Raw genomic sequence first — 122842 nt, forward strand, 5'->3', positions numbered from 1 at the left:
CGGTGAGGAGGGACCGGAAATAGATGGTGATATGTGTTTGACAGAGTGGGAGAGAGAGATGAAAAAAACGAAGCTAACAAACGAACTGCAAACAAATCGCAATCGGCAGCCGCTGGTTATGGATGCTTTGGGTCAACTTGGGAGTGTTATGACTTCGGTTCTACTCCCGAATGCACATTCAACGGCTAACACGCGGCCAGCTCGCAGCTAATGCAATCAACGGCGGCCAGATCGGATCGGCGCACAGAATCGACCGGAGCGACCGACCATGCGCTACCGGGTGCGGCTTCAAACTAGCTCTTAATTAGCCTTTTCCGGTGTAGCACTTCCGTCGTTGACATGCTGCGCCGACGTTTTTCCGAACACCACGTTGCGTGACCGGGCGATGGTCGCGAGGATTTGCTACTCGAGAGGATTTTCCAGCCCCACTTCGCCGTCGTCGGATCGTCACGTTCGTCATCCGCTGTATGAGGGACCACTCTGCCTGGTGTTGGTGGTGAAGATCCTCGCGAACCCGCGGTGGCCATGTTGATTATTCAACCATTCGCGTATGGTTCCGCAACCAGCTGCACCAGCTTGGATCTCTCGGCATGTTATTGTTTATTCTGTGGTCCGGTCCGCGGACTCGGGTGCCGGCCGGTTTGACACCGCGAGCACAGGATCCTCCTCTCCTCCGGCCGCGTCTACCCCGTTAATGACATTCGGAATTCAATCCGTCCCGGTTGCGCGCATTCCGGAAGCTCCAAGCGGGGGTCAAGCGCGCGACCCGGGGTTGATTGTGTCAATATTGGAATCTAACTCGCGGAATTTGTGCCCCCTGGTCGTCATCGTCGTCGTCGTCCTCGGCGGTGGAGTCCTTGCCAGGGCGTCACGATCGGGCGATAGGTTAGGAAGTAAATTTGATTGCGCCTATTTGGGTGGCCGTGTTTGATTTGCAGATTGAGGCGCAATTTACTGCGTCGTCCACGTCCGTCCGCTCAGACGTGGGAAGGCGTGATTTAATTTGCACTCCTTTCGGCGAGAGCGCTACTACTACTCACTAGCACTGAGCACTATCGGCTGGCCAATAGCTAAATGTTAGCATTTAACTGTCAGAATATCGTAAATAAACGATGGGATATTAGTTTTTAATCGACCCAGTTTGAGTTGGTCAAGTTAGTCTGTTCCCCGATGTTTGCCGAGGGATATGTTACTAGCTTCGCTTGTAGGTGAACGCCAATTCAATTTACAATTATTTTCGGTGTGCATTTGACCTTTGTGTGTTAAACTATTTACACAATTTTCGAGCCCATGTAGCCAATGTCCAGCTGCTTTTGCATTACTGTACAACTGTAAGTAAACATTTGACGTCCAACTAAAATGGTGTGTGCATGGTCGAAACGTAAATGAATATAGTTCAACCGCAACTAAACATTTAATACCCCCAATGTCAATGCACGTTTGTATTGCCCGGACTCGTTTGTTATCGTTTTATCGCTTTTTACAATCAATGATAAACAATCATTGAGTGGGAAATATTATAGTAAATAATTAGCTGCGGAGCACAAAGAACTTTTTAAATCTTCCAAGTGAGATATTTACGAACATGGCAGACGAAAATAATGAAGAAAAAACGACTGTAAAATGACTTCTAACGAAGATCGAGAATTTTTTTTACGCAGAATGCAGTTCATCATACAATTTTAATCTGGCTGAATTATAAATTATGTCTGGTTTTATTTTAATGATCTTTGCAAATGAAAGCAACGAAGCTAACCTATATCATGTAAACGAGGAGGTATTAAATGTTTCGTTGCGTTAGAATTATATTCATTTATGTTTGGATGATGCACAGATAGGTACCTTCATTTTAGTTGGACGTCAAATGTTTACTTATGGTTGAACAGTGATGCAGAAGCAGCTGGACAATGATTACCTTGGCTCGAAAACGGTGTGTAATGTTTATTTTCAACCTCCAAAAATAAGCTTAAACGTTTCCAGTCTTAGTCGAGCGGATTAATGTATACAAATTGCGTAATTTCCTCTTTAAAGCCATTGCTGCGTGGTGGTTTTCTTCTTGTACATTATTCATTCTACAAAAACAAACAAACTTGTTTTATGATATTCACAAGTCAACATCTTTTAATGATCGCAAATTATTGGCCGAAGATGGAGAACAAAACTAATAAATTTACCACTTTTCTTTTACTTCCAGGCCCTTAACTTTCAACTGAAGCAGATGAAGATCTAAAACCTGTAAGTTTCGTTGGGTTGCTTTTAGTAAATTCAAAATTTCCAACCGTGTAAAAACGTTACCAGTTTGAATTCATTGCTATTTCCATCAATCAATTTACATCATGCACGATTACGTTAGTTTGTTTGATGTGACAGCACGGTGTCACTGCAGTTCGGCGTTGCGTTACGCGTCATTTCACACCCCGACGTAAGCCCTGGGCCCTGTTTGTCCCCCCGCAGACCGCAAAACCTTCGAAATCCACCGAGCCGAGAGTGATTTGTGCATCCATACGACGTAGTGTCACTGCCAACAACGAGTCCCAGCCATCCCGGGAAGAGGCGAGGCATGGAGGGAAAGAAAACAATCGCTTGAAAATCGCAAAGTTTTTCCTCAAGTCAAGGGCCAACGCGAGCTGCGCCGTGTCAGTGTTCACCGAAATGTGACATCGTGCGTGACGCGCACGAACCTTGAACCGATCGATTTGGGCTCCGTTCTGGACGCGCGTTGGCCGAATGCAATGTTTGCATGTTGTACCGCGTCACGTGTCACGGCGGCATCAAACGAGCGCTGGCCAGTATTTCATTTCATGGTGGCCTTTCGGGCACGGACGTCGGTTGGAAGCATCCCATTATTATTCGTTTAGTATTTGATCGGGGGACAGGGAGGAGGTTGGTGAACACGATGTTAAACACGACCCGAGCACGGGCTGGACAACCTCTGCGCCGGTATGACGTGATACCTAAATGTTTGTTACACTTCTCGATGCAAATGACACTAATTGTTAGTGACAGATAACAGCACTTGAATATTTTTTCGTTTCCTTTTGACTTTGCAACAACTTTATCAGGTATCAATTATGTAAGCTCAGGATCGTTGGAAATTTCACCATAACGTTGGTTGAAATTGAAGTCTCTCTTCCGGCTTCTACATCGAACAAAACTTGGGACTTTTCTTGGGAGTTCAAGGTCGTAATAACGATTGTAAGCATTATGCACGCTTGTCGTTTCGTTTTCGAATTTTTCCAACCGAATAGACTCCATTCCCGGGCGGAAATCCGGAGTGGAAATTAAACCATTTTTACCACCTGTTTGTTTTCTTCCGACGCGACGGCCGGGTTTCAATTCGGTACGACAAACGTTCAATCAAACCCAAAGTACAATGTGTTTTCCCCACCCGACCGAAGGGATTCGATTTGGGAGGAGAAATCGTAAATGGATCGCGATTTGGATCCGCCGCACGCTGCGTTGCTGCCGCAAAATTTGCCACTTCCGGCCCTTTGGTGTCCGTGCGCGGCTCGCATAACCCTTAATGTGGCGCTCGGGCAAACGGGCTAATTTTACACCACCATCGGCGCCGCAGCCACCAGGTGTCCACAATGGGCCAAAGCCCGCTGTACACCGCAGCCAATCGGCGATTTTCGCGCATCACGGCACGTACACGCGCGCGCACGGCGGGAAAAGTGTCCAATTAATTGATCAATTTTTCCAATCCGCCACCGACCGCGAACCATGTTTTCTGTGGTGTAGGCCCTTTTAGGCCCGGCGGGCTGGGTTTTGCCACCGGGTTGGCCAAAGTGGGCCACGCAATCGAGGCCGAATGTCGCGGTTTTCTCCCCCGTCAATAAAATGCAGCCCGCGCTTGGGGCGGATTAGAACGACGAACCCGGAAAAGTGGTTGGGTTTTGATGTCTATCGTAACATGTTTTGGGGTTTGGCGATTGAGTCGTTTTATTATATTCAACCATGGTGAACACTTGCCGGTGGTTTTCCGGTGGAAATGGTGCTTAATACATCCTGAAGAAAAAGATTCCTATCATAAACCGAAAGGAACTGTTTGAAGTAAAGCCAAAGAGTATTGCTTATTGCTTCATGGTACGAACTCCGTTATTACGTTCCTTTTTCTTACCTCTTTGTGGGAACCGCTCGTCTGTTGGTGATAATAAATTCATACTTGTTTCGCTTTTCTTTATTTTTACATTACACTTACAGCCATTACTGTTACCCTAACTGGACGCAGACCTGGAGTTCCATGTCGATGAATGTTTAATTACACACTTCTCGACTGGAACCGGTCGCTCGCTTGCTTGCTCGCTTGCTTGCTGCACTAGGATGGTGCGGAACGAATCCCCAGCCACGGATTCGGACGCCTTTCATCTCGGCCTGGGTTCTCAATTGCACCCAGAAAAAGCACCAGGAGGGAGCGGGTTTCGGTGCGCTTTTGAAAAAAGACAACCCGAAACGGGGAAACATATCTGCCTTCGGATGTGTTCCTAGCATTATCAAACGAAACTGAAACGTGCATGTACGTCCATTTGTTCGAGTGTGAAATTGGTTTAGATGGTGCATTCCGGGGAACCCATTTTTAACGTCGCCGGTGGATAGAGGAGGCAAAAAAAGGGCAACAACTTCATGCGCAAAACTTCGTGCATCTTCATTAAGCTCCATTTGATGATGAAATTCGTTTCTAAAGAGCGTCAGCAAAAGGGGGGAACATCATGCAAATTGAAAAGTTTCTTCGCCTTCGCCAAGAACAAAGAACGTTTTTGCAAACCATTGAGCATCGTTTAATATCATCATTATGATTTTCGAGTTGTCTAGAAGTTGCTCAAGATGGATCGTTTGCTACCTTTCTATCTTTACAGAGAGTGAACACCCGGGGGGAGTTATCATGAGCCCGTCATGACTGACGCTCGCTGCTAAGCCACTCGAACGGACCCAACTCTCTTTCGCTACGGTTTATAAAATTACGACCCGGTTATGTAAAGGAGCCCGGCGTCCACATTTAACTCCCGCCGGACACCCGCCATGGCAAACAATTCGTAAATGAAACATTAAACCACCGTGTTTCGTCCGACCGTAAGAAAGGTTTTCACGAGCATCGCGCGTTGTGCAAGCAAACGTACGAAACGTCTTTGATGGGGCTGGCGCATTCGCGAACGGTTTGGACGATGGGAAGAGCTATCTTGTCGGCGGCGAGCGATTTATTTGCGGCCACCTTATTTAAAGTAGAGATCGACCGGGGGGGCTTCACAAAACTTAAGCCGACAAGCACGCGCTGCATCGTGGCCTTAAATCAAACAAACACTCCATAATGCACATCAACATTGGCGTTGTTTTTTTGCGTATCGGGGATTTTTGTTGTGATTTGTAGGCTTCATTTCAATACCTTTCGAGCATTTTCAACTCTCTTCTTCATCTGTTATGTTTAATCTTCTCTCTGTGATCAGCTGTAACGGACTCCGAACCGAAACCGGAATCGTGCGGGCTTCCTTTGTTCATCTCGTGACACACACATGCCGCGGCCAAAGTGCGTGATGATGAGATGCATACGGTTTGTTTGTCTTTGGAATCCGTTCGGGCTTCACTTTCTCCGAACCGCGGAAGTTGCGTCTGTTCCAGGTGCGAGATACGGGCGAAGCCATGTGTGTTCCGCTTTTTCGGATTCGATGCTTCCCAAAAATTATGATTCCATCGTCCACAGCCCACGTGGTGGTATACTGGTTTCACCTTTTTTTATTTCTGTCGGAGGACCCAAAACTTCCGGCCGGGAGCGCGCCCTCTTTCGTAACAATCGACCGATAGTTATCTTTCTGGTTCGTTTGGGCGCTCGATTGGCAGACAATGTTGTGTGCCAATCTTGCCCAAACTACTCCACCCCAAACCAAGTGGAACAGACACCAAACAGACGGTAATAAGTGTTTCATCTACTCCACACTTCGCCAAAACGCGGCAAGTAGCAGCCAGAAAAACCCTCTCCTGGGGAAGATACTTGCTTATAATTACCAAACAGCTTCATCTTCGCAAAGTTTCCAACGGGGTAATCTCGCATCGCCAAACTTTCAAACTCCTCCAAATGCCTCGCACCGACACTCGATGAATAGCGTCTACTATAAGACGTGCGCCGTGGGGTCGTCTATCTGTGTGTTTTCCCTTGCCCGTTTGATCGGTAGAAAAGATGTCGATTGTTTTTACCCCGGTTCGATTCGTTCGCTCCACTTGTGCGGCTTGAAGTGGCCTCTCGGGAAAACTCCCGATAGATCGCCGACGAAGAAGCCTGTTGAATCGCGTACGACTTCGCGCAAGTGTTCCGTAACACCCTTTTCTTCGTGGTAAAAATTTACGCTGTGAACGCTAAATGTGCTGAATCAATCGAACGTGCAAAGTGTGTTACGTCTTCGTCCATAAAAGAACTTAGAAGAGAGGATGAGTTTAAGGTTTATAAAAATTCACCTTTATTGCAATATAGATAATGAGCAAACCAACATTAATAAAACGGGTTTGTAAATGTTCAAACGGTTGTCAAAAAGTGTCTTTACGCGACCTTCAATGAAAAGAATGAGAGGGATTATTTTCGTTCGCGATGATGAGGCAGTTTTGAGGTAAAATTTCCCTTTGTAAAGTGTAATAAATAGAGCCGTTGATGGTGAGTTACAATTGCTCTATTTGTTCGAGCTGCCTTTTTTAGAACTTTTCGAAAAGTTCGTTTTGACCTAGTTGTGCGCGTTGGAATAAAATGATTGCCTTATATTTATTAGAAATTCAAAACTGTAAATTTGAAACGAATTTCAACTTAAAATTAATAAACAATATTTACCTAAAAAGCTTATCTGCAATTTGTAGCATATAAAAATAAAAAAAAGAACAGGATGATATGGAAAAGAACGCATACACGGAATGCGAACGAGAAGTAATAATATTTTACTCTCGCACCGTTTGGCGCGCAAAACCTAAATTCGATTTTGATGGATGAGTTTGTAGATTTTTCCCGATTTTCCCGCGCGCAAACTAATAAAATTGGCAAAATTCTTCCAGAGAACGGCACATGTTTGATGCGAACAAAACAAAATACTGATCCAACCGTCACTCGGCTCTAATCAATTCCTTTGCATTTTCCATTTTTCCCCACAAAAATCCGACCGCTGGCACTGGTGCGCTTAAAAGGCGAAAAATCAATTACATTCAATGTTTGCACGCGCGCATGGGCTAGCATTTTGGGGCGCGCGAAGTGCATTACAATAAAATAAAAAGTGGAAAATCTGGCGCGATAGGAAGAATTTTTCGGAAAATTGCTAACCCCCAGCATAGAGGTTTCTGTGTGTATGTATATCCCATCCCCCGTTGCTCGCCGAAGTGACCGCGCGATGTTTGCGTGATGTGTTAGATGAATTTCTAGTTTTTCCTGATTTTATTTTCTTGTTTCACAACAAACAAACCCCTGCACAGTTGAACGATCGCAAATAAATATGAAAATCTGATTTCGGAAAATGTGTGTATTTGGGGTGTCCTCGACAAAAAAATGATATTCCACCATTTCGTGCGGGATCGATAGGAATAGTTCCTATTCGTGCACGCAAAGAAGCCCTCAAAAATCGTCCAAAAATATCAACTACCCACGAGGGAGGGCGTAAAACTGAAAGCGACCGAGAAAGGCCTACACAATATTAAACATTTATCCATTTTGTCGGCCGCTCGGTGCTTCCGAGTGTGTGCTAGGGAAAAACTGCATCGCGCGCCTTCGCGACTACGAATACCTTTTATTTATATGGGTTCTTTCATAAGCATCGCGAAAAAAAAAGTACACTTTACGGAAAGCATATTGTAGATTATGTGACAACCGCTCATCCTTTCCCCCCGGGGGTGGAAAACAAAAACCCCGAAGTCGATCGCACGAATGCCATTTTATTTTTTCGTTTTCGCCTGACGTGTATCGAGTGGCAGAACAATGGAAACGATGAATTGTGGTTCGGAAAATGCGTCCATCAGCGGCGAAGGGCAGCACTACCAGCGACGAGTGGAGTGCATCGGACAAAGCGCAGCACGCAGCGATAGTGAAAGCCAAACCGCTGGCCAGAGACTGCCTTGTTTGTCCACCAGTTGGAGGAAACTGTGTGGAGGAAAATTTACTCTAATGCAAAACGATGCCAAGAAGGCATCCGAAGAAGCAGAGGAGGAAGGTCGCCGTCGGATGGGGAGATGAGCAAAAAAAAACGACGTGTGGCGGCGCCAAGGAAGCACGGGGAGGGCCTTCACCTTGACAGCGACCATAAATCCGTTCGGTGGCGGTTGATTGATTTATGAAGCCCACTCTTGTTTTTTTTTTGTTCCTCTCTTTGGCTTCGCGTGCTAACGTTCTTCGTTTTCATTTTTCCACAATGTGTTCTAGCAAACACATCGGTCGGTCGGTCGGTCATCCATACTTCAAAACCTACGCACCAGGGACAGCTATCAAATTCGCACCACACGCCACGCACACATACTTTGGGCCGGGCAAAGTTTGCAAAAAAAAAAGATAAACGCAAATGGAAAAAGTCATGTCTATTGGCATGTCATTGAAACCGAGAGTGGGAGGGAAATAAGGGGCGGCTGCAACAAACAAACAGGCACAAAAAAAAACCTCCCGTCGTGTGGCTGGCGGAAAAACCAAAACCCGGAGGCTACCCAATACCGCAGAACATACGCCACCCCCCCACACACACACACACTCCATCTCGTCGTCGAACGGTGCATGAAAAATGCATCGCCACGCGAAAACAAACATGAATGACGACAGCTGGGCTTGCCCTTTTTTCCACCCATAAACTATGCACCTCGTCAAGCGCGTCCGCCCTCCCCGGTCGGTGCACCCCGTTTCCCCACCACCCACCCTCGGAGGCGTTCTAACTCGCGTTGGTTCGCACGATCAGTGTCTGGAAAAATAGCACTCCATCGAAATCCACACCCCCTTGTGCTGCTTTGGCTGAGCCGCCAGGACCGGCTCCTTCCTCCTCGGCATCCGACAATCCACCTCCCGATGAAACCCTTCGTGCGCGAAGGTGTCTGGATTGAAAAGTATTTTGTTTTGTTTCACCTTGTTTAACACGGTTCGTTTAGTCGTCCTTATTAGCTCTCTAAGGGATTGATGGTGATATATTAATTTTTCCTGTTCGATTTGAAATTTATGTTACGTATACATTTCAAATAGATGCACAAAATTACTCTTCGGCCTTTTCGTTACCCAAATTCTAGCTACACTTTTCAACCCGCCCAGCGTACAACTGCTTACATATGTATCAATTCCGTTCCTTATTCTTGCTCACCAGCTCACGACGAACACAGGTGAACACATGGATGTAGAGTGGAAAAGTCAAATGGTCCACACGAGCGAAAAACAAAAAAAAGACAAAAACACATCATGAACAAGTGTTTTAGAAGCACTCGATACCCGGTTGAGACGTTCCACTGTCGCGTGGTGCCGGTTAAGTGCCGGAAAAACGGTCCACAATTGATCGCATGTCGGTTGCGAATTTTGCTTTTCTTTTGGTACAATTTTCCCATCCGCCGCCGCGGCATAATCTTCCACTTTTCCTTGGCAGTTTTCCGTTCCCGCTCGCCAACGTCGAGGTAACCGAAGTGAAAAATGGTTCCCTTCCTTCTTCAAAAAAAAGAGTGGTGTGGAAAGTGCTGGCTGATTCGCTTTTCACGTGCCAGATTTTCTTTTCGATTCCAACGGGACACCATTGTGCGTAACCGACTTTTTGAAAACACCCAGCGAGGGTAGTTTTTTCCCTTTTCCAGCCACCCACCCGGCGATCAGACTCATTTTCCAGCCCTTTGTTCCCTTTCGAACCGTTCGGATTCGTTGATGCTGCTACGCCAGCCTTTCGGATGGAACGATTTTGCTTTCTCTTCTCCGTTCTTCTCTTCCGTTTTTCGTTAAAAATTCAGATCTCAGATCCCAATGTTTCCCGCCATTTCCTAGTTTTATTTTGATTTTAAGATGTTGTGTTTTCCCCCAACCGGTAGATGTTTCCCAGGGAAAAACATTCCTCGCATCTTTCGCACATTTGCATCGCATTAGCTCTCGCCATCTGTGGCTCGCCGTTTGCCAGTTTTCAGCCCCACCCCCCACTTCCCAAAAGGGGGGGGGGGGTCACAAATTATCACCAAAAACTGCTCGGTAAAGAAGATTTTCGCGGCCACACCACCCCGATAATGGGGGGCCCCTCTTTTCTCTCAACGAGGCGTCGGCGCGTTGTTGGGGCCTGCGTTGGCCGAATGGAAAAAAATGGTGACGGAATAATTGGGTCGATTTCGCACTTTGCATCGGAAAACGTTGCGTTTCTCTCCACACACTTTTTTCACTCTTGATTTTCACCCACTCTTCACTCACCGGGCGATTCCGGAGCATCTTTTTCCACACGATTTGCTTTTTCATTTGTTTCCGTGTGTTTCCCTTCGAATTATCTCATCACCGCGTTCTCATTCTCTACCGCGAGTGTGGATCTCGTGTGTTTTCTTTTCCACCGATTTGCTTGCTTTCTTTTCGACCCGGTGTAAAGCCGGCCGTCGTTTGGGCACAACTTTTGTTTTTCGTTCTCTTTTTTTACTTTATTTTGCCATTTTTTGGGGTCGCCACCACGGCGTCGAAAGATGTTGATTACATTCCGCCCAACCGGGAGAAAGACCACAACGAACACGACGTTTTGAGGGTCGCCAGCGTCGTCGTCTTGATGACGATAATGATGATGGTGATGATGTAGATGGTGATAATGAGAACTGCCACCGTTCGGTGCCGGTGTCTGCTCGGGCCGTGGGTTTTCTTTTCACACTCCACCGGAACGGCGTGAGGCGCATCAAGAATTGGGGACGGACGGCGGTTGTGAAAAGAAAAACAATCTCAGCTCAACGGCCGCGGGTGGTCTCCGGGAAAGGCCGGCCAGAAACGCATCTTCACCGGTGCCGGTAATAGATGTCGCAGCCAGTGTAAGCGCTCCCGTGTAAATCGGGAAGAAAGCCCGGGGGAAGCCAACGAACCCGAAAATTGAAAACAGCTAGTTAACCTTTTCAAGCGTCGTGGCGGAACAAAAGGTCAACATTCCGAAGGAAGCCTCGTTTCTGTGGGTTATGCAAACGTGTCGCTGTGGAAAGAAAACCCCCCCATTTCCTGACGATTACGTCCGAAAAACATTCACCGCTAACCTTCGTGGCCTGGAAAAGCTAGAATTATATGCGACACCTGAAGCGGCTCCGGTCGGTCCGGTGGGAAAATCAGGTGACCGGAGCCCCGGTTAACCGGCGCGTGATTGTTGCGGTTAAGTGTTGTCCCGTTCGACGAACGCCGGACCACGGACCAAACGAGGTCTCGTCACCGGGGCCGAGGCTTTGAGCGTTTTGGGGCCCGGATAGTGGGAAGGGGGAGAGGAACCTGGCAGCATTCCGGTGAAGAGATGAAGAAACACATAAAACCGCAAGCAAAGTGTTCCTTTTTCATAAACAAAATTAATGCTCTCCACCAGGTGGGACCTCAAATGGGGCACAATTACTCCAAAGTGCAGCAACTTGACACTTCCTCTGGTCCGGTCCAATGGGAACTGGGCGAGAGAAATATTGGGTCACAATACAAGGAAAACCGTTGCGAAACATAGGACGGCAACTAAACGAAATTTACTGGTTTACGAAGCAGCGTTATCCAGAAAAGAATATCAAATATGAAGGCCCGACCACGCTGTCTAAACAGATCCCAATCAGATCTAGATCTTCTGAACTGTTCCGGAAAAAAAAGCTGAACAAAGACATCGAAAATCCACGGTGACACAACGCTGGATATTTGTGGCGCTTCTGGGAGCATAGATCTATTAACAGATAAGGGGTTTCGGGTCAATAAATCTAAAATTGCCATCTAAGCATGACATCTAAGACCGAACATTGTTTAAAAACAATAAATTTTAAATAGTACTCAAGTTGGTATCAACTACCTAACAAAATGAAGGCCAAAAACATAATTTTATTTACAAGATCATTTTCTGGTTGTTTGACATGAATCACTCGTCTGAGGCAAGATCTCAAATTGAGTCAAATTAATTCGGAATAAAGCCCACCAAATTGGAGTTTGTTGCAACTGACTGCCACAAAAACGATACCCACCATTAAACCTCTTCTCTCCCCCTCTCAGAGGCGCAAGGGCGCAGTGCGGCCATCCTCCTCCCCTCGCGCCCGTTCACCTACGACAAATCTTACGCCTTATCGGACAGAAGCGATCCATCCAAGGGGGGTTGAGAAGAGAGCAATGGCGCGACGTGTTCGGCAGCAAACATCGGTGTGGCACATCGACAAGCAATAAATAAATAAAATACATCAGACCCCGAGCAGCAGCAGCAGAGCCGGAGGAGTAAACACTACCAGCCACCACCAATTTCGTAATCAATGTCGCTCGATTACCGATTGCCGAATACTGGGAACCTGTACCTGGTCCTCTTCGGCGCTTGAAACCTTATCGCCTCCGCCCCTGGTGTGTCGCGCGTAATTCAATGATTGATTTGTGATTGAGCCTCACGATCGAGTGTCTGAAGGTAAGAAGCGGTGAGGGAAAGATTCGCCTGCCACCTCAATCGCCATTGCCTTATCCATAATCTTGGAGGCTTATACGCTGGATCTAAGGATTCGCTGCGTCTCGATTAAACTCGAAGGTGACTAATGGCACCTTGGAGTCTTGTGGCCAGGATCGATAAATAACGCCATTGGACGAAGTGACTCACCAGCGCACCCCGAAACGGAAAAGCCAAATCCTTGTCTGGATCAACGGAACCCTTAATGGATGGTTAATGCTGGCGGCCCGAAAACCACAATGTGCACACAAGTCCACTGGGCTTATCGTGGGTTGTTATTGCCTACTGATGAAAATTATCGAACGCTTATCATGGTTCGCATTTTGGATCTGAACAAAGGTACACCGCCGGTGCCCTGGTTTCGGGCTAAATTTAGCCACCTTTCACACACAGCCTTACGCCAAAGCTAATTCTTTGTAAGCCGACGCCTGCTGGGTTATTAAATTTTAATGCTATTGATAGTAGCTATCTTCATCCGAGATGTCAGACATTCGAACCACCACCGGCCATTGATCGTAGGAAAATTATCATTATTACTATCATTACAATATTTCGAAAAGTTTTCCAATTATGGCAAGATGTTAATGCACCGCCACGGGCCAGAGATAGTAGACGTCCGAGCGGACGGGAGGTGTCGGGTGTAAGAAAAGTTTCTTATCAACTACCAGTATCAGCCATTATTATGTAGGAGCGTGAAAACATTCCCTTTACGAGAGTTCAAACACCCCAGAACCAGGCGCGCGCAAACCGGACCCTCTCGAGGTCAATTGCAGCTCGTTTTTCGCAATTTCGCTATTTCACACGACCATTTTTAAGGCTGGTCGCATCGCATCCCGCTGTGTCGTGACCGACCGACCGACAAATACGCACACACACCGACCGGCACGGTGTGGGTCAAAAATAATTCGAACAAATTTTCCACTTCACTATTCAAGTTCTCCGGTTTCAGTCGGAACGAGGTTGTTGCAGTGTGAAAAAGGGGGAAACAAGAAAGTAATGGTCACGTCTCGATGGGATTATGGTTCGGCGAAGTGACCCTCGATGTCTAGTGAAGGTGCAAGAGATAAACCCTTAGCAAGAATTCCCCCCCCCCTCTCCCTTATAGAATGTGTGAAAACACACCCCATCGAGCTTTTTTGTGTCGTTTTCGTTCGGAGAAAATGGGAAGCTGTTATGACCCCGTCTGGAGGTTTGCTTTCAGATGAAAATCAAACACCGAGAGGCACCAGTCGTCAATTCTCCCTGGAACGCAACACCGGAAGGCGACCATGTATTTATGCACCCCCCTTTCCTCTACCGGGAATCAAATTGAATCAAAACACTAACCCCCTGAGCCCGTAAGCATTTAACCCCTTCCAGTGCTCAGTTTCAAACAGTCCGAGTCGCGAGTGGTCGTGCCCGGTTAAACACAATTCCCCTGCCTTCTCCTCCAGGGATTCCATGGGGATGGAGAAAGGTAACCTCAGTCATTTCGGAGTAACCTGTTTCTCCTACCCGCCTTTTTAACGTGGACGTCTTTCGGGGTAACGTTTTAGGTGTAAACGTGCTCCGGCTACCTTCCGCTACTCGGACGGGAAAGGGGATGTTATGGGTCGTAGTTTTTCCGAAAAAACAGCCTATGTTGTTTTGGAAGTTATGATGATGGAAACATGAACCTGGAGGCACCCCTTCCCGTCCGGTGCGATAAGAGCACGAAAAGTTTGCCCACAGAACGGTACCCGGCGGTTTTTCCGACTTCCGCACGATGGTTTTTTGTTCCCTTTTGCATAACTGCTTCCCTCGGTGGTTGATGGATGTGGTTTTGTGGTCCACTTACTGGCCGCGCGAGAAAAAGAATCTCCCCCTGGGTTTTGGCTGTGTTAATTAAAAGGTTACGTTGCTAGTCTCCCGGCCCGGGCGATATGCATGACGAGAACGCTTCACATTCGTGTAAAAACATTCTCTCTTACCTGGGAAAGGCGCTTCATTTGGGCTTCCGCACAATCGTTTCATTCCGAGCCGTGCACTTTTCCTGGGTTTATAGAGTGGCCACGAATCGATCACGAGTGTGATTTTTTTTTATCACCTAACACATTCACCCAAAGACGAACGCTTCTTCGGGCTAACTGGAACACCCCGTCGGACCCGCACCGTTATGAAAATTAAAAAGAAAAAGTAAGTTTTTTACGAGCTCCAGTGAACGATGATACCGTTTGTTGTGGAGCATCAGCAACATGATGAAACAAGAGTGAAAGATAGCGTAAGGCGCGCTCACCGGAGCTCCAATTCCCCGCTGGCAGACAGGCACCGCTAATCACGCCAGGGGGGAGCCGAGAAGATCCAGCGCGACCGGAGGAACTAGAAATGCTGATCAGAGGTTTCCAGAGATCATGATACCAGATAACTGGCCACTGAGATGTTTTTAAACATTCAAATGTTTTTAAATCTCCTGAGACCTTCACGTGCCTTTAATCGGTCTTTGAACTAGCTAATCGAGATCAAGATTATAACACCTAACGCTTATCTTTCCAATTGCCTTAAGCGAACCCTACAGTCCCAGAGTAAAGATTGAAGTTTCAAAAAGACCCTTAGAACCCCGACAATTAAAGATGAAAAATTCTGAAGAGAAAGGCCGGCATACTTCCTTTGAAGAATATGTACAACCGAGTTGAAGCGAAAACCACAAAAATCCGGCTGAAGAAGCAGAGAGGCACAATGAATGGTTACTTAACGTTGCGCGAGGTACAACAACAATGAGCATATGTGGGAAATTAGATTTATTTTCTTCCCCTTCCCGACGGTGTCCCTCCTCCTCCTCCTCCTCTTCCTCTTCTTTTGCCTCCAGTTCGGTCCTTCTAATCCGTTAATGAGTAGTTGCGCCAGTAGTTTCTGGATTATGGCGGCTTATTCTAGGTTTCACCGTTTTTCCCCGCCGTTATTATTATACATACACACACACCGAGGAAGTAGCCGCACGACGTGAGGCTTCTTCTGCGCTCGCTGCAATAAAGATCGCATCGGGTCGATAAGTTTGGGAACTTTAGGTTTCGCTGCAATCATCACTCCACTGCGGGTCTGTACTGCCTCCACACCAGAGTTCGATGGCCATCTCTTGGGATTGTTTCGCTTCCTTCTCGACATGGACTGTTGCGCAAGCGTCGTCAATCTCTGAAGAGCCTTCCTGCCCTTGGGCACACGGCGTCTTCATCCGGGAATCTAGTGAACCCCCCCCTTGGACGTGAAAAGAGGGTCTGATTGGATTGAAAAAGCATTTCTTCAAACCGAAACTTGGCCGGAACCCGTCGGCGACCGCTCCGGTCACAGTTTCATCAACGTTTGCCGTGCTTGCCCCACGAGGTAGAGTGCCGGTGTTGTAGCTCGCACGAAAAGTGATCCATTTCACCGAAGATGGAGAAGATATTGGGCATCCAGGTTATTCCACCGGAGGGCTTCCGTTCAGTTCTAGTTTGGGGGTTTTTCGTTAAAACATTTATTTTTTATTACACTCACCGAGAACAGACAATTTTTTACTACGCTTAATTTTTATATCTCTCTTTACTTTACCCTCCACTACCCTTGCTTTCCTCCCAACCCCCCCGGTGGTGTCCAGCGATGCTCGCACGCTAGCGGTTTCCGATGGCTAACGGCGGTTAACCGCTTGTGGGCAAGGTGCAAGGTTTTCAAACGGTCCGTTACGCGAACGATAGAACTGCCGACTCGACGCTAAGCGATTATGTTTGCTCATCGATGAGATAAGCATGATCCGGGGGGGTCGCGATCAGGAATGATCGTTGAAAGGGAACAGCTTTCCGGCTTTGGTAATAATTTTGCAATCATTCCAAAAGCAGTCACACTTTGCGTTAGCTCCGATTCGATATAGTATGCAAATTTATGCCCCAAAAATTAACATTTCAACAAACAGCCTTGCTTTGTGTCAATGTGCTCACAAAACAAACAAAATATCGATCGAGGTAGAAATGCGCTACCGGCCAAGTTCCGCGCTAGTAAAACTATCAAAAATCGATTTAGAAACCAAAACCATCACTTTAGCGCTTTCCCCCTAACCCTCGGCAACGGGGGTCCACAAACGCCAACCTTTTTTTTTTTGCTCGCACCCGCCTCGTAGCATTTCCGGTCATTTCTCATACTCGAGCGTTTCCGTTACAGTTTAAATGACTTCAAAAAAAAGCCGTGAACCGGTTGCCCAGCTGGGACTGAACCTCGAGGCACAGCAGGCATTGCCTCCAAAAACTGACTGATGTGTGGTAAAGGCGTCGATCACCCCATGGATTACGCCTCCGAGCAAAAGATTATGGATTCGAATGGTGCCTCCATGGGATCGGAGCGTCTCGGGGGGATTCATCAGACTGACCTCGGGGGGAGACGAAAGAGAAAATGTTTGGTTCCCATGGAAATAAAGCATTGGTACGACGACCTATACACGTGTTAGGATGAACCCTAATAAGCTCGCCTAACGTGTGCCACTAAACCGGGCGAATTCAGGTCGGTCTAGTTCGAACGCTCAAATCTGGCAGTAATATGCTGCTTGAGGACGCATGGAAAAACGCCGTACATCTGATGGCCAAAAAACAAAAAAAAACCCACCCCAGTTTGGTGGAAGAAACGGGAACGTTCCCGGCAGAATCCAGGCTCGTTTGAGGCTTTAATAACCGTAATCAAACGAAATGGATTCCGTGTACCCGTGGATGAATATGATAAATCGGCTTGATTTGCCATGAAGCACACGAGCAACGAGCCAACTGCGCGGTCGAAAGATTAGAGCACAAAAAAGAACGGCTTGTAAAATATACCAACGCTGGAATGAAATGGATAACCACGGCGTTATTCCTAATTCACCGTGCGAAAGGTGTATGTGTGTTCGTATGCATATATGGGTCAAACTGTAATTATCTTCCAAACGCGCATATCGCGCACACCGTATTCCATACGCAGCTCCAGCTACTGCCACCATTCTCATCATCATCATCATCATCGTGATCTGTGGAAACAACATCACGATCGATACGATCAGTTGGTGATCATGCAATGGAGCTTCTCTTTCCACACCTCACCTCACAACCCAGCCTGCGTGTGGCCTTGTTCTTACAGCCATAATTTTCAATTCGCATCTCTCATCCAACACTCCATTACGCCAGTCCCCAAAAACAAACGCAGCTTTCTGGCACAACTAGGCAAACCACAACCACAACGCCGATTGTGTGCGATGTTCATCTTGGTTTGAAATTAATAATTCCATACGAACAATCTCTAAACAATGTTTTATCTGTGTTTTCATACCCCCCCACTTCTCCTCCTCTCTCATTATAATTACAGAGTTTTACCATCCAACAAGCACCAAATGCCAACGCAACGCAACCGGCAAGCGCTCCCGTGGAAGCGACGAATTCAGCTGGCGGTTACAAACTCACCCGCTAGAACGACGGTTCGTCCAACGTGATCTCCTGAAACCCTAGCGGACGTAATCGAGCCGCCGAAAACGAAAACACAAAAACCCCAATCCACGTGTTGTTACGCTCGTGTCGGATATTGTACGCATCGGCTCCAATATACACACCTGTCTCTGCGACGACGACGACGACGACGGGAGCCACGCACGACCGGGGGAAGCCACGCCGAAAGTCGTCATCATCGCCATCGTCATCATCAGCATCGGTCCAAACCGCGAACCGAACGGTGAAACGGTGCGCGAACACAGCGTAATCTCCCGCAGCGAAATAAACCTCGACGCACACCGCTCATCTTCTCTGCGGAGCCATTTGGGCCTCTCGCTCGTGCCATCCGGAACCGCTTGTAGCCGGTTTGCTGAGGGGGGGAAGGGGGCTTCCGCCGTCTAGAGCCAACGTACCGAGAGCCATCTTTGCTTGATCTCCCGTGAGCGTGAGCGATCGATCGTGGCACATAGCAGTGGCAGTGAGAGGCAGCAGTATCCAACTCTTCTTCACCTCGTCGCGTGCGGGGTGCCGCGCCTACGTCATCATCATCCGAGCCGGCCCCGGCGGGCAGCCTTCACCGCAACGCGGCAGCGCAGCGACCGAACGTGGCGGCAGTATTGGCTCGGGTTTGGCCCGAAACGCGTCGCGTCGAGAACCGGAGCAACGCCATCCACCGGACGGATCGCGATCATCAGCTAATTTTCGTGTCACTCGACACGAACGGACTTCACCAAGGACCAACTCGCGCCGGTTGTTTATGTTAATTCCCAATCCAACGGGCGACGGGGAAATAAACACTCCGGCACCTTCAGTTGCGCGTTCTTATCAACCGAACCGGGCTCGGATGATCGAGGTAGCTAGTAGCCGGGACCGGTTGTGTGCCTGTGTGTTTGTTTTTTGCGGATGACGTCGCGCGTGTTCGTTCCAACACACATTCCAGTTTATTTTTAATGTCTTCTTATACTGCGTCGCGTGTGGTGTGATCATCGTCGTACGAAAAGCCCACCTTTCGGGAGTTCCAAAAACTCGGTCGCGTGGGGCGCATAAATCCTGCGCACGCTGTTTGTCCACCTCTGCCGGCCAAGGTGTGTAGCAACCTCGCTATCTCTTGTTGGTTTCACGTTACAAAAAAAAAACGAATGCCCTAAGGAGTGTGTGGTGCTGAGTCGAAAATGCTGACTCGAACGAAAAACAACCATCATCGCGAACAGTGTAAACAGTTGACGCGACCATCACCATCGGTGGCAACTGTTTGCCTAGGGTAGCTGATCGTCCGTCCAACGGTGTCGTTGTTAGCGCACCCGGCAACCGGTGCGGCGGCGGCGGCGGTGTGAAGTTATCGAACCTCGAACCCCATCGATCTGAACTCTAATCTTGATGCCAGAGCAAAGCCTCCCCTAGTACACTACTATCAGTCGTGTTGATGAGATCCGTGCTGATCTTTCCTCCCGGACTCCCGGGACTTGACCGAACGGTGTGCATGTGCAGTGAAACTAACTCTAAACAGCACCGCAAAGCATAGTTGCTGACTCAGTCGCGGTGGCGATAACGTTTGGCGCACATTCAACCTGCTGTGTGCCAGTGAAAACGAACTTAAAGGCCTTGCCTTTCCGGAGTGTAAAAAGGGGGCAACTTTGTAAGCAACCCGTCCAGCGCGCGCCCCCCCGGTGGCATTGAACGTGTCCACCCGTTTGGTGGTAGTGGTGTTGAAGAGTTTGCAGGTAGGTTCTACCGAGCGCCCGGTGGTTCCGACCAGGCATTTAGCAAGTGGTAACCGTGGCGAACGGGTCGACGTCTCAGCATTCGCACCGCCAGCGCAATAGCACCGCGGCGGCCATCATGTTCTGGATACGCTCGAAACGGCTCAAGGAGCGGCTGGCCATCGGGTTCGGTGCCTCCTTGGTGCTGTTCACCCTCCTGCTGGTGATCGACCTGCAGATGGATCTGGGCGTGTCGCGTGGTGAGTTCATACCGTCGCACGCCCGGATACGGTACGCGAACCAGGAGGATAAGAGCGGCATCTACAACGAGTTCCACCGGAAGTATCTGGCGAACAGTAATGCGTCCGGTTCGAAGGAGTATCTCACCACGAACGCACAGGCACACCGTGGCCACACGGACACGTCGGGCCCGGGTTATCCGTCAAAGTCGGCCACGACGGCTCCTCCGCCACACGATCGATTCAAGGATCTGACGGCGCTCATTGTGGCACCTCGTAATCGCAAACGGCCCGAGCCATTCGAGAAGATCATCGTGAAGGAGGACCTCTACACGACCGAGCTGGATGAAGTTGAGGCCAATCCGACGCTCGGTGACCTGCTCGATCTGAAGCTCGCCCCGAATGCATCCAATCTGGAACGCTTTCAGTTGCGGATCTCCAAACGCGAGCTGTACGGCGCAAGTGACACCCTTGTGAACGCGGTGATCGACGATATGATCAAGCTGCCGATCTTGCACGTGGTACAGAAGGAAGGTGGAACGCAACTCAAGCTGATTATCGACTATCCGAACGATATTCACGCTCTGTTCAAGCCGATGCGTTTCCCGCGGGAACAACAAACCCTGCCGAATCACTTCTACTTCACCGACTACGAGCGACATACGGCCGAGATCGCGGCGTTTCACCTCGACCGGTTGCTTGGGTTCCGGCGGGCGATGCCCGTGACCGGCCGCATCCTCAACATCACCACCGAAATCTACCAGGTGGGCGACGAGGTGCTGCTGAAGACGTTCTTCGTGTCGCCCTCGAACAACCTGTGCTTCCACGGCAAGTGTTCGTACTACTGTGACACGTCGCACGCGATCTGTGGCAATCCGGACACGCTGGAGGGTTCGTTCGCCGCCTTCCTGCCCACGCAGGACGACACGCAGCGCAAGGTGTGGCGGCATCCGTGGCGCCGATCGTACCACAAGCGCAGGAAGGCCCAGTGGGAGACGGACGCGGACTACTGCACGATGGTGCGCGACATCCCGCCGTACGACGAGGGTCGCCGGCTGCTCGACCTGATGGACATGAGCGTGTTCGACTTCCTCACCGGCAACATGGACCGGCATCACTACGAAACGTTCAAGATCTTCGGTAACGACACGTTCCCGATCCACCTCGATCACGGTCGGGGCTTCGGGAAGCCGTTCCAGGACGAGCTGTCCATCCTGGCGCCGGTGCTCCAGTGTTGCCTGCTGCGTGCGTCAACCCTCGAGACGCTGCTAAAGTTCCACAACGGCCCGAAGCCCTTGTCGGAGGCGATGCGCGAATCGATGGCCGTCGATCCGATCACGCCCGTCCTCTGGGAACCGCATCTGGTGGCGCTCGATCGGCGGGTAGCGATCGTCCTGCAAGCCATCCGCGACTGCGTCCGAAAGGCGTCGGATGAGGACGTGCTCGATGGTGAGGTCCATAACGCGCTCGACGTAGACGACAACCGTCGCAAAGGGTTCTATCGGTCCTAGCGACTGGCGGCCTACCGTCGACGGACCGGGCTGCAGGAACGCCACGCCAGGCTGCACGCGATCAACCGGTACTCGGCGGCAGCGGCAGCAGCCCACATCCTCTCCACAAGGGTTGACCACCGGCATGTCGCCGGCCAGTATCGGCGCGCGGCCCGAACGCCGCAGCATGACCTGTTCAGCCGAACACTGTACATAGTTTAGCTCTCCTCCTAAGCAGTAGCACTAACTCGAGATAACAGTAGGACCTGGGCAGACGCACCTCTTAGGACGCCATTTTCCGTTTCGCGCGTGAGCTCTAGTGACCGGAAGTGAGTGGACTGGTGATTGAAGGGCAGAATCGCAACAACGTGCTAGGCCGACGCGATGTCGGGATGATCGAGATTTGTGATCGTATCGTATGTGTGTGTGTGGATATGCGTGTTGAGTGACTGTGTGTGATGTGTGTAAGTACGTGAGGAAGCGAGCGAAAGCGAGAGAGAGAGAGAGGGATCGAGAATTGTTATTAGTGATCTTTAAAGTTAGTTCTAACGGTCTATAGATTTTCTATCAATCTATACAAACACTTTTTTAATGGTGAATATTTTGCTCCGCTCCTAAACATCAACACAAACAAGAAAAGGATTAAAAATGTTGACGAGAGTAAAACTCGGAGGGAACGAAACTGAAATGGAAACCGCGTGGAAGAGCTTGACCGGAAACGTTGCAACGTTTTCGAGTCGTGAGGACGAATGATAAATATGTCTTAAACGAAAAGAAAACAAACGAAGGCAAACATTTAACGCGCTGGTGTAAAACCTCCACAAGAAACTCCTTTACATATGTTAAGATGGTAGATCAATTTATGTGACACGCGGGATACCACTTTGTTAACCCTTTAATACCTTTACACAGTTAGGCAAAGGCCGTTTCCGTTGTACAGGTTAAGTTCCGTTGGGATGTATTTAAGTTTGCATCGTGTTTTTTTTTTCCTCCATTGTTTTGCCGGTAGGAATCACCAGAACTAGGATAGAGTTAGTACTACTTCATTCGCTCGGTATTGCGCTAGCACCGAAGCGAAGCTGTGAGGCCAAAGTTATCGATTTTACAACCCTCTCAACCCACACCCCACACATACACACATCCCCCCGCGGGAGAGACAGACCACATCTTTCGTAGAAAAGATGTTAGAAACAACACGTTAGTAGGAGCTAAAAAATACTACGAAACCTTAAGCGTAAGGAATAGATTGGAAATCAAAGTGATTTGTTTTTGTTTTCAACGTGATTTGTTCAACTTTACAAAACGAATCTGTTTTCTGTTTTTTTTTCTTTTGCCTACATCAAGTCGATTCCGATAAGCTGTTGTTAAGTTTGATAAGGAAGCTGGTTACAAAACTCGATCATGTTATTTTAAGTGCAAGAACAATAAAATGGTCGGACGGTGAATGTTGTGACGTTCCGATACGATATCGCTTTAAAATGATATGTTTTATGTTTCGTTGATGGACTATAGTTTTCTTCATGCACTAAAAATGACAACAAACAAGAAAAACAAAAGAGCGAAAACTTTTTCTATTCGATTTAAAATGTGCAAACAATTGTTGCTAACTGATGGCAGAGAAATCGCAATCGCCCAGCCGCGGGAGGTTTCTTTTCCACTCGTTTGTTTGTGTGTTTCACTGCGCCTTCGAACTCCCTCAACCACTTAGGGAATTAAACATCGTTTAGGTGCTCTTAACCCGCGGCCAGGAATGCTTCGAGAGAGGAGAAAACAACCAGCCGATGCCGACGCTGCACCTACACTATGCAGCACCGTCTCGGCGAAAAGCCCATTCGCCAAAGGCCAGTAGTGAAGGTGGAGGAAAAATAAATTATTAAGAGCAACAATAAATTAAATCAATAGACCAAACTCGCGCCGGTCAGACTGAAAGGCGAGAAGGGCGGCATTAGTTAGGATGCTATCGGTTGTAGTGGAGAAGCGCGGCTCATCTTTTACCATCCCGCCCGCTCGTACATGCCGACGGAAACACAATGGAAACCGCGATCGCGAGACGAGCACGCTAGTCGCGATCGCGTACGCTAAGTTTTCCCAGCGTGCCCGCGCGCACATCCAACGTATTTTCACGAACCCTCCTGATGATTCTTTCCATTCATACCGAAGCCGCGGTAGCTCTTGGAGGAGAATGTGCACGATGGCGCCTGGTGTGTGGTGTATGTTTCTTGTTTTGTTTTGGTTGTCATGTTACACTACGCTGCGGGCGAGGTGGCACGGAGGGTGATACGGAAAAGTGTCAAGTCAGCGTGGTGGAGAAACGCGAAAAGTAAGGAAAAGTAAAACCTGTACGATGATGGGAAAACATAACTTACACACCCCGCATGCGAAAACAGACGTTTAAAACAATACGGCGAGGCAAAACCAACCAACCATAATAGTAGTAGTAGTACCAAAAACTGATTAAGATGATAATAGCACACTATAAGAAAACATAAGAATATTAATAGCAATGGAACGTAACTGGTGAGAAATTGTTCATCCATCTTTCCCTCAACCGTTTGACACACTCTGTCGTTCGTGATCGTTTCTCTTGCGTCAATGATCGATAGAAATCAATGAAGATGCCAAAAAACAAAATAAACACTTAAAACCCCCTGTATGTGCAAAAACATCATCTCGAGAATAAGCGGTTCTTTTGTGAGAAACAAATGGAAAACAATAGACGAACCGCAACTTAAAAAAGCCACTGATCGAAGACTGTGAGGCCAAGAGCGAGTACCGATCGCTCAAGTGAATTTTATTCCCACCATTTATTCCGTTCTTTTTGGCCAGCAAAAAAACCCCTTTTCCTTTTAATGAAACGCGTGAGAATTCTTTACCTTCGTTTTGCGTCATCGATCGATTCGTTTGATCCGATCCGGCAAAAGCTCCAAAGAAAGCCAGACCGATCGGTTTAATGGACTGCAGTCGAATTGAAAGATGGAAGCTGGAAGCTGCCGAAAAGTTTGTTAAAGGTTTTTTCCCTCCCAGGATGAATTGTATATTTTGTACAAAAGCGAAAAGTAAATCTATTGGAGGTTAAATAATTGAATATGTAAAATACAAAACGAAATGCATACACTTGTTCCTATATCTAAGAAATATAGCTTTCCACAATTCCACTGTACCGTGTGTGTGTGATCCCTTTGATGGTTATCCGTTACTTCCCACTTTTGTTTTGTTATACGTATCCGTGTGACTGTGTGTGTGTGTCTGTGCGTATATTGGCCACCACTTAAGCATGGATCAATTTAAAACTATACTAAACTAAACTGAAACACATCGGGAAGGAGCAATATTTCAATGTAGCAGTATCGTGTCAAATGAAAAAAGGGAGCTATGAATTTAAAAATGGTGTGCGAAGGGGCATCGAAAGGGGATCTTACTTTTTTATGAAGCAAAACTTTACACAATAAAAAACACACATACACACACACACACGCAAACATAAGTCAAGCGAAGAAAGTCGCTCCTTCCATCACGTCACCTTTCTTCCAATTGAAAGCAAGATCGCAAAAATGCATTAGACATAACCAATTCTTTCGGGGACGAGATGAAATTCGATGGAAAAATAAAAGTCTGTTGTTATTGTTAGCTAAAGCGTATTGAAGAAGAGGCCAGCAGGGTGTGGAGGAAAGGGAAACAAAATGTGAAAACTCCTGGAGATAGTAATAAAACAACTGATCAGCTGTGGTATCACTAATGATATAATATATTCTAATATATGAAAATCAATGAATAAAGTATGAAATTTGAAAATCTAAGTCGCACGTTTGTCCGGGTAATTTTTTTTTTAGAATATTCTGCTCCCAAATATGTCCGAAAATCTTTTCCTAGGTTCGGTTCTTCCACGACGTTCGACGCTACGAGTCCTCGCTGGTGTTAATTGGATAAAATCACGAACGTCAATATTGAACTATTTTAGGCTCGAGTTGACTGAACTTTTCAATTTGCCCAGAAATTCCGTTCTACAGTTGTTTGGTTTTATTAACGAAACGCCTTTCTTGAGGCAGCTTCTACCGACGATTCGTTGGTACTACATTTGTTGTCCTAAAGGCACACGCCCACGCCTACTTTGTTATTAACTAGTTTGCACCTTCAACGACCGTGCAAGAACCGTTTAGTCCATAAGAACAGCATTGTTTCGTGTTTTTTGAGTGACACCAAAGACAACTTGGGCACGGTTTCTTGGAATAACGCTTTTTCTCCCACTTTCCAAGGACAGTTGTCTGATGTTTTGTGTGAGTCACAACAGCATCAGAGTCTAACCACAACAAAAAGAGGAAAACAACTGGGACGTGCTTTTCCGCTGGACACAACATTCACGGACGGGGCGAGAAGGTGTCGTCCGTGAGTGGTCGAGGGTCAAGATGGTACCACATTGTGTAAGGTTAGGGTTCGGTCCGTTGTTTCGTTAGTCCTTTTTTTCGTTCGCTTTCGAATTTGGGCAGTTTTATCGACATGAGCACCGACGAGGTTGGAATGTGCGCTCGTTGCTACGCTTATCATGAGTTGTCCATACGAGCAGCGGTTGCATCGCAGATGACCTACAGAGTCGAGGGACAAGTGTGCGGTACTGTTCATTAATGAAACTTCTTTATCAGCACTCTGTCAGTCAGCTGGTCCGTCACACAATCTGAACTAGCTGGTTCGCCGCCGACGCGTAGTTACTGTCCAAAGTACAACTTCCCATTTTCCCGCTACAAAAAAGCGAAAAAGAAGAAAGAGTTTGTCCGCAATTAGTTGCGAACTCGACTGCATTCGTAACTGGGGGATAGTGCTTGGAAGCACCAATGGAAAATGGTGTACAAAACTAAACTTTAACCGTTTGACCCAGTTTCCTCTCGCTCGGTCTGAAGCGATTTACATTTCTGTCACTCGGATATATAACCCGATAGCGGAACTTCGTCCCGGTCTCGTTGGGTTTTTCGGCAAAACGAAATCCCCGCGCGCTTACCGTTGGCCGAACTTTTACGTGCAATTGTCCCCTGGGAACGGGCCGGATAAGAAGGCCGGCATTTCTGGCGGGAAGATGAGTGAGATTTAGAATGCATTTGGCACACAACTTTTTTTTTATATCTCAAACCTGTGAATTCGCGATGAGCCCTCGGAAGGCGAAGGTTGTGGGATTAGTTAAACTCGTTTTATTTTTGCAACCGCAAAAGCAGGACACATATAAATGGGGCACTTTGTTTCACATTTATCCCCGGAAAGGAATTGAAGCATTAGAATTGGACAAATTTGTAGGAAGATTAAAACTATTATCGCAAGATAGAAGTGAGTGACGGCAAAATACATTTTTTTTTATAAAAGGTGATAATTTTGTGAAAATTTCCCTCGTAGAAGTTACTTCACAATGGTGAATGGAATTGAAATGCTCCCCAGTGGAGAAACATAACAATCTTCTCGCTGGACTTACGCAACTTTGGTGCTTTATTTGTGAACAAAATTCGATGGCGCTTCCCAAACTCGTAACCTGGGAAACTCAAGTTTTGGCGTGCCGAGAGTTGTGACGATAGCACTAGCCCGTCTTATCAACCTCGCCCAATCTCATCCACCGTCGAGAAGATTGAGCCGGTCTCGGGCAGCCGGAAGACAATGCAACCAGTGGTATCGCATTACGCCAACTGCTTTCCCAGGGCCTTTCCTTCGGTTCTCACCGACTCAGACGAACTTCGCGGCTGGCTGCAGGACAGAAGATGCACACTTCTTGCGCCACCATGGATGGCCGAGCTCGTTCGGCGTGCACTCAAATTGCACCATTAGGATCGTGTTCTATGACTGTGTAATTAACTAAGTCGACAGAGACAAAAAAAACCCCAGATGAGTTCCTTCCGCTGTCACCGTTTGTGACGAATGTTTTCGCTCAATCCTTTTTTGCTGTCAACCCTTTCTGTCTCCGGGGAAGTTGTTGGAGAAAATTGAACAATCCTGTCGTTCGTTCGTTGGTAAGTTTACTTTTTATTTCGTTTTTGGCGAGTAGAAAACTCCAATTGCTGGTTGAAACTTTTGTACCCAAAACTTGCCCACTCCAGGATAATGAGGGATGGCATTCTTTTGCTGGGCCAAAGGGAAGTTTTAACATTTATCAGCTCGCTTCAGTCAGTGCTGTGTTCGACGAAAGTAGCAGTTGCCCGTCTCGTCCTAATTAGCCGGCGAGGATAAATTAATCAGCTGTGATACTTTTTACGACGTTTCTTCCAAGGTTTGATGATTACCGAACAGCGGATCGTGTCGCAAATAAGGAGAATACGTCGAATTTGTTGAATAAAGGTGCGGGAAATCTTTCTTGAGCAGTGCAAAATGATGATATTGATTTTATTTCGCAATAATACAGTGATCAATATTAGTTTATCAATATAACCAAGCAACGCAACGAACAAGAATAATTCGTTTTTTTAATTTGAACCGTTTCACGAACCGGTTCTGTGTAGGAGCTTGCAACATTGCATAAATTGTGGCGTAAACACAAATGAGATAATTGTTTTCAAGAGAATCGTTTTATTTTAAACTCTTTTATTATTTTGCTTTTCAATTACCATTTCGCACTATTGCCATAACCTAAAACAGATCCCTACATTATCCTGGGAACACGAAAATTAATTCTTTTCTGGTTCCTAGAAAACCTGTCTTAGTTTTTGACAGAACGGCAAGACTCTCTCTCTCTCTGCCTCTGTTCATGTAGCGCATCTCTTGTTAGGCGCAATTCCTTACAATTTTCACCCTCCCAAGCACAAAGACGGGCCATCGGGGCCAACTAAATCTTTTAAATCACCTTTCTTGTCGGCCATAATCGCCCAAAAGTCCACCGGTCGCGAATGTGATGGGCCGACGAGAAAAACTTCCTCCGCCAGAATATCCGAGGGCCAATCGGTTTGCAACGCGCGTTGAGAAAATTATGAAAATTTATTGCATCGGCCAAGTCTTGTGTTATTGTTTTTTTTCGTCTGGACGCGCCTGACGTGAAGGTTATATAGAGTGGGGTTGGCCCGGCTGATCGGAAGCCTAGAATGGCAGCCTGAAACGAATAGCAGGAAGGATAACGGAGATCACAGCCGAGCGTAATTTATTTATTCTCCACTCATCGACAGACGAAACGGGGTGGCTTGGCGGGAGTACCGTCGGCACCAATCTAGCGGAGTTTTCTTCGGCATTAAGATGGGCCAACTTTTTCCACCACTAACGACCAAGACGCTTCACAAACTGCGCGAGCTCTCGGTAGCCACGACGACACGAGGACTATAAAATGGCGTAGTCAGCGAGCAAATTATTCCCCACTGCTGTATGCCAAGGTAGCCCCTACTACGTGGACTTCTCGAGGTTCCACTCGTTCCGTCGCCTTCAGTATTTTATGGACTTTCGAATAAAAATATCATAAATCTTCGCGGAGGCTGATAAAATTACAAAACTTCGTACCTAATCAATTTGCCGAGGTTGGCGGCTTCTTTCAACAAAAACCCAAGGAGATAGACACAAATCGGATCAGTCTAAAGCGCACACTTTCCTTCTCTGGCGATATTCACAAAGCGCGGACAACTAAACGAAACGAGACCCATTTTACACGAGTGTCCCTGGGAGTGCTTTTAAAGATTAATAAAACGTGTATCGGCGGACTTTCCCCGAACCTCACCGGGTCCAAGAGCCTCGCAAAAAGTATATGCATGCACGCAAAACTTGCACTCCGGGAGCCATAAAATGTGGCCAAACGTCCACCGTGTGCCGGAACCGGACGGCAAAGAGCCAACGCCAAAGTTTCGACATAAAACTACGCACGCCGTACGCCAATAACACTCGACCGTTAGGCCGTTAAAATCCATGGCTTGTGTTTGTTATATCACGGAGAAGTTCGAAGGAAAGTTTTCCTCCATCCAAGGGGAAATTGTAAGTGTTTGACTGCGAAGGTCCTTGGTGGGTACAGTCAAAATATATGATCAAACGCACACAAACAACAAACCCCTCTCGCACCACCGGAGGAAAACTTGGCCACCGAACGGCTAATGGCTCTGACCTCATAACCAGGTGGCCAAGAGGTGGCCAGAGTGCGGTGAGGGTTAATAATTATGACAGAAGACTAAAGGAAGATTTATGATATCCCATCAAGTTCGCGGTAAGCGCTGTGTTGTTGTCCACCTTTCCTCCAGCGTTCGACTTTGGGAAATCCTTCCCACCCGCTGCACAAAAAAGGGGTCGAACGGTGTCCGTAATCGGTTATTAAAATATCATTCCACGCCCTTTACTAAACTTTGACACCCCCCCACATCGCCGCATCTTCTCACAGAAGCCCTTCGAGTGGAGTGGCGTGATGAAAATAATTTACATAATTGACTAACCATTTGCCGTCCGGTGATGGCAGGAAACACCGGACCGGCAGAGAGCCGTGGCGACAGTTCAACAATTTACTACTACTGAGCCACCGGATGGAAATGGATGATTTGAATAATTTGTTGCGTCTGTGGCGTCGAATCGTGAGCTGCCGGTGGTTGGCCAACTTTCACAACTTTTGCTATCGCATTTCCTGATTGTGATTACGCCGATGAGTTTTCCGAGCTCGACACCGGCTCGGGAAACCCCTATCGGGATCCGTGCAGCCTGTAAATAAAATGACAAACGAGCGAAAGTGTTGAAGCGACAAATTTTTACACCGAAGCGCGTTAATCGGATTTCGAAAGCGGATTTGGAAAATTAATGCGTGATTGAAAATTATCCATCGTTTTTTGACGTTGTACATCCCTTCATAAGAATGCTGCATTTATCGATGGGTAAGGAACGGAAAACCCACAATTCCAACCGTCTGGTAAGCTTAGAATCCTGGGTGTAACGAGTTGGCAAGCACGTGGAACATGAAGTGTCCCGAACATGTGCGTATCTCGTCTTCGTTAATTTCTGCCAGTGAGTGCTTATTAAGGCTGTGGTTGTGACATCAAACAGCAAGATAAATTGCTCCACCGGCGCCTTTGTTTGTCAGCTGTCACCGGGCGACGCTTTTCCCGACGCGGGCGAATGGGAGGCGGAGAAATGGGTAGTTCCGGGAACACGGGACTCAACGGATGGCCAATTTATGCGTCGCTTAAACGTTTTCACCACCTTCACCGCGCACCCCACGCAAAACCCCAACTGCTGGTAAAGGCCCAATTAGGCTAATTTTATTGTGCGCGAAGATTCGGCGGTTCTGATTTCTCCGTCGGCGCGCTGTTGATTCGCAAACCGCTCATCGCACGCCACGTTGCGTTGCGACTCTCGTTGCGGTGGAATTTATGAAATAGATACCAACTACTCAACGCCCCTTCTCGGTGAGTCGCACCTTTACGCCCCGAAGGCTAATGAAGGAGTTGGCCACCAGCACCGAGAGGAGGGGGGCGGGATACGTGACCACATAGACATCGTGTGGAATGCGTTGACTCGCGGATTGATGACACTATTGGATGCGGAAAGTCTGCTAATTGCACCGCACATCGACGACTGGCCTCTCGCCGTCGCATATCCTTGCCGCCTTGGCAAGGGCAATTATTTGCCTAATCTATTACCACCACCAGAAACGGGAGTGCGATACAGAGTTGGGAAAACTTTGAGGAGTATGCGATGACATTTTGAGGAATTCATACTAATCCGGAAATATTTAATTGAGATCTACGCTTTGTCATCGCTAATTTTCAAACGCTTTTTGAGCTTGAAACCGGCAATTGTAAACTCCATTTCCATGGCAACGTGGTATGTTTTATTATCAACTTTAGTTTCTGACAGCTTCATAAAGCAAACCATGAGATGTAGTCGTCTGTAATTCTCGAGAAAATAAATTATTTTTCGGTTGTTTCGGAATTTGTTAATAGTATTCTGACATATCTGATTCAATTTGATGACATTCTATTGAGTGTGAGTTAAATTGCAAAACAACAAGAAGAAACTTTCGGTCCACTGGAACTAAGATGGTTCAAAGTTCCTAATCGCTAAAACTGGCTATCATTTATTTTCGGTTTAAAACAAGAACTTAATTTTCATAACACAGAAACAATGTTTCGTTTTCAATAAACGTATCCGAGAACGGTGAACCTACCTTCACTTCCAGCACTGTCCAAAGACCATCGACTACTACTCGCTCCGGAAAAAGCGATACAAGGCTAGATCGGATCGTCGGGAGAGTTGTTCAATACCTACGTGACCATCGTACGACCCTCGAAAATCGACACCACACGTCTTGACGAGCTCCAGCTAATGGGAAACGAGTGGGAAATTTAATTCGTCTCAATTAGTGTTAATTACTTCAATCTTCCGTTACTGTTTCCTGAGCTCATTAAATTTAATTCACTTTCGCAGCTCTCCTTCGCTTCGGGAAGGAACTGTTCGGTGATTTAATCATCTCACGAAAAGGAAGAAACACGAGCGTCGGGCGGAACAAAAACATCGGTACATTGAATCTCCACTAAATCTTTCAATTTATTCTTTATTTCGAGCTTGGGAGTGCTGGCTGGAACTGATGCCTTCTGATCACCGGAAAGTGGTCCGGCGTCTCGCGTAACTTCTACCGGCACCGGAAGGACCCGGCCAAGTTTGAAGCCCACGATGTTGACTTTCCCGACATGATGATGGTATTGAAAATCGATCCTGAAAATTTTGCTGATTTTACTTACACCCACCGGATGTAGGTCCCTCCTTTTTTTATGGAAAGAAGGACTCGAAAACGATATCATTTTCAAGTGATGTGTGCAAATTGGGGATAAATGATCGGTTCCACTTGTCATGCAATAAAACTAGATCCAACCAATGGCTACAACGATATTCAACAGGGTTATGATTAATGGCAACATAACGATAATTGTTTCCTCGGGGGATAATTTACAAGAACATATCATTCTTGGAAGCGGAGAGTTCGAACTTCTTGAGTATAGGTTGAGGGAACGTAAATTCTTTGAGGGAGATTATAAATTCAAACTGTCTCTCACCGTATTTCGGAATGAATAAAAATAGTTCATAAATTCGCAAGTGTTTGTTCATGAGCAAACAAACTCAACTAAAGAGAAAATAATCTAATGAAAAATTGATCCTGTTAACTAGAACTAGGTGAAATAAAACATTGTTACACAGAAACGTTTCTGATAAACGGTTTCACAAATTGTGCTCGGTTAATTCTGATGAATATGGGATCCGTTTGTGAGTGTTTTTTTCCCCCTTTTCTCAATTCTCCAAACTATTTAGCTAAGCGATTGTCCATTTTTCCGCACCCAACTGGCCGTCAGCCAAACGGTTTGCGTTAGACAAGTGGTCTCAATTCTCCGAACGCATCCATCCGACGGGAACTAATCACGGGCAGGCAGCGCTTTGGCAAGCGATTCCGATGCAATGCTTCCAATTCCCGGCCGTGAACAAATGTGTTCCGAATGGCGTAAAAAAAAACAAAACGAGGTATGGTAAAAGCGAGAAAATAAAACTAAACGGTACACCGAACCCGGGGGCCTGCAAACGAACGGGTGGATTGCAATTTATTTAAATGTGTTCGCGCACATGTCGATATTTTCTCATCGGCCCTCCGAAACAAGGGCACGTTGCGCGGCCAGGAAGTTGGAATCGGTACCGGTGTTTTTTTTTTCTACTCAATGCAGGTGAATTATTGCAGTTGTGAAGGGAGAGGAAAGAGAAAAAAAACACTACCCACTGGGGTAAAAAGGCTTTCCCACGAATCAACCGATACCGACATAAATTCCGACCGCAAGCCGCCAAGCCGTAAACTGTTTTCGGGATCGCGAACAATAAATATGTATTCACGGGTCAAATGGAAAGGGTATCTTTTGATTATTTTTTTTCAATGACTTTTTTTTATCAAAAACATTCGTTTGCAATTTAATGTGTAAATATGTTTGTGTATCATTTTCCGATTCCTGTGGACTGAGGATACAACCAGTTTATCTTTCATGGTTTGTGACTTCGTTGGGAGTGAGAAAAAACCACATCCGCTACAAAACTGCTTCAATTACAGACTTATCTTTTTCTTATCTTCAACCCGGGATAGGTAGGGATAAAGAAAAAAAACGGAGGAATCGGGAAAAAGAAAATGCGCTATCGCATGCACAGCAGAAGCAGCTATCGTCTGATGCAGCAAAATAATTAACGCTGCAGTTTCTTCCGAAACCGAACACTAACCAACCGCAACCCGAATCATGGTCCGGTGCTGCTGCGCTAAGTAGTTGCTGCACTAACGAACTGGTTCCCCGGGTTTCGGAGTCGCTCTCCCTCTAATGAGCTACGTGGCGGGTCCGTCGTGTATCGGGAGTAATTTATTTCACGGACAGAAAATTCCAGGTGACCATTAAACTAATTAAACGGTACCGGGCGACGCGCAAACCCGGTCAGCTACCCCACACGTTCCAGGATATCCTTAAGAAGAACACTCCACTTCTGTGGTGGTCGTGCACGTGCATTTTCCCTGACCACAACCCCGGGCGACTGGGTGCTTTTCGCGACGTACGACAAGAGTGTTGGTTTGAACAGACACGGCAGGGTGCCGGGGATAAATAGAAAAGAGTCCCGGGCGCTACCAGGGATGGAACCATTTAGGAAACCTCCACGCGCGCCCGTTGGCCCGGGGAAAAACTAACGCTGCCATTTCCTTCCCTACTCCCGTTTCTCCTTCAAACGCCTGCAGGGAAACTGCGGAAAGAATGGCAATTTTCACGTTATGCACTTGTTATGGTGAAAGTGTCATATTTTGTGTCGGAGTGTTCGTGTCCTTGGGGTTGTTGCTTTTGTCTACTATTTTTTCCTGCGGCCTCCACCTATTTTAAACGGCTGCATCATTGCAAACACCAGACACTCCTGGTGACGCTGGCTTTTATAATATTTTTCCCTCACCGAGCATCACCCAAGAAGGAGAACAATAACGAAAGCTTTTCGCCTGGAAGCTGACAGAAGTCAAGTCCGGCAGGTCCTTCCTAGCCGCAACGGTGCATTGTTTCGCTCTCTGCACCGTTTCTTTTTTGTTCCTGTGTCCTTCTTCTTCCTCCCATCCTGCTGCTTGTGCACCGGAACCAGCGCCGCAGATGAGTGCATGAGCTTGACGGAAGAAATATGATCGTGCAAGCAAGGTGAAAGTTGCATCCGTAAACATCGAGAGTGGAGCTGGAAAAGAGTTGGCGATGGGGGAAAAACAGGAAATCCTTTTTCCAACCGGGTGGAAGAGAACGAACGAAACAACAGTGTATTACTTGATTTAGTGCGATTTTTGCAGACCCATTGCAGGGGAAACCCGGTCCAAAGATACGGTACGGAAAGCGCATCGGCCCCCTTTTCGCAGAGAGGTCAACCTAATGCTACCTTCTTGCCATTTCTTTTACTCCACATCTGTGTTTCGTTCACTCTTTCTTCCCAACTCTTCGGGTACCTCTAGATGGTATTAATAATTTGCTACCGGTCCACGAAACAGACACATAAATTACCTCGCGATTTCACCATCCCGAGCCACCAGAGGGAAAGTCACGTGTGTTTTGGCCACCCCTCAAGGGGAAAAGATGGTGGATTTAATCAAGGCATGCATTTTATCAATTACCCCGAAGAGGACAAGCACATCCGAAGTGATCTATGGTGGAGTAATGTGTTGAATTAAAAATGGGATTGAAAATGGTTAAGGGTCCAGTTAATGGAGATATATTATCCATTCCCTGGGGAACATTATCTGCACTAACAAGAGTTGGTCGCGGAAAATTTTCAATTTCGTCTTTGATCAAAAAATATCTCTTGTGTGGAAAAGTTCAGAAAAACCCGATCCTGAAAGATCAACTATTTCAATATCCTTATGAAATAGTTCAGTCATGTTATGACCTGCCAAACACGCTGGAGAAAAAAATGCCGATTACATCGCATTCAATTTGAAGGCAAACTCTATTTATCTCCCTTCACTTACCGCCTCCCTAGAGGGTCAAACGTTCGCCATTGTCACTTTTAATAAACATTTACCGCTCGCTTTCTGACCTGTTGAAAACTGTCCACCGAAAACTGTCCCAGCGAATTCATCACACGGCCACACAACCGGCTTCTCGCTTCCAATGACCGCTTGTATTGGGGCACGTTTTCCACCATTTCTCTCTCATTCTTCACCCCAGTAAATGCCTCAATTTCGTGTTCGTCATCATCACGGAACCCCCCCCCCCCCCCCCCCTGGGGTGTGAGTTTCCATCCTGTCAAGCGCTGTCCGCCACACGGGACAGTCAGTCGTTCGGGTTTCGGCAACGCCATACAGCATCGCAACCACGCTCACGTTCAATCAACGGTGCAAAGAATGAAAGTGACGGAGAGGGGCAAAAAATAAATACCCCAAACCCCGGTGGGTCGGTTTTTGACATGGAGGCGCCTGGTCCGTCTCACAGAAATCCGTTGGCTTTCCGGCACACAGCGTGATACTTTGAAATGATGAAGTAGAAGGTTTGAAGGAAAAGAAGAATAAAAGGGGAAACCGAAAAATGGCTTCATGTCAGCGCGCCCACCGTGCCCTTTCCCCTTGCGCCCTGAGGAAAACCATCACATACTTGGAAACTAATAAAATTTACGCCTCAAAAAACGACGGAACAGAGCGCCTGCTCCCGTATCTGGTGTCCTTCCACGGGCTCCGGTGAAAGAAAACAGCCAATTTTGAAAGTTTTCCTCTTTTTCCTTTTTAACCTCACACATACTATCACCACGCAGCTAGGACGAGAGCCCAAAGCTGAGCCGCATGTTGAGAGGAAAATTTATGACATCAACAAAATAATATCACTTTGGCCCCCCAAATACGCCGTACGTGAGACAAGGAGTGTCATCTGGGGGGTTTATGGATCGCACTTGGTATCTGTGTGTGTGTGTCATTCGGCGATTCCCACACATTTGCAACACTACCCACTTCCCTTTCTGTAGAGGAATGTGAATTTTTTAATCCTTTTTAACACCAAATTGTTGTACAGGAGGGAAAATAAATGCCTACGAACCGGGTTGGGGAACTGAAAAGTTAAACAACGAAACTGGAGAAAAAAACAATTTTCTAACAACCCAGGTCCAGGTTCACAGCGTGGAAAGAAATTGCAAAATCTGCATCGGAAAGGTGCGCTACCAGATATGAAGCAAGCAATACAAATACGCCTGCGATGTAAAAAATGTACACCACGGCAAAACATGACTCCAACACACGAAATAAAGCCATAAGAAGCCCTTCCTCGTACAGGAAATTGCGATAGAGATTTTGACTATTCCAGGACCCCGGGACCCTCAAAGACTTCGAGGCACACATTGCATGCCGAGCTTGCTCGAACGAAAACGAAATGCTGGAAGATTACAGCATACAATGGTAATAAGCACCACTACAGTACGGAACAGCAGAAAAACAACCAACGGCATTCTAACCGTTCCAGCAGCAGGTCACCGAAACGTATTGGATAAATATTGGCACTAAAATGCACGCTGCGTCCAAAACGGCCAGGACCGAGCGTTCTCTTAGCAAGAGAAAGAGAGATAAAGAGCGAAAACAGAAACAGTAAATGCACAAGCACAAGCATCGTTAAGGTTAGGTTTCCCTGCTCCAAAGGGATTGTTTTACCCGAGAGCGCTTGCACACCGACCTCCCGTTGACCTTAGACATTTTCGCGAAACCAACCACCCACGGAAAACCGAACGAACGCCCTTGCTATTAGATTGCAACTGGCAAAACGTGCTCTAACGTGTACGATGTGGAGCGGGAAAATTGCAGAAAGCATTGAGAAAGCTCCATTTCAATGATAATAAAATTGCAGTAAATATTTCAATTTCCTTCGCTTTGTATGCTCGAAGGAGAAATTCCGGGAAAATTTTTGTTACCATCGACAATTACAGTCACAAAAGAAGCTTATGTACTTTTTCACAAGTTAACTTTCAACTTTACGTTTCATTTTATATCATTTTTAGCTTTGAAAATGTTGTTTCCAAAATTAAAAATAGTAAAGTGTTGCACAAAATAAATCACATCAAACTATTTTGCTTTAATTAAATTGTAAAAGCGAAACAAAAAGCATAAAAAACATACTGAACTATAAAACCACTCCATGTGTTAAAGAGTGTCCAAGGATCAAAATGTGTATATTTAACAGCCAAGGTAACGATTTCGTACAAGACAACCTAACTTGTTGGATTATCTTCTCTTATCCTACCGCTAGGTTTAAAAAAAAGTAGATTCATTGCCAATTTCTCCCGTCAGCTAAAAGCTTTTTTTTGCAAACTTTTACAACTGCAACAACGTCTCTTGATCGTCCCGTTCCGCAATTAGTCTCCGTACTTAAAGCTGAAAGTAAAACATATCAAACAGCATTCCAGTTTCACGAGTGGCATTCATTTACCTTCTCTGTCTGTTTATACAGATGGATCAGTACTACCTCCTGGTGATGGCGAAGAAGCTGTGGTGCATAATTTAAATAAAGTCACTTTAAGTAGTGAAAAAATAAAGAACAAAACAAAAAGAAACTAAACAACGAAACATTTACTAGAGTTACCCTTCTGGACGTTTGAAAAAGAAGGAATGATGAAAAAACCCTCCATCAAATGAAAAACACCCGAGAAAATAAACAATATAAACAACGGAGAATGTTACAACAGACTCGTAACAACCAAACCGAGTCCGAACTTGGAACGGAACAAATCTTCAACGACACTTCGGGACGATAGTTTTATTTGCATTCCAAACTTTTCCATTTCGTTTCGTTCCACGTCCTCCTCGCTTCTCGCCCTTCCGACGGGTGGCTCTTTTTTGTGGTTACGGCTACTTGTGTTTTCTGGTCATTTTTATTCCGTTTACGTCCATTTATTTGTCCATTCCAAGTACTCTTTCCCTTTTTACTGCTTTCCCCCGCCTTTTGTAGATTAGTATCCACGTTGGTTTTCTCATTTATCGTTCCATCCACTTTCGGTACCCGTTCCCGTTGGCATAACTTCCTACTTTCGAGCAGTAAGAAATGAGAAATGATTCCCATTCCTTCTTTTCTAGACCGGGGCGAGCGCTTTAGGAAGTATCAAAATATCATTTCGTCCTTGCCCTCCATATTCTCTCGACGGCGCGAAGCGCTTCGTCCTCCGGAGGGATCCATTTTAATTCGTTGAAACAAATAAGCGACTTTTGGGCCGGAAAGGAAAACCTCTCTCCCTTCATCGACACACACACACACACACGCACACAAATGGGGGCGCAAATTGGCGACATGAGACGAAAATGCTCGGCTGGCCGCGAATTTTATTTAACGCGCTCGCCTCATGACAACAAAAAACTTCCACCAAAGTTGATCGTAGCGATGAGGCGGCAGTGAAGAAAAACGTGGGATGCTGGGAATGGGACCGGATATGGAAAAGTACCGATAGAGGGCCGTGGAAAGAAAGTCTCTCCAGGTTGGGTAAAAATAAAACCACCACCCCTGGTTTTCTGGTGGATGCAGAAAACGTTAAGGATGCGCCCCTTCAAGTCGGAAGGGAAATAAACCCCGGGATGGTTGGAAAAGCGGTTTTCCAACCGAATAAAACTATTGGTGTCCCGTCTACGCTTCGCTTTCGGTGGCGCGCTGCTCGTTGGTCCCTGGTGGAAGGGTGGAAAAATGGGTCCGCCAAAAGTTTTCCAATAAATTTTGTTTTTAATTAATTTTAAATTCAGTGGTAATTTTTGTGGCATTAATTTTACTGATTTTCACAGATGTTCGCACGACGGGTGGCAGTGGGAAGGGGGAACGTTATGGTGGGTGGTTAGTTGGTAAGTCGTGGAGATCCCGATTCTACGCCTCGCGACGCAGCACGAGAAGCTGGAGCGAGGGTGTCCTGCTGCGTGTCTGCCAACGTGATTTCGTTACGCTTCGGAAAATCGCCAAAATGGTGAGAAAACCCCAAAACGGGCGGTGGTGGACCGAGACGAAAGAGAACCGGGGATGAGTGAGGTGGTTTTATGATAAAGATTTCATGCGCCCATGCTGAGCCCCCGACCTAGCGGAAGGTGAAACAAAATGGGTGTCAGAAAATAACGTTCGCTGGAAGTCAAAATTACGGTGGATCATGATCAACATGACGTATTTCCTCGCTTTTCCTGCGTATGAACGAAATGAAAATAACACAAAAACTGGCAACCTTTCCGCCACGGGAAACCACCATTGACCACCCAGCGGGGTGGGGAGGGTGTGGAAAATGGAAAAGTGGCATCATGTAATAATAACGCGTCGATCGCGACCATTTCCGCACCCGGGGAGGTGGAATGAAAAACGAAACCCGGCAAACCGGCAACCGACGCCACTCGAAAATGAGAAACATTTTCCACCGACCGGAGCTGCCCCGTTGCGTTAACTTCAATTTGAGCCTGCCATTAAACTCGTGTTCGAGCCGAAATTAACAACAAGTCGAACATGGATGCGTCACCGTGGCCGCGAAGTGGGGCGTCTTGGCAACCGGGCAACGTATTTTCCACTCCTCTGGAGCGCTGGTGCGAACAAGGAGGGTTCGTTCTTTTCATCGGAAAAGTTGAAATGGAGAAAAATATACACCCACAAACAATCCGGAGAAACTTCGCTTGACATTAATTTCGAATTTGTTCTCATTTATTTTTCATTTATTTTTGAGCTGCGAAAAACGTTCGGGGAAAACAAGACAAACCACTTTTTCCTGCTAACTTTCTCCTTACAATTGTCACAATTTGTCTTACTTCAACGTTGACGAAAATAGCATAATGGAAATGAGTGTCATTTCAAAGAACTAAAAATTAGTACAAACACCAAGCATTAAATGATCAAAAAGAGACTTTCTCGTTGCTTTATAAGTAAAACTCCGTATAGCTTGTTTAGAAGTAGAATAATAGAAATTATTTAAGGAAAATTTAGGAAAAAAAAACACCTAGCTTTCATAAAGTACTCTATAACTTTAATGTTTGCCAAATAAAAAACAAATGTAGCCATAAATCCTTGCCATAAACGGACAAACACCCGCACACATTGTGTCAGGTACCAAGCAAACAGCCCTCATGCTTCCTACAATAGTTCCTAGTGAATCTCCTTGAACGGCAAAACTCCGCTCAGTTAACTATTAAATATTATTTCTTTCCAAACATCCACACTCTCCTTCGGCCATTATTGCACTCTTCGTTTGTTTGTGGCGTTTGTTTTTGCACCCACACAATGCGACGCAACGTCCGGAAGTGCAATCCATTGCAGTATCATCTGTCCTGCGGCATTTTCATGTCGGTGACAATCGTCGTCCATCTCGGAGAGGAAGCGTGTTTTCTCTTGCGTTTCCTTTTTTGTGTTTTCGAATGTTTTTGCCGTTGGAAAAAAAAACAAGAAACAGCATAAGATGGCGTTCCCTCCGATGCGTTTCGAATGGCACTGGACTCTACCCCAGTTGGGGATGCAATTTTCATTTATTGTTCCCATTCGCGTTCATTCCACTTTCGAGGCGTTGAAGGATAAGCTTCGCTTGCCATTTTGTTTCTTTCGCTCACTCCTGCCTCCGGGACGTACGGTTTTTATCGCTTCTCTTTTCATGTTGGCTTGAAAAATCTTTACTCACGTTTCTGCTAAAAAATAAAACACAGGAAGAAAAGATTAATCATAAAAACAAAACTTTTTTCTTCGAAAACAACCAAGCCAAATGCGATCGCTTGAGATCTTAAGATGCGCCCTAGAGGAAAAGAAAAAACTACGCTCATGACACCTTCCATTTGCCGACAAGCCATAAAACTGTCATATTAGGGAAGATATTAAATCATTCAACTTGTCACGTGGTTGCGGCGTCACACGGGGACTTTCGCTGCAATTAGACATCGTTCACATCTGCACCAGGATGCGCAGAAAAGCGTTCATTTCCTGTTAAAGTTATTTTTAACCTACCATTTGCTTAACGTTTCTCGTTTTCGAAACAGCTTTTCTTTCGAATAAGCAATCAAATATGTTCAATTTTTCTCTTTACAATACCTATTTATCTTACGCTCTGCACTGTCGATTCTTTACGTACACTTTCTTAAATAGTTACATTGGGATAAAATAAAGAAAAATAACATCTAAAAACATGAAAGGGAAAGTTGCGATGCGCTTGCGGAGGGGGAAGAGAAATGAATGGAAAAGGAGGACGAACGAATAAGCAAAGAATTCTTTCAATCAACGGTGGACATACACATTTGCTTGATAAATTAGAAACAATCGAAACAATTTCGATTAAATTGCAAACCCATGGTGGGTTCGTGGGAAAAGATTTGTCCATTCATCCGCTACGACCGTGTTGCCGAAGACGAAATAGTTTAACTTAGTTTTAAGCTCATTTACTGCCCTGTCCTCGCTGTCGTGGGCAGATCCAGTTTATCACTCTTTAATGTTCGTTTCGTCCTACGTTTTGTGCTTGTCCGGAGCAAATAAAATGTCGGTAAAAGGTGTCGGAAATGTCTCGCTGTTTGCGTTGTGCTATGTGCGTTCCCTCCGACGCTATCTCACCGACGGTGTGTGGGTTTACTATCACTCCATGAGGATGACAGGTTCAACCCCGTCGTCAGGAGCACTGGAATGCCGGGCTGGACTGGACCGAACCGCACGCTGTGACCATTCGGACGCCCCTTCGAACTGCGGGTGGAAGAAGTTCATCGACAACCGGCCATGGGATGGATGGGTGGATAGCTGATGGTGGTGGGTGGAGTGGTGTTGTAGAAAGGTGAGCGAACGATTAGTTCTTGTTTCGTCCTCCGGACTGCAGCTTGCCGCCCTGTAGACCGCCAGTGCCGGACGATTGGTGAATTGCATTCGGATTTCCCTGAAAGAAAATGCCAGGGAAACAAGCAGAGCGGTGAGGGAATCAGATACAGCACAAGAACTTCGATTCGATTTGATAAATATTTAATCTTCAGTAAAATGTCCCACACTTTTAACAAAATCTTTTTAAATGACGATTGATTTTTCTTATTAACTTTACTTTTTCTTACTTATGTTTATGAGTAAAACAATGTTTGTAAGTAAACGAAAAATTACGATTGTTTGAATTACTATTTGAGAACAGTATTTTTAATTTGAATGCGGAATTTTTCTTCGCCATTCATCAGCTTTGAAGAATTCAATGGCTTACATATGGAAAATTATTTTACTCTTCTTTGGTATCGGAATCTGAACTATATTCTGATTTAAAAAAATGTTAAGACGAATTAAAAATTCCTGACAATTGAACAGCAATAATGGGAAAACAATAAAAGCTTGTCTTAGGAACTAGGAGCACATATTAAAAGAATTGTTGATTAATTTTTATCGTATACAACGGAAAGCTCTAGAACAAAGCGAAACTGGCGAGGAATCGACCATACATACCTTGCCCTGCGGTTGCTCCGGCTCGTACTCGGGCAGCGGGGTGGTGGGCACGTCGCAATCCTCGGTCGGTGGCACGACGCAGCGGAGACTGCGGCGGTCGAACACGAGCATGGCGGGGCAGCGCTGGAGCCGCGGGTAACCACCCTGGCACTGCCAGTAGCGATTGCACGACTTGCCCAGCGGTACATTTCCGTTGGCGTCATCGTTGCAGAGGGCTGGCGGGAAGAAGAAGGGGGGAAAACGATAAGAGGTAAGGGCGGGGGAATGAAAATCACCACCATTGCCGACACGGCCACGAGAACACGGGTTATGAAAATGCACCATTTTGCCATGTGCACCGACTGCAGCGGAAGGAATGCCTTTCGCCGGGATTTTCCCCCCCAACGGGGAGCAAAATCCGAAGGATATTCACAAAGGATGATGGTAAAGGAAAACTATACCCCTTTCCGGAGGGCAGAGAAAGAGAAAGAGCGGGGAGGTAAAAACACGAACAACCGAGGGAAAGACAAACAAATTAATGAGAAACGATTTCCTTCCGTTCGTTTTGTGTTTCCCATTTGGAAAAAGGGCTTCGAAACCCTATTGCATCACCGTTTGGTCACCTTGCTGTTGGTTATTATGTTCCTACCGAGAACACTACAATGAAGGGAAAAGAAAAATAGAGAAAAGCGACCAACTATTCGCTTCCTTTGTTAGGGAAAGTCCGATTGTGCCGAAAATTGTCACCATCAACCTGCATCCCTTATTGAGTAATTTGTTTTACTATTCCCTCGTCTTGTTTTTCTGTTCACTCCCCCGTGGAAGGGTCTTTTCCCTCCCCCCTCCTTTCCATCTCTCTGCCAACTTACGGTGCTTTTGGCATCCATCAACGTTCTCCGGCCAGTCGCAGCTGTGGGCGTTCTCGTTGTACAGCAGTCCACCGATGCAGAGCTGCTCCGTGGCGGTACCATTCCAGCAGGTCCAGTATCGCGTGCAGGACGTCTCGTGTCCGAAGATACCGTACAGCCAGTCGCAGTGCTCCGTCGATATGGGACCGTCTGAAACCGGGGGAGGGTCGAGAGGGAGGAAATAAAATAGAAGAATTAGAAATAAATAGGAAAAAAAAATCGAACAAACTCCCACTCTGTGGAGAAACACTTCGTTGGATAACGGAGGAGGAGAGATTGGAACAAACTAGACGAACACGGAGCACTACAACCACCGCAGCGGAAATGGCAAACTTTTCACCGGTCATTACGCTCTGCTTAAAACTAAACGACACTTGAGCGCTGCACTCGACGTTGTAGACGACGTTGCAACACGACCCCGGCCACTTCCCGGGGGTTTTTCCCCCTCGTTTCGAATCCCTTCGATCCCGAACACTTCGCCATCTCGCTCGAGGGCACTCAATTTCCAGCAGTTTTGTTGCACATTCAAGCACCAATTGTTATGACTGGCTTCGCCTGTCGATGCTGGCTTCGCCTTCGCCAAAACTCGCTCCAGCTCAAAACATAATCAACGGTTCGCTGGACGGAGGGTTAGGTTGGTCATCGAGAAACGAGCTCGATTAAGTTTGGCATGGACTATAAGAGACTCCCACGCTCTGCCCTCATTATTTAACGGTGCTCTGTGGTGGTGAAACTCCGGTCGTCGAACACGATTTCGTGCCGCCTTTGATGCAGCTGCTAATTCGGCCAGCATGGACCGACTTGAAGCTAAACTTTCGGAAGGCGAAAGGACGAAGGACGAGGCATCTGAAAAATGAGTTAATTTGCGAACAATGCACCGGGAAACTTTGTTACGCTTGGACGATCGTGAAGAAATCGTAAATAATCCTACACGTCTGGTGCTACATCAAAGGAATGGCAAATTTCGACTGAGAGCAACCTTATCAAAACTTTTATGATATAAAAATTGGATAACACTGTTGACACAGCAAACACGGTGTTCATTGGGAGAGAAAATCTTATTTGGATGCAATCAAGATTAGATTGGTAACGGGATTCTGTGAGTCAATCTCAAGTATGAACGATATCGATTGGATCCCAACTAAGAGATCCTTAGAATCCGGTATCTTGCGTTAGAGTCCAGATTCAGAATTTCAGATCTCTTGGAATCTAAAATCAGAATCCAATTCTGAAGTTCCGGGATCTAGATTCAGATACTTAGAGATCAAGATACAGTCCCTTGGTAGATCCAGAATCCGGAATGTTTGGAATTCAGGATTACTATTCTATACGATTTAGATCCGTCACAAAATGAAATAAAGATCTGAGAGCATCCAGAGGATGGATTCCAAAGTTCCTCCTGGAATAGTCAGTACAATCTAAATCTCTATAAAAAAACTTAAATACTCTCTTACTATAATAGCAAGACTTCTTGAAATAATATGTATGAGCACAAAAACACCGATCCTCTCTTTGTCTCATCCTCATGATCCTCTCCATATTTGTATATCCTAATACCGATACTCACTTGCTAACTGCTTGCCCTCGCAGTAGTTCGATCGCCACGGGTAATCGCATCCCTCGGTCACGCCACGGTGCTTTCCGGCAAACACCAACCCGTTGGGACAATCGTACAGCTCCGGCTGGTTGTTGATGCACTCCCAGTAGCGATCGCAGTACGTCACGTCACCGACAACCTTCGATTTGGTTTTGCACGGGTCCTCCTGATCCTGTCGTTGTGCACTAGCCAAACCTGAAAAAAAAAACAAACGGAAAAATTGTTAACATTCTCCGGGCGTGTTTTCATACTCGTTTCAAATTTCAACGCACAATTTCACAATCAATCCACGATGGAATAACGCCGAGGGGCTTGCATTCGTTGCCACCTTGTTGGAAAACCTGTTGCCGTGACAAGACTTTGTAGTGAAAGTTCAGTGTCTTAAACTTCACTTTTAAGTTATTTAGTTTGAGGTCCGCCGTCGACTTTATAAGTTCCGCGAGCGTTCCCTCACGAAAGTTTCCCAATCCCAGGGTGAAATGTAAATGCAAATGAGAACACTGTTGCAACATAAGGACAACCTTTGGACTAATCTCCTACCACTCAGGCGCCGGTGTCGTCTTTCCGGACGTCAACGATGATTCAAAACATTCCCTCCTCTTCGAGGCTTTCTCCTCACGGTCTCATACTTTCGGCCAAGCATCACCTGCAGGAGAAGATATCCTTACTCCGTTTCCCAGCCACGGTGCGCACCGATAGCGTTACGCGAACAGGGCATAACTTTTAATTACATTCCGATGTAATTGAATACGGTGAGCGCTTCGTGCTGGCGCGTCGCCTCAACCGTGATCCGAACTTGACAAAATTAATACTGCGTACCGTAGACGATCGACGGCGATGGCAGCGAGTTTCCGTGGATGGAATTATGAAAAACTTTAACACCCGATCGGACCCGCGCTCACCGAGGCTTGCTGCGATTGAACTCTATTGGGAAACTTGCTAGCGGAGCATAAATTGCTTCCCGCGTTGCCTGCTACGATCCATTCATGGTTTGAAGAATCAGGGATATCTCGTTAAAATGACGAAGAATTTATTTATCGTCCACTAGACAGTGGAAAAATTCCCCCCAACTTTAACGTTGGCTTGTACAATGTGTAATGAAAGTAATTGGATACTTGCCTGCTTTTCGATGGCAATATGAATGAAAATAAAATAAAGTGTTGAAACAATTAATTGAACTGCTACAAACTGATGTGTGAAAGTACCATTTCGAAAATCAATCAAACTAAAATTTAAAATCAATTGAACGTCACCTCCGACAACTCCCTTATGCAACACCGGTTCGTTTTGTAACGAGCGCGAGGTTGAACTGTATTTTTTTTGTAAACTCACCACACAACACGCAACCATTACAAATTGGCTTCACACCGGAAAAATCTATTCCACGCCCGTGGGATTAAAAAGCGTTGTCGGAAGCACTTGCATCAACCGGTTTCGCGGAACGTATCGGACCAGGGGCGTGATGAATTTCCTTTGAGCACGCGATGGGCTCCCACGCTACTGACGGGCCGCACATGACTGCCATTTGTCAGCCCCCAAAATAGTCGGTGCATCCATGTCGGAACCAGAAATCGATACAGCGACCGTACCGGGTTCCCCGGACAGCGGGTTTCCACAGGTGGCGTTCAGGCGCTGCCTTTCAGGGGCTTAGTTACGCTACTAAATAGCACGCTGTCAATTCAATTTCACAACGCCGAGTAAACAATTTGATTGAAAATTTCCCCCACCACCATGGGTTTCCACACGGATCTCGTTTTCCTTGCGCTTGAGAACGTCAACACGATAAATGAATCGATTTCAGTGCGCTGGAACCTCCCGTTCGGGCAACACTCACGTGTTTTTGATGGTGCAAGCCTACACCTACACTCACACTTACTCCCACATACACAGCAGTACGGACAGGAAAACCTCGATTATCCTGGCGCGCGCCAGAACACGTGCCATTTTGTCGCCAGCTTTCGAGAACCGGTTCGATGACATTCCACCGGTGCGCCGTGTTATTCCCTGCAGCTCGAGCAAGCCTCGATAGCTGCTATAATTGATTCGACGATTTGGAATTACCCAGCACCGACCCTAGCGGACCCCTCCAGCCCCGGAACTACTGAAGCCGGGAAAATCGAAAGGATTCTTTCCCAATCGCGCAATCACACTCGTAAGAGGGAGATAATTAATTCCTTAATACTTTAAGCGCTTTAACGGACGGTTCGCACGCCATTTTCACGGGTTTCGCTACACATACATGCACACGCTAAAACACACATCCACACGTAACGTAAGCGGGATGGATTTTCCAGTTTTCCGACAGGTGGTCGGTTTTCTACCGCTGCTGGTTTTTTTTTTTTTTCAACCGCCCCGACGTTCGACATATGTTTCCACGTTTTGTTCCGTTCGACCATTTTTCCTGGGTTTCACGCGCGAGTTTTCCGTCCATCCTTCGTGTTCCTACGACGAAGCATATGTTCCCTCGGATGAAGCGCGGATTGCGATCAAACAGAGCGCAGATAAATGGATATAAAATGACACTCTACCGTTTACGGCGTCGTGTCTGGTTTTCTCTCGTACAACGGAGGAGCCTAGAGCGTCCATACCATCAAACGGCTACCTGGTGGTTGGGGTTTGTAATCGAATTAAACATACCACTTCTTACCAACCTTTTCGCTCATGCCATCGCTCACCGGTTTCGCACCAAAAGACATCCTTGGTGCTTGCCATTAATTACATTCATTTTCGGTTCGTATTTCTCAACTGCGCTCACCTGCTCGCCCCCAAGGGACAGTGCTGTCTCGTATTTTCCACCACCGGGAGCACAGTAATTAATTTGATTATGATGGAAATATGATTTCGAATGTCCGCCCCAGGAGGAACGGACGAACGAAGATCCTTTTGTGCCTGGATAAGTGTTAAAGTGTGACACGAAAAACTGGCGAAAGAAAGTCATTACCAGACAACATATATCCATGAGCTGGGGTGGAAAGTGTCTATCTTCCTGGATGGTTTTTGCAGCACCTGCCTTCGAACCCCTCTCCTGCCTTTATCGAACGGAAATCATTGTTGAGCACAATCTATTTATAATCCCATTTTTCTTCCCGCCATCGCTTCTCGAGCTCATAATTCCCATTCCCCGAGTGGAGAACCGAATCGCTTTCCTTTCCCCTGGTGTCTTTGTGTCTTGTGCAAACGCTGCTTCAGGTGCGCACCATCTATCTTTCCGAGGATAATTAAATTCAATCAAATCATTTAGAGACGTAACCACTCAACTCCGAACGCCCGATGGAAACATTTATTCCATTTTTCAACTCCCGTTCACCGGTTAGAAAGCGACTTGGGAAGGTGAAAATTAGATTTCAAGCCGTGTGCGCAAAAAAAAAATCATAAATGGGACACAAATTAAATCCGATTTATCCGCTGCTCGAGAAAAGCGTACCTTAAATTTAACTGCCATTACGAACCGATAACAAATTCCCCTCGGGGACTACGCGTAGAAGACTAGAGAAGGAAGTCATTAGGAGCCTTAGGAAAGCCGACTGTAAGCGGTGATGTAGTTTTTCTCGATTAGATTTATCCCGTAAAAGTGTGTGCGGCTGGAGCAGGATCCGCCTTTGTCCATTGCGTCGGATAATTAAATTCATAAATACCACACCTCAACTTCGGGCAGCCCTCGGGACGTGAAACCTAAGGACGGATCTTTTATTCGGCTAATGCATCTCGAACCGCTTCGATAATACGTAATGCGTACCAGAAGTGGGAGGAAAAGTTTCGTCCTTCTTCTCTCCCCCTGCCGCACACCGGTTTTCTTCAGTCTTCTCTGGAACAAAGGTGAAACCATTCGAATTATGTGCCACCTTTAGCGGTGCTTATCTCCATGCTGTCACGCTGTAAATCGCTACTTCACTCCAAATTATCCAATGTCCCTCGGGGGCCTCGAAATGACGTTTGTACAACTCTCGCCCCACGCCCACGCTCTCGATGGAGGCGCCCGGTCGCCCATCGGCATCTAATGGAGACGCCTGGTGGCGTTGGCTTTGGGGAACGCACTTTAGCTTCGTCCGCTATCGGATGTAAGATATCGCTGAAGTGCGCCCATAAAAATTCACTGCCGACCGGTGGCCAGTTTATCTAATTTACCTTTCCCTGCCAGACCGTTCGCTGAATGTTAATTACTGCGATTTGTTGTCCGTATCCCTCGGTTGGTTGTGTTCTCGTTTTTCCTTCTTTGTCCATCTTCGGACCTTTGGTTTATTTTTTTCTTTTTCAACAGTAAGAAGTCAATGCCAAACCCACCCATCCCCTTCGCATTGAAGCTGCCCGTCCTAATTAGACCACGGGGTCAAATTGCAAAACTGTCCGATCTGCGAACGTGAACCGTGCAAAAGCAGAACCATCGTTTGCTTTTATTTTCGTTTTACTGCCAGATAGGAAAATGTTTGGTTTTTCTTTGTGCTGCCTCCCATAGAAATAGCTATCGAAAACGTCTCAGCCGAAAGACAAGATAAACAGGAAAAAAGTACTGAAAGCTAGAAACAAAAAATCGTTAAAATTAGAAACCGTTCAGAAAAAAAGCACAAACGTCATGAAGCTAAGCGTGGTTGTTTTTTTTTCATTTTTTGGCCTTTGAAATCTTCAATCACCCTCAGGGGTACCGTTTAAAATGGGCGAGCTGCCAAGAGTATGACCTTAATTAGTATGGAATTTCCTTATCCATTAAGATTACCTTGGGCGTTGTATTTCATCTCAAATATCTCTAAAATCCCAAAGACACGTGGCATTCGAAGGAAACAAAAAAGATGCGTCCCAAGATTAAATACCGAACTAAGTGGCACAGTTCCTCAATCTAGAGCAGTAATCCTCGCCTCAAAGAGCGGATTTCACCATAAATCGCGCCTTTTCGAGCATCCAGCACTGACTCAAGAGTGCTTGACGCACTTAAATTGTTTCCACTCTTTCCTTGCCATCCGCATGATCCTGCTCTCGAGTGCCGCACGGCAATAATTATAAATTATGATGAACTGAAAACGGTGGCCAGGGACACTGGCACGATACAGTCGAATGGCCATTTCATTGCACCGCAGGTGCGCGCTCATCCCGCTTCAACATCCACCCCAAGAGGACACGAGCAGGTAGAAAAGAGCGAAATTGAAATTAAAATAATTATACGAATTAAAAGCATCGCTCGGCAGGTGCTTTCCTTCGGCAGCTTAACGGAAAGGATCGAGCACGCGTTTGCCCTCGCTTTCCTAAATGGCCCCACTGCGGTGCTTCGGGCAGCTCGGGCGAAGGCCAACTGATGTGATGTGGCTCAAGATTTCGGTAATCGTCGGTGATAGCGATCGAGTCCTCCCGGGGAACCGGTTCTCGGGAAAATCGAAGGGAAGAAAATGTGTCGAGCCGGGTGCGGGCGGACGTCATTAAACGGGTTGTGCGAAGGTAGGCCCCGAACGTATGTAAAATTAAGCCGGGCATGCTCGTTACATTAATTGATTATGGAGCCCTGCGCGCACCAGACGTGTGCTCGCCGACGATTAGGGAGCTTTTAAAGTAATTGCCCCTGACAGGTATGCAACACACAGGCACCAACTGTCAGTTGTAATCCATTTGCAAAGGATTCCTTCTGGCGGTAAACTTAGCCAACAACCGCACCGTATTTCACTCCACCCGTACAATTGAAATATTTTCATTATCCCGATCTCACGATGGCGTAGCGATGCGTAGGAAACGCGAGAAGACCCATCGTCGGATCCCGACTCCGGGCGGCAAAGCTCAGCTCCATTTCAGGCTTGTACTGCTGCGGTCGTATTGCTAATGGCATCTCCGACAGGCAAACCGTAGGAGCAGGAGTGGAGCAAACACAAATAAAAACCATCCCATTTCCTGCTTGCCACAAGGTCTGATTAATTAACCCTGCTGCAACTGCGATCCGTAGGAAGCAAACAACTTTGCCGCCCTTACCATCTCTCGCGCCAACTGCAAGGCTGAAGATGCGATGGGCACGTTGTCTTTACGTTTGCATTCGAAGCGAAGGGAAACCGATTTCCGTGAGAAGCAACGAAGCGCCTTGTGGCCACTCCGCTATTTTCCGGATACGCCAGACGATTGTGGCATTAAAATCATCTACAGTGGAATTAACGAAACTAGCGGCATGAACGCTAATGAAAACAACCGACGCAACTTAAACTCCTGGTAACGACGGTCGGTAGGAGATGATTACAAACTGAAAAAGAGAACGAACGTGACGGACAAAACAATTTAAAAAGTGCAGCAGGCGAAGAAGGAAAGCAGCAGGAAAGCGGACATCATCAGCCTCTTGCTTTCGCCAAAAACGAAAGAGAAAACAAGGGGGAAAAATAATGTAAATGAAAATAAATGAAACCATCTGCATCGAAGGGCCACGCCAAAGCGCATCCACCCTCAAGTCGATCCTTCCCTTTTTGCTGCGACCAAAATGTTCCGCAAGATAAACGGAATGCGCCCTCAGTCCGCGGTATTTCCTAGGTAAGTGGATGGATTGAGGTGAAGGCAAGCAGGCAGGGATTGCCACCGACTTCGGCAGCATTGGCCGCGAGGCGGTTGTTTGGAATGCTCCTCGTTTGAACGAAGGCGCGATGCATACGCGATTGCATACCGTTCGGGCGCAAAATGCGCGGAAGGAAAATTAAATCTCGCGCAACCAAACAACCGCAGCTGACCGCCGCATCTAGTGGAAGAGGCGCTTACGAAAGCTTTCTGCCCTGGCGTCATTGCACTTCCTTCTGCACCTACATCGATGTACAGCATCATGTTGATGAATAAGTTTAACCGAACAACTCCAAAGTAAACCATCAGAAAAAATGGCTTGGTCATTCAGCCCGACGCCGGTTCATTCCATCGCTGGCAGGACATGGGATCAACATCGTCAAGGCTGGGCTACCACCATCGCCGCATAACGAAGCCTCTGCATGACGCTTGAATGTCTTGGCGTTCGGTTAACTTTTAATGTCTCACCGTGGAAAGAAAAATCACTCGAGACGCCGGAATGAGGCTAGCTCGTGGTAACGTCATACTCAAACGCTCAAGAAAACTACAACACCAACACTCATACACAACCCACAAAGATTAAGCACTTTGGCGAAAGTCCGACACCGGAAGCCCACCGACCGTCGTTTCGCTCGGCACTCGAGAGTATTCCGGTATGTTGTTCGATCAGGGTTTTCCCGGTTCTTGTCCCGGCGCTCTTCAAATCTCCACCTCACGACTCAATACCATCGTCACCACTCATCAAAAGGCGAGCGTGAAAAAGTTTTCATTTAATTAATTCTGCAATAAATAAGTTTTTACCCGTGCCCCGGGTATTTACTTCGCTGGCTAATAAAAGCTGTAATTAATTACACAAAGGCGAAACTGACCATTCCGCTCGGCGAGGCTGGAAGCGCTGTAACGGACCGGGATCATTGGCCTCCCGGTAGGTGAGCCTTTTTAACTTGCACCCCGCCCGCCTCTCTTCCCACCGCAAACCACAAGCTGAACGAGCGAGGCCAATTCATAACGAATTCTTACGGTTATGCGTGGGTCCTCCAAGAAGCTGCTTGCTTACGAAACCATTGACCATGTCAACGAGCCACAAGTGCCAATTTCGTAAGCTAACTTTCTTACCCTCACTGGCCGCGCTAGTCCCTTCCCGTAGCTAGTGCCATCCTTGCCAGCTCTCCCCTCGGCAGGTCGAGTTCTTGAGGTTAACTTATTAAATCCGATTTTCGTGAACTTTCTTATCCGCTCGATCAACAACATCGGAGAGAGAGAGAGATAGTTTGGTCGGATTTCGGTTTCGCCCCCGTCCCTTTGATGTGGTTTCATGGACATGGACGTCGATAAGAAATTAAAATTCCCTCCCTCTCGCTACCCCCGAGGCGGTCGTTCGAAAACCACGTTACGATGGCTTACTTAAAAATATCCTTCGTCTCGACTAAGTTGCAACAAGGTTATGTGGTTTCGGAAGAAAACTACTAGAATGTTGTGTGGTTTCATTACATCACAAAAGACAATCTCCAATGTTGATTATGAAGGTTAAAATCAAACAAGCTGCGATCGCCTGACGAGCAGCTGTTCGAGTTTGTGGAAAAGGAAAAGTTCTTCTTGATTACAAGATAGTTTTCCACTCGTCTCAACTATCGGTTGAACGACATTATACACATATGAATGACTTAATTTTGTATGTTAGGGATGTGCTTTTAGAGGAATTCATAACAGAAATAATTATATTATTTGTCAAGTCTCACATAATATGATTTGATAGTAACGAATACTTCCACATATTACAATCCTTTTATTTGTATGTAATAAAGTAACTTGTCAAAAAGTCGACAACTGAAAGGCAACAGTAGTGGACCTAACTAAGTTTTGCCCCAAATTCTCCTTTTCGCTGGGACAGTAAAATTAAAAGAAAACAGACTTCTGGCCCCGAAAAACAATTTTCAAACTTTCGCGCCACCCAATTTTCCCGGTCCCGGACCGAAGATTCCACACAAAGCTATTTCAAACAGTTCCACCCGAGGCCTCGGTTCGTGTGGTAAGCTTTCACACTGTTGTACTTCCATCCTCTTCTCAACAGGTAGCGGAAAACACCTCAGTAACGCCTTCGGATAGCGAAAAAATGTATTAAAAATTCGAGCAAACACAATCACTACCAAGCCGCAGTACTAACTTTATGTCTTAAGCTACCGAAAAGCACCCGCCTCTCCCTGCTGCGAAACAGCATCATAAATCAGCCAAACTCCAAATCTCCGGAGTGTCCTCGGATAGCTTGTGCCTCGGGAGCCAGTGTGGGACGCCGTTCCATTCCTCGGATGACCACCACAAAAATAGCACAAATATTTCCCCGGGACCAAAGACAAAGTTTTACGGTAAATATTTGTATCTTATCAAAGATTTTCCATGCCGACCGACACGCACTCGTGCGACCGTCGTGCAAATACCGACATTGCTGGCATGGTTTGTGTGCGCCACCCGAAAAACCCCCGGAAGGTCCTGGTTGTCCGGGTGAGGACGAAATTCTTCATCATGCTACGCCACGTGCTTCGGCCCGAGCAGGTGCGCTTCGCACGTGCAAAGCCCCGCCGAGGCCGGTCGAAACGGAACCACTTGTCTTTTTCGTAACCCGGCACGAGCCGGTCCTTGGTATCTGCATGCCCACGGGGTGGCCAGCACATTACCGCTTATTGCATGACCATCATGAAGTGGAAGATTTTAGTACAGCCCCGCAACGGACGGATGAGATCGGACTTTCCAAACAGTGCACCGACCGCAGGCCTACGTGAACCGCAAAAGGGAAAGTCTCGGAAAGCTGGAGGCAGCAGTCTGCGAGGGGCGTATAACAATTTCGGTGAAACTTAATCAAACTCATACACATCGACGGCGTGGGAAGGTACGTTAAGCTGGCCTTCCGTTGACGCACGCGTTCGGTCGACCACTTACTTGTACAACGTGTTATGGAAATTCATATTTAGGACAGCACTTCACCGACGCTTCGGACAACCTTCCGAGAGATAGTTAACGAATCGAGCGGAACGATAAAATGCCTTACCTTTGGCTAACATGCTGCAAAGTAAGATACACGCACTGGACGATATTGTTGCCGTGTACAAACACATACGCGCGTGTCATAAATTAAGAAAATTTGTTTGCCTTTCATACTCCCGCTTTCATGCGTGTGTGTCAAAAGTGAAGCCGAACGTCTTAGAAGGAAGGCTACATGTCAGACACCCCCGACAGACACGCGCACGGACGCAATCAAGCACGTGTCTGGCAGACAAACAAATCTTCGATTATCTCCCGGCACATCCTTGCCACCTTTGGGATAACGAAACGGGCGGTAGGGGGGTTTCTTTATTCAATACACCTTTTCCAGCGCAAGGATACGTTCCAACAATCAACCTTCGAAGGGTAAATTCTTCAAGAAGAAACCTCAAATGTGTCGGAAAGTCAGCAGTGAGAAAAAAGAGGGAGGCGTAATCAAAGAGACCTTCACTCCAAAAGGCTTACCAGCATGTCAACAAGGATAAAACGTGTCAACTCTCTCACATTACAGCAGCTTCTTCGCCTTTCTTTTTCGTCTCTTCCCGACACCGGAACGCGATCTGATTAATAATGTTCGTTCGGCGTCCAGCCGATGGGTAGCTTCATTTTCCTATGAAACAATTTGGACCGAGATGGTTTATGGAATATATGGTAAATATATCAAATGTATGAGGGTGATATATCTATCCGGGTGATAAACGTTGATTAAAAAACTTTTACAATTACAAATAAGACTGGAATAGAATCCCGATAATTTATAAGAAATGAAAAATATAAAACAGATCCGTTGTACTAATAATGAGAATAAGTTAAATTATACCAACACAGTGAAATAAACTTAACACTTCACTTAGAAATTTGTACCTCAAATTTAAATCAACGACAAAAGCAAGGTTGACTCAAAGAAAATCTTTATTTGAGCTACCGAAAACCGTACCACCATGGCCAAAGTTTATTTCTCATTTACCGCGCTTGACTATGCTATTATTGCTGGAACCATGAGTTTACTGAAATTCGTACAATTATGTACTTGAAGTGTGGTAGCAGCAGGAATAGTATAAAAGCCGTAAACTTTTTTAATTAAAAGCAACAAAATTGGTTCGCATTTGAATCAAACATGGGTTTGTTGAATTGTTGAATTAAAGTTGAATTGAATGAAACATTATTTAAATCAATCATTCAATCCTACCGTCACAACTGCTTTCGGTAACAATAACACGAAAATATGTAACACAATTCATTCATTTGATGTCTAAAGCAGGCATGAATCGAATTTCCACTAGTAAAATTTCACTTGCCACTTTTGTAATTACCGAACGAGCGGCTTTGTTTGGTGTAGGAAAATATTTCCAGTTGACGGTAACCAACCAACCCTTCCTTTCCCATTCCTCTCATTTACCCCTTCCATCGTGACGTTTATTTTGTGGTCCAATCAAGGACCAATTTCATGGCGCACCAATTCATCATCATTCGCAGTGAAGGAAGTGATTATAAAACTTTTGCCTAATGGGCTTCTCACACTCCCGCTCGGGCTAAAATGGGCTGCAGCAGCGCAAATGCGTCGATGAAAAATGATTATTTTCGGCGTCGGGACGACGAAAACTCTCGACTGCGGAAAGCAGCTGTACACTTGGAAATGTAAACTGGCGATAAAAGCGCTCTCTATCGGTTCCATCCTTTGAGCTTTTTCCACAGTCCAAGGTTTGAAGAAGTCGCCCGAAGTGTTCTTTAATTTCCAAACAACGATGGCTCAAGTATCAATAAAAGTGAAAACAATAATAACTCCAGAAACGGGAAGAACATACCTTCGCCGAGCTTCCAGGTTTCCCCCTTGGACGTTGTTTTTCCTGTGAGTGGACGGATTGTTTTTGTGCGCCAGCAACTTCTATAAGCGGATTTAAGCGTTGACCTGGAACTTGAGGCTAATTTGTCAGGCAAAGATCAATAATCGTCGCTTGAACGGCCACTCTAGGGTGGAAGAGTGTCACTTTTAGTCAACTTTGAATCCCGTCGAATTATTCAAACACTAAAACCTCCCCCAAACGACGTCCCTCACAGCGATAAGCTACTCTCCAGTTCTCGGCACAAAATTCATTCGATCATGGTTCTGCCACTGGCGGAACGTCTTTCCAGCGGCGATTCGGCTGGGAAAACTTCCTAAAAACAAACTCGCCACGACCCCTGCCCCGTGCAAACACTTAGGGTTTCGGCGAAAATGCTGAAGAATCAGAACACACAAGCGTACACGTGCCGGGGATGGAGTTGGTTCGGTTCAACACCGCCAAACAATGAGTAATTACCATATCGTACTCGAGCCTCGAGACGGTCATCGGTAAGAGCCAAGTTCATTTGCGCCCGGGAATCTCTCCGAATCTCGCCGGGATCAAACCCCGTTCGCCCCCCCGGGCTGCCTCTTATTATTTGCCAGAATAGGAAAATTGCCGGATCGTGTACGGAGCCCGAGTTGAAATTAAATTTCCTCGCCGGAAGGATGCGAGAACCTATACCAGCAGTTCCATTTCACCCACCCAGGACCGGTTCGGACCCCGCTGGGAGCGAGATTTTCCAAGGGAGATGTGGACCCCAAATTTACCGCCGACTCGGCGGAATATATTTATGTTAATAAGACAAACTTCAATAAATTTCAATAACTTTCACAATTATGAAATGTATCCTGTGGCTAAAGTTCTGCCGGGCCCGGTTCCGAGGATTCATCTAAATCCTATTTCCACGAAACCGGGTGCGAGAGGAGGTGGCACCAGGCGACGACGGGCGGATAACATGTACCGGAGCGGGAACCGGAAGTATTGTACACATAAGCTCAAGGAAAACCCACCGCTTCGCAGCCCGCGTGAAGAACTCCGCCGGAGCGTGACCGGAAAGGAGCGTTCTGCTTGCGTTTCGCTTCTGTGTGTGCTCGGGTGACGTCCTTCCCCACCATTCCGAGTGCGAGGAAGAAGTGCGGAGGGGGCGGGGAAAACCACATTGCACCGCACCGCAGGCCAGCTGCCCCAGATTGGCTTGATGGCCGGACGCGCTCGACGGTCTCGGCGTCGTTAAGCCGATTTGGTGGTTGCGGTTCCTGCGTGCGGTATCAATTTAAATTAAGACACGACATTTAAATTATCCACCGGCCATCGCCAAGGCGAAACCCCAGGCCGTGCGGGGTTCGCTGTGCGTAGGAGCTCGCCCCAAAACCGCACGGCCCGGCCGTTTCGGGCGAACGTTGATAGCATTATCTTTCGGTGGGTTTTCACCACCACTCGCACCCTTCGCAACGACGACGACGACGCAACGGCGCAAGCTGGTTCCTGGGCCGAGGAAATCCGTTCGCCCAGGCCTTTTGTCCTTCCCGGGCATTTAAGTGCGCCATTCTAACCCGGGGTGGAGGCTTAGGCCTTTGTTTTAGGCTTGCCGCTAATCTTCGTCGGCGCTTTCAGCTTTCACGAACGCATCAACCGATTAAAGCATCTTCCGAAGCTCTGTTACTAGCTTCTCACGAGGTTACCTTTCAATAGGGAAACTAAGAGGAACCTCGGTAAAATCCCAAACGAGGCCCTCTCCTCGTCGCACAGTCGCCATATTTTTCTAGCTTTGCGCCTGAAGGTTATGCAATAGGTGGCACTCCCTTTCCTTTCGTCGACTTTGGTTATGTACTGTATTTCTCTCATCTTTAAAACATTGTAAATGTCAACTTCGCATCAGAAAAATTGCCCACAATCGAATGCTGAACTCTCTGATGTGTGACTTTCCATCTTGCAGTACGTTCGGTGAGCTCCGGAATTGCTCGAATTAGCGGCGCAAAACAAAATCCGGAAATGGATACGTTTCGGACGAGTTCACTCTTGAAGGCAAACTTTCCCTCCGAGGGACGTCAACAGCTAGAGCTTGCAAAAAGTATATTTTTGCACAGCAGCAGAACACGAAAATGAACGCCTTCAGAGAAAACAACGGCGAAAAAAGAATTTCTCAATTATGCTCGTTCCACTTTCGAATGCAATTCCTTTTTTTTTCGTTTGACGAAAATTAGCGCCTCCCGAAGCGTGACTTTGCGGTGGTAAGAAATTTGGTCAGCTGTGGTAAGAATTTGGTGTGTGCCAAAAATCGAACAACTTTTCATTTGTGACTAAACTTTTCCAAACCGCGCTACATCGTTTTCTCAGAAGCACAAAAATAATGAAACAGACCCCGAAAAAACAGAATTCAGCCCAAAAACCCCGCAAAACACCATTATTCCTCACTAGATCTGTGAGCGTAATCCATTGCATTATGAGCGGTTTTCATTAAGTTCGGGGTTTTAAATACTAACGCAAGGGGAACAAAAACCCACAAGATCACTCAGGACTGAGGGTTTATACTAGAACTTCAAACGACGAAGCAAGCTACCCTCTATTCATGCATGGAAATCGCGACAATTTCCCGCTGGCTCGTAAACCTTACGCGAACCATTTGAGTGCTACTTTAAACAGCTCAAACAAAAAGGGAAAAACGAATATCTGTGCAGAAAAATCTGTGCCTTTGAAGTGGGCGGGGGAACGAAACGCAAAACAACAACGAACGAACAAAAGTGAAGCCAAACAGTCCTCGAGGGTGCTCGAGATCGGAAAATTTATTTAGCGTTACACACCGCACCGGCATCGGATGAGTGCCGTTGGAGCACTGGAATCAAGGATCGCTGCTGCAATTGGCATTATACCGTCGACTGAGCAGTGCGGTTGTGTTGCGGGTGTTTTTGGTTGGTCTTTCCCCCGGTGCTTATCTGCTTCTCAGTGCAAATCAGCTCAATCGCATTTCGGGGGTCGGAATGCAAAAACAAAAAACCCCCCAGACGAAGCGGACATATTGTTTATTTTGGGGTGCCTCGTCTCGTGTTGCCTTTGGGCAAAGCTACAGTCGATTCTTTTAATAAACGCTAACCATCTTTTCGGCCGCCTTACTATTCACGCAACACAAGTATCATCGACGCAAAAGTCCCGTCGAGTGGCGAAACCGTGGCCGATGGTGGTGGAAAGTAAATCGCACCGAATCGGATAATGAAAATGTGTACCACTAAATATAAAACCACAAAGCAAGCCGGATCGGGCTTATTTTTCACTCGCACAGGGTTTCTTTTACTTTGAACATCCACTCCCAGCGCACCGACCCGAAATAGGAAAATTCAAGTGCTTTCATACAATAAAAATAATAATAACACCAATAACGCGCTCCACTTCTTGAACTCCGTACCCTCGAACTGGCGAAGCATCTTCTCCCTCGGAGTTAATCCCGCCGCCTGCACGCGTGTCCATTTCCATTCAACGTTTAGCGTTTTGTTTTTTCTCCTCGCAGGGAAATTCCGCAAGTACACGAACAACAAAGACCAACCCGGCATGAACGCCGGTACGTAAAACAACGGAACGGAAAATCGACATCAAGTGGCATTCCGTGGAGGGTTTTGCCTTTGCCGCGCCCAAACAAGGATCAAACGTTGAACGGATTTTCCCTGTTTTATTAAGTCTTTCGCTCGACGACTAGCAAGATGAAGCTAGGATGAAGCCTTGTGCCCGGTAGACAGCCGACAACGAGAGAGGGAGAAAGAGAAAGAAAAAGGGACGAAGTTCACCAGAAGAAATGGAGTTCGAGAGACCGAGAGCAAGTTTAATAAGCAAAGAAAAGATTAAGACAGTCAAGATAATCGCATTTCCGGAGAATTATTGCCTCCCGGGCTTGTTGATGCCGCCCCGGAGTCGGGCTGTGGCCAAAAGGCAGTTCGCAATCGCGCCCAACCGGCATTGCCTTGGCAACACCGAGGCGGAAGGCGGGACCTCTTTCACCGTGACTCATTGACCGACTGGTTGGCTGACTAACCGACCCGCTAACTGACTTACAGACCCAGCCGGTTAAGCTCGCTGGGGCACGGAAAATAAACAGGTCAAATAACACACTTCAGCTCGACTCGGGCGCTTGTTATGCGACTTGGCGACGAATTAACCGTTTCATACGACGTACGCCTCGGGAACGCGGTGTAATGAGCGTTGCCTACCTTCCAGGCGCAAAAGTGCGTCACGAAACGGCCGGGACGGGTTTCTTTCGCTCCGTTTCCGTTAAGTATATTTGCACTGACTTGTTTACACTTTCCTGGCCGGTGTTTTCCTAACCGTGAACAGCTCGTGAGTGTCCGCCCGGGGTTGGCACACGCGTGAGGTACACCGTCATCTTTTGCTCATTATTAAATCTTGAGATTACGTTTGATTTAAGCTGCCTCTGCTCGGCGTTGTCATATTTCGCGTAATTGAGATGGCTTTAAACAGTTTACCCTTTGGGAGGTAGTACAAGGCCCACGTGAGGGGGTGGGGTGGGGGGCTGTCTGTTGCTAGGCCAACTTTTCCCGCTTCACTCGGTTCGCAAATGACACGATGACGAGCCCTCCTCCCTTTGCCCTCGTAAAACCAACATCCCGCACCGCCCGTAGGATCAAAGGGAAAACACGTAGCAGAACGCGAAAACGCGTGACCCGGTCTCCTTTGGAGCCACTGTCTCGCCTACAGGCGCCGTTAAAGCGCGCCTTCGTGACAGCCCTCACTCCCACGCACTTCTTTATGAAGTAACCCCGGCAGCAGGTGTGCGCTCCCTTTCGAAGGTTTGGAGTGTGGGAATATTTTTCCCTCCACGCTTGACTTCAGATGATCTGATCATATGATTCGGTGTTCGTGAACGGGACAATATGTTTATCGCGGCCACAACGCACACACATCGCACCTGACATCGTTCTAAGAACACTCCCCAAGTTTGAGTCTCCAAAATTCAATTTACCAGAAACCGGTTCCTTCGGGGAAAGCGAAGGATGCTTCACCCGGCTCGTCGGTGATGATGGTGATGGAATAAACTCGTCCAATATGATCTGAAAGTCGAAAACTCAACCCCCGTCGCATCCGATCGACGTTGCGGTTTGCGGGTCGAACTCGAAGGACGTCAGTTCAAAGGCGCGCGGCACTCCGTTCAGGCTGGCGTTTACCGCACCGAATAACATTAAGCAATTCGGGCTAAAATCAATTTAATGACGTGCTGGTGCAGGAGGGAACCCCGAATGAAACACTCGACGGGGCAAAACGAATTGCGGTTTTACGGCTTAAGATTAGCTAAATTATGTAAGCTGATGTGAAGAATTGTTCCACCGAATTCAATTCAAATAAGCGATGGAAACCTTGTGGTATCACACATTTGATTAAGATTTGTTCAGTTAGATTATATTTGAGATATTTTATTGCTCTCTGGAGACACAATTTGTGTAAGTAATTTATCATGGTAACAAAATAAAATATTATCTGTGATTCAGATTTTTACAACTTGATTATCACCTTACAAGTCACCCTTTCTAACCATTTCAAATACAATGCTCCTTGCATTTTTGAATAACCCAGGAGTACAATAATTCCAAGCAAATCATTTACCACCATTCCGTGGCACACTTGCCTTGATCGTGGCAAATTGGGGCACGCTTTTACTTCCCCTCGCTTCCGCTCGCCAAAACGAGCCGGTGGGCAAGAGTCGTCTCGAATGCCAGTAAACACTTTCCAGCAAGCGGTTCACGGAACCTGATGCGTCAAAAGTTCCACGACGGCCATCCGACCAGGAGCAGTAACCTTTGGCAGTAACATAATTAACGATAATAGCACTTGGCCACGATAGTGCAGGTGCATTTGATGCACCACCAGCGTCGGGCGGTTTGTTTGCGTCGATGTCATCTGATTCCTGGAAGAACTTTCCAACCACTTATCAGACATCTGGCACCCTTTTCCAGCAGTCCCGCGGGCGACAGCTTCGTTGGCCTGCTTACAGTTGGTCTCCGCAGTGTATTTGACCTAAACTAATGTGAGCTTGTTTAAAGTTCCATTTCACTTGCAATTTCCGCAATTTGTCGGCGAAACAAATGCAGTCAAGGTGAAGTAAAGTTGTACCAATACTGGGAGCCATGGGGGAAAAGTTTTCTGACCGTAAGCTGGAGGACGGGGGCGTATAAAAGAGCTGATAAAACATGCTTGAACGTTACGTCATTTAAAATGTAATAAATCTTGTAGTAATTTGATAAGGCTGAGAAAAGTTATAGCTGTAATCAACTAAACAAATAAAACTAAACATAGTTATATCATCAAATATGCCTTTGATGAAAACTAACTAAAATAAACACTTGCTTCATCATTATGCATTAAAATACAAACGCGATAAGATATATTCATTGCGCCATATAACCCCTAAAAACACCCTCTGCAACGAACCCCTTTCTGCAGCACTAGTTCCTTCTCTTAAAGAGACTGAAAAGCTGTTTAAAAAAATAAAACACGCTCCAAACGGCTGCTATTTGCAACATCATTTCCCTCGAGCCACCCAAACACGTTTACAGCTTCCCATCCGTACGGACTTTTCCAGCAGATCGCGTCGTAGAAGCACGCCCTACGAAATGTTAGAAGCATGCATTCTAACTGACAAAGCGCTAAACCGGGGACTGGCAGGAAGACAACTCAAAACCGTGAGAACAAAAATATGTCAAACCACGTTGAAAATATGCATTTTCCTTCGCTTCTCCGCGAATGGTTTTCGCATTGGGCGGGAGAGCGCCGAGTTTGTCGGCTTTAGACTGCCGCCCATCCCCCACAGCTTCCTGGCACGGCCACCCCGCCACTGAATATGCCGTCAGTGCATTCGAGTGCATTCATCCATCCACAAAATGCATCCGCGACTGGCTGCGAAGTCACGTATGGCGGGTCCGAAAAGCTGCACTTAGCGGCCTTTGCGAAAATGTCTGTCGAGCGTCACCGTATGGGTAGGTGGCGTTTGGGGGGCGGGGGAGACGGATGCTGATGAAAAAAACAACCCACCCGAATGGCGTTATAGGAAAACGAGGGTTTTCAGTTTGGTTTCCCTTTTTTTTGCGCCCTCGCGTAGACATACAACAATGGCCACGAAAATAATAATAGCTCCAGCAAAAGGGTATACCAAACACCCACCGTCACCAACAACCCTCGCTCTGGTCCGGGTTCAACTGGGAGCAACAGCAAGGGCTCGTCACAAAACCGGTCCCACCAAATGGTTACCCATTGCCATTTGAAAGCTTACAATAATATTTGTTCCCTCCGTTGGATGGTTTTTTTCCGTCCTTCTCTTTTTGTTTGTGTGAAATGGCTCTATAGCCTATTTCGGGGAAAGCGACGATGGCGAAAATAAAAGGATTCCCTTTGCAACCCGTCAACATGTCGTGTGGGAAAATTCCATTAAAAAATACGAGGAAAATCAATTCCATTCTGCTCGGTTAAATATTTAACTACAAAGAGTTACATCACTTTCTAAGTCACAATTTGTTTACGTTTGTTGAATGTTTAATTTTATCGGAAATTTCAAAAACATTACGACTACAGTTATGCACTAGGAAGGAATTTATATCCTATGCTACATTATGAATTCTTTCCAAAAAAAAGTCAATGATTTCATTCCAAAAATACTGACCACCTATACTAAGGAGGAGTACAAGAATCGTTCGATTACCATGAAGAAAACGTAAGTATTTAAACTACATTGATTTACAATATTCAAGAAAAACTAATGCTGTTTTTTTATAGTTTACCTCCAATCATATGAAATAGTTGGATTAAATGTCTCCATTCGTATAAAGGGTTCATTTTATACGTGTGCTACAATAACTTGCAAAGTATCTAACAAGTTTGGAAACGCAACTGTTAAATCTATCTTGCACATAAAAAGCCTAAACGAGCTTTTAAAATTTGTTATAATTTCTGCAAAAGGCAAGATCTGAGAATAAATATTTAACCTCCTGTATTTCTTCTATTTTTCCCACAATTCAGTATTACATCGCTTTGAATGGACCTTACTTGAACAAAATGCCTTGAAGATGAATCCCACATAGCGATACACAGAGATAAGAAACTGCTTGTACTTATTACACCCTTTTGCTGAAACACTAATAAAATGTTGTATCTTTGAGAAAAAGAAAAAACTTTAAATTCTTATAAAATTAAATTTAATTAACACGAACTACGGATCCTATTGTACAGAAAATGTGATTTTATAAGAAAAATTAGGATAACACCACCGAAAGCTAACAAGGAATCAATCAAACGGCAACTGTTCCATTCTTTCGGTTCAATCTGAGAAAAAAACGAACAAAAATCCCCAACGATTGATTCCCGATGCCAGAAAAGATGACATATAAATCTCGGATCAGGAAAAGGGATTATCGCATTTTCGAATAAATCCCCAGATAGTGACAATTTGGGGAGGAAAGATGGAAGCACAGAAAGAACAAGAAAGTGTTCGCCTTTTCGCCGGTCGTGAACTGCAAAAACGAACTCACTTAGTTCGGACTTCAATGAGCAAGAGCCTGTCAACGCCTGATTGCATCCTGCTGCCATGTTACTACAGAAAGAACCGAAATCGAACTAAAATCTGCGCAGCTTCGTTCCGGTGAAACTAACGAACTTTCGTTCGGTAATAAAATTAGGTGGAAAGTATGCAGTGAATTTCAAATAAAAAAAAACTGCTCCCATGAAGGCAGCCAGGAAAAAGCGAAGAAACTTTCCACTCACTTCAAATTATTCACGTTGAACTTATCCATTATAATTTTTCCAGCAACTCGCCACGGTGGGACTGTTGTAGCAGTTTTCCTATGCTGTAGCGAGCAACTCGATTCAGGCTACAATTATTTCCCATCTACCACGACAACGACCCCTGGCCAACCGGCTGAGGGAAATAAATCGCGCATCCAGAAACAGTTTCAAACGATAACGTCCGCCCGCCGCCGAGCCATCGCTCTTTTCGGTAAACATTTTTTACAACCGACCCAACCCGGGCCCGCGCGCTTGAGCCCGTAAGGGTAAGTTGGAAATATTTGTCCTATTTTTCAACCAAAGTGCATTTCGACCCCGATAGCACGGACGGAATTGCCCTTGCCGGGGCAAACGTCAACGCCGAAGGGCACGAACGAGCAGAACGCGAGATGAATGTGCCTTTTCCCCTCGACGGCACTCGAGAGGAGCTGGCACTAGCGTTTTGCGGACCAACACAAGTTTAACCAGTTTTGCCTTAGTTTCATCGGCTTTATCGTACCGCCACTTTGCTATATTTATTCTACGCTCGAAACTGTAAACCAATTGCTACCGTGTGCCCCAAAACTGCCAACACATAACTCCAAATCGCTTTCCCACAGACGACAAGGACGACGACAAGGACGACGACGACGACGACCACAACGGACGCGACGTTCGGCGACCGGCGGAAATGAACTATTTATTACAGACCTCGTCCGCAGACGCGGCTCCCTGGGAAATGGGAACCAGCGGGGACGAGAAATTTCCATATTTGTAAAATAAATATCTAATTTAGTTTTTCCCACGCCCTCACCGTGCTGGTGACGGGTGGAAACGTAACAAAAACCTGAAACCCGTACAATTGTATATGTTTTTCCATTACCTACCCTTTTACTTTAAAGGAACGAAATTGAATATTTTTTAGAAAATTCATTTCAGTGGATTTTTCAACCATTTGTTTTGATAAATCATTCATATGCATTTGAATTGCGAGAAAGGAAAATAAGCAATTTACTTCCACCAGGGCACGCTCGGGCACGAAAACGAACGAAAATAAATTAAAATTTGGAAAACAAAGCGTGGTTTGCATTTTTCCACAAGTGGAAATTCATATGCGCATACTTGCTCATGGAAAATCATTTGTGTGTAGCTCGATATTTTCCTAATTTTTCCCCGGTTGTGATGTGAAAACAATTTGTGAACTATATATTTACATCGCTTAGATTTACGTTTTACGTAAAATAAAATCGTTCCCACGACAATCAACAACACGCTGCTGATGGCTATGAAAACGCCCTCTACGAAATAAAAATACGTATGTAAATATAAGAGGAAACATCTACGCAAACCGCGCCCGGCACGTTACAATCGAGAAGGTCTGCTACCAAAATTAACCGAATACCGAATAAATGAGTTATGCGGCGAAAGTCGGGACCGTTTGCACAGTTTACTCCTTTCGGGGCATCGTTTGCCGGTTCGGTACAGGTGAAACATTTTCCGGACGACCATGGAGTTGTGGGAGGAAAAGCGCCCAGCAAAGAGAGAGAGAGACTCGCACACCTGAAACGTTCAACCGCATGGGGGCCAGAGTGTACGTGTATGGGAATATTTGCAATTTCATAAATGGGAATGCACTTCGCATGCCAACCGACGTTCGCTCATTTCCATTTCCATGGTAACCTTAGAGACTACCCCTGGTGTAGGGACAGTTTGTGCTTTGGTTTTAAATTTTTGCCTGCAGCTTTTAAACAATAACCCATTGCAATCTGTCCGTCGCTTGGCAACCGAAACCAGCTCTGGGTTTTGGCCCCTTCACAACGTTGGTAAACTAGACTTGGGCACCTTCCATTCCCGTAAGTTTCACCTCAGGTTTGTCGAAATGAATTTGTTGTGTTTAGGCAAAAATAAACCTCGTCTACGTAAGAAGGGGACATACTGTCCCTGTATGTGGGTGTTTAGGTAACAGGGAGAACAGGAAAACATAATTTCGTTAAGCGTCGGAAAAAGGAACGTACGGTAGAGTAAAAACCCGCTTCAAACTTCACTTCACTCTCATACTGCTTGTGTAGCTTAAAATGTCCTTTTTAATATAATCATTCCTGTTAAGAATATTTCTCGTTGTTGTTGCAAAATAAAATGATTCGTAGGTGTTAAAAAGTTGAAGAACTTAAACCACTCAAGCTCATTGTATCATCGTCATGGTTACGAAATACCTACTCAAATCTAGCCTTCCCGTTTACAACCGAACACTTTCAGAAACAACCCACAACCGTATCATCACCGAGGCCTTTCCGCTAATCTCATAAATGTTTATTCGTTTCTAATGCGCCCAGGAATCGGCTAAACGGCATCCCGGAATCATAATCCGGCCACAAAATTTAACCGAAAAGTAGCATTTAAATGTCACCGTGTTCCGTAAGCCGAAAAAAGCTACCCAGGTGTGAACTGATTACCGGGGGTTTTTGGGGTTAGGGGTTTTGTGGTTTTTTCTATCATATGGCTCACTCGCTCTATCTTTCTCGCTCCCGCCCAAGCAGACGCCGCTGTTTCGTGTTATGTCATAATGTAGCAATTTTCCAGTGGAACCGAAAACGAAACATCCATTCTAGGTACCGAATCTAAAACCCCCGGTTTTTCCGTTGGCAACGGAAAACCACCCCGCGAGGTTCCCCAAACCCTCCCGGGTGGCGGAACCAGTTCTCCTGCACAAAGGCGCGGTGTTTTGCGCCCTCCGAAAAGCATTTCGGAAATTTAAATTGAATTCATAAGCTTCCCGCCCGCCCGACCTTTAAAGGTGGCGTCGTGCGAATTTAATGAAAATTTAATTGACCCCGGACCACACCAACTCTACGCTGGAGGCAGCTCTGCTTTAAGGAAGAACCGCACAATTTCGCATTTCCCCAAACGGTGGACCATTTTTAAATTCTTTTTCCTTTCTCTGCCTGTGCCACGCGCGCGTTGCCTCATCGCCCATCGGCATTAGTTTAACCGCTCCCGAAGGGCCAAACTGTTGAGCGGACGCTTTTTGTTTCCGGCCCCCGATGGACGGAAGTTGGAATGAAAGAAATGTTTCACCGGCTCCGGGGCACTGGTTTGTTGTGATTTTTCTTCACTTTCGATGGAATTTTCCCTTTCCCGTTCGCACGGACCGGAAACAGGAGCACCATAAAGGGACGGTGGAAGGAGTATAGTTTTTCCTTTCGCTCGGTGTCTTTTGTCTCCAAATGTACCCAAATTGTACTCGCGGCTCCCATCACGGCCACCCCCCAGGGATCCCGACCGCCGTTGGCCGACTTCCAGACCGATTGTCAGTAGTTTCACTCTTGATTTCCGTTATTCTTTATTTTATCGCATTATCAGCTCCCTCCGGAGCATCCTTTTCCCATCGGTCTCTCCTAAAGGCCGCAAAGGTGGCAAGAGCCGACGCCGACTCATTGTCTCCCAGCCTTGACTTCTTAGGAGACGTTGTAGCTCACTTCGCAGCCTCTGATGTTCAAACATAAAGAAGAAATACGAAAGAAAAAGAGAGCACAATGGAAGCGCAAAACAGGAGGTAGTGAGTAGTGACTCCATCCGCACGGGCTTGGGCTCGTGTCACAAACGGAAATCATGAAACGCAGAAGCAGATCCACCCGAGGGAGCCGAAAGCAATGAAAGTCGTCGGAACGTCGGAGGAAATATTTGAATAATTCAAGATTTCCGCTCGCTAAATTAAGTCTAGGTGATAAGTGAACCGTGCCGAACTGTGCCCGGGAGCCAGCAGCATCGGGCCGCCTCCAGGGTGGGTGACTTTTTTTTAGCGACCGGCGAGTGGATAAATTCATCCGAAAGACGGCGACTTCGAGGTCTCGCGCTCGAGTCGAGCGGTGAAGCACATGGTTTATGAGTGTTTAAATAAAAGGAGGGCTTTCGAACGGGTCTTTTCGTCGGCTCGAATGCAACCACTTTAAAACCCCGGATAATCAGATTGTGCATGCAAATTTCGTGCGAATCAATCCACTACATTTGGTCAATTTATTTCCAAGAAGATTGATTGTAATCCTACGGGCGCACCACTAGCACGATGGGCTTCTTTTATAGTAGCATTAAACAACTCGCTGGTTTCATTTACATTATTATCATTCGGTATGTTTAACAGACCCACAGTGAACCAATTTTGAAAATCGGCATTAAACAGAGACGACTGCTTGCAGGTTTTGCAACGAGTTCCACGATTGTTCTTTTAATTGAAGGGTGGCTATAATGAACAACCCGTTTCACAAACAACACACACACACATTTGTAAAATTCCTCCTGCATCCCTGGGTAAATGGTGCGGGATTTGGGTGACAGAAAAAAGTGCTCTCCAAACGGACCAAACCGAGATTAAATATCAGTAAATATAATTAAACCAATTATTGACCATCACCGGTGCTCCTTTTTCTCGGCGGTATGGAAAATGGCACGCGGGCAGTCCCGAGCGTGGGGATGATGATTAAGTTGCAGTTGGGCGCGAATAAAGTGCAGGAAAATTAACACTTTCCAACCGGGATTGGACGGGGGTGGTGGGGTTAAAACTCTGCTGTCGACCGAGGGCGCAAATCGAATAATGATTCGGTTGCGAATCACAACCCTTTCGATGGGCTGTAATTTTGTTTTTCCATCACAGCCGTTTATCATTGGTCGATCATTATCGGGTCGCGTTCCGTTGCGTACAGCAAATCGAACGCGTATCCGAAAATAGACATTTCCAACGCTTTTGTAGTGCGATTCACAATGCAGACGCAACCGGACCTACAATATTGTAGATTAATGCACATCAAGCTGCAATTACATTGTTCCGTTGTGCACAAATCATGCCTGGATTAACATTGGCAGACATTTTTCATGCCCACACACTCCATGCCATGCCACGGGGACTGCTTTCCCGTCTCGCCAGTCTGCCAATTCCAATCATATTTCAACATAATTCAGCTCGACATTCCTTCGAATTTCACCCTCGGAACGATAAAATAAAAAGATAAAAAAAAATATACACTTATTTACCATCCATGAAAACATTCCCCTTTGCTAGGACAATGCGGGCTGGAAACAATTCAAACAATTTGTACGTGTAAAATTCACACAAATTAATTAAGTCACGACCGGCGGGCAATTAATAATTGATTAATTCAAAATTAATTTATCATCGGTGTTATTATCGCCGGCGCTGCATTATGCATTCGGTCGGCTACCGGTCGGACCGATGCTTATTGCGAGACACGGCGAAAAGCATAATGTGTTTTAGCATGATTTATTTTCGATCAATCCAAAACCGGTTGCTCGCCATTTTTCCGCCCCGTCGCGTTTTGGGACAGGATAATCCGGGAAGGTTTTATCAGTCATTGGGAAAAAATAAAGTGATTTTGAGATTTATTTGTTGAGTCAGTCGATTTAAAGTATAATTTAGGTATCTTACACTGTGGTATTGAATATTACTCAATCTTGAAATTTTTCTTAACACACCACAAGAAACAACTCGAAATCAGTTCGAAGGGTATTTCGTAAAACGACAACCGTCCACCTCGAAGCACTGCATCAAACAAGTTGCTCGTGTTTCACTGTGCGTGACATTCGAAACACCCTTTCGTATAATTACACATACGCATTGGATGCCCCAGGTTGCGGCACCGATCGCCAGCAACAATATTCCACTTCGTCAAAGAGAGGATCACTACTGGCGATAGCACGGTATACGAAAACCTTGAGAAATCTAAGTCATTCACCGAACGGTGGGCAAACGGGATGGAGGGGCGGGGTAAGTCAAGGGAGAAAAAAGCACCAACAATCATATCCAAACCAAATCTCTTCCCCCTCTGTCCCCAACCCCACAGCACAGCATCTCTGTCAATGGCAGACGCGTTGGCATGGCGCTAAAGTTCACATTTCAGTGATTGAAGCTTTCGAATCACAGGCAACAATCAATCAGCAACACAAACAACACCAACAAAAAATAAGCAGACGCCGCCGTAGCCGCCGCAGCAACAGTAATAACAATCATCTTCCCATCAACCTCATCTCCCAGCGCAGCGCACACTGCGACCCGTCGCCATTGCAACATCGTAATTTCCATCGTTACCAGGTCATCGCGCGTTGCATGCGTTTAATTAAACTGCCGCTCACCGGGTACGGGGGGGTGGCGATGGCAGTGACGATGGGGAGGGTTACATGTGAATGTCCGGAAAGCAGGGCAATGTGGTACTCGTGTGTGTGTTTGTACAGGATTTGGGATGAGATTTTTCTTTTTCCCTCTCAATGGAAGCAACACGCTTTTTTTACATTAAAAAGTAAAGGTGATTGCCAACTATTATTGCCTTTTTATGATGCATTGTCCCAGCACTTGAGCAATAGCTTTCATTCACCTTCGTTTTTCATTGGCCAACTGCTTGGTAAAGAAATTTACCCATTCGCAACATTTTTGCACAGCACTGTTCTTGATCGTTCTGGACCATTTTGGGAGAGGATGCAATATGTTGTACCATGCCGTACTAATGACATGGACGGGTTTGTCTTTGCCATTTTGGCCGGCACTACCGCTTTTGGACCGCTTCAAGGTTGAAACGGAAACGTGAGGATCGCTTTGCTCTCGTCATCATGAAATTTGGTTCACTTTGGATTCGCTTCGGAACCATATTTATAACCCAGCGAGGGCGAGCATCCTAAGGCAAGAGACAATTTAAGCTTCAGCTAGGAAAAATTACAAGCATTAGAAAAGAGTTTTAAAGCCCTTGACCTGCACCGAATCGGGTGAGGAAATTTCCCAAAAAAAACACCCGTGGCACCGTTTTCGCAACGACGCCATCCAACGCGCGTTTGCCGGCGTTTATGGAGCAATAATTAATAATCTTCACTCGGGCTCGGGTTGTTTGGTGCGAGATGATTGTTTTTCATCACTTGTTCACATCCCACTGCTGCTTGGTGATTGTTTGCCGCAACATCTCCTTTCCCGGCCTCCCACCGAAAGAGCATACTTTTGGCTTTCTCACGCGCGAACTGTCTCACCGCTCGGCAGTTCTGCCCGGCTCCGTCGGTGTCATCGGTCACGTCTTTCATTTCTCACATTGCCTCACCTGAGCGCGATTGCAACATTCGGTGCGTTTCGAGACTTCAAAAAAAGAAACAATCTCAAACAGTGCATGCTGTGCAGCTTTCGGTCGTTGGGTTCAGTGAGCTTGCGTTGCGAATGAATTGAAAGCGATTTTCACACACGCCGTTGTTCAAATGGAAGAAAAGGCAAAACCGTTTACAGCCACCCTTTGCTTGTTGGTTTCGAACGCCTAAACAAACCGAGAAAGGTCCACGTTCCCTTTTTTCCGCGACATAATGTTGCTTATTGTTTTCCACCCCTGGAGTGTGTGTTTGAACCCTGCGTCCATTCAACCCCCCCGTGGCTTTCCGTCTCTTCCACAGCGTCCAACACTTATCCTTGTTTTTATTTAACACCGTCAGAAACGAAGACGCAGGCCAACACGCGCCCGAAGCGCCCGTTTAACGAACTACTCCATAAAACCAACCCCTTATCCCAATAAAACCACACATAACCGCACACAAAGGGGGAGGCCACGCTCCCCAATTGCCCCGGAGGGAAGATGTAAAAAATCTCCCGCCACTCGCTTGCACTCTTACGTCGGCGGCACGAAACAAAAATAAATAAACCCGTTTCCGAACCACAAACATACGATTATGGAAGTTGCACCGAACCCATCCTGAGAGCGTTCCCTCATTGACTACCACCATTTTTTTTTTTTTGTTTTGTTTAACTCGAACACCTGGATCGGACATTACGTAACCGAAGAGAGGAGAAAAAGACGAAAACCAATGCCCCCAAAATAGTCGGAAAGGGTAAATGCCAATAATCACGATTGAATATAACAAATTTCACCGAACGGAAAGGAAAACCGTTTTACTTAGCTCGGCTTTTGGGGGGGCACAGGAATAAATGCACGAATTAAGTGAAATAAATAATGCTCTAACATGATGTTTAGTATCCAATAGTCGATGCTGTATTTACGTGTAACACACCACCGAATGACTTGCGAAACAGTTTACCATTTATTATTGCTACAAGGTGCACAATTTGCATTTAATTTGTGAATGGGAAAAGCGTTGCGCCGCAGTTTGCTGCATCCATAAAGCATATTCGAAAGTAAACGATGACTTGTGCTTACTATTCCGAAGCAAGTAACACGTTGCTGCATATTTTGCCACGAATGCAGATGCATCGTGGAATGAATTCCCATCGTACTCGAGCTTCCCGTTTGGTGCTGAATTTCCCAAAAAAAAACGAAGGAAAACCAACTAAACACCGCGCGGGTCGACAATGTTCTTCCGATATTCCACCGAAAAGGATAATGGTATGATCGTAATAAATTCTCATTTAGCATTACCCTCCCGCGGTGGTGCCCGCACGCATACCAATGTCGAAAACATGCTACCCTTGCTGGCCCGGGGCTGGCAAACCCCCTAGGGTGGCATTCATTTGCATAGCTCCTGGAGCATCCGATGGAGAGAACTTTCTTCGTCCCACATAAACCGCAGTACACGGTCGTGGATGGCTTTACGTATGCGTGCGGCCTTGGGCGAGAATAGAACAAACGGGCGACACAAACATGGTGTTTAACATGCTGCCAATGTTAGTGTAAAAATGGGAACGCGGTAACCGTTTGCGGTTGCCTCTCTTTGGCCGTTTTCAAATCGCGATTTGGTGCAAGGATGACGATATTTTTCGCCCAACTAAGCTCGCATGATCCTGAGGCTCCTCCATGGCTTGAAGAATGCGTCGTAATTCACTGGATTACTAAGGACACCGGTACCGGAAAATCTCTCCGCAACTAACGAGCCATGGCATTGGGGAGAGAGCACTTATCATTCGTATGCTATCGCCTCTAATGGCAATGGTTCCGCATGTTTTCTTTACTCTAAGTGAGGAAAAAAACAGTGAGTGAGGTGATGACAAATCTTCGGCCTACACAAACATAGAATGCTTACACTTCAAACAAATTACATAAACCATAGATAAATGAAGTTGTCAGAACATTTCCTCGGCATTTCCTAGAGGCGTTATACCGCAAAACGATATGAAATGTTCCCGGAATGGATGTGCGCAGCGTTTCATACAAACGATTTCCCAGAAGCCACCATTTCCGCGGTATTGTCAACGGTACCATTTCTCGATAACATTTTCCGGGCGCCATATTTTATTCCTTTCCAGCGTGACATAATTTGAACGGAGGAATTTGAAACATATCCTTATCTACAGATATTCGTGGTATTTATGCGAAAGGAAATACTCCCGGCATACCGCAGCAATTTTTGCGAGTCTATTGAAAACAAAAATGTATAGAATGTCTTCTATATAACTCTCACAATTGCCCACGCGATTTTTCTAGGGAAACCTTCCAACCATCTGCGTCACTGCGCTTGTACGATAGACGATGCAATCAATGCGTGGAAAAACATTCTTTTATCAACGCTTTCAACATCAACGAACAGAAATTGTACACAGTTTCGATCACTGGAAGTGGAAAGTACTTTGTGAGGATTTCTTTTTCCTATTTTAACTAAGAAATACAATTAGATCTGATAACATTTTTTCTGTTCGTGAAAAAATTTGTTACGAAATCATGTAATCATTGGTAAGAGTTTCACTTGAAATTTAATATAATTTAACATTCAATTTCTCAAACCTAAACACGAGCATTTTAACCTTTAGAACATCTCCGCACCCACAAACACATAATGATCGTTGGATTGTGGATTGCCACAGCTATCATAGCACTGCCCTGTCCGATTTAACGAGTCCTCGCCGAAAACTGACCACCAAGGGTCGGCCGGCGCCGTAAACACCAGCGGAATCATTCCCATAAATACCCGGCCCTCAGCATAATTTGATGCTGGGGCTCGAAAATCGCTGCCCGGGTGGAGGCTGCCGAAAAATGAAAGCCGTTTTATAGAGCCTCCAATAAAATGGGCAGAACGAATAGAGTTCATGTTCGGTGGAAAAAAGGGTAAAGATACACAGATTCCGCCAAACAGTCGGTTATGGAAAAATTACAAACAAAACTAAGCCAATGGTAGTGCAGAAATCATTCGTCGATTCGATTTTCTTGAAGAAAGTCAACAATTTATCAGCTGCTGTTGCATAACGAAGGGATTTTATTGGAAGAGGAGTTTTCGAATTATGATTTTCATTTAGATTAAACTAAATTTTAAAATATGAAATCTGCCTTCATCGGCTGAAGTCGCAAGCAAACCCGTTTTTTCCGTTACGACCTGTTCCTGCCTGGCTGATGGCAGTTTGAAGTGTCGCAAAGGGGTTTTCGTAGACGAGCGCTAAAGTTTAGTGTAACCCATAAACTCCGGCGGAACTGTTTTATTTCCCAGTTTCCGAATGTGTCCGAGCTAGACCGGGAGGGGTTTCGTTCCAATTGCGTTTTGTGGAGAGTAGTAACATAAAGTTTATGCTTATCATTAAGCGGCGTCTCCCAACGCACATACGAACCCACACATACACATAAACACGGGCCAGCAGCCGGGAAAAAGAATCATTCTCGTTAGCCTTATATTGCTCCGGTGAGGGTTGGAAAATCCGAGCAGCAGTCGGGCAGTAATCGAAACCGGAAAACACCCCCCCAAAGCGTAACCCTTCACGAGTGTGTGTTGCCTATTGTTTTCCGTGTTTTTATCGGCCCCAGTAGGTCGTTGGTAGGATAATGGTTTTTGGCTGCCGGCAATAGTGTCGTAAAGGATTTTTAACGATCGCCAAACGATCAAGCGGTGGAAGTAAAACATCGATTTCAATTTGCATCACAGCCGCACCATCTAATTTTCTCCCGTTTTTGTTTGAGGGAAAATCCTTTCGGTTGATTCAACCGCGCGGACGAATTTCCAATCCAAGGCCACAGCACTTACCGATCAGTAGCGCCGCAAGAACGAACGCATTCCGCTGCCAAGATGAAGCTGCCATCGTGCCGTGGTGTGTTTTGTCTCGTCGAGTGTCTGTCTCCGGGACGGGGTCTAGTTTTGTCGTAGAAAGCTGGCGCAGCCTTTCGTTTTCGCAAAGGGCACTGTCTCGACCAAACCTCCTCCTCCTTCTCTTCCTTTCTTCCACCAGCACGCTTCTTGGCCGCAGAGGGTTTGTCGGTTCGTTCGCTTTAGTTTTCCCGCACCGTCAGCACCGAGATTTCACTAGCCGATATCTAAGACTGGTCGCGCAAAATGTGCGGTTCACTTTCTTTTATTTTTAATGCTTTCTTCTTTTTTGCCTTTTTTTATTTGACGTTGCTAATATTCAAACGGGTTTCCAACTGCACTTGCACTTTTCACTTTTATCCACTCCACTTGCATCCGATTCGAGGAGCGGGTTTTGCTGCTTGCTAATTTCAATTCGAGAAAAGTTTCTCCATTAGATTATTTTGTTCAGATTAACTCCCGACAACCGTCGCGGTGGGTTTGTAATTTTCACAAGTGCAACGTCAGTGGTTTATTTTTTTTTTTGTTCAGGTGTTTCAATGAAAACAGTTCACGGTTCAAGAGCCCCTTTATCTACTTGTTTATCAAAATGGACTTTTGGGGAAAGGAAAAATTATCTCAATCTTTTCTTCTCATCCGTTCTAGCAAAACGATATTTTTATACAAAAAAAGGTGAATTTAAAACATAACCATGGCTAGCAAAGTTAGCGATAATTCATCACTTCAATCTGCTGTTATAACATTGAAAGGGAAACCGCAAAACCACACGAATCAGAAGAGTGTGAAAATACGATAATTCATTCTTCCACGCCGTTGTGGTTTGCAGTCGATAAGCATTCATGTATGGTTCAACATCGCATGCATAATCCGCCTGTTTGGGCACGATTCCACCCCCCTCTCTCAACCTTTGATCGTTTATCAGTAACGTTCGATCGTGGTTGCTCTTTAAATACCGCTGCTTCCTTCCGGTTGAGTAACTCTTTTAAGATTGTTTAAGATTCCAAAAGTGGGTAGCTTTATTTTTTTCTGTTTGTGTTTTCATTAGAGTGACTGTACTTTAATTAATATTTGTCGTTTATCTCCTTCAATCTAAATTGTTTTGATTGCCATCCAAATACTATTAATAATTAATAATATCATTTAACCGCCTTTACTATACAATATTTGTTTCACTGTGGTGTGGAAATCCACCTTCATTGCCTGCGCAGTGTCCAGGTCGCTAGCAATATAATGTCACAAACAACCGGCTTAACATCAACCCTCAGTCAAGTGTGATTTCCCACACGTTGTCCATCTCTTTCGACGACCCAACCGGAACCGTCTGCACACGCAAGGGAGCCGAGGATTTTTCTCCGGCCAATTGACCGACCGTGTGTCTGAGTGTGTTTTTGGTGTTTGCGCCATCCGTTCGCTCGGTTGGCGACAATCCGATTACACCGACGACAAAGAAGCTTGCCCGGAAAGGGCTTAGGGTGAGATTTTTGGACATTTTCCACACGCCACGACATTTTAAAACGTTGGGTTGGGTTTCCTTGCAGCCGAGATTAATCACAGCAGAGGGTCACTCTTCCCACGGAGGGATGGGGGAGAAACGGTCTTAGGTCCACTGGGGAAGTAAAGCAACCTGCGGCAACCTACGAAGTCTAATCCCACATTTCGGACGGCATGTTATTGCGCTCGCAAACCATCATGGGTGATTTTTAAACCCACATAAACACGAGAGGAAGAAAAAAAGGGAAAGGAATAAGGCACACAACAACACAGGTCGTGATCTTCCGCAGAACCTTCCTCCCCGGAGCAGAAGTCCTCAAGCGGACACAAGAAAAGTACACTAGAACGGCCAGATGTTTAGTAGGGACACTTAAAAGTACACAAGTCACCAACACGGTGGGAATTGTAGTGGAGTTGCAAATCCTGGAACAACGAACGCGCACGAATCGCCGCAGACGAACCGATGTTTGTCGCTGGAGTGGCCAAAATGAACTGACGATCGGGTCCAACCGCAAGACAAGTTTACGGCCACCGACTGCGCCGACGACGACGAATACTCACGCCAGTCTGCGTCACGCTTGCTCTCGCTGTTCCAGCGTCTTCCGTCTCCCGCTGAGGCCGATCTCGAACCAGGCTCCCCCCGGTGCATGCAGCTTTACTTTGTCCCGCAGGGGGAACGTTGTCTACAACATTTAAAGGACAGCAGGCAAGAGAGAGGTGGTAAGACAGACAGATTGAGACGGAGACGAACCGCAAACCGTCGGTCGACGCAAAGTGAGCTGCATGGCGCGTCCGGCGCAGTTCTTCGCGATCGGCTTTTGAGCTTCCTTCTCGCTTGTACAAGGGCCCCGGTGTCTGCGTCTCCTTTCAGGCACCGGTTTGCACACGCTGTTACCTTTCCCATCCCTAAAGGCAAACATTCATTTATTTCTTGCCCCCGGTTGCAACTTCTTCCCGGGCTCGATCGTGGCCGATCTCAAAACCGATCACCATCATTAACTGCTGCCCGCCAGAGCCTACGGCAGCCACCCCGAGCGTTGCAGAAGCCACCGACCCGACCGATGACACCAATGACCGTGGTGACATTTTTCCACCGACGAAAAACCGCCACCATGCATGGCACAGTTTGCCACCGTTGCACAGTGGCTTAGTCGGAGGCCGTTCTCATTATTTTTTTTTGGGAATTTGATTAAAAATATTAGTCTCCTCTTTAGCACATAAATGTATGTAATACATGCACCTAATGTGCATCATTTCATTAATCTCATGTGAGATTAAAGGCACGACCACGTCACAAGTGGATCGTGACTCGAGAACTACATATCAGGAAGCGTTAATTCTAGCACCAACCTAGAGACCTCAGATGAGAGGATTTGCTAGCTAGAAGTATAAAAAAAACGTTTAGCAAGCCCAACACCCGGGATTTCGATCTCAACATGAATTCACCACTTGAAGAGACAATATCCTTAAAACGCGTGTACTAAATATATTCTGACGATATCCTGGACCTTCTGCACCAAACGATTGTTAAAATGTCAAAACCCAAAATCCACCCCTCCGAGCCACTGTGCGTTGCTCCCGCACGATTCCAGAAGGACGGATGAACCTGCGCCAGCGAAGGCGCACGCGCGCGCGCGCTCTCTTCGGCTATTGCGTAATGGCGTGGTTTTTCGCAGCCGTTTTCGAGGTGGCCAAATAAAGGCGCCCTCAATCCCAACAAACAGCTCGCGGCTGCGCGTTTCCCTTCTCCACCGCTCGCGCGTGCGGTGAAAGCGAGAGTGATGACGTTTCGATTCCCGCACGATCAGCGAACGTACGCAAATCTGCGGATCGCAGCATCCCCGCCGAGAAGGTGGTTTACTCCATCCTAGGTGCGAAGGTCCGCCGCTGCTGGTTCGTGATGGAATCCGCTAATTTTTGCCCGTAGAATCGGATGATGGATAAGTGTGAAAAGCAAACGTAAACAACCATACGGCGTTGAACCGGGGATGCAATCTTACTCAAATGCGATAAAATAGAAAACAAAAAAAAACGTTAAAAGGATTGACGAAAACCAGAAGCTTACCGATATCAAAGCTGCGCTTCACCTGTGAGTAAAATCAAACTCCTAATCGGAAGACACCAAACGGCGTCGAAAAAGGGCTTCCTTTTTCGAGTCAAACACGTTTTGCCAACTTTTGCTACAGTAGGCCGGGATTTTTTGACGTTTGCTCCCCATGGAAACCATGATCCACTGTTATTATTATTACTGCTCCGCGCTGCTGCTGCTGCTGCTGCTTATTTCCCATTTACAGGCTGCACGGCAACTTTACCAGCCTGGCAGCAGAAGGAGGGTCTGGTATTTACGGACCTCGGGACCCCTCCGTCGGTGGTGGCGGCCGGGTTGGCTGCTGTCGGGTTGTGTAACGAGCCGCCTTGCGCGGTGCGTTTAAGGCGGGATGGGTTGGTGCGATCCCTTTCGAGACGCTTCCACTGGCCGGCGCCGACGCGCCGTTTTCGAGTGCACATTTGCCGATGCTCTTTATTTATGTAATAACAATAAAATAATCAATTTGTTGCGTTTCGGCCGGCCCGTCATGACCCTTTCTCCCAGAGCGTGCAGGTTCGTGTGTGATCTCATCTGCTAATGCAGATTTCTATTGCTTCAATTAAATTATGTGCAATGCATGAAAATGCATTTGGAAACACAACTACACAACCCTGCAGTGCATTCGCTCGTAACCGACCGGTTGGCGCAAAACTCTCTCACCCCGCGAGGTCGGCGATGCTCCGCTCCGGTTGGTGTGATGCCTTTATGATGGGTTTTAGGTTGATTTTCATTTCACCGCAACCCTACCCCACCCCCCCGCACCACACTCGAATCATCAGCATCAGCTCGGTACGGTTTCCGCCACCGCGACATAAGACGGCGAAAATTATATAACTCCGTTTAGCCGCTCGAACTCGAAACGAATGACGATCCCATCATAATCAGCGCCAGCGCGGTGAAACCCGGCTGACATTTAAAACCATTCCTTTCCCCCCCACACGGGATGGCGGCAAGGCGCCCGTCAGATAGGGAGCGGTTGTTGCCGGTGCCCGGAGGCGCACGGTCGTCGGATGTGGGAAAATTCCAGTTCGCCAGAACCCAATCGAAAGCGGCGTCCGATGGAACCATTTTTCATTCTCTTCATTGCGATGCGTTTGCCTTTGCTCTGGTGTGTGTTGTACGTGTGTATGTGAACGGCCGAGAACGAGCGACATTCGCCGATAAATATCAAGGACTGAACGAGAGACTTCAACAAGCGACGAACTCGTCGTCGTCGTCGTTATGCTAGACGGGGTTGAATACATAGTCGGAAATTGCGGCGAGGCACCGGGCAATGCGGTCCCTTTGGGGGGGGGGGGCAGGGGTGGTTTGTAAGTAAGTGCATCTTTTGCCACTGGTTCTCCGTGTACACCGTGTGACCTTGAACGACACACACGAGAGAAACTTGTGCAACCTGTTGGCCGGCTTCTTGGATTCCGACCATCTCGCCCAAGCTGTTCCTGAGGACGAATGCTGTAGAAGCAGAATGGCATCTGAGAATGGGACGATTGAAACTGCTAATAACTAATGAAACGAAAACCAATCTCCGGATCAGAATTGCTATTTTGCGCCATTTAGATATTTGTCCCTTTGCCTTTTTATGATCGATAATGGTTTCTTTGTTAATTTACTTCCTTTATGGTAATGTAGATGGCAAGAACATTTTATTTTCTTGATGAAAATGAAATAAATTAATTAAAAACGGTGATTTGAATTTTTGAAGTCTTACTTAAATAATTATGACTGGTAAAGAGCCGTATGATCGGAAGAGTTATGCTGTTATTGTAATATCAAATACAACTTGTTAGATAAAAATTAAAGACCCTTCTTAGCTGCCCTTTCACAGGCTTCCCATCATTCTCGCTATATTTAGTTCGATTAATTTGTCCTTTTCTTCTTCGTCAAATTTTTCGAGATTAAAACCCAAAAAACACATTTCTCGCAAATTCAAAAAAGAAAACCGCAAAACAAACTTATGTTTAAAAACCTTAAAACCATCTGTGCGTGTTTTACGGCAAATAAACAAATCGTCACCCCTGATAAGATCATCGAATAAAAAACACATGTTATGGTAGTAATGGTCAACCAAAAAGTGACGTCACATTTTCCCGCGAGTTTTAACACGCGGTGATCTAACCACCGGATAAACCGGCTTCGCATTCACCCCAGCAAAAGGCCAGCAAAAACAACTGCCATCTAGGGACCTCAACTTGGTAGCGTTACTGCATTACGAAGTTGCTTAACCGATACGAGTAATTAACGGTCCTCATTAGGCCTATCAGTTCGGTCAACATTGTTGTGTTGAACCTAAACTGTCCCTTTTCGTTGCGTATGAATATGCGAAAGATAATGCATCTGGCTAACGTATAATTATCGATAATTTTTAAACATCAGTAATTGTGCTCTTCCATACGAAACCTATCTATTGCTTTCCATGTTTCTGTTTCGACAATCGTTTTGCTGCTTGAAACATCGAAACATACCCACATCAATCACACAATCCTGTGTCTTTGTGTTTAATCATTACCGGCAAACACTGTCAATGCAGTTCAACCACAGCCCTTTTCTAGCGTTTCTTCCAACGACACAAAGCTAATAATACCCATTGCCATTCGCTTAACGCCAGCCATTTGGTTCCGTAAATTTGAACACCGATCATTATGCTCTCTTTCACTGCGATTCGTTTCACTCCCGATACGAGCATCATCATTATGACACGGTTGCGCCTTTCGTTCCTAATCTCATCAATCCGTTATGCCGCTCCAACAACTGGTAGTCATTTAGCAACTCTCGGGTCGGTTCGGCCACACTGCGGTGTCCACCCATTGTGCACGCCAGCTACGGCCTTTCGCTCGTCACGTGTTTTTCCCCAACGCTCACGTTTCACTAAAGATCGGACGCTCGGTTTTTTGCTCGACGAATGATAGATTAGTTCCATCTGCCTTCAGCAGCCCCCCGGTGGGGCCCGAAACTCGGTTCCAACGTGAGGGGCAAGTTCAATGACTTGGTACAACCCCTCGTAATGTTGACTACTGGAAGCATAAACATGGTAGGTCCAGCCGATGGGAGGACAGAGCGAGGATGAGGATCGATAATTGTACGCCTGGTGCATTCGAAACGCAACCAAAAACGCATTAAACAATCATCGATCAATAGTGTCTCCGTGACATCAGCGATGCATTGGTTTTGCATATCTGTCATATATTCTCCCGTCTTTGGACCGAATCGAAAACTGGCGAATTATTTGTGTACATAAATTATTCATTACCACTCGCAGACATGTCTCTTTCTCTTCGGGTAACTTTCCACACAGTCGAGGGTACTCTATAGACACGGTATGACTCATGCTCAGGAGGTGTTTTTGATTTTTTCCATCGCTGAAATGTGTATACAGACTAAAAAAAATTAATAATATAACTTTTCTTTCAAATTGAACTTTCTCATTCAACATTCAGAGCATTCGTAGTTTATTGAGTTTTTTTTTAATCTTTTGCGTTACTTGAAGGTCTTGCACCACTTGGAGGAAAGAAAACTTTCATGAGTCCAATGAGCCCATTGCTTACACATCTTCTTGATGTGGGTCATGCCTGCCTGTTAAGGGCTTACGAGACTTGTTTCCCTGTTGTACGTGGATAGTCAGTCCTCTCGTACAGGGGAGGGTCCGGTCTCGGTTGGGATTCGAACCCACGCCGTCGAGGTGGTGAGCCCCGGCGCTCATGGGCCGATTTTTCTAACCGGCGCTACCGCTCGACTGTCGCGGACCCCCATTGCTTACACATGTAACCGTTAATTATCCTAAAGACTGTGGTGCTAACCTATCGGAGACGATTTTTTTTCCTTTTTTATCATCTGTACAAAATATGAGTGCAAAGTTACTGAAGTACAATCGATCGTTGTGGACGCTGTGGACCGAAATCTCGATGTTAAGAGCATTATGATTAACGTTTTCATCCTTATTGCGAACGTAGGAAAGCCAGTATCTAATTTACAATTGATTCCACTGCACAAAAAATTGGGAAACAAAAATTGATTTGTTTCTTATGAGTAACGTTTCTTCTCAACCGGTCCATCTTGAATTAGATCTGTTGATTAATCAAATTCTAGCAGAGTACCTTTTCATGTTTAAATCAGTGGGAACTTACCAAGTTTTCATGTGTTACATGCAAATACATTTTTGTTATATAAACTGACGGCTTTTCAAACGCCAATACAAAGTTGGCATAGTTTAGTACGGCATTGATGTTTAATGATCGCCGCAAAAACGGTTCTAATGTTGTTACTGCCCGAAATCTACACGGAAGGGCAACTGGAAGATGCTCCAACCCATAGTTGATGGAATTAAAAATAAAAGGGCAATATGGGAGCAATCGTCACAACAACGTTTAAACGTTGCACGTTTTCTTATCTGCTCGCTGTAAAATATCTGTGCTTTGTTTAAAAATAAAACCGATAACCGTCTAGAACTCGCGACGATGATACTTATCTGGATCGAAATAGGAGGTGACGACGACACGATCGCTAAACTTTCGACCGGTCAGTGCCTGTTGGGCCTTCTGACAATCGACGATCGAGTTGAACTCGACAAACACCTTGCCGCAGCCCGGCACGTCCACACCCTCGATGGGTCGTGGAATTTCTACGCTTCGCACCACCCCATACTTGTTGCACTCCTCCCGAATGTCCTCGAGGATGTCCTCGTACTCTTCCTCGTCCTTCAGCTCGTCCGGCGTGACCATGTTCAGCAGGCAGAGCACCTCCGTCGGAGGACCGGAGGAGCCGACCAGCGAAAGACCCGGTACCTGTTGTGAAAACGAAAAACAAAAACTCGCTTAAGTGAGGAAAGTCATTCGGAAGAAGCAAATTTCTTACCTGAATCTGAACCGGTGCTACGACGGCCGCATTCGAGTTCTTTGCTCCGACGCTGGCACGTTGAACGATCAGCTTTTTATCGCCGAGCTGCATACCGTTCAAGCCAGCGATTGCCTGAAAGAGATCGCGATTGATTGTGGGAAGAGACGAAAAAAACCATTAATAATTGTAACGTCCCGCATTTTCGCGGCATCCTACCTGATCGGTTGTCGGGTACTCGACGTACTCGGCAAAGGCGTAACCTTTGCCCAGACCGGTTGCGGCGTCCTTGACCAGATTGAACGCTTTCAGTTGTCCGAACGAAAGCAGCAATTCCTTAACCTGTTTGTGAGACAATGCCGCGCCAAGCGACGCGTTTTGTTCCATAGCAAGGAGTGACATTAACGGGAGCGGAAGGATTCGTCAGGGGGGATACATTTGGAGGGATTATTTGTTTTGTGGTGCGGGAAAGGGAAGGATGAAGCAGAAGAGAAAACAGATTCACATATTAATGTTATTTCTACGAACATACGCGTTGCAAGACTTTGGCTTTACACGATGAAGGCGAACCACGAACGCGGAAGTGGAAAAGTAGGACGAACGCGCATTTGCAAACTAGAAAAATTATTTTTGCTTTGCTCTATCCAAAATACAACACGACAGCGCGAAGTTTCTATGGTCTTTGTAAAGATAGATTGTAGCACAAATGCGCACGTTAACTTTTGCGGAAATGAAAAGAAAGATTAAGTGAGTAATTGAAAAGTAACATCTACAGACAACGGTGTGAAAAACTTGTTAGTTGACGCGAACATTCAAATCGAACGTAGTTTTAAACCCCCTGTTTCAGACAAGCTACCCGATACTTTTTCCCTACCATAGACTCGTTGAAATATTAATCATTATCCTTCAAAACTCTATTTTACTGGACACACGATTATTAGCGATTATTATCTTTCTCAAACAGAATCGACACAGGTTCTGCTGTTTTGCTGAAATGCACTTGCCTTGTGGCCACGCCGGGAACATGTCCCTGCAACATTAAAGCCTGCCGGAGCGACACCCAACGACACCCACTCTTCTCTCTCTTTCACGACATTTAATGCGTCTTTTTCTGCCCCTTTAAATCGATTAGATTTGTTCAGCTGAAAATTGCAACATTATGCAGGTTGTTGATGTTTGTTCTCTGTGCTAATCGAATGTTCCAATAATGATTTTTTGACTTTTCTATTACTACGTTGCCTGCAAAACAAGACAGGTGAACCATCCCTAGAAAAAATAAAGAAAGGGCACTTGTCCGCCCCGTCCACCATGCGAGCCAACAGTAAATTCGCTTCTGCTGAAACTGAAACGCAAGTGTATGAGCGCAAGGAAAAGGCGACCAATATCGATAGCGCATGGTCCGCAAACCGAAGTCGAGTATGTTGGAGGAAGGATGTAAAGAAAGAGAGAGAAGAGAGAGAAAATGGATCAGTAAAGGTTGAAAAGCTATTCTGTACTTGCAACGAATGCAGTCGTGCAATCTGTCGAAATGCACCGTCCGCGGGTCGCAAAAGCTAGATCACTGTCGGAGATGAGAAAAAGGGTAACGAAATGCAAAGATGCGACTGAAAGAAAAAATTACAAATCCTGCAAAGTGTTCTCTAAGGGAAGAGAGAAAAGAAAATATAACAGGAAACAAATACGAGCGACGAGTTTCCATCGGATGGATGAAATTAGTAGCTAAAACCCGGACACTGAAATCGAAAAAGGAAACGAACGGTGCCGAGCATTAGAGCACCTCACTCTACCGGCCTAGGATTACCGGATTGACAGGTCCGGCCGCTTAGAGGCTAATGAGTAAGAAAGATAGGATGGTGCTGCCTGAAAATGCTATGAATGCGAAATAACAAAACAAAACCAACAAGTCTATCCAGAGTCCACCAACTTGTAACCCGATACTAACTCTGGCTTCGGTCGTTTAAACTGGGCATGGTCTAGTTGACTGTGCACCTTGCTGAAAAGAGTGCATGGAAATGATCCCGGCTAGAAATGCTGCGGAAAAGACGTAGGAGCAGGAGAAGGAAAAGAAACCGATGCCATACCGGTCACCTTCGCCGGTTGCTGTGAAAAATGGGATGTAAAACAGATCCGGCATCCAGTGGCCCGTGTCTTTGTACCTGCGTGTGTGTGTTTGCTAGTAAAAATTGACCTAAGAAGAGTTGTAATGCACCTGGAAAAAACTAATTTACCGTCCGGGGTTTCTCGTGGAAATCGTTCTCCATTCGACCAGTGCGATGCAGTACTGTAGCTGAATAGGAAAAGAGCATCTAGTTTAAACGCTTTCCTTCGAGCACTGGGAGGGCAAGCGGTCTTAAAAGTCATAAAGGCGCATCGGCAAAGTGTCAACGATGTGGCGCATAAAGATTTTAAAATTCCTTTCTCTCGACGATCGAACAAACGAAGGGCAAAATAAATTGTTCAACTTGTCGTTTAGGTCACGCACTTTCTTTTTCAACTGCAACTCATGGGCGGGCGAACGGATGAGCGCTAGGCTAAGAGGATAAGGATGAGAATCGTAACGATGGTACAATGATCACGGTGTCACAAGTACCTAAGAAAGGGAGCGACTTCCATGCATGCAATCGCTTCTAACGCATTCCGTGTCCACATAGACATCATCGCTTTCTGAACTAGATTTCTTTGGATTACGTCCTGTTTTGATTTCAAAGCCTGCTACAAAGTTAGAGCATCTCAGCCCGCTGCCAATGGTTGGGCAAAGGCAGCGAAGCAGCCGTTTCCGAGCAACACTTACCTGATCTTCGTTCAAATAGTTTGGCAAACCGCCGATAAAGATCTTGTGCGGCGAGTCCGGTACGACCGTGCTTATAACTCCGGAGAATTTTTCTAAAACAGAATAGGCGAATACAGTGAGTGTTAAACATAATCACATTATGTGTTGAATAAAGCAGCTTTCTACTTACCCGGTACGTTAACTGTTGCGTTGTCCGTCATTCCCGGCATGGGCTGGTAATCATGAGGACGGCGTATCTTCAAACTTTGTCCCTTAAAGTTAATGCTATCGAAAGCCATCGCCTGAGTGGTTTCGTCGATGGAACGAAACTCGAGGAAAGCAAAGTTTTTGTCCAAATTTATCTGACAGGCGAGCACTGGATTGCCCGCGGCCTGCGCCAACCCCGACAGATGCATCTGCTGATTGAAGAACTCCATCATTTCCTCCTCCGTCACGCCGAACGGGATGTTACCGACGTACAATCGGCGCGCCTGACGCGTAATGGTGGACCCTACGACGGGCACCGCAGCTTGCGGTGTGTCGGCTACGATGTTGGCCGGAATCTGCCCCGCGGCCTGCATGGCTTTGTACTGTAGTGGCGTTATGTGCTCGAAGCCCGGTGGCGGAACGTCCCAGTATAGGGAAGGCTTGCGCCTACGCGAACGATGCTTTCTGTATGGCGACCGTGAACGCGATCTCCTCCGGTCACGGCTACGTGAATTGCTCCGGCGTCTTTCCCTGGACCGTGACCTATGACGACCACCGCCACCGCCGCCACCGCCACCTCCGCCTCCTCCACCCCCACCGCCACCACCGCGTCCGCCACCACCACCACCACGGTACTCTCGATCACGATCAGCTGCAACAGTAGGGAAAAACATCACACTTCGATCATCTTCATCGGCTTTACCCCGAGGGGTAGCGCTACCGCCATATTGCTATTATGAACAAATGGCATCACCCGGCGGAAGGAACTTTTCACCACGAAATACTTACACATGCTTCTGTCTAAATGACCACAAACAACTTGTTAAGGAACCACCTCCGTTATTTCGCTTTTTTATTTATAATTTACGTGCTTACTGGCTTGTTTTCAGTGAAAAGATGCCGTATTTTGCGGCAGTACAAAGCACGCAGGCAAGTCAAGGATCCTGTAAATTAGTGTTGGCAGAATCGAGACTCGGAAGATTCGAAGATTCGATCCCTAGACGGATTCTAAAGATTCGAATCCCATTTGACGGATTCTAAGGATTCGAATCCCATCTGACAGATTCTAAAGATTTGGATCCCATTTGACGGATTCTAAGATTTAATTCGATTAGGATTCTAATCAGATTTGATTGGTTTGGGACTCGATTTGATGCGATTCTGACTTGATACTAAACTGTTTGAATCGACTCACAATGATTTGAGTCGAATTAGTCACATAACGAGTCGATCTAGAGACAATGTAATTGATTTAAGTTTACCCAAATCGAACGCTGGGTAGAATGTTTGTACCAAAGCACGCAGGCAAGTCAAGGATCCTGTAAATGTCACAAAGCAGAGCGTTGCGAGTGTCAGCGGTATGTCGAAATTATGACACTTGTGAAAAATGCATCAAACTCGACAGAGCCATTTCATGAACGAATTTCGAATAATTACATTAATTCCGTAGTCATGAAACACCAAATAATGTTACTAGTGAATTTTTGTGTTCTGCCACAGTCAAAAATTTACTCTGCTTTGCGCATATAAACGCCAGTTCAGAAGCACAATTTCAACAATCGACTAGCGATGTGAACATCACAACCTGGTGTTATAAATTCCAGGCGAGTTTTGACAACCAGGTTACCTTACTAGCGAATTCAGTTGATGTTGGAATTCGCCAGTGTTCACCTCGTTATGTGACTAATTCGACTCAAATCATTGTGAGTCGATTCAAACAGTTTACGATCAAGTCACAATCGAATCAAATCGAGTCCCAAACCAATCAAATCTGATTCGAATCCTAATTGAATCAAATCTTTAGAATCCGTCAAATGGGATTCGAATCTGTAGATCCGTCAAATGGGATTCGAATCCTTAGAACCCGTCTAGGGATCGAATCTTCGAATCTTCCGAGTCCCGATTCTGCCAACACTATTCGCCAGTGTTCGCCAGTGTAGTGCGAAGCGTCCGTGCGCTCTGTTCTGCGTTCGGTGGTGTCAGGCGTTTTGGCGTGCGAAAAACTTTTCAGGAAAAAGGTTTTTGCCTCGCTCGTCCCATATTTTCAGTGCTCCATTGCGCACGGCTAGCGGCATGCACTGAGCTGTAGGAAAGAAAAAGTCCCAAGAAGAAACGTGCATCGTCGTTCGCAAAGAAACGGGTGAAATGGCTGAGCAAAAGTGTCAAGTGAGTGAAAAGTGAAGAAACCAAAGCAGCATAAATATAAGCTCACAAAAGTACAGGGGCAATACACGGTACGGGTTTGCGGATATCGTTAGTGGATTTATATAAATGTTCAGCTACGTGCGGAAATCAGGAAATCCACTGAAAATCTGCCAAATATGCTACTTCTCGAACCCTGGACGGGTTCTGCACAAATCCTTCCTAGGGGTCTACGGGATGCAAAGTTGTGCTCAAAGTTGACATGGAATTACATCGTACTACGATAAAATGTTGATTCAAAAGCTGCAGTAGCTGTAAAATCGACACGGCCAGTGCAGTGAATGTATGTAGTTTGTGGGTGAAGTTATTTCACGACGGCGCACACGTACGGGCACATCGACCGACCTTTTCCACGCATCTTGCAACCTCCACCACCTCCAAGGTGGGGATCTGTTGATTGAGACGGCAGAAAATAATGGGGTAAAACGGGGAGCAAAATGCCAGAATAAGTTTAAAGGGCCAACGTGTGCACGCGCACACCGTGCGCTCCGGAAACGCGAATACCGTTGCCGAACAGTGCGTGCGTGCGTGAAGATTTGAGTGTTTGGTCACACACAAGATTGAGCAGGAAAATTTTGCTGCCAACGAATTTCCACCATCATCCTGTGCGTGCGTGTGTACGCACGCGTGTGTGCGCAAGGTTTCCCGAGTGTGAGAGTGTGTCTGTGCGTACGTGTACGGTGGGTGGGAGCTGCAAGGTGATGGAAATGTGCAAGAATGCAGCAAGAGGATCTAGCAAAGTTGAGCTGCTGGATGGAAAAACGGCGAAGAGAACGAGAGAAGACACGTCAAAGGAGTCAATTGACCGCCGATGAAAAACCCCGTGTCCTCGTGACTATGAATGTGTGTGTATGTGTGTGCGTGTCCCGAGAGAGGGAGAGAAATGAAAATTGTTCAGGGATAAGGCAAAAGAAAAACCACCTGAACCTGAAAAGAAAAGTACCTCAATAAGGGTGCAGGCAGTGTATTTTTCATCAAGCCCAAGTGTGGTGTGGGAAAACGGGCAACCGAACAAGTGGATGAAAATCACTCCAAGAAAAAAGGACGACACCTTGCGAAAGGGCCATGGAAAATGGCTGGTGACCGCGAGTTGATGAAATGAAAAGTGGTGAATCCCCGACGCCCTCCCCGGGGCTTCTGCTACTATTCTACCCCACTGTTCGTCCAACTCAAGTAGCTCGAGTACCGAAAGCGAGAAAGGAAGCGTGAAAGCTACATCAGGAAAAACCGAAAGCGAGCAAGCGGGAAAGCCAATCGAATGGAAAAACAGCGTACAAGAGAGCGTACCAGGGAGAGCTTGATGCGCGCGCTTATGGCAAGCTTTTTCCGTTCCTGGATATGCGCTCTTATCACAGCTCTCCACCCCCGCATTTCCTTCCGCACCAGCCCCACCGTTTCACATCGGTCCTGTTATCAGGGATTGGGATGTCAGCTGGCAACTTGGCAACCATCGCATAATTATTGCAGAATCGTTGTGCCCCTTATTAAAAGGCAGGAGATGGAAGCCGCACACACTTTCCAACACTTCAGCACTTTTTAAAACAAAAAAAAAACCTAGAGCATGTGCTCAACATGCATGACACGGCATGGATACTGACATCTAGCTACAGATCAACACACAATGCTCGCTATTGTTTGCTAATCATTTTTTCGCTTCCACATAAACCGATGCCTTGGCTGCAGGTTGGAGCAAATGGAAGATGGCGATTCGGGCTAAATTGGCGTGGTTCACTTCAATAGTGTATCACACGAGATAGGAACGTGTGGCACCTTTGAGGATGTTTCTACGTCCATCTTCAACACACGCACCGTTTCCTCACATCATTTGTTGCAAACCCCTAGAGCCCTCTTTCTGTCCACCGATGTGGTACACTTATTTTTCGGGAAGGTGGTTTGACAGTTGCCATACCGGACGAAGCGTGACTAATCAGGGTCTGGAAAATGATAGTTACCTGAAAGTTCCTGCTCTTCTTGCGATTCAAAGATCACCGAAGAGGTTGGGCCTCAATGGCGTAAAAACGAGAGGAAAAGTGTTCTTTTTATAAAAGTGTACACATACTTTTTGTTAGGAGTTTAATGCACATAAAGATTTAAGCGCCAAACTGTTCGCTTCGTACTTTTGTAGACGACGCGACCTCACAGCTCAAGTCTTTGGCATGCCATTTTGTTCCGGCCGTATGGCCCCTTTTTTCGTTGGACAATTAGGCTCATGCGTTATTCTTGCGATGAAGAACAATCTAGTTACCTGTTTAGTAGTTTTCTTCGAGCGTGGATTGCGTGTGCATGTAGTAGTTATCGATGATTTATTGTTTAAATTTCCTTGCAAGGGATAACATCTCCAGCCGTTTACTAGATTTCCGTGGGCCTTAAATTATTTAGACATGGGATAACACTTAAACACAGTCACTTGCACTTCCTATAAATAAATCGCTGAAAATCGGAAAGAAAGTGCGCAACCAAGCCACCGGCTTATATAGGCCACTGGTGTAGCTTTCCGCGTTTTCCGTGCGTGGTCTTGATTCCAGGAGCTTGCTCGAATTGGTGATGGCCCTTCGTTGCCGTTCCATAGTGGCAAGAATACTGGAACTACAGGTTGGATTGGCACAGCTCTTTTACCTTGGTGGTACTGAGTACAAAAATGAACCAATTTTGAGGTTAGAATCGCCGGTTGATACACAGATATGCTAGCAGTATACCTGAAAATTCTTATCAAATAGATTTTCTGATACAAGAATCATATGGCTGGTAGCAATTGATCAAAATATAAGCTGTTTCTATGGATAGAGCAAGCTTAAACAAGTTGATCGCTCCTGTGAACTCCGGGTAGCGGATGTTTACCTATTAAATCGTTCTATGTAATTCGAGCTTAGGATTAACCTTGCATAGGGGCTAAAAAGGTTGTCATTACTTGACACTTTACATTGGGCACAGGATTTAATTTTATATTATTTGCTTTTTTTAACGCAGCAAGTGACTTACTAGTACAACTATCGGTGAAAATCGAGTGGCCATGTACGGCAAACAAACACAGCTGCATCATCTAGCCCTAAATTAGCCACCAAGCAGCTCGACATCAAGCACGGAGCACGTCGAAGCAAAGGCGTTGTAGGAGAAAATTTCAGTGAAAAATAATTCCAACCTGCCATCCGATACCCGCAACACAACCAAGCTACCTACTTCGGACCTCAGACCTCGTCCTGTCGCTTCTCTGGATTCTCCGGGGACTGGGCGAAAAAGGTGAACACTTTGTCCCCACACTCGTCGTCCTTTGCGAAGCGTGCGTGCATCTCTCCGACCGTGCGGGGAAAACATTTCCTCACGATAAAAGAAGGCAGACGAGCGGCGAAAATTCGCGCACGGTGGAGACACGGTGAGGCCAACAAATCGCAGCAAAATGTTTACGGGTACCTTGCGCTTGAAAGTGTGCGAAGCCACCGGGCTGCGACCGACGGACTTTCAAACGCGCCACACGATGACATTCGGCCGGCTCAGCGATCAGCTCATCGATCCGTACGTCTCGATAGACGTCGACGAGAAATTTATAGGTAAGTTAACTTGCTAAGAATTTATCCTGGATTCGTACAAGACCTGACTCATTCTTGCCAATTGAAGGGAAATAGTAAAAGCTTTTAACACCGTTTGTGAACTTCTAAGAATGTTGTTTAATCACAGTAGAGTGGTCGCATCACTTCTAAAATGTTAAAACCTTCCCTTTTGAAGTCGTTCACAAGTTCCTCTATCTTGGGTCATAGGCCAGCCTATATCGCTGGCAGTTTTAAAGTCAAATTACTAGGAGGAAACTTTGCAGCATAGAATTTACCCAAACAAAGATACCTGATTAGATACCCTGTTATCCATGCGTTTTGGGAAGCTGGTTAGGACGATTTGTGGTCGTTTATGTGAAAAGGAATAATAGACGAGTCGTCGAGTATAACGTGTAGATTTATAAACCGTATGGCGATCTCATTGTAAACTCGCAGTAAACACTTCAAGATCAGATGAACTGGTGATTTTATGGAAATGTCTCGAATTATTGATCACAACTGATATCGTTTAAACGAAAGGTTCCACCAATTCGGAAAATGCTGCCCCTTTCTATGGAAAACATTGGCAGCACGGGCTGTAACTGCAGCTCGTCTCGAGGAAACCGATCCCCGATTTGACATTTCGAGGTAAAAATCCGCCACCGCGCGCGGGATGATGAAAATGAAAATGGCTGCCTGTCATTGGGTCGACCATCAGCAAAAAAGACAACAGGAGTAAAAAAATGTAAACCTCGCAGATGAAATAAACACACGCTCTCGCGGTGAGCGTAAAACGCGAAAATCGCGGAACACCCAGTGGATAAAAAAAGGATGCCAGATGATCCTTTTAGACCAGCGAAAGAGCAAGAAAGCGATGGAAAACTGCAAAGAGCGCGAGTTTCCCACACCCCGTTGGTGCGAGTTTAGCGAGATCATCGGTGGAAAACAAGAGAGCGATTGCCCTTGCCTGCGTTGCTGGTGCGAACAGTTCGCTGCTTGTGGCTCCGACTGTTTTCACAGGTCAGGGTTCTTTTTTTTTTGTTGGCGAGCGTGTGAAAACCCAGCAGCTTTTTCCCACCACAATAGTCAGCACACGACGGCGGTAGTTGGAAATGTCGCGAGCAATGCGAACGCAGTCGCCGTTGAGAAAGTGCTAATGGTGATCGGCGATGATTCTTGTCTATTTGTATGTTTTTCTCTTTTTGTTCTTCCCCTGTTGTCGGAACAGGTCGCCGCTTGCTTTTCCTGTGTCTTGTCTTTACGTCTTGTATTGTTCGGAAAAATGGCAGACAGCATGTTTTGGCATAAGATACACGACATTATGGGACCACCTCCTTAAACTGAGGATGAAAGTAACTGAGATTATAGAAACTGAGGATTTTTTTTCATGTTGTAAGCTTTCAATAAACTATTGGAGCATTTTCTCTGCATGCCAAAAGATAAACAAAGCCCGCACACACGAATTGTTAGCTGCTCTTTACATTTTCTGCCAAAACCATCCAGTGACCTGCTGAGCTAAAGGGAAATTTTATCAGCATGTGGATGGGTTTCCATGCGCGCATTCCCTCATATCCGTTCCTGGATTTTCCCGATCACCGCCAGCAGCGAGTGAGAGCGTGTCCTAGGGAAAATGAGAGAAATTAAACGACCTTCTCTCCACGGTTTGTCACAAAGCACAGTTTATTTAGAGCTTCATTTCCGCACACCCTCTCGCCTCCCGCCGAGGGGAGGGGAAAGGCATCCCCCCCTCCCCCTTCCTTTAACAGGAAGGAGGATCGATGGAAAACAGTTTGTGAATAAACACTTTTCAAATCTCATCCGAGCGCAGTGCAACTCTCCTTGATCTCACCTCTTCCAGACCGTCTTCACACGCACACGCGTGCACACACACGTCAGGATTTTTCCCTCAGTTTTTCGTGTTTTCTCTCCCGATATATACGGTCTGTTTTCGAAGGTTGTTGAATTTCCTCATGTAGTCAGCAATCGCCGCAGTCGTGTCTCTGGCGGGTGAGACTTCAATGAATTGGGTTAGCACATCTTTGCCCCCGACTGAGGAATGTTCGGCCCTAGGCATATGCCTCCCTCATCTCTACTGGCAGCCCTTTCCCATACCTCTTCGTATTCGCTACGCTTGCCATTTCAGTTGTGTTGTTCTAGTTGACTCAACATTCTCAATCCCACTTGTGTGCTATTTTCCTCTTGTTTTCTGAGCCCTTCCTTTAATTTTCCACCAGCGTCCCATGCTTTTCCTTTGGGTCCAACTTCCTCTCCCCCAAAAACCCCCGTTCCAATGGCATCCCACTACCAACAGTACTCTGATCAACCGCCTAGAGATGGGTGGTTTGTGTACAGCCAGGAAGTAGTGGCCAGGCTTGTTCTCTTTCCGCTGCTTTCGGAAGTGCATGAGAGGGTTTTACGCTTATGTGTATGCGTGTGTGCGTGTGTGTGTGTGAGTTCGGTTTCGCAAGAAGAAACACACAGCATCCACTCCGCGTTTTCCACAAGGTCACTATCAAAGTGGGGAAGGTTGATGAAAATAGTTTACGCCAGCGAACGCCGCTCGTCGCGTGTCGCGTGGGGTGGATCGACAAAAATGATCGCGACAGGGGAATATTCGTCAATTAAATTTTATAATGTTGTGTTTAAATATATTAAATTAATGTAAAAACCAAATACTTTTGTAAACTAAACTGAAACCAAGGGTCTCTTCAACCCTTTCCGCCTAAAACAAGTGGTTCACAGGAGAAGCGTGACTAACTAATCACACTCACGGCCGCGATCCGCTTCATATGCATCGCATAATCACTTGTCGCCCGAGTGCAATGGTGTGAATAAATTTTCTGCAATCGAAGCCCAAGTGCCCCTGCCACGGGTTGAGTCAGTATCGCAGTGGGAAAGTGCCGTTACTGGAATATTCATCAACAAAGTCCCGATCATAAAGACAACCGACACGGGAACAAAGTTCACCCGATTGATCAATTCGCTAGCCAAGCCCTACGTCAATCCATGGAGGATAATTTCATGGAGAAACACTCACCACACATTCATGACTAGTGATTCGTTTGACTTTTTACCTATTAAACATAATGCACTACGAATGACTCGCTGTGGAGGAAGGTACAAAAACCTGTTATTGGCATGATCGGCACGGATTTCTCCGTCGTGCGTCATCGATCGTCTACAATATCTATCATTCGTTGGGAGGAAAGGTTTCTTTATGTTTGGAAATAAAAAGCTGTAGTTTATAAATATTAATTTCAACCCTTTTGCGATTAGTGGCAGAAACTATTTATTATATTGTAATTATCTGACTCTTAAAAATGCTTCTAATCGTTGGCAGTCGTTTCAAATTCATTATTTTAAATATGTCTTATTCAGTTGTCGGATGGTCTGGATGCAAATTACGCCGCTTAGCGGATGTCTATCCTTCGTTCATCCCCAAATGCTGTCCCATTATCTTATCAACGTTTTATCAACCAAGAGAGCCGAGATGCTGCTCGAGTCAATGTCATAAAGCCACACAATCCAACCTTCCGTATCGAATCCATGGTATAAAAACTGCGCACCAACGCAGGTCTTACGAAGGTCTAGCTTTATCCCTTGTTCCAGCCCATTTTCTTCCCCCCCTCCCCTTCCGGTCCAATATCATGGACAAAGTCAACCTGCTACGATCACGTGATCACCCCAATTACTCCGCAAGGTACGGGGAAGATGGGATTGCGGATTTTGTTCCGTGTTCGTGGCAAACATCACGCTCATCCCGAAAGTCGAGCGTAAAGGTGGAGAATCCAAAAATGTCCCAACAAAACAAACCCTCGTCTTAGCCGCATTTTCTTGAAAATCAAACACACATGTATGCATCTGATGAACGCGACAACAACGAGGAAAAACAGCACGCGCCAGACTCGAACCTCTGTGTGTGTGTGTGTATGTTTGACCCGCACGGAAAAGTGGAAGACAGGCTCGATTAAAAACGATTTATTGGAAAGTAGGTCAATGAAATGGGAAAATAAAACAAAACCGCCTCGTGTCCGTGCTGTTGCAATCGTGCCGAGGAGAGCCACTTCCGTTCCGTTCCGGTCCTTTCGCTCCCAAGAAGCGCAGGGGAATCGTACTTCCCCGGGCTTGTTGTTGGTTTAGACTGCAGTGGTGGACTGTGGCATATTTTCCAACCCGATGCGACCGGTGCGGTACGAGGCTACCCCGGCCCGTACCTTAATGAATCATATTTATTTACGGCCGCTTCGTTACCTTTCCTTCCGCTGTTGTTTCTTTCCTTCCCTGATGGCCATACGCGCATTCCGAGCGAGGTGTTTTTCCAAGCCGATTGCACCAATTCCGAGAACAAGTTTTGTCAATCATGGCTTCTCGGAAATGTGAATCAGAATTTTCCACCGCAGAAAAGTGCACCATACTGTGCCGATTCGATTTATTATTTCCCTTTTTTCCATTGGATGAAAAAATGTAAAGCAAAAAGTCCGCTTGAAATCTTTTCCTGCAGAGGAAAAACAAAATAGAGAGTTTCCACAAATAAGTGACACATATTGCTTGACGAATGTCGCGTGATCTTTCGGAAAGACGTTCCTCCCTTCCTAAAGAGAACTCCTCGCGGGCGGCGGGAAGCTGAAGGGAGGCGAAATAGGAAACCGAAGGTGGGTGGAAAACATTGCTAATTAACAGCGAGTGAATTATTGCATACGTCTTGCTCGCGCAATCTCAAGGTGGGTGTAATTAAATGCAACCCGTTAAAATACCGAAGATAATCGGCATCGACTGAGCGCCGACGGTCGAAGCGTGTACTCGAGAAGATAGATCTGAAAGCGTGAAAATGGCGACAGGAATTCAGAGAGCAATGTCTTGGTCGTCCGTCAATGGCGAGGGGAAACATTTGCGTGGGAGATCGTGCACACAATGCTGTACTTTAGATGATCGGATGGGGGCGAGAATTGTTCCTGGGATTAATTTTTAATCTACTTTGCCAGTATTATGTACGGTTTCTTTACCTCTTTAACGAACGAGTACTTTCCAATGAGGCTATAAATAAGGAAGCAAGAAATTCAATTCTATTTAATTTTTATGTAAAATAACATGAAATATATTTAAATGATAACTACAATGATAACTTATTGTACCCTTCTGTTTCTCATTTCTAGACCGGTCCACCACAAAACCACGTACCTTTGATCCGGTTTGGAACGAGAGCTTCATACACGAGGTGGATGGCGCGAACGTGCTCGGGATGACGATCTTCCACGAGGGTCCCATCACGGACGTGTTCGTGGCGAACGCGACAATACCGTTCGAGGAGCTGGTCACGCGGAACGAGTCCGAGCAGCCAGACTTTTGGGTAAGCAGAAAGTTCGGAGTAGACCGAAGACGATGAACAAATAAACCGGCACGGCAACTAACGCGAACTTTGTCCATTCACCCCACAGGTTGATCTTGAGCCACAGGGCCGGCTGCACGTGAAGATCGATCTCCGATGGACGCAGGACGCCAACAATGTTGCCTCGCAGAACTCGTGCCGCCGGGCGGTTGTAAAAGATCAGCCATTTTTAAATCGCCGCCGCGGTGCCATGAGAAGACGTGTTCATCAGGTCAGCTTTTAATTGAAATTTCAACCAACCATCCCAACTCGCCTCCCCCTCCCCGCCATTCCTTTCGCAGCCCATCCATTCGTAGGAGGTTGGCCGTCTAGTGATCATTGCACTTTGGCCTGCACAGCGCGAGACAACAGAACAAATCCTTATTTCGTCCCTTTTCGTGGTGACGTCTAAAAACGTTGTGGCGGATGAGCCTTTGTTTCTTGCGTTTCGAAGCGCACTTTTGCGGCTGCAACAATCTACAACAAAAATCACCGTATGTTATATTAAAACGTGCTACACGAGTCCATCCCACCCCTGTTTGGCTTGCTCGCCAAACGTTGGTTCGCAAAACCAAACCCTCCCGCCCGGCCATTGACGTGAGAGGATGTAAATTGTAAACGGGAATTGAATCGCCGCTGATTACGCCGCACGGGAAGGGCGTCGTGGGTTGGACTAACGAAAACAAACAAAAGCAAAAACCCACCAACGTCGAGAGAGGGGCCACTGTGAATTAAATTGATACACATTCCTTTCGAAAATGGTACCGGTTGGGCATTGTTCATGCTCTTTAGTTGCATGCTGGGTATTGTCCGCAGTGCACCGCCGGGTCGGTTCCGTTCTGAGATGTGCTAGTGTATCGAAGAAACAGTGTGGAAACTGTTATAATTTAAACCCAAGCAAGTATATACACTCTGCCAATCTCCTTTTTGTTTATTTTCATCCGGCACCATGCGCCTCCATCGTTCGTGCGAAAAAGTTCCATGCGCAACCAGGCGCCTCCATTTTGATGCGTGAGGAAAATCTACAATAATACAAATTAAAAGCACAAAACAAAACTGCAAAACCTGTTGAGTCTGATCGAAACAACTAAACTGATGTACGACGCGGAAGCCCGAACCCGATTCGCACACTTCACTGCGAAAAACACAAATCAATCTGCTTTCCTACCACTACCGGGCCCCCTGTTTTTCCACCCGTCAATCAGCAAATGAGGGGTGCTGATTGTTTGCGCTGAGGTTATATTTGTGTGGTTTTGCTGGATCGGAATCGGTGATTGCCAGCCTGGTAGCAATTGCATATGCTGTAACCTGTTGAATTCGAATCCAGCGTTGTCGGTGGAGGTGGCCGCAATTGCGATGATTGCGTGCGAAAGCACACTGTTGTTGTGCGATCCCGGGGTTTAGTGATAGTGGACGCTGTTTCGTGTTGCGTTTGGTGCGAATCTAATTCGTTCACCCATAGGAACGGAGATGTACGTGAAGTGAATTTTCCTACGCCTCAGTTGAATTAAATCAAATTGCCAAATACCTTTACACAAGCGCACGAATCGTGGCTATAATGCAACTCCTCTGACCAGTGGAACGGGGGCTGTCCTAGATTTGAAATAGAACATCAAATAATCAACTCCAGATAGGTTGGCTGCCGGTGGTCAGGAGAAATGTAGCCGATGGAACTGCCTCCATCGGAGGATGCATCAACGACGACAACGACGACGACGATGATGATGATGGTGATGCATATATGAATGCTCACTGCAAATGGATGATGAGTGTGCCCGTAGAGTACTATTTTTAAAAGCCAATTGAAAACGAAGTGCATTCACTAAAGTGAGACAGACGAACCCCTATTCCACTATTGTGGTGCATGATCCTGTAGAGAAGGGTTTCCTCGGTGCATGATTCTTGGATATCAATCACGCCAGCAAGCAGAGGAACGCTGCACTGCCGGTTTGTGTGTATCTTGCCAATCAAATCGGAACCTTTTTTTTATTTTTTGGAGATTGGCAAGGTTTTGTGAGGAATTGGGTCATCTATAAAAAGGCGCATGAAGTTATTAAGGAAGGTTTCTTCGGACTGCATGTTGGGTCAAAGTGGTTATTGACTAACAACATCTTTTGATTATGAATACTACGGATGATTATTGCGTCTATTAGCACTACTAATATCACTTAAGATCTCGTCTCAGCCCTCGACACTTTACATCCTCTTTTCAAGCCTGTTATCGAAATGTCAGATGAGAAAAGATTTTAAGAAGTGATTTTAAATGAGTTACACGACGAGTAGAAAGGTATTCTAACATTGAGTGGAGAATTCAACTATTCAACAGCAATTGTGCGGCCAAGCATACCCTATCCACCCTCCCACACTACTTATCGTCCCAATCCGTCCGTCAAATTACTGATTGTTTTCGTCTATTTTTCTCACTCTCTTTCTCTTCCCTCGCTCCGTCTATTTCTAGGTTAATGGTCACAAGTTTATGGCAACATTTCTGCGTCAACCAACGTTCTGTTCGCACTGTCGTGAATTTATATGGTAACGTATCGGACGGATCTCGTGTGTATTGCGGGGTGGTGTTTCTTGGTGCCTCATCTCATCGGGTTCGGGTTCGGTTTGCAAGCGTGGTTGGTCGGTTCGAGCCGATTCCATTCCTCCATATTTCGGTAGTGCAAGAAGATGTAAATCCTGTGGTGTTTTCAATCTCCGCGGTGCTTGCCGGGCTCGGTTCGGGCGTTCTAATTAGTACATTCTCAACATCGCTGCTACTAACACACCACACACACGCACACCGTGTGCACATTGCAAACCTGTGTCCCTTTAGTTCATAGCGACCGGTTCGCTGCACCGACTAAACAAGTTCCGGGGCTCACGATTGATTCCGCAAACTAACAAATTCATTGCTAACACGATCTTCTCCAACCACCACGGTAGTACGGACGATCGGATCGTAGCACATTCAGTGTTCCGATGCCGTTGTCTTTAACATGTAATTTACGCTGAATCAAACTCTTTCCCCTTTCTTGTTCCAACACTCATTTTGCACATCTTTTCTACAAACGGAAGAAACATGAAAATTATTTCCCCCCCTTGGTTTTGTTTTATTCATCCACTGTCTTCTCTCAAATGCTGCTGGTTAAAGCCCCTTGTAACGTTCGTGTTGCTTGTTTTCTTCTCTCTTTTCTTAACTCTTACAGGGGATTAGGCAAACAGGGCTATCAGTGTCAAGGTAAGGAGAAGATGCGCCCATCCGGATGCACACGCGCTGCGAATTTTCGAAAAAGCTTTATGGGCAGCTTAAGTAAGGCCACCATAGAAGAGAAAGAGAGAGAGGGAATGCAAACAAAACAAAACTGGAATAGAATTACCTTCGTTGTGGTTTTGTTTTGTTTTGTCTGTTTTCATTTGATTTTGTTGTTTCTACGTAAATTGTACCTTTTTTTTTTGTTACACACGCGAAATCGTTTGCGAAACACAAATTCCTGTGATTCTTTCTGTCGCTTTCCACTAATTTTCAATAATTTTTTCATTCTCCATCGCTCACTCGTTTGATTGTGCTATCGATTTCCTACTCAAAACTTACGCCTCAGTTTTCTTCACTCCCACTTAACAGTGTTTGCGCCGCCGGTTTAAAGTTTGTTCGGTTCTATTTTTCGCTTTGTTTGTTAGTACTAATACCCATCTACTATTTGGTCCGCCCGTTTGTGCATGGCATTATATTTTGATTTCGCATCATTCATTTACCTCCTATTCAAGCTGTTCTTGAACTCTTTTACGTTTTCGCAAGTTTATTGACTCTTCTGATAACTGCTGATGGTACGTTTGTAGGATTTATTGACATTGTTTCTTTACATCTCGGGTCTGCGGTGGTTCATTGTTTGTTTACTAATTCTTGCTTGGGTTTGTTTTATGTTTTTCTTTATTTTTGCGAGGGAAATAACCAACCTTTGAGTTTGCATCGCTGTCATGGGGTTCGATGGATTTTAAAACACTCTCTTACTTTACTGTCTCTATATATTTTCCCATCTTTCATCTATCAGTGGCCTGTGACCTCTGCATCTCTGTGTCGTTTGTTCGATGGTTTCGTTTCTCTTTTCTTTTTTACCCTCTCCGCTCTCTTCATTTGCTGTTTCGTTTGGTTATTTCGCTGTGCTTTACTGAAACCATTAGGGGGCTCTCTTTCTCTGGCATAAAAAAAATGATAAAAAAGGAAGCAAAACCATTAAGGTCACAATTTGCGAAGGTTTGCGGCCGCTAAAACAAGTCGATTGTGGCCATTATTCCAGCTACGATGCAAATAGGTTCTATTTTCTCCATTTTTATCCTTCTTCCTCCCCCATTCCCATTTGTAGTGTGCACGTGCGTCGTCCACAAGCGGTGCCATAGTTCGGTCGTAACCAAATGTCCAAAGAAAAAGGATGAGGTAAGAGTGAAGTACCGTCACCGGGGGTTGATGTTTTTCGATATCTAACGTTCCTTCCTCCTTCTTGCTTCTGCAGCAAACGAAACCGACGCCAGCGGAAGCAGCCCAACGGTTCAATGTAAATATGCCACATAGGTTTTCAGTGCACTCTTTCAAGCGGCTGACGTTCTGTGATCACTGCGGGTCGCTGCTGTACGGCATCATCCGGCAGGGTCTGAAGTGCGAGGTTTGCAGCATGAACATCCATCGGCGCTGCGAAGGGAACGTGGCGAACAACTGCGGCATCAATACGAAGCAGCTGGCGGAGCTGCTGAACGAGATGGGCATCACCATGGATAAAACACCACCCCGTAGATCTAAGGTTTGTGTGGAACTAAAGAGTGTCCAGACCGTGGAGTGGAGCGGAACGATTAACGAACGGTTGCTCTCTTTCCAGTACTCTAACCAAACGCCTAGTGATAATCTGTCCATGTCGGAACGTTCGGACGACACGTGCTCGTTGGATACGCTTTCCACCAAGAGTAGCGTGGACAGCGAGCTGGGCGCGTCCGGTGGCCATCATGGTGGTGCGGGGGCGGGTGGACGAGGTGGAGCTGGTCAGACCTCGAAGTCGGGCGGACCGATGATGGGCATGCTGCTGAACCTCGGTACCGATGATGACGGGAATGCGCGTCCGATGCCGGGCAAGGTGTGCCTGAACGACTTCAACTTCATCAAGGTCCTCGGCAAGGGTTCGTTCGGCAAGGTGATGCTGGCGGAGAAGAAGGGCACGGACGAGGTGTACGCGATCAAGGTGTTGAAAAAGGACGTAATCCTGCAGGACGACGACGTGGACTGCACGATGACGGAGAAGCGCATACTGGCGCTGGCCGCCAAGCACCCGTTCCTGACGGCGTTGCATTCCTGCTTCCAGACGCCCGACCGGCTGTTCTTCGTGATGGAGTACGTGAACGGGGGCGATCTGATGTTCCAGATACAGCGCGCGCGGAAGTTCGACGAACCGCGGGCCGCCTTCTACGCGGCCGAGGTGACGCTCGCGCTTCAGTTCCTGCATCGGAACGGTGTCATCTATCGCGATCTCAAGCTCGACAACATCCTGCTCGATGCGGAAGGCCACTGCAAGCTGGCCGACTTTGGAATGTGCAAGGTAACTTTGGTCACTAGCGCATACACGATCGTACCTGTTTTTGCTTATCATTTCCCTCTTGTTGCAGGAGGGCATCACCGGAGACAACCTCACGTCGACGTTCTGCGGTACGCCGGACTATATTGCACCCGAGATTTTGCAAGAACTCGACTACGGACCTTCGGTAGATTGGTGGGCGCTCGGTGTGCTCATGTACGAAATGATGGCCGGCCAACCACCGTTCGAGGCGGACAACGAGGACGACCTGTTCGAGGCAATCCTTCGGGACGACGTCCTCTACCCCGTATGGCTTTCCCGTGAGGCAGTATCCATTCTCAAAGGTATTTTCCCTTCCAGCTCGTATGCCCTATTGCTGGTTACTAATGTTCCGTCATTTCGTAGGATTCATGACCAAAAATTCAGCGAAGCGGTTAGGTTGCACCGACGGTGAGAACCAAATCCGAAGTCATCCATTCTTCAAGGATATGGACTGGGAGGCGCTAGAGCAGCGCAAAGTTCGACCACCATTCCGGCCACGAGTGGTATACACGATACATAAATCCTTTCATTTCTTTGCCCCACTGATGACGTTACTGTTTCAATTTTACAGCGAAGTGCCCGCGATGCGCTCAACTTCGACACCGAGTTCACGAAGGAGGACCCCGTGCTAACGCCGGTACCGAACGATATCATCCGGTGCATCAACCAGGACGAGTTTTCCGGCTTTTCCTTCACCAATCCGGAGTTTGGACCGGAGCGAAAAATTGTTTGCTAAATTGTTGGTGCAGCATTCATTCAGGACGGGTTATGCAATCGCGTCACGACTCAAAGTAACACACGCACGTCGAAGCTTCTTCGTCAAGGGTGAACATAAAATGAAGCCGGTTGTTTCGTACCTTCGATACCATTGTGTGCGACATGAGTACGTAATTTGTTTGTCAGATGACTTCTGTTGTCGGATTTGTTTTAGCTAAACCCGCCGGTGGCTCTATCAGCGGTATCTCCGCCAAGCACTCCGGCAAAGACTCGTCCAAAGAGGGAGAAAAACGAAAGAGTCCAATGAAACGTACGGACGGTAGAACGATTGATTCATTTCTTAACATACATTATGTTAATCTATAGATCATTTAACAACCGGCATAGTTCATCGGACGGACAAGTAAATCGAAAGAGAAAGGAATTTTGTCGGGATAGTTTTGTAAGTAAACGCAGCTGCACGGAAACGGAAGGAAACGGTCGGTGAGCGCAAGCACAGAAGAAGCAGCGATGAAGGCCATTTTATACATCACTCTATAAGTGTTTTCAATTAGTATTATTACTACCGTGTTTGGTATGGTGTTAAGTTGGTGTATTAGAGACAATTGCCGGAACTTGTAGCCGACACGTTTTAAAACGAACCAGATTATAGATCATCCTGCGTGTAAAGTGTGTTTGGGAACCCACTACCGTGCATCACTTTCCGCTTTTGCAGCGATAAAAATTGTTACTTTGCCATACAGCCATCATAGGTTTAAAATACCTGAACGACCACATTTGTTGTACGTATTGCGAAGAATAATTACGTTTAGTCGAGAGTGTTCGATAGCGAGTATCGAAAATCGTTTAGCCTGGTTTTTAGACAATCTCGTTAACTTTATTTTATTGCAAGAATATTTCTTTTTACGGCTCCACAGGCCACTTTGTTTGCCACTGCAGAATGAAATCTCATCTAGGGGGTAAACCATTCATCAATCGAAATGAATGTTTCAAGGAACACTTGATCTTTGGTTAGCACACGTGTGATGGATCTGTTTATGTTTATCTTTTTTTTTTGCCATCGAAATGTTATTCAGGATTCTTATTATATGTTATTCAAATTAACAGGATGTTTCAAGTAACATTGAAATGCTATAAACATTGGTTATGTTTGAGGAAAAAGCACTTTTCGTAATCAGTTGGGAGGCTTGTGCGTGGCTTTGTGTATTTTAGAAGCCATTTTGTTGATTTATTGATTTAACATTCTAACATAGGCGCGAAAGATTTTTACGAAAATGTACGTATCAATTGCAAGCACTCTGTAAAGCAAACGAAAACGAACGGAAATAATATCGAATGCTGTTTGTGCAATACTGAATCTAAATTTACACCAAAAAATCTCTCCTTCCTGTTACGCTTTTGGAAGTGCATTTGCATTTATTAACGTGTCTCCAATTAATTTTAGAACAAGATAAAAAGAAAATAGAGCTTCGACAAAGATGCTGTTAATTTCGATAGTCTTAAACCGTGTTCGCATAGCGGGGACTCCAAGGCGGTCCCTAGTGTTTCGGTTGCATGCCCGAGCCTTGCAAATATCATTTAAAAACTAGTCATTGATTCGTTATGCTCAGTCAATCAATCGTCTGTGTATGGTGCTTATTTAATTCTGTTTATTTATTGTGTTAATCTGCCCCGCCCGCGAGAGCCATGTTTCTGTGTAGAAAATTATGTTATATACCAAAGAACTGTGGCGTATGCAGACAGAATCAGTTTCCCAGCTAACAATAGCACGTGAAAACGTGGCGTAAAAATTAATAACCAGTCTAAAATTACCAAAAATAAAACGCCACAAAAGGGGCAGAAAAATGGATGACCCATTCACAGCCATATAAAAAAATGTTACGAATAATAAATCGCATTGGTTAAGGCTAGAAGAGAAATAAGTTCGGTTTTGTTAATGCTTTCTCGGTTAAAACCGCGTCGTTGTGTTGACATTTGGAGTGGCGAAAGAAGAGAAGGAATAGAATGGGATTGACGATGACCGAATGCGGTGGACGGGAGGACGAAGGAATGATCCTTGCCCTAGGATAGCTAATTGTTAGTAATTTAAACGTAAAGTAATGAAACGGATATGTGTTATTGCTGTGTACACCATCAGGGTTTGAAAAAGTTTGCTGTAAAAAGAGAGAGAGAGAGAGGTAGAGAAAGAGAGTGAGTTAAAAAACGTACAGTATTCTATTTGTTTTCTTCCTTTTTGGTAGTGCAACAATTATTTACAGTAGCGGGTGTGGTGAGGGTGGTGTGTAATGATGAATGTTAACTAGTTGGAAAAGTATATAATGATAAGCGAAACGAACGACGGAACCAAAGAAGTTGCGGGTGGATGTGCAAGTAAAACAGTGCAGTGCGAGGCGCGAAACAATTTATATAAATCATTTAACTGCGTTGAGATACATTTCCTTCCAAAAACGTCGCATATCTCGTTGCTGTTTGTAAAGAAGATAAACGGGCGGCCATTACTTTGATCGCTTGATGAACAACGGCAAACAAACAAATAAAACAGAATAATCTCATACTGCATCAAAATGCGAATGAATTGTATCATTGCATTGCGTTTCGTTTCGTGTGCCGCAGCACAACAATCTACTGTTAATGAACAAAGGAACAAAATCCCGCCAACAACCCGCAGCACCACGTGCACAAAAGGTACATAAAGATATGCATTGAGCGCAATTTATGTAATGTTGTAATGTTGTATTTAGTTGTTATTACTATCGTTTAACGTGTTTCGACGTGTGTGCGTATGTGTGTGTGTTTGTGCGTGTGACTTTGATTGTGATTGTGTCCGCTGCTACTGCTACAGCACGAAGACGGAAAGTCCCGGAAAAGGAAAGGAAACTATAATTACACACACATTAAAGATGTTAGTAGCCTATTACTGCGACGAGGTTGCGAAAAACCGGCAGTAACCGAGGCTTCGAGCTTTCATATACGGGTGCGTGTGTGTGTGCCCCGCCCACGTGCACGTGTTTGGGGAACTCCATCAGCGGGTGGGAGGGATGGAAAATCGGCTCTAAAAGGGCGCAAAAGCAAAGTTGTGTTTCTTTTTGTTTTGTTGACTGAGAAACAGTTCGCATTGCGTCTAGAGCTAGTCAGGGTGATAACATTAGCACAACATTTACCCGGTCACATGTGTGGTGACGACCGAACGCACCCGGATAGCATACGTTTTTTTTTGCGTAGCATGAGGTGAAAGAAGGATTACACAAATCTCTAAAGAAAGCCCATGGCTATGCAAGCACCCCCGGAGGTCAAATTGGACCCACAGAAGCAGAAAGTAACTCAAACAAAACATAATGCGCACACATAGAGCCGATGTTGGGGGAGTAAATGTGGTGAGACAAAACTGGGAAGAATAAGAAGAAGAGAAAAAAAAACACAAAATCCGTCTGATAATATTTAATGAAAAGATACATTGGAAGCTCGTGAAGGGGATGTTAGGGAAACCCATTGAATGCAAAGTGAAGCAGAGCGAAACATTGAGAACACAAGCACGCTAGCAGAGAAAGGAACAAGCAAACCTCCGTGTTCTTCGTCGCTGCTTCCAAAAACCAAACGGTGAGAGGAAAACAAATAAGTGGCGAGTGGCCCCGAGTAATGGTTTTAAACAGCAGCAGCAGCGCCTCCGTTTGGACGATCCCCGACACATCGTGCCCGACAGAAGGCGTTGTGGCTCTAGGTTAAATCGGTGAAATGTTGTAGAATATATTTTGAAACCGGGGCAAGATGATGCCCAAAATCCAGCAAAACCCCAACTTGCCCGGCCCCGAATCCAGAGGGGGGGGGGGGGGGGGGGGAGGGCGAAGTTTATGCGTACGTTGCGTATAAGTGTTAGCCGATGAGGAATGTCCGCGAACGAGCGAAAGGTGGTATGTCCGTGGTTCTGTTTGTGCGTACGCGCTTGTATGACAGGGAATGTGAAGAATGATTGAATGTTAGAGATAGTGAATAATAATTGCACCGAATATGCTATTTGAACTGCGCCAGCACAACCAAAAACTAATCTCGTTAACCATTACATCAGAGTTGAGCTTTTTTAATATGTTTGTCCATAGGGGCACAAAAGGATATTTTGGATCCTAAGGTCCTAAAATAAAATTATACAATTTTAATCATTTTTGAAACAAAATATTTGAACCATTTTCGCAGATAAACTCACATTTGGCCATGATTTTGGAACTGCATGCGTCCAACAGATCCAAAACCATTGAAAAAGTCTGTTTATCTATGAAAGTTGTTTAAGTTCTTTGTTCCATGTTAATTTCACCCATTCCTGGGGTTAAAGATACATTTTAAAAATGTTTTAAATTGGTTAAATTAATTATGCGGAAATAAAATAATACCTACCTCCTGCTAGCTCTCCCGAAAAAGAGAGCTCGATTGGGAATCAAATCTAGTCATGAGAGAGGTCCATTTGATTTGTTTTGATTGTTTGAACAATTCTTGGATAACAATTAGCAAGAGAACTTTCTGGGTATATAACTGTTATCCTTTTTTTTAACTTCTATTGTGTAGTATTCTTTCGGTAACCAAATTTTCACTCCGGCACGGAACATGAAGCCTATAAGCGAAAGGACAAGCGAAATCATGCAAACCACGTGTTTAGGAGAATGCACTTTACAAGAACATTCATATTGGTATTCTGGCTGGCGCGCGGCATAGACATTCGTGTACCTTAGGATGCATGTTAGGTAGCGTAAACACACTATAAAAATAATTAAACAGTAACAACCACACACAGAGAAAGGGAGCGACAGAGAGAGATACTGGAGCACACAAGGAGCAGAAGGAATAAAACGAAAGCAAAGAACATCAGTACTCTCAATCTAATCTAGTGCTCCTTGCGTAGTGTGAAACAACAAACAACCTATAAAACTACGAGTATCGTGTACATGAGCATATACCAAAAACAAACAACAAACAAACATAAAAAGAAGCGAACAAGAGTAACCAAAGCACATTCAATTCAAGTGGTTGGAAAAACAGAAAAAAAAGAATGAATAAATTTTCGTTAGCAAGAAACAAAACAGCCTCGTGCATTTGGTTTACGGAATGGAACAGTCTCGTGTGCAGCCACACAACAACTACACGAGAACATTATATATTGATGAACATATATATACATATACCTATAAGAAAAATTAAAAGTGAGAAAATAAATTAAGAAATTTATAACCGAAAGGGATTCTAGGAGGGGATAAAACCGGAGCTACAAGAAGAAGAGAAAGCTGCAAGTAAATTGAAAAATATATGGTTTTAAACAATTGATAATCCTCGTGTTCGATGAAACACAAAGATAGAGAGAGAGAGAAAAACAGTAACACACACACGCATAATGCTAAGTAAACAAATAAAACAAATCTTGCTGGCGCACTGTGTAGTGAAGAGGAAGTAGTAGTTATACTGCTAAGAGTTTAATTTGGTGGAAGCAGCATTTATACAAGGCTGCCGGAGGTAGGATAAAACACACATTGGTTAAGAAACGATTCAGAAAATATTTTTTTGAAGCAGAAAACAATTTATGTTATGATAACGGGGACACGACATATGACGACGTTCACCTCAAATTTGTGCGGAATATAGCCCCACATTTGTTGCACGTACGGTGTCGACCTAACCCAAGAAAACACTCCAAATTTAACTTTTATTTCTAACGTCTTTCCTATTATGGTATTTATTTTCGTTATCGTATTGTAGCTTTCATTCAATACAATCGCTCGAATATCGTCCTGCGCAGAGAATTTCCTACCGGTATAGTCCCTGGGGAAAGTTTATCGAACAAAGCAAAACAATTTAGGGAATCGACATAACCGACTAATCAAAAACCTAAATGTCCCACCGTGTCCACCCGAACCACCACCCTTCTTATCCCTCTTTCCTCCATCATTTACTAAATTTTACAAACCAGCGTGTGTGCAACCATTGTTTTATTTTTCTCTAGGTGTTCGTTTGAAAGTGTGTGTGCTAGTGTGCAAGTGTGTGTGTGTGTGTGTGTGTACGAATGTGAGTAAATAAATAGACAAGAAAAAAGGCGTTTACAAGAAGTACTCTTACATCGCCTTAACAAATGATAAACTTTCCTCGGGATTCAACGATCAGCATAATCCTTTGCCAATCGATTTGCAGAACAGTTCTGAATGATGGTCGCGAATAGTTTCAAGTCATTTGGAGCATGGACCTTCGAGTTTCTTTTTGTTTCATTTGATTTCGGGTTGTTTTTTGATCACGAATCTGAAGTTTTAACATTGAACAAATTAGGTTTTGGGAAAGCGCGGTTGGTATAAATAAATCGTATTTGTGCACCGGGTGTGATAACAATAAATCCCAAACCTGCTTTTTCGCCAACACCGGAAGGATGAAGAAAGTAGTCGTTATCCACCCTCCTGGAAACGGACTACTTGGATGTAATCTCGATAGAATACATGAGAGAAGCAAACACAAACCAAACCCAACCATTGGAAAACCCCACTGCTTACAAAAGACTCGTAAATGGAAGTTAATGGTGAATGGTGGTAGTGCTCTAAGACGATAGTATGTACATTTACCTGCATTGAGAAAAGCGAATTGGTTGCAATATGCAAATGGCAAGGAGGAAAAACATGTGGGTCAAATATCACGCGACACGAACACGGGAAAACATACAACAAATAGGTAAGGGGTCGGTGAGGCCAGTGCCTACTTGGTGAGAAAAATGGTGAGAAGAGAAAAAAGTGTCACAAGGTGCGCGCTGGACAGCGGACAACGGAATGTCCCAGCGTTTTCCCCCGATGGGCCCTTGGCTCTTTCCCATTTTCTCGCCAAGTGCACGTGGCCATCGAAAACTGCTGCAGTGCGGAATATGTTGCAAACGGAAAACAAACACTTCCGCCGTTATTTTGACCGAAACACGTCGACCTCTTGCGGGTAGCATATTTGCTGCGAACATAAAATGGCATAATTATGGGGTCGCCCGTTAGTGGAGGACAAAGAGAGAGAAAGTGAGAGGGGGCAGGAAAATTTGTCGAGGGAAAAGAGTCGGGGCAATTGATAAGTGAGACAAATGTAAACGATACCCCTCTATTTGGTGTCCTCGTGTGACGGTTTTGGGAATATGTTAGGAAACCACACAACAAATGGAAAACGTAGCCTGCTGAAGAGATAACCCCACTTTTATGGAGTAAAAAGGCTAACTGAAACAAACAAAATAATACAAACAGAAGAAAAATACCTTATCACCGAACACCGTGCTGCATGAGCAACCGATACCAAACCAGTAAATAGCTGTTGTGTAAGACATTGTGAAAAAGGGCGAGCAGCAGCAGCAGTGTTGGGACAAGTTTTCAAAGAAGCAAAAGCACACACAAAAATCTCAAGAAACAAACAAAAAAACACATAGCGTCGTATGTAGAAAGAAGACATTCATTCGAAACAAGGAGCAAACAAAACAGAGAAAGAGAGAATGAATATATGAATATAAATACCAAAAATATTATATAACAAGAAATAAATATATATATACATATATTAAAATATGTGATTATACCACGAAGTCTCCAATGTTACTTTACTTTTGCTAGATTACGTCGATTTCTACTCCATCCGAATTACCCCATGTTCGTGCTTAAACTTGTTTGAAAAAATATTTCTAAGTTATTATTGATTAAAAATATTTTTTATTTAAAAAGCTTATTTAATTCAATACTATTAATTTAAAAAAGTAAAAATAATTTTCGACGAGGATGGGATTCGAACCCACGCGTGCAGAGCACATTGGATTAGCAGTCCAACGCCTTAACCTCTCGGCCACCTCGTCACGATGGCGGGGCGTGCTCGGTGTGTTATAAGAATTGGTGGTGGTGAATTCGTTTATGAGGAAACGGAGTTTTACCCATTAAATAGGGTAAAATAGGTTTAGGTAATAAACAAGCTGTTGTTGAATGTTAAATAAACCATTTGAGTTGTTTTCTTTAAGAGCGAAAGGACACAACATAATTAACACTTAACACCTGATGAACCTAATGAAAAAACCAACAATTAAGACATCCACATACTGTACTGTGAAAAAGAATGAAATAATACTGTGTGATTAACTTATGCTACCGCAAAGTTGTTGTTTTGTGATAAATTGACATAAAATGTGACGCATCGCTAAAAATAGCCTAAAACACTGTTTAGCCATCTGGCGGCAAAATAAACTTTTTCCCGACGAGGATGGGATTCGAACCCACGCGTGCAGAGCACATTGGATTAGCAGTCCAACGCCTTAACCTCTCGGCCACCTCGTCTTGCTGTGAAGGTCAGCCAAATGCTCAATAAATTCTGAACAGGCAAATATGCTGATAGTTCAACTTGAAACAGAAAATCTTCAATGTCAAGATTCAGCAGTCAAGAGCAAACGAAACCTTTTTGAATGGAAATAAAATATAACAAATCAGTTTTTTTAAATCGCTTCAATTGGTAAAACAAAAAACATTCATTAAAAACGCAGCATTATAACGACACGGGGTAATGATCACATATTTCACGTGATTAAAATCGGACTACATCATATGTAAACGTTTTCCCGTTGTAACCTTGAACGGAAAAAGCCGAGAAAATAAACAGAAAAATAAATAAATATTTTTTTTCTTCTTCTCCTGTCATCTTTAACCATCTCGACGATTGACTTTCGCCCTTTCCCGAACCGAGGGCACATATGACATATGCCTCCCCCACAACATGCCCCTCTACGTGGTTAAACCATCGTCATTCGTCGCCCCGCGTCGGAATCTGTTAAATGGGGGTATACGCGGTTTACTACTGGCCACCGACACGGCTTTACTTCCGAGGCCAATAAAAACACAGATGTTTTTCTCGGTGGCCATCCGGTTCAGCACAAAGGGACTTGGTGTGGTTCTTTTTGGCATTTGCTGCCTGTCCGTTGGACGAATGTGAGAACGTCATAATTTTCTAGAGGATTTCCACTGCAATGACGCCCGGCGACAAGGAAAACGCACATAAACACACCATGTGCTGCAGGAGGACTTAATTTTAGCAAAGTGCACGCGAAATCGTGTTTTAAGCTGGTTTGAGCGGTCGAAGAATTGATATGCACAATTTATCAAAACTTTGGCCACAACTAAATCCTACTTACTAATTGGTAGGGGAAAGTGGATCCAAATGTGCCAGCGAAAGACAGGTTTTACGCTCAATTATGAGTTCAAGAACTAAAATTTTAAAATTAGTCGTAAATTTGTTGAGTAGACCACGAGTGATTAATGTTTTTCGCTTTGTGGATGTATGGTGCCTCACCTTATATTAATTTAACAAATTAATTTTAATTATTATTATCCTTTTTCCCAACAAGCATACTCAAGTGTTCGTAGGCACTTTCTCTGATCCGTGAACAAACTAACCTCGACAGGAAACGGGAAAACCCATCCCAATTCAACAAGATCGCAACCCATTTCTTAGTGCAGCTGGCGTTAGTCCGTCTGCCGTGTCTGTCTGGCGCGTGTGTCTGTGGTCATTTCGGTGGCGTTGTTATGGGGGGGAAAAAAATCCCCCCACATTTATAAAGCTAGCGCGCGCTTTCCACGAGCCGGAAAATTGTTACCAAAACATACGCGCGCGCGTCCGTGGCGAATTTCCCATTCCCCGTCGTGTAGTGTGGGGGCACAAATCACAGCACATTAAACTGTTGGTGGCGGTAGTTGTTGCTACAGTATCGGCCGAACCGGTCGTCCCTCGGGAAAGCGCTTCATCTGGGCGCTCAACAAGTGGGTGGCGTGCATACGGGAGGTTTTGTTTTTTGGGCCAAAGCAACCCTCCTCGCGAAAATTGGTTAGACGCGATATATCGACCAAACTGTGTTGCCTTGCGGCGCTGTTGTGTGGTGTCCACGAATTCCCTCATCGGGGAACCTCAGTGTGGTGGAACGTTTTGAAGCGAAGACACGCCTTACGCCAGAAACAGTGAGCTACGAAAGCTGGATCGGTGATATTTTCTTTGCAAAGAACAAGATGAAATATCCAAACACACTCGATCTGAACACCTACCGGGCGTACATGTGCGCTCGGCATCTGAACCGCGACAAGAGTCGCCAGCTGGACGCCATTAATCTCGACTGGGACCTGAACGTGCCGGAACCGTTGAAGATCCTGTGTCTGAAGGCGATTGCCGACAACTGGATGACCGTGCCGTACTTTCGTGAGTTGCCACTGTGCGAGGATCGTCAGTATCTGCTTGATCTACTCGATCTCCACTTCCCGCTGGAGAACCTCTGTGCACGTGTACGTAGTGATGCGTTCTGGATGCGGGCCTTCCATAACCGGTGGCGTAACTTTGCACCGATAGAGGTTGGAACGAAGCCCTGGATCCGGATCTATCTCGAGCAGCATCTGTCGGAGATGGTGGAGCACCTGAAGCCGACCGACTACGATCAGGAGAGCGTTAAAAAGATCGTTGACTTGTGTTCACCTTTCGTGCGGGAACTACGTGTCGAGCGCCTGCAGCCTTCACTGTCCGACAACAGTGATCATGTGCCGCTGGATGCGATTCTGGCAAATCTAAGGCGACTGCAGCGGATCAGTCTGACGTACGATGTAAAGGACGTTGGGCATAACTTTTTCCTCGGCTGTGCGACCATCACGGAGATGGACGTGAAGCTTATGACGCAGGGCCTCGAACGGTGCACCGAGCTGACCGAGTTCCGGCTGCACAGCAGCAAACTCGAGCCAACTATGATGAAGCGCATCAGTATCGCCCTCAACAAGGGTTGCCCGAATCTGCGCACGATCGCGTTCCCTCACTGCCGTTGCGGAGATATTGGCCTGCGAGCGTTCTGTGAGCCGATCACCCCGAAATCTTTCCCCAACGTACGGGAGGTCATTTTGACCAACAACTTCCTGTGTAAGTAATGGCATGGTGCCAACAGCTGCGGGGTATTTTATACATTTCAATGTCTTATTCCACGTTAGCTCCGGAGAGTGTACAGGAGTTGACGTGGCGCTTGCGGCATCGTAAAATTGAGCGTTTGGATTTGAGGCTTAATCCTATCCTCACCGAGGGGGCCGTCTTTGTAATGACCAGCGTGTTCCAAATGCCACTTAAGGAGTGAGTTGCCCAGTGCTTCGTACCACACGCAACTTGGCGCGATGATTGATGAAATCGTTTGCATATCTATTTTCGTTCCCTTCCATCTAGTCTCAATCTTAGCTGCTGCTCGATCGACGAGCAGATCGAGGAATATCTGCTGATGCTGATACGATTCAACTACACCATCAAACGCTTGGACATATCCTCCAATCATCTCGGGCCGGCCATGGGCGAACGATTGCTGCAGCGTGTCTACGAAAATAACACCCTCCAGCAGTTCGATTTGCGCAACACGAACATTTCGTACGACGTGCGCGCGATCATCGACGAAGTTATATTGGAAAATCGTGATCCACACAGTTTACACAAGTGGTAAGGTCATCAAGAAACAGGACATGCGACACGCATTTGGACAGTGTTATTTATCGCTTGCATGGGACTGCGTGTTTGATACGGGTTCTTGTATAAATATTTGTGTATTTAAGTGTGGTTTTGTGAGTTCAAAGTATTTAATAAATAATGAAATATTGCAGAAGAGGCGTGAAGCATTGCTGATCTTTAGGTTTAAAATAAATATTCAAGATAAAATCTTTTTTTCATTATAATTTATTATTCTTAATTATATAAACGATTTTTTCAAACTGACAGTATGGAAAACGCACAAACAGGAATTTTGAATATTGTGCCCTTGCAGCATTTCAGTCCTTTTAACTAGTGGTGGGTAAATCAAATCTAATAGATTCGGATCCAATCAAATCTTAAACCAATAACAGGATTCGAAACCCAAACAAATCAATGTTGATTCGAATCCCAAATGAATCAAATCTGACTTGAATCCAAATGGAATCAAATTTTTAAAATCTGTTAAATGGTATTCAAATCATTAGAATTCGACAAATGGGTGTTCAATCCGTTAGAATTTTGATGGGATTGAATCTTCAAATCTTCCGAATCCCTATTTTGCCAACACTAGACTGCAATTTACTTCGTCCAATCAGCGTCGACCACAACATCCGTGCTGTCAAGCGACTTGTCAAAATCGCTCGAAGCCGAGTGATCCAAAAACACGTCAGTTGTCGAATGAAAATCTGCACCGACGGAGGATTTCGGATACAGTTCGCGGAGTTCTGTCCGTCGCATGCCAGTTGCAAAGCGGAAGGCTGTGAGATAAATATTACGCCAGTGATGCGATTATCTTAGGGACAAGAAATCGTAATTCTTGAAGGCTCGAGTGTTTTCATTTCGATCAAACAGTGCTCCGGTAAAGTACGAAAACAATCGTGGCGCAGGAGGAATCGCCCGTGGCAGCAGGAAGGAGGCATATTTACACACGAAAAGGAACAAAAACGGGTTCAAAATGTTGTTGAATATTCACGACATGTCACAGCTGGCCGATAGTCGCAGATTGGGCACAGTGCTGCTCTTCCTATTAATAGAACTGTTCTTCGAAGGTAAGTGAAGGAAGTGTGGTTCCGTTTCTTAGACGTTCCCACGCAGCGTACGGTTTTCTTCAAGATACCGTTCCACGCAATGTAGGCACTGACGTGTACCGTTTGTTGTTAGCTTCTCCTTGTCAACAATGCGATCGAACGATTGATCGCTACAGTTTTTCGTTACCAGCCGGCACATAATTGTTGAAATTCCCGCTTTTCCGATAGGTGCTGAAACTGCCTCACAAGCCGAAATCGATCGGCATCTGGAAATTGGAAGGGATTTCCTTGCGCGAGGTCAGCTCTCGGATGCATTAACTCACTACCATGCAGCAGTTGGTAAGTTTAAAGTGTGTACACAATGTAAATCATCACGGCAGTGTTGGAACCATGCGCGACAAAAACTTCGCTTGTTAAACAAAAGTTGTTTCCTCTTTAACCACGTTCTCTTTGTTGATAGAAGAAAGTTGCAAAACTTTGTCTTGAACATCCATTCCGTAGACTCCATTGGAATGTTTAGTTTTGTACAATTGTACAATCATTCGTCTGCCCCGTTGTAGCAAGTGAATGTCTAAGTTGACAATCTTTTAATTCTTATCAATCAAAACATGGTTCTTCTTGATGTAATCCCAATAGCGAAACGACACGTAAATTTTTTACTTTCATGTTTACTTTGTCTGTTTCGAGTGACGTGTCTTTTCGTATGTCTCTTCTTGACACTTGCTCTTTTTTCATCGGTAGATTTGATAAGAGATAAGACCCTCCTCATTTGATTGTTTATTTAAATATTTTTTCTTTTCTTTCTTTCCTCACGAAAAAAACACTTGCAGAAGGCGACCCGGACAATTACCTGACGTACTTCAAACGTGGTACGGTATATTTCGCCCTCGGAAAAGCCAAATTCGCCATCAATGATTTTTCGCGCGTGCTCGAGCTGAAGCCAGATTTTATGGCCGCCCGGGCGCAGCGTGGTTCCGTGTACCTGAAGATGGGCGATTTTGAGAACGCTGAAATGGACATGATGGTCGTGCTGCGCAACGATCCGCACAACCCGGAGGTAAACGTCCATTTCAGCCGGATCGGCCCGGCCCGCGATCAGTGGGTGTTGTGCGTAGACCTGATGGAACGGGGTGACTTTAATACGGCCGTCGCGCTCCTAACCCAACTGCTGGAGGTGTGCCCCTGGGCAGTGGAAATCCGGGAGGCTCGTGCCCAGATGTACCTCCGGCTCGGGGATCGTATGGCCGCGGTCAGTGATTTCCGCTCGGTGAACCGATTATCTCACGATAGTACCGACGGGTACTACCAGCTGTCGCGCATTCTTTACGACATCGGTGATTCCGGTGCAGCTCTGAAGGAGATTCGCGAGTGTCTGAAGCTAGATCCGGAACACAAAGACTGTTTCCCGTTCTACAAAAAGATCAAGAAAGTGGACAAGGTGTACGTCGATGCACAGACGGCACGAGAGGAGCAGCGGTATGCGGATTGTATTGCTTCCGGCGAAAAACTGATCAAATTGGAACCGGATGTCCCTATGATTGTGTACAACGGCAAGCAGCTGCTATGCAGTTGCCTGCTGAAAGACGAACAATTCACGTCATCTGTGAGCCGATGCCGGGAAGCACTCGATATTTACGCCGACCCGGAGGTGATGTGTGATCGGGCGGAGGCTCTTGTCGGTGCCGAGATGTACGATGAAGCCATCGCACAATACCGCGAGGCACTTGACATCAACGACAACCTTCAGCGGGCAAAGGATGGCATCGAGCATGCCCAGAGGGTACAGAAACAAGCGGAACGAAGGGACTACTACAAAATCCTGGGCGTGAAACGGTCCGCCACGAAGCAGGAGATAGTGAAGGCGTACCGAAAGGCGGCACAAAAGTGGCACCCCGATAACTTCCAGGGCGACGAGAAGAAGATGGCCGAGAAGAAGTTCATCGATGTGGCCGCGGCTAAAGAAGTGCTGACCGATCCGGAGAAGCGAAGGCAGTTCGATGCCGGGCAGGATCCGCTCGATCCGGAGGCGGGCCGCAACGGATTCGGTGGAGGCAATCCATTCCATCACTTCCAGCACGGGTCCCCGTTCCAGTTCAAATTCCACTTCACGTAGGAGGGAATGTGTACGTGAAAAACATCCCCTAGCCTTCGTTCCTTTCTAAATTTATGAAGCGGCGTTGCTTTGCAGATTGCGGCACCTGCCAAAGGTAAAACAAAACACGCGCAATAAGAGATGCTGCCTGCTCAGGATAGTGTGTTTTTCTTCGCTGTGTGACAGGAAATTACAAACCAGAAGCAAACTTTAAGAATCGAAGAGAAGAAATGTCGATGAAACTCTGGAGGATGGTGATCGTTTAATAGTGTGCCAGCTTTAATTTATTCCTGATCGGAGGATGTACTCTGCATCCGTTTATGTTTTGATGTTCAACAAGCAGAATTTTCCGCGATCATGAAATGAACCGTAGCAATGATCTTTTACCAATACAGGGTCTACTGAAAAGTTGAAACGAGCATTCGGTTCGTGTGTTACAAAATTAAAGACGTTAGAGATTGCAGGGATCATACCTTTTAGTTCGCACGACATTTCGGGAATCGATATCATGAGGGGCGAGTCCTTATAACGGTTTGAAGAAGTATTTTAAATCAGTTGATTTCCCCAAAGGAATGTAAATGCGTCGGTCCACCCGCAAATCTGTTCCGTCGAGTGACTGAAAATGTTTGATGATGATAAAACGACTGCGGAATAAATAGCTTGTTAACATACATTTGTAAATAATAATATTGCTTCTATCACCAATTAAACCTAAAAAATAATACAATAAAACATTAGTGATATTAGTAACAAAGCAATGTTTCGTTAAAGCTAATTTATGTTTATGTAAACCTGATGACTGATTCATTTTTGTATGACCCAGAACTTGATATTTTGGTAATGAATCAAATTCAAATTAGATTTGCTCAACGTTTTGTTGGGATAGGTGCTTTGAATGACTAGCCACCGTCTAATTTTCTAAAAAGCAATTATTTCTTGTGGGAATCTACGAAACAAGAATGAATTATAAAAGCAGGAATGCAAATCCTTTTACACACGGAATATTCCATTCTGCTGGATAGAAAACTAATGAAGAAAGTTCAGGAAGTATTTTCAACATTTGTTAAATTCCTTTTAAACTAATAACTTGGGGATTTTAGCTAAATGTACGCATTTTCGTTTCACGTTGCTGTGAATTTACCATGCAATGCTCAACCGCCACATGTCATGTGATTGGAAGAATTCAACCCCAGCGTATAACCAAGTGGAACGCCAGCGAGGAGAAGCGGAAACAGCACAAACGTCAGATGACAGCGACTGACAAGCCTCCTCTCTCTTTTTCCGGCATCGTGTACTGTAGCTGGACACATTCTGTGAAAGGTAGTGCAAAATTATCGTAAAAACTCTACAAAAACCGACGCATTTTGCATTATTCCTAGATAAATCGATAGAGTGTATGCTTCTCGTTACCGTGCGTAGATATTTCTGTATTTCTGTCGTCGATATACTCGAGAAACAACCGGAAATTTAACGTTTGTTGACACTCGACCTCGGTGTCCTGCTGTTCACGGGTGGTTGGAATTGTGTTATTACCCGTATTGGTTCATCTCCTGTGCTGTTTTCTTTGTTATCGGTATCGTGCCATGGCAAATGTTAAATATGCGTCCGTTTTTGTGGAGTTCACCACTATACCCATTAACATGACATCCGTATCCGTACCAAGCTCGGAGATCTAACATAAGTTTTCATTCGATTCCATTTTAGCCTAATCTAAAATGGCTGATACCGCTAAGAAACCGGCCGCTGCCAAGAAGGCCCCAAAGAAGGCTGAGGGCAAGGCAGCCGCCGCACCGGTCGCTGTCAAGAGTAAGAAGAACGATCTGGAAGCGATCCGTGCCCGTATCAAGAAGGCGAAGGAGCAGCGCACTCCGAAACCTAGCCTGCCCCGCCCGAAGAAGAGCTTCGGCCGGCTGTGGGCCAAGGCTACATTCACCGGTTACAAGCGTGGCCTGCGTAACCAGCACGAAAACCATGCACTGCTGAAGATCGAGGGCTGCCGCAACCGCAAGAACGTCCTGTTCTACATTGGCAAGCGATGCGTGTATGTGTACCGTGGCAAGTCCAAGATCAACGTTCCCGGACGACAGAAGAAGTCCACCCTCCGCGCCATCTGGGGCAAGATTACCCGTTCGCACGGTAACAGTGGCAGTGTGCGTGCCCGATTCCGCAAGAACCTGCCCGGTCAGGCCATGGGCCATCGCGTCCGTATCGTAAGTACAATTCAGATACAGATCATTCGACGATGCGGGAATTACAATTCGGCCTTTTTCCCTTTTCTTATTTTATTTCAGATGCTTTACCCATCGCGTATTTAAATGGAAGTAAATCGTGTGTACATTTATAATGGAATCCAACAATAAAAGAGCGAAGATGAGTTCCTCCAGGAGAAACGGACTTCTGTTATGTTGGTAACTTGGCTGTGTGCTTGAATTTTTCTAATCTCCCGTAGTCCAAAAACCTATCGATACATTTGCATAGTGATTGGAACCTGTTGATTATTAGTGCGAGGTTTATATGTATCGAGTGGAAAGTGTTTCGTTTGATATCTACTCGTTCGTCGTATGGTATAAGTTTTGAAAAGGACCCCAGGTTTAGGAAATGGTTCTCTGCTCCGACAAATTGATGACAATACTGATAAATTAATGTGAAAGAACCTCTAAACGATCGTTATGAGGTAAATTGTATGAATATCTTTTCAGTACAGTTTAATTATGATAATATCAATTGTTTCAACATCATTTGGGCTCAATCATCCGCAGTCAAAACAAGAACAAACAATATGAAATATGTTCATGATTTTTTCTTCTTCTTGGCGTAACGACCTCTTGGTCATTCCTGCCCGTTAAGGGCTTACGAGACTTGTTTCCCTGTTGTACGTGGATAGTCAGTCCTCTCGTACAGGGGAGGGTCCGGTCTCGGTTGGGATTCGAACCCACGCCGTCGAGGTGGTGAGCCCCGGCGCTCATGGGCCGATTTTCAAACCGGCGCTACCGCTCTGCTGTCGCGGACCCTCATGATTTTTTATGGACACTAAAATCTAAAATACACCTCAGAAATTTTCCAACGTTCCAACTGAAGGCAAAAAAACGCCTTACTT

At 45.8% G+C, this 122842-nt stretch overlaps 7 protein-coding genes and 2 non-coding genes across 11 annotated transcripts; 5 read left to right on the plus strand and 4 right to left on the minus strand.

Annotated features, from left to right (window-relative positions):
- The first annotated feature begins 19721 nt into the window (after positions 1-19721).
- Positions 19722-21686, plus strand: LOC131286564 (extracellular serine/threonine protein CG31145). Its single transcript, XM_058315531.1, has one exon. The coding sequence runs from the start codon at positions 19850-19852 to the stop codon at positions 21458-21460; it is 1611 nt and encodes a 536-aa protein (XP_058171514.1). The 5' UTR covers positions 19722-19849; the 3' UTR covers positions 21461-21686.
- Positions 21687-42127: 20441 nt separating this feature from the next.
- Positions 42128-76350, minus strand: LOC131284206 (protein obstructor-E-like). The gene is made up of 5 exons (XM_058313060.1): positions 76296-76350; positions 45214-45438; positions 43608-43796; positions 42760-42974; positions 42128-42214 (listed from the first exon to the last, which is right to left on the minus strand). The coding sequence occupies exons 1-5, from the start codon at positions 76348-76350 to the stop codon at positions 42128-42130; spliced, it is 771 nt and encodes a 256-aa protein (XP_058169043.1).
- A 7718-nt stretch (positions 76351-84068) lies between these two features.
- Positions 84069-88532, minus strand: LOC131284207 (splicing factor U2AF 50 kDa subunit). The gene is made up of 6 exons (XM_058313061.1): positions 88529-88532; positions 87723-88391; positions 87554-87645; positions 84982-85104; positions 84784-84897; positions 84069-84713 (listed from the first exon to the last, which is right to left on the minus strand). The coding sequence occupies exons 1-6, from the start codon at positions 88530-88532 to the stop codon at positions 84372-84374; spliced, it is 1344 nt and encodes a 447-aa protein (XP_058169044.1). The 3' UTR covers positions 84069-84371.
- A 4730-nt stretch (positions 88533-93262) lies between these two features.
- Positions 93263-105149, plus strand: LOC131288470 (protein kinase C). Of its 3 annotated transcripts, XM_058317606.1 has the most exons (11): positions 93263-93486; positions 98619-98812; positions 98901-99062; positions 101289-101362; positions 102022-102053; positions 103177-103247; positions 103324-103608; positions 103684-104394; positions 104462-104714; positions 104776-104915; positions 104984-105149. In XM_058317606.1, the coding sequence occupies exons 1-11, from the start codon at positions 93336-93338 to the stop codon at positions 105146-105148; spliced, it is 2238 nt and encodes a 745-aa protein (XP_058173589.1). In that variant the 5' UTR covers positions 93263-93335; the 3' UTR covers position 105149. The 3 variants fall into 3 exon arrangements, with proteins under 3 accessions (XP_058173589.1, XP_058173588.1, XP_058173590.1); XM_058317605.1 differs by having other exon boundaries at positions 103324-104394; XM_058317607.1 differs by lacking the exons at positions 93263-93486; positions 98619-98812; positions 102022-102053 and having other exon boundaries at positions 98924-99062.
- Positions 105150-112878: 7729 nt separating this feature from the next.
- Trnas-gcu (transfer RNA serine (anticodon GCU)) lies at positions 112879-112960 on the minus strand. Its single transcript has one exon. It is a non-coding gene; the product is annotated as a tRNA-Ser (tRNA).
- Positions 112961-113350: 390 nt separating this feature from the next.
- Positions 113351-113432, minus strand: Trnas-gcu (transfer RNA serine (anticodon GCU)). Its single transcript has one exon. It is a non-coding gene; the product is annotated as a tRNA-Ser (tRNA).
- Positions 113433-115148: 1716 nt separating this feature from the next.
- Positions 115149-116599, plus strand: LOC131288674 (dynein regulatory complex subunit 5). The gene is made up of 3 exons (XM_058317832.1): positions 115149-116037; positions 116106-116241; positions 116332-116599. Exons 1-3 carry the CDS (start codon positions 115149-115151, stop codon positions 116597-116599), a joined length of 1293 nt encoding a protein of 430 aa, XP_058173815.1.
- Positions 116600-117340: 741 nt separating this feature from the next.
- LOC131286230 (dnaJ homolog subfamily C member 3) lies at positions 117341-120474 on the plus strand. The gene is made up of 3 exons (XM_058315158.1): positions 117341-117674; positions 117882-117992; positions 118484-120474. Exons 1-3 carry the CDS (start codon positions 117581-117583, stop codon positions 119764-119766), a joined length of 1488 nt encoding a protein of 495 aa, XP_058171141.1. The 5' UTR covers positions 117341-117580; the 3' UTR covers positions 119767-120474.
- Positions 120475-121423: 949 nt separating this feature from the next.
- On the plus strand, positions 121424-122157 carry LOC131286183 (large ribosomal subunit protein eL33). Its single transcript, XM_058315103.1, has 2 exons — positions 121424-121955; positions 122037-122157. Exons 1-2 carry the CDS (start codon positions 121461-121463, stop codon positions 122058-122060), a joined length of 519 nt encoding a protein of 172 aa, XP_058171086.1. The 5' UTR covers positions 121424-121460; the 3' UTR covers positions 122061-122157.
- Positions 122158-122842: the final 685 nt, after the last annotated feature.

This window comes from Anopheles ziemanni, chromosome 3 (genome assembly GCF_943734765.1).
Source record: "Anopheles ziemanni chromosome 3, idAnoZiCoDA_A2_x.2, whole genome shotgun sequence".
Classification (NCBI taxonomy): domain Eukaryota; kingdom Metazoa; phylum Arthropoda; class Insecta; order Diptera; family Culicidae; genus Anopheles; species Anopheles ziemanni.

Excerpts from the sequence above, each read along its gene's own strand:
- LOC131286564 (XM_058315531.1), top strand. The coding sequence starts at position 19,850 with ATGTTCTGGATACGCTCGAAACGGCTCAAGGAGCGGCTGGCCATCGGG.
- LOC131284206 (XM_058313060.1), bottom strand. The coding sequence starts at position 76,350 with ATGGCAGCTTCATCTTGGCAGCGGAATGCGTTCGTTCTTGCGGCGCTA. Across the intron at positions 43,797-45,213 it reads CGAGGGCAAGCAGTTAGCAA|ACGGTCCCATATCGACGGAG; the intron begins GTGAGTATCGGT and ends CCCCGGTTTCAG. Across the intron at positions 42,975-43,607 it reads TGATGGATGCCAAAAGCACC|CCCTCTGCAACGATGACGCC; the intron begins GTAAGTTGGCAG and ends TCTTCCCGCCAG.
- LOC131284207 (XM_058313061.1), bottom strand. Across the intron at positions 87,646-87,722 it reads CGCAACAGTTAACGTACCGG|AAAAATTCTCCGGAGTTATA; the intron begins GTAAGTAGAAAG and ends ATTCTGTTTTAG. Across the intron at positions 84,714-84,783 it reads TAGCACCGGTTCAGATTCAG|GTACCGGGTCTTTCGCTGGT; the intron begins GTAAGAAATTTG and ends TTTTCACAACAG.
- LOC131288470 (XM_058317605.1), top strand. The coding sequence starts at position 93,336 with ATGTTTACGGGTACCTTGCGCTTGAAAGTGTGCGAAGCCACCGGGCTG. Across the intron at positions 93,487-98,618 it reads CGTCGACGAGAAATTTATAG|ACCGGTCCACCACAAAACCA; the intron begins GTAAGTTAACTT and ends TCTCATTTCTAG. Across the intron at positions 101,363-102,021 it reads CACTGTCGTGAATTTATATG|GGGATTAGGCAAACAGGGCT; the intron begins GTAACGTATCGG and ends TAACTCTTACAG.
- LOC131288674 (XM_058317832.1), top strand. The coding sequence starts at position 115,149 with ATGAAATATCCAAACACACTCGATCTGAACACCTACCGGGCGTACATG. Across the intron at positions 116,038-116,105 it reads TTTGACCAACAACTTCCTGT|CTCCGGAGAGTGTACAGGAG; the intron begins GTAAGTAATGGC and ends ATTCCACGTTAG. Across the intron at positions 116,242-116,331 it reads TTCCAAATGCCACTTAAGGA|TCTCAATCTTAGCTGCTGCT; the intron begins GTGAGTTGCCCA and ends CCTTCCATCTAG.
- LOC131286230 (XM_058315158.1), top strand. The coding sequence starts at position 117,581 with ATGTTGTTGAATATTCACGACATGTCACAGCTGGCCGATAGTCGCAGA. Across the intron at positions 117,675-117,881 it reads AATAGAACTGTTCTTCGAAG|GTGCTGAAACTGCCTCACAA; the intron begins GTAAGTGAAGGA and ends CTTTTCCGATAG. Across the intron at positions 117,993-118,483 it reads TCACTACCATGCAGCAGTTG|AAGGCGACCCGGACAATTAC; the intron begins GTAAGTTTAAAG and ends AAACACTTGCAG.
- LOC131286183 (XM_058315103.1), top strand. The coding sequence starts at position 121,461 with ATGGCTGATACCGCTAAGAAACCGGCCGCTGCCAAGAAGGCCCCAAAG. Across the intron at positions 121,956-122,036 it reads TGGGCCATCGCGTCCGTATC|ATGCTTTACCCATCGCGTAT; the intron begins GTAAGTACAATT and ends ATTTTATTTCAG.